The sequence below is a fragment of the Aristolochia californica genome, unplaced genomic scaffold, assembly GCF_029961685.1.
Source record: "Aristolochia californica isolate CCGP_79_NKW_82.1479 unplaced genomic scaffold, dmAriCali1.0.hap1 SCAF_2, whole genome shotgun sequence".
Taxonomy (NCBI): Eukaryota; Viridiplantae; Streptophyta; class Magnoliopsida; order Piperales; family Aristolochiaceae; genus Aristolochia; species Aristolochia californica.
The window spans coordinates 42,914,850-43,025,964 of record NW_027181881.1 but is presented as its reverse complement, the minus strand read 5'-3'; the positions used below and the strand labels follow the sequence as shown (position 1 = coordinate 43,025,964).

Sequence of the window (111,115 nt, the reverse complement as noted above, 5' to 3'; positions counted from 1 at the left end):
GATGGTAGGTGCGTGTGAAGGTTGAGTTTTTGAATTGGTTTATGAATATTTGTTTTTGGCCCAAGTGGTCGTGTGATGTTGGATGGTAGATTGTGTTTCGAAGGATGAATGGGTAGCATTTGGTGATGGTTAGATGGGTCGTGGTTGCTGCTCAATTTTTGTTCGATGTGTGAGGTTTGTGAATTATCATCAGAAAGAGACATGTCTTGAGGGTGCCCTTGAGGTGGAGTGTTAGAAGTCGGATGTGGTGACGAAGTTGATGAAATAGTAAGCATAGGGAGAATCCAAGTATCTATGGTGGAGGAGGTGGGATGAGGTAGGTGATTATTAAGAGAGTTGTATGGGAAGACTGACTTTACAAACTTGACATGACAAGAAACAAATATTTTTGAAGTAGATGGTTCAAAACACAAGTAAACACTTTGAGATAATGAGTATCCAAGAAATACGCATGGTTTACACCTTTGATCAAGTTAGTGAGATGTATATGGACGAAGCCAATGATAACATAATAAAAAATCAGTTTAGAATAATTTGGCATTTTATGAAAAATTAATTCATTTGAAGATGATAGATTGAGTGTAGTGCTTGGCATCTTGTTTAATAAATAGACAACAGTGGCGAAGGCATGGGACCAAAAGGTAATTGGAAGGGAGGCATGAGAAAGTAAGGTGAGACTAATTTCAACAACATGACGATGTCATCTTTTAGAGTAGCCATTGTGGTGGAGTGGTTAGGTGAGAGATCCCATTTAAAGAAAGGTAATCTTTGAGACCTATATATTCTCCCCCATTGTCTGAATAGAGTGTGATAATTTTTATTTTGAAGTAATTTTCCACAATGACTTTGTAACGGTGAAAAACTTCCTGAACTTTAGATTTTCGTTTGAGTAGGTAAAACCATATGTATTTGGTAAAGTGATCAACGAAAATGACATAGTATTTGAAACCATCTTGTGACAAAACAGGAGAAGTCCACACATCAAAAAAAATAATTTCAAGTAGTTGCGTAGAGATAAGAGATGAGGTAGAGAAAAACATCTTATGAGTTTTATTGCTAAGACATGCATTAAGTGAAAAATCTTTTGGCATAAGAGTAGATTTTTTTTTAATGATAACTAGAATGAATGTGTTTGAAAATGGCAAGAGTAGGATGACCTAATTGATGATGTCGATTGGATTATGTGGTTTTGACTTGAGAGAAGACATAGATTTAATAGTCGGCTACTTGTACACTCCATCACTTGTGCTGTGTGTCAAACGGATTGCCCTTGTGTGAAGATCCTTCACATGAAAGGAAGATGATAAAAATTCAATGAAAGTATTATTAATAGTGAAAAATTGAGAGAGAAAAATTAAATTCTTTTCCATGGTAGGTATGCAAAGGACATCATTCAAAGTACTAGTAGTGGTGGGAGTTGGAAGAGTCATAGAATCGGTGTGAGTGATGGAGAGACCAATGCCATCTCTAGTACAACTCATGAAGAGATAAGTTGCTAGTGTTTGTTGTGATATAGTGAAATGCTCCACTATCAAGTAACCAAGTCTGAATGTTGGAGGTGACATTAGTAGCATAATGAGCTCCTGACTGTGATTGTGTTGCCGATGTATGAGGTGGAAATCCTGTGTTGGTTGGTTGAATTGGTACGAGTTAGAAGTAATAAACATCACTTAACTGACTGCCCTTAGTTGCTACAAATCTGACAAAATCCCAGATATGGACGAAGTTGAGGTCAACTGTTGTAAGTTGGAGCACATGAGTTGGTAGCCATGGGTGGTTGGCCAAGGTTGTTAGGTGACGAGCTCCAACCTGCATGACCAGTCGGATATTGAGTGGGTGGTCGCCAGTTTTTGTTGAACTTTGGTGGGCTCCAAGTCGTATTTGTTCGATTCATTGGATTTGCACTGATTGAAAGATGTGCATCAAGTGTTATGTTTACATTAATGCTTGCTTCAAAAGATAGAAGTCTCTCACGATGCTCATCAAAGGTGATGGGTATGTCTCAAGATTGAACAACACAAACATACTCTTTTTAATCATCTCCTAGTTCATCCAAGACTTTTTCTGTAAGATATTCCTCATCCATTGGTGCTCTTAGTATAGCAAACTCATCTACACGAGATTTGATGTAGTGAAGAAAATCAGTGATATTCATAGTACCTTTGGTGGGATTTTTTAGAAGATTTTTAAGTCATTTAATGCAACCACGAGATGGTTTGGCGTATGTATTGGCAAAAATAGTCCATGCTTCTCTAGAGGTAGTGGCTCGAGCAATGAATGGGATAATGGTATGAGACAAAGAGCCAATGAGGGCATTAAGAATCAGTTGATCTTATTGGATCCAGATATTGTAAGTTGGATTTGAAGTGCGATTTGTAGTGAGGGTTTTTGGTGGACAGGGTTTGGAACCATCAATGTACCCAAATAGATCATACCTGATGAAGAGAGTTTCAAATTGAAGCTTCTATGAGAGATAGTTAGCAGAGGTGAGTTTGAGATGGGCTTGTGCAGAAATATTGATGGCACTAAGATGAAATTCATTGGTGTTGAGTATCATTGAGTGTACTGGAGCATTTGGAGCTTTGTTTGTAGTAGACATAGGGATTGATCTGGCTGAGTCAACTTACGTAAAATAGGTAGTGAGCTGGAACTGAAGAATAGTAAGTAGGCGATTTTCAACCGTGAGAGATTTTTTTTTACTTGTACATGTGAAATTTCACACGTGTGACTCGCTTATGCGTGCGTGCTTTGTTTTCAACCTCCCGCTGATTCAGTTGGGAGCGGTGGCTATGGTACTTCAGATCACCATTCTGAAGACTCGGCTAGGGTTGTCAAAGGCGCAAGAAAGCTCGATCGGTACAAGTTTTCACTGGAGCATGTTTCCTTTTTTTTTCTTTCGATTGTTGCTGCCTTGTTGTTGCATTAGCCAAGCTAGTGTAGGCGACAAAGGTGGAACAATTGATGGCGACAAAAGCTCAAACGGGTTGCTACAAAACAGTGAGTTGTGGGCACTAGTGATGATGCCAGTGACTATTGCAAAGAGGGTGTTACGTGCGGAGAGAAAGAGCTATAGATCTCCAAAAAAAATTTAGAATAAAGCAAATCCATAGGATTTAACGATACCATATGAGAGACTGAACTGAACCACGATTTTGTATTGATTCAGAGTGATATTTATATACAATTTTATAATAGAAATTGTCTAAACAGAAAGGTGATTCAGAGGGGTTAGAGGAATCTTATTTTTATGGACAACTCAACTGATTGGTTGACGAATATTTACATAATCGAAGTATTATGTTCTTTAGGAGCTACCTTCCCTCCTTAGTCTACATTTCTACTAGCCATTGGTTTATAGAAGAAAAGTAAGCTGGAAGGTGAGATGGCCTTCCCCCCTCCCTTTGTGGGGCTTCCTCATCTTCACTCTATTTTGAGTCCATACCATTCAGCAATTCACAATTCTTTACTTGATCACTAATTTTTTTTTAATTGGACAATGAGACAAAAAAAAATTCATATTTTTTTGTTTTTGTGTGAACCGAAATGCTAGATGCACTCTCTTTGTAAAGGAGTATTAGATCCGATTCGTATGAAGTCCACAAGAATGATGGTTGCTGACTGGTACTAGTTGTTGGTTGCCACTGTTTGTAATCATCCTCCCTCCATTTGGCGCCTGAACTCTCAGACAACGGTAAGCAGACAAGCTATGGGTATCATAAAATGGTGAAATTCTTGCGCTCATCTAGGCGTCGAAGAAATCGAATCTTTTCTATTTTCTACTTAACCTCAAGTGATAACTGATCGCTTCGTTTGTTGTTTGATTGCAAAGAACCCCGTGCGATCACAAGGTACTTGGCGCCCAAGTTTAGGGAAGCGGGAGGGCTACTCCCCTCCTGGGGCCGCATTTGTAAACGTGTGGCTGGAAGTGGAGTCCTAGAACTTCAATCAGCCCATCAGTGAGATGCTGCGGGAGATAATATTGAAGCCGTTCTACGGTTTCGTCCCGGACGCCGGAGTCCTCAAGGCCAACGCGGAGAAGCTGAGGAAAGTACAAGACGTGTACGAGGAGAGGCTGTCCAAGAGCAAGTACTTGGCCGGGGATTTCTATTCCTTGGCTGATCTCCACCACTTACCTAGCACGAGCTCGTTGATTCCCGACCCTTCGTCAAGGCTTGGTGGGAAGATATTTCCTCCAGGCCGGCGTTCAAGAAAGTGGCCTAAGGCATGGTTGCTGTCTGATACATATATACTGCATCAATCCTGTTTGGAGGGATTGGAAGGACGTGGTAGTGCTCTTTTCTTTTCATCTATTCTTTAGACTTGAATAATGTCAAATTTGGTTGCTCTCCTCGAGGCTCCAGCCCGCACTAAATGCCAAACAGTATGACCAAAGGAGGTATGCAGTGAGGTGGGCAGAGTGGGAAGAAGACAGGATAACGTCGCAAAAAGATATTGAAGGCAGCTGGGTGCAAAACTAATGGCGCTCGAGCGGTTTCTGCTTTAGAATAGAAAGTAGCCACATGTTTAGTTTAAAAGTTCATTGAAAAAAGTTATATCCCATCACGAGTTCAAGTCTGCCTTTCGTTTATTCTTTAATCATTCATCAAACTGTAGTTTTTAATCTTTTAGATGGAAGCAGTAGAGAGAAAAGTAGCAGCAGATTGAGGAAAATTCTATGAATGCAACAACAACTGACCTTGGAATCTCTCTCACACACATTACAGCCTATATGCTCTAAACTTTTCTGAAAAGAAAATTGATTTCATCTTATTGGAGCTGGACGATGGAAGCTACTCTCGAAGGGGTACGCGCCTAAGAAGGGGGGGCGTCCCAGAACTTCATGCCCTCCGCGGCCTTCAGCCAGGCAGGCCTGGAGGAGATGTCCTCCCACCAGGCCAGGACGTGGGGGCGGCTGGTGACCAGAGAGGCCTTGGGAGTCCTCACGAGGCAGTACAAGTAGGGGAGGTGGTGAAGATCAGCCAGGGTGAAGAAATCTCCGGCCAGGTACTTGCTCTTGGAAAGCCTCTCCTCGTACACGCTCAAGACCTTGTCCAGCTTCCCGGCGTGGGCTTCGGCCGCTACTTCGTCCGTCGGCAACCTCTGCACTCTGGGCTTGATGAGGAGCTCAGAGACGAGCGGAGCCACCGCGGGGTTAAAGTGGTGGGCTTCTACTTCCACCCACACGTTCACCAACGCCCGCTCCTTCTCGTCTCCGCCCCTCACCAGATCAGTCCCCTGTCCACTGTATTTGTAAGCGATGTACTTGGTGATAGCGCGAGATTCTGGAAGATCCAATATATTTCACCGTCATCATATCATCTTCCATGAAAATTTAAAGGAAAAAAAAAAAAAAAAAACCTTCAAACGCACCGAAAAGCGTTAAGTCGCCATCCTCAAGCACCGGGACCTGACCAAATGGCTGCCAGGGATAAATAAAAAGTACGTCAAATACCATCAAAATTCTAAACAAACACGCCAGAGACTCACCAGAGTTTCAGAACTAATTAGGATGTGTTTGGGGATTTACGTTTCGTGCGAGAAAATGTGGTTGTTTCTGCTCGCCAATAGCCAAATTCACACCCACTAGATCGAAGTCGACGCCCTTTTCATTCAGAGCTGCGGCCACGCGTGCTGTGCAGGTAGAAAAGCCAATTCCGTGAAGCTTAGGCGCCATGGTTGCTACTTGGGAGTGCTCGACTGAGGTGTGTGGACACTCTTTCAGTCTTCAGTGGCCAGAATTTATAACATCTTGAGGTCAGGGACGGTCAGATGAAAATACCAAAATACCATCACCGTTGAGCCTCTGTCCCAGAGGAACATCGACGGGCATTTGAGACATTGAGAGACAAGCCGGAATCCCACGTGAATATTGTCCAGTAATGGCGGACTCACTTTCCATTATAATAAATTTCATCTCAGAATTTACAAGGACTTTCACCCGAATATGTTAGGGTAATCTGGCAGTGGGAACTTTTTCCGCACTGTGGAAAGCTCTCAATTCAAGGCCCCATCTTCACCCTTTAAAAACGTAAAGCAGACGAACAATGAAAGGCATAGAGAATCCACTGGGCATATTCTACACTAAAACCAGATTTGAGTCCTCCTTATCTGGTCGACGTAAATCGAAATCGTCAGATTCTTCCTCGAGAGCACGCTTAGCACGTGGACAGATACGATTAGCAGTAGCAGTAGCAGTAACAGGCAAAGAAAAATTATTTTCTGAGACATTAATGGAGGCGAGCACACTCAAGAGAGTTGAGCTAAGGTCAGCGTTACGTCCAGTGGGAGGAAAGCTCGCAAGAAAACGTTTAGCAATCAAGTAGTATCGCATCCATTGGGTTCATTTAAATTTTTAAAATCTAAACTCCGAATTATGGTCACGGGCTTCTAGAAACCCATGTAAAAGCGACGACGGTGAAGTTGCAGAACAAAATGTAGTTGACTGGTTTTAGCACCGACCAAATCCGGAGGATGTCATCCCAAGGGAGTAGGTGGAGAGATGGGTTTTTTAAAAGCAAAATTCCATGGAAACATACTCGAGTTGAGAAGAAGAGTAACGTAGATCTTATCTTTATACCAGTGATAAGGAAAAAAAGTTGAATTGGAGGAGGTTGGAGAAGAAATAAGATCTTCTTTCACTCCTGGAAACTGATGCTTTACGTTTAGTGCGAGAAAGGGCGGTTGGTCGGAAGATCAACGCCGATTAGCTCGTTATCAACCCCCCTTTTCATTCAAAACTGAAACAAGGTGTGCTGTAAGAAAACCCCGTGAATCTTTGTCGCCGTTACTGCTTTGTGTTGATTCCCTCTCCTTTTGCTCTCTACCATCTTAGTTATCGATTCATAGGAGAAGATTAAAAGGCAGTAAAATAGAAGTATATGCTTCAAGCTCTTTTAGTATCTGCCACCCACGTGCTTCTACCTCAAATCGCGAACCACTTCCAGTTTAAAGAAGATGACCCAACTCTCAATTTTTTCTCTGCAACTTCTTTCTTTTGGTTTTAATTGAAATTCGTCTGCTACTGCTGCATGCCTGCCGTCTGTTTCTGAAGTTTTATACTGTCGTTTCTGAATTGGAAATGGATTACGCAATGATGCGACAAGTACGCTCCCAAAAAGATGCTAACGCTATCGGTTATCCATTCTTGACAGATATTGAGCAACACTCACGCGCTGCACGAGGGATGATTAAAACTCTCGGGGCGTTAACACCGGAAGGCATCTAATCACATTGGAAGCTTTTACCTGGTCGCTTGACTAAAGATCATCAATGGTGGATTTCCCTTATTTCTTGGGCGGACTGAAACGAAGAGATATATAAGTACGCGCAACCTGTAAGGCTTCTTAAAATATTCAATATTAAGGAGCAGTAGTCTATTTGCCTTCTGTATTTGTTGAGTGACCACAAAAGTTTGATTCCAGCCAAATAAGATGGGAAACCAGAAAGACCTTTAGGAGGGGTTAGTCCACAATCAAGTGGAATGAATTCCCCCCTCATTACCTAGGTCATCATAAATAAGGTGTTAGTGCAAAATGAATTGAATTGAAGCCAGATAACACCATTTCATCTCCTCAGGCAAAAACGACGAAAACCTGATTCCGCCCGTTTTTTCAAATCATCGACTTACCGCGAGCGACGGCGTCGCTTCTTCCCCCCCCCCCCCCCCCCCCCGAAACTAAAAATCCTTTCTCATTTCCTCTTTCTCCTCTCTTCTGCTCGCTCTTCGTCACCCGACGAATTTTTTCGCCCGACCTTCTTCTCTCGTTTTCGCTCTCTGCTCCTCTCGCTCGGCTCTCGTCTTCGTTCTCTGCTCCTCTGCTGTCTCTGCTCCCTCTACTCTCTCGCCTTTATCTCTCGTTTTCGCCCCATCTCCCTCTCTCGTCTCTTTCTCTCTCGGCCTTTCTCTTCCTCTCCCTCTCTCGTCTCTTTCTCTCTCGGCCTTTCTCTTCCTCTCCCTCTCTCGTCTCCCTCTAGGCCTCCATCTCTTTTCACTCTCGGCCTCCCTCTTCCTTCTCGTTCTCGCTCTTCTCTTTCCTCCTCCCCCGATTTCCTTTGATTTAACCTATTTCGGTTTCGATACCCTTCGATTTCCTTCAATCTTCTTCGATTTTCGACAATAGGCGTCGATTTCTTCCATTGGGCTTACATTTCCCCATTCGGGGGTGATTTCCCCAAAATTTCATAAAGTAATCCGAAACCCTAAATTTTTTTTCAACTAATTTAGTTTTGTATTTGAGTTAATTTTAATTTTTGTGCGTAATTTATCTTGATTGTGGCCAAATTTTGGGATGTAGGGTTAGGGTTTATGGGATTTAGGGTTCAAATTCGTGTTGATAGGGTTTAATTTCGGGATTAGAGTTGGGGTTTGGGACTTTTAGGGTTTTGAGGTCTAGGGTTTAGTTTTGAAGAGTAGCTTTTGTTTAGGATTGAACGACGTAGATCGTCTCTCTCTTGCAGTAATCTTGTTTGGAGCATTAGCCAAGGCAACCTTGAATCAGTTACCTGGGTTGAAAGTCAAATATCCCGTGAGAGTGATCCTCTGTTTTCTGTCTTTCAAACCAAGTCTGTTGCAAGTTACAGTAGAGCAGAGATGCTATAATTGATATTGCCTCTGGGTTTGTCTCAGAATCTACAATCAAAGACGGGAGGTCCATTGCTGTACTTGCAATGCTTCCAATACCTTGTGATTTCTTTTCTAAGCTAGGCAAGGTTGATGGTCTTGGAGCTTGTAGACAGGGCCTAATTCTATTCTATACTTGAATCACTGGCTCTAAACAGTTTTTTCCTCCAAACTTGATCTTGCAAACTGTTTATGACAATAACAGACCGAAATGGTTTGCAAATAGCCTCTGTAGCTCCACCGAACTCATTTCATTCAAAATTTCTTCTGTAGAACATAGAGGCCATGTAGATACTGACTGATACAAAATAATGCACAATTAAGTTATAAGTGAAACCAATTTTCTTACTCTAATATAAATTAGCAATAACTTTGAAGAAACATGTAGTAGTTTCTGTAAGCATACATATGGCTTATATAATTCGAAGTGTGGTCCTTGGTTCAGTGTTGATGAGAGAAAATGCAATTGCCAGTCTCTCACTATGACGACAGAGGCTTTCCTCCTTTTCTTCTGAATTCAGGCCATGCAACACAGACTGTGTCAGGGAGAAGACCCGCATCCTTCAACTTCCACTCCAAACTCAGCTTTTGCAAATATCTCCTAGACAGAGAGCATGATGTCTACCCTTAATATCAATTTCATTGTGGCCATCTGGCTTAACTAATCCTGCTTTTCTCACCACTTGTTGAATCCTAGCAATTTCTCTCCTGTTTCCTTTCCAGTAGTGGTGTTTGTTGTCTTGGATTATCTTGAGAATTTTTCCGGGGTTGGTTTCTTATGGTATATTGGTGTCATTTCCAGAAAAAGACACAAGGAACTTTCCTTTAGGGCATTAGCGAAATTGTAGAAGCAGGTGTTGCTGCTGAGGATTCTAAAAGTCCTTGGTTCTGCTGCTTTTCTTGAAAAATATTTTTTCCTTGCAGAAGTTTACATGTAGAACTGGTCAAATTTATTTTGTTGCGATAACAGATTTGTCTTGAGAACTGTTACTGATCAGTTGATTTTATTTCTCAGGTGCTAAGTTGTGAATGCTCTCTGATCTTCTTGGTAACTCAGGATCCCTCACAGCAATCTCAAAAAAAAAAAAGTGGTGCTTGGCAACTTGCAGAACAATGCTGCAGAAATACTCTGTAGGAGACGGTTGTTGTCTTTTTGGTGCAGATGGAACAACTTTTTCCCTATTACCATCAATGGTTTATTCAGATTCAAGATTAGGTTAGTGATTGCTGAAGAAATGTTTGTGAGAAGATTATAATCATCCAGTTTTGGCTAGTGGATTTCTGCAATCTGCTATTTGTATCTTCTTAATATCCTTGTTGCTTGTCTATTGAGTTCACTGCTACACAAGTTATTGTTCTTTCTAGAAATGCTTAGGCATGTTACATCTGAAGAGAAAATAGATGTATTCAAGGAATGGACATCTAGGAGGTGGTGGAAAGAAAGAAAGAAGGCTTCTAAAGCTAGAAATAATTTGCATATGAGTTTCAGTGAACATGGAACCAGAATGGTTTTACATGATGGCTCACCTTTAGGTTTCTTCTGCATTTTTCTCTGTATGGGAGAGTAGTGCATTCATTGTGTTGCTTTCTGTTCAAACTTTGTTTTCTTTGTCACTTCCAAATCTGCTAGAGAAACTAGCTTTGATCCTAATTTCTGTCTCAAAGTTTTTCCTTTTCTAATCCTATTGTACCATGATTCCTTGGGGTTCCATGGACTGTTTGATCGAGGTGAGTTTGCCACAGAGAACCCCAAGGACAATAAACTAATACAATAGGAACCCCAAGGAAACTAATACAATAATCATAAACTGACAACTTAAGCACATTAAGAACTAATACTATACTTCTAACACTCCAATAACGTGAAAAATCTGAATTTTCCTTGCAATGCTTTCCTTCCTCTTGCAAAGTCCTATGCTGCTTCAGTTGATACATGTTAAGGCACTGACCACATATCCATTGAAGACCCATTGATGTTGGCCATTGTGGGATGTCATCACTCTGCTTCTTTTGAATTTTCTGTTCTACTTCTGATAAAAAAACAGATCACAACCCATGAAAGCTGTATTTCATTAGTATAATAATTTATAATAAATTTTAATAATTAATTGGTTTAATTATGAAATTTCTATAATTAATTAAACAATTAGGTTTATTTATTATATTCCTTTATGTTATTTTTTAATTTTTATTAATTTTATATAATTTATTCTAGTCACACGTAATTAGTATGTTAATTTATAATGAATTTTAATCATTAATTGGTTAATTATCCAATTTCTAAAATTAATTAAACCATTATGTTTATTTATTATATTCCCTTATGTTTTTTTTAATTTTTATTAATTTTATATAATATATTCTAGTCACGTAATTAGTATATTAATTTATAATGAATTGTAATCGTTAATTGGTTAATTATCCAATTGATATAATTAATTAAACAATTAGGTTTATTTATTATATTCCCTTATGTTATTTTTTAATTTTTATTAATTTTATATAATTTATTCTAGTCACACGTAATTAGTATGTTAATTTATAATGAATTGTAATCATTAATTGGTTAATTATCCAATTGCTAAAATTAATTAAACCATTATGTTTATTTATTATATTCCCTTATGCTATTTTTTAATTTTTATTAATTTTATATAATATATTCTAGTCACGTAATTAGTATATTAATTTATAATGAATTGTAATCGTTAATTGGTTAATTATCCAATTGTTATAATTAATTAAACCAATAGGTTTATTTATTATATTCCCTTATGTTATTTTTTTTAATTTTATATAATTTATTCATGTCACACGTAATTATTGTTTTAATTTATAATAAACTATAATCATTAATTGGTTAAACTATCCAATTGTTATAATTAATTAAACCATTATATTTATTTATTATATTTCCTTATGTTATTTTTAAATTTTTTATTAATTTTATATAATTTATTGTAGTCCCACATAATTATTATTTTAATTTATAATAAACTATAATCATAAAAGGTTACTCATTATCTTCTTTATTTTGAAAAGGACACTGAAATCTGTTTTCCAAGCACTAACACTGGAATCTGTTTTCCAGCTACTTCAACTGGGCTGGACTAATACCCAAACATGAATTGAAGTGGAAGCAATTCATCTCACTTCAATTCAATTTTCCACTTCATTTCCACTTCATTGTGGACTAACCCCCCCCCCCCCCCCCCCTAGTGATTCATATTGGATTTCCTGAAAAAGTTAAAGTTTTCTTTTTCCTAGCCATGTAGCTTCATAGGATCCTCCTTTCCTGTCCTGAAAAACGAAGATTTCTAGGCAGAAGAAACCTTACCAACCATAGCTTCTCATCTTTGGTAGTACTACGGAAACCAGAGAGTTTTTCCCCTGGTGACTCAACCAATGTCGAGAAAAGAAGGAATGCTGGGAAGAGGGGGAGGCTCGTGCTTGTGCTTTCTGGGTCTCGGAAGTGATGTTGCAGCAAAACCCAGATTGTGACGGTTATTGACTGCTAGAACCGGTGGATGACGGCATTTTTTTAGAGCAATAAATGCTACTTAGTTTTTACTTTTAAAATTTCCTGACATCTTAGCCTTCCAGGATTTATGCAAATGTTGCAGCACAGTTCTTAAGGTCTCAAGTCCAAACGGATCTATAGTTTTATTATGCTTTTAAAAGGTTCTCTTGATAAACTTCATTATTATTTTAGAACAACCCCTATACTTTTGACCATTTTCACATGCTCCATTTTTCTACCACTTTTTTTTTCAAGGTTCTAAGGTGTATCTTTATTTGTGTTCCAAGATGTTCTACCCTGCTTTATAAAAGTTTCTTTTTCAAAATGGATTTCTAATAAATTTTCTAGCCCACAAAAGGTTTCTATTAACTATCTTTCACTCTTGAGTTTTCAGATTCTTGCTTCTTTGAAGAAATTCAAATAGAAAAATTTTCAATTCTTCAGTTCTAATCAGGTTGCTGAAGTTTCTAGGCCTGACTTGCTTGCTTCCTTTTGGAGGTTCCATCAGTTTCTGAAATTTATCTGTGGGTAATTTAGTTTGATGTGGTCCAAAGTCCTAAAACATGCTTCATACACAATCTATTGCTTCTTTTCTACCCTATACAGTATCATTTTTTTCTGTTTCTCGCTAATTCTGATTAGGAAGCTTGCAGGACAACTAGTGGATCTTTCTAGACCTGGGGATTTCAGCCAGGCTCTAATGGAACTCAGGGTAGCTCTGTGCACTCCAGCAAACCTAAGTTGTTTGGTGTGTCCTGTTTCTGATCAATGTCAAGCTCTGAAGATCTTCAGAAAAAGTAAATCTGTACTGGTCACAGATTATCCTGCCAGGGTAATAAAGGCTAAAAAAAGGCTTAATTTGCTGCCAGATCTAGAGAGCTCGAAAACTTGAAAATGTAAAACGAATGGTCTCTTCCTCATCAAAAGGCCAGAAGAAGGATGCCTCCGAGAATTCCCATCAGCTATATTGAAAGAAGAAGCTGATTCGGTCACCAAGAGAAAAGCAATGGATCAGTACTAAAAAGGTTCTTTTGAGCCCGATATCAAGAAGAATAGGAGAATAATTCTAAGGGAAGATGTGGGAGAGTTTGTTCATGTTTTCTCTCACATTCGACTGCGGATGCGCATAGAATTGTTGCTGTTATATCTGGAACATTTGAGAGCGCTGAAGAACTACTTCCTTTTGTCAACCATGTTGAATTCTACATTTATTGCACAAATCAGTCTTGTAAGTGTTGGGTGCATAATTCCAATCTTGAGATAATTTTCTTCTGGCATGTAGGTGATGCTGGTGCTCTGAGGAACAAAGATAACCAAACTTCAGTTACAGAGAAGTGTACTGATGATGAGTCCATCAAAAGCATGGGATTGAAATCTGAGGTAAGAAAGGGAGAAAATGAGAGGGTAGAAAATGTTTCCTCTGCCCCAAATTTCGGCATGTTTGTCCACCAAACGTATATCCAGACAGTTTCAATTTAAAATGCTTCCCAATTCAATTTGATTGCATGTTCATCCACATGTAATCAAATTTCTTGAAGAGCTCATATTTCTCTGGAAAATTTTCTAATAGAAATTTCACCACAAATCTCATAAACAAAATAGAAGAAAGATAACACGAAAAACCCCCGCCTCGATGAGTCTAATCTCGCTTATTTATTGCAGGTTGCCCGAGAATCTCTCAACTGCTGCTGGACACTGATTTTTGAGTTGTCTCAGCAAGAACGATGGCTTCATCCCCTCTTAAGGGCCACAAGAACATTTGTTGAGACCCTCTACACCTACAAAATGGGATCCTTCCCAACTTCGCTATTTCTAACAGACAGTAGAGAAGATAGAATTGAGACACAAGGCATTTGACTCACGCTTGCTCAAGGCGCTTCTTAACTTTCCTCAGGACCTTCAAATGGAGTTAAATCAATCTTCATTTGTTTCTTTCCCTTAGTGACCCTCTTCAGAACGCCAAGAAAATCAAATCAGTAATGATATTTAGAACGAGAGGTTAGACAAACTATCTTGCTGTACTGAGTGGAAGGGGAAAAACTTTAAAATACTCTCTTTAGGAAAAACTTACAGCTATGGCAATGAGCTCCTCTAGTAACTCCTCCAAATGGCGCAGAGGCTAAAGAAAATAAACATGATAAATTATTGGATGCATCATGACTAAGTCCAGTATTTCGTGAGAATAAAGTCAATGCTCAAACTAAAATAGCGGCAGGTAAGGAAATGTCAAGAGTCTAAACTCACCCATTGTGTTGGGCCATCTACAGGTGCATTTGAGGGATCATCGTGCACCTGATAGCCCAGAAAATATTTAAATTAGGATTCTGCAGTAGTTAACAGCTAAAGTTATTCTCTGTTACTCAAAGCAGATCTTTTATACCTCCATAAAGAGTCCATCCACTCCAACTGCAACGGCAGTCCTTGCGATGCATGGTATTAACTCCCGGAGGCCTCCGCTAGCAACACCTCCTCCATCCAGCTAGTAAAAGAACCACTTGAAATCAATTCTTAATGCAGTAGTACAGTGAACAAATAGAAAGAACAACGGCACATATAGCAAACAGAAGCTTCTAGTAGCATGAAGCCTACAGAAGTTAAAACTTTAGAAACTATAAATTTTTTTTTTTTTTTGAAAAATGATCAGAGTTTATACACTAAACTTTAAATACAACTTCTAACACCTAAAAGAAGATTCGGCATATCTCACTTACTAACATATACAATAGTAAGTTTAGATATGGGGGTCCATTTTGTAGTCCCTGTGTATGACAGGGGGAGTTACAGAGGAACCAAGTCAAGTGGGTTCCATTCGTATGGAACCCACACAAGTTCTTATTCAACCCAAATGATTCCTGGTGAACAGCCCTGTTTTGGTCCATTAGAACCAGTAGATCTGATATTGATAATTGTTTCACAGCTTCAAACCAAACTGAAGAAGCTTAGCAAAAAACCAACATGGACAAAGAGACTACCTCTACATTAAAGCGAACAGAGATTTTGTTGGGAACAAATTGTTGTCACCTAGACATAATCTAAGTTACCCACAGGAAAAAAATTGAATACAAGATCCACTAATGTGCCAAGATGGGCCTACTTATCTATCCTTCTATGAGAGAAGGATGAAGAAGTACCAATTAAATCAGCTATGAAGCCATAGATAAGCAGTCACCTTTTTCCCAGCAGGTTGCTGCAGCGAATGTGTAACATCTGCAACCTGCACAAATAGACATCCTGTTAGATATGTAGTTACTGGTTAGGGGACACCAGTCTTAACCCTCAGAATCATCAAAGTGATGTGTTTGCTTTCTTCAGTTATATGTTTTCTTTTCCAGTACTTGTCCTTTTCTCGTTCTTCTTTTTCTTTATTGAAAGTTATTTGCTGTATCTCAATTAATTAATTTTTTTTAAATGAAGTTACCCCGGATCAATAGATAGATAAAAGTTCAGTCCATTTATTTAACTTCATTTAATACACCTCATTTATTTAACTGTTCAAATTTTTTATCCCTAAAATGATCCTGAATCTGTAACTCTGAAAACTGAATTTCATTTGAGTCTAACAAAATTTTGTTTAAAAATTACATAAATTCAACACTACATAAAACAGTAAGATGAGAATATATCAAAAAGCAAATACTAACTGCTCAGAATAGAACTGTTAACAAATTTTGAGCAGGTACCAGAACTAGACTGAATATTTTACTTTGGGTTAGAGTGCTCTCTCTATTTTTAACAAAAGAGATGAATCAAGCAACTATAAGTGCCCAATCTGGTTTGCCTGAAGAACAAGGAACCCTCAGGAAAAATAAAACTTTAAACTCAACGTTAGATCACCAGATTGTAGCTTTTAAAATATAATATGTCCACCAAGTCTCAAAGGTTTCCTTACTCAACTGACTTCAAGAGAAGTAACGTAGAGATGAAGAATGAAAGTAACTTACAACAGGACAATTTACTTCCCTCATCCACTCCAAGTTACGTGGATCAACAATCAAGTCATCTGCAACAACCAATGACCAAAACAAATCAATTTCAAATGCTTTTCTGATTTCTTTTGCTACCTTTTGCAAGTGACCAGCAATCAAACATGGCCATTCAGAAAGGTTCATGCACACACAACATTTCAAATTATATAACAGTTCTTTTTCAAAAAGTATGACATATCACTATTTAAGGTCTACTGAATACTGAAATCAGTTTCACCTAAAAACAGAAAGATATTCATAGCAGTTCATGGCCCATATTTATGGGCCGATGAACATTAATTGAACAAAAGACATGAACTTGTTTGAAGCAAGAGAAATATTTGTAGTCAATTTTTTTTTTATTAGGGACAAACAATCAAATCTAGAAAGAAGAAGGACAATTAGGCATGTAAAAGAAAAGAGAGAATAATTTAACCTAGATAAAAACCTATCAAAAGTTTCCAAGGCTGGTAATTTCCACAGAGTAGTAAAATTTACTGATTCATTAATGCATGTGGGAAGGGAAAAAAATCCATGTATCATTTGATATCCCAGCAATAAAGCTCATGAAACAAGTCCAAGGAAACATGTTGATAGCTTCAGCATATCATCCTCTTAGAAACTTAAGAAACACTCATTAGAAAGAAATTTCAGAAGTTCAACATGAAAATGTCAAGAGTCAAATTTCTAAATCTGATGCTGGCTTACTATAACCAAACATGGTTCCTCGCTCACAAACCATCACATTTTGATTCCCAGCCAATCTAATTTTCTCTGCAGAGTTTATCATGACCTGCCATCAGCCACAAGCACACAAATATTACAAGACAAGATCAGGAGACATTACAAAGCAGGGTAAGGGAAACAGAAGTACATAAGTGGACCAGCTTTAGCATACCCAAGGCAGCCCCTGTCCAACCCCAAAGAAATACAAGTGAGTGCACCCCATCTAAGAGAAGTATACATTCCCTCTTACTGGTGAAACAGCAGTTATATATCATTATAAAGATAAAATTAATGCTCAATTTACAGAAGACGTTGCAAAGGAAGGTCCAATAACATTTACAATCAATTGAAGTAAATGATATCCTATGTGTATGGCAATTATCTCCTCGCAGCCTATAAGACACTTTTCAACATATATAGTGAAGTTTATCAGAAAACATAATTATTCCATAAACAGGTGAGCTTGTACAGACTCAGTTTTCATAATTACAGATAAATATCACTACATGGTATTTAAAAAAACACAGGACATGCAGTCAAATCAGTTTAATAGATATTATTATCTTATTTTTTGGAATCACATACTGGTGAGCCCAATTAAGATCCTTTTTCCTTCTTGAAGTGGATAGTTCAATAGGAGAATATGTAATGCAACTCTCAAGATGCCAAATGCTACTGCTTAACTTGGAAAGATAGCAAAAGGGTATTATTGTCAAAATAAACTAATCGATTCTTGCTTTAGGAGCAAATGAATTAATCAATTATTCAGGAATATAAATAAGCATAGACTTATTTCTTGCATCTCAAACACATTGTATTGAGTCGTTCAAGAAATAGCAAAACAAGAGTTTCATCAGCATACTAACAGAAGGAGCACAAAATTGGCCTTTCTTGATATTGACAATTTTCCCAGTCTTGGCTGCAGCAACTAGAAGGTCAGTCTGTTACCAAAAAAAATAAAAAATAAATAAGCAATAAAAAGTACAAACTCTGGCCATGAGTTTCCACTGTTCTAATCTGAGCCTAGTAAAAATCATGTTATTCACAATGCAGCTACTAACCTGACGACAAAGGAAAGCTGGAATCTGGATGATATCTGCGATCCTTCCAACAGGTTCACACTGTATACCAGTGTAATATAGTTAGAATAAATGTAACCAACTAAAGAGATTATTCATCAATATTGACTCCTACCAATGTCTCCTAGTATGTTTCATTCCAAAAATTTGCTCCAGCATATTATAAATCCAACTTAGCAAAACTAAAATCTGATGAGAAATGTAAACTAAACAAACCTTTTGATGGTGTACGAAAAATAGGGAATTAGGTGAAGCCACTTAGCTCAACAGTAATTAAAAGTAGCAACAAGAGAACAGGTTAACAGTTCAGAGAGAAACAAGAAGTGAAATAACAGAAGGGAATTTCAAGAGAAGCCTAGGACAACCCTTGCAGAAGTCTGAACTTATACCTGGCTTGTCTCATGCACGTCAGTCACTATGGGAAGATCGTAGGCCACCTTAACCTTTTCAAGAATCTAATTGAATGAAATAGAATCAAACATCAATGACAGGTAAACTATAATTATGTAAACAGTCATAAAACAACACAAATATTGATGTAGTAAATGCCATGCATCAAATAATGGAAAAGCTAGAAAAGGAATTTCATCTCAGTATTCACAATTTCTTGATAGAGCTGATGCCACTTTTAACAGTTACCAACATAATTTGCTAGAATGAGATGCAAATTGGCATTGCAGATGCATTACATGAATAACATTGCTGCACAGCTCTATTGGCAGTACTAACAACTTGGCAGGAATTGCAGTGCCCAAAATGTATCAGAATTCTGCCATGACAAACTCGATGTGGTCGAACATTGCCATGTGCAAGAAAATTAGAGTGTTGAATAACTGTGAAAGGTGACATCATGAAAGCATTTTCTATAAGGAATCAAACTTTGAGATCAGAAAGAGATAAGTTGGTTGAAGCAGGCCACAGCTGTGAAGATCTCCAGGGAAGTAACAATGGTTTTAAGGACAAAATATCGAAGCCCATGATACTGGCCTAGTCACAATAAAAGGCACTTCAGCCAATTCAATTGTCTACCCAAGAAAATCATATAAAGTGATACAGGCAGATATTTTGGCAATCATACCGTTATATGAAGACAGAAAAGAGAAAAAGAAAAATCTGATCATGAAGAACTGACGACTCATGGAATGATGTACTTAGATAATTGAGTTCACCATCTCACGAAAATTGGAGTACCTAAAGGAAGGCATTTAAAGTGAGCTTCTCAACAAAGATGGGGAACCTAAAGAAAGTTCAGTAATAGGGTACCGTACAGAACGAATATAGCTATAATGTGTTTGTCTCGTGCGCCACCTAAAGAAAGTTCAGTAATATGGTACCGTACAGAACGAATATAGCTATAATGTGTTTGTCTCGTGCGCCACTTTGTATATTCCCTTAGTCCATTCTTTTATTCAAACTAGGGAAAAAAAGAAAAGAGAAATCCTTAACCTTCAGCGTACCGTACATGTACCCCACAATACATGAGATAAAATCTAAAAGTTTTTTCATACAAAACTTATGAGGTCACAAGAAGAATGGTTTATTTTATGTTGATATTAAACGGATTGAAGTGATAACCACCTTCAGGCCTTCCTCCATTCCAGGGCCACGAAATGATTTTGAGGATGTACGATTAGCTTTGTCAAAGCTGGATTTGAAAACCAGCTGTAACCCAAGTCTATCAAGTGAAGAAGAATGGATTAGTCAGAAATCTTATAAATAACACCACAGAACTCTCCACCAAAATGAGACATTTCGAACAAGATATGGTACTTACTTGGAGGTAATACCCTTTATATGTTTGGCCATTCGTAAAATATGTTCCTCCGATTCAATAACATTGGGGCCTGCTAGCAAGAAAAATGGTTCTGCAGCCTGTTCGAAGTTGGAGAAAGGTAAGACGTACGTACAACAAGGACTTGTATAAAAGCTAAACCAAGCCATACAAGGACAGAATAATTAAGGAATTCAAAGAATTAAGATCAAACGAGATACAACCTTCAGCTGATTGAACAACAACGATGGCTCCATAGCTTGAGCACTTTCGGAATCAAAATTTGGAGATAGCCTGCAATTGAAAAAATAAATTGCTTATAAGATGTCAAATATCATGCAAAAGAAAAAAAAAACGCTGAAAGAAACATGTAGAAATTAAGAGTGAGATGCAAACACCTGCACACAGAACAAGAAGACAAAAAAGTGTCTAGTTGTAGGACGAGAACGGAGAAGAAGAAAAAGAAAATCCCAATAAGAGGATCTTCGATTGTGACATATATTATATGAAACATTATAAAATGTATAAAACAATTGCTGCAACAAATGAAAGAGAAAACTGTGAACGCAGAACAAGGAAGAGCTACAATTTAAAAATCATGCTACTTTACAGAAATTATTTACCTTTCAAAACACTAATTGAAAATTGTTTATAGTTGATCAAAGTTTTAGGTACCAAAACTCAGTAGACAGATGTTGCGACTTTCGCGTTCTGATCCCAGATAAAAGAAAATGTGTAAAAAGAATAACACAACATAATAAAGCACAAGGAAGGAATACTTAGCACTGAATAGCCAAACACAGATATGCTTACCCCGATTAACTTGGATACGGATGGAACAAACTTAACAAAAAAATCAGAATAGAGATAAAAGAGAGTTGGTTTCTTGCTTATTGGTCAGAATACATCCAAAAGTAAAGCCTGTGCCAAATACGCCGGACAGGCGCGACTCAACTCCACTCATTCAATGAAATATTACGTGTACGTAGTTCAACATATAACCACAAGTTTGTCAACAAGGATCTCATTTTCATGAATTTGGGGAAGAAGGATAACCTCAATGTAGATAAAATGCGCAGCAAAACACTACAATTTTTAGAACAATAGAAATCAGGAAGCTACCGACAGATCTGAGAAAATAGAACTTGGACAAAATCCATTGCAACATACCTTAATGGCTAGCCCACTCAGAAAGAGATCTCGAAAGAAGAAAGGAAACTTTGGGAGGGGGGAGTGAAGCAAATCAGTTATGACCTCTGCTTTGATCTTACAGGAGACGGTAAAGAGCCTCCTCAAGGTTTCAACTGAGCCACTAAACATTAGAGCTCTAAACAAAGTTATCGAGTCGGATCCGGTTAGTCCCCTTTGTCGGCAAAGCGTGTTAACGGTGACACGGCAAGCGTCAAGGTCCGGGACATAAACCCACACGGGAAGCCGGATTCATTGGATCTAATCGGATCATCCGACTTGGACTAGGAGTAAAGAGTAAACGTGTGAACACAGCCTCAGCGTGTAGCGCCGTGGTTTTAAACTTTGCCGCAATAAATATGAGCCTGCCTCTTCGATCATATGTCCCGAGCGATATCCGCTCCTTGCTGTCCGCAGAAAATACTCTTCTCCCCCTGAGAGTGAAGAAAACTACCCGACCTTTCTTCGGTCTTCTCCAATCACATTTTCGGTGCGTTTTTTTTGTTTATCTATCTGACTACCAGTTCGGATCTCTTTCAGTATCCTGGACTGGAGTACATTGGTTTATTTTCTTTTCTTTTTGTCTTTTTAGCTTTGCTCGATCCAATAATTTTATTCTACATTTCTGATGCAATCCTGCTTCAATTTGGGATCTGCATGTCTTGCTTTCTTTGTTGTCGCTTCCCTTCGTATGGCAATGTGAAAATGCTTTTGTTATGCTTCTGCCTCCTGGCAGTCAGCAGATCTTGGTTTCGAGTGTTCTAAACCCCATGATTTCTTCTTAGAGCCAGTCATTTGCTTCTCGATCGTTTTAATTTACTAGTTTGAGGCGCTGATCTTGTTGTTCACTTTTATTGGGCTACAGGTCTTGTTGTTCATTTGATTCTGTGATTTTATGCTAAGGTTTTGATCATGAAAATTTCCTGCAGGAAATGTTTTTCTCATTACTGTAATACATAGATCTTACTCGATGGCTTGATTCTTTCAAAGCCAACATATGTCCATTTGTCTTGTCAGCAATGACTTTGTTATATAGTTTTACTATCTCGTCTTTAAAGTTTTACTACATTTTTGTGTGTCAAACGCTGCGAATCGTTTTACGACTTGTTTTTTTATTGCATTCATTTATGGTGTAATTAGAAGTTGTATAACTACTTTGCTGTCCTTGCTGGAAAAAAAATGCTTCAGGGTCCGAATTTCATGCCTATACTTTAGAAACGATGAACTCTACAGATATTTCTTTTTTCCCTTCGACGAGATGAATCTGGATCAACTATATAAAATTATGAAATGAATAATCTGATATTTTTTTATTGAAACGTAAAATTCTTACACATTTCTTTTATATCTTCTGAATGCTTTAGCACATATATGTTTGAACTGACCTTGTTCCAGCTCTCCAAGGGCAACTACCAGGCTTTCAAATAATCATATTGACTCAGTAGATACATTATGATTTTGTTTTTGTTGCCTTTTCAGTTTATTTTAGCTTGAGTTATGATTAGAAAAAAACTTAAACAAGATTTTTCGGATTTGTTTTTATAGTTTGAAGTCAGGTTCGAGTTTTTATGCACCTTTCATGAACTGGAAAAGTCTATGTTTTATCTTAATACTAGTATTTATTTCCTGTTTGTTTGTGATTTGTTCCTGATAAAGAGATTGAATAGTGTAAAGACTCTGTGTCAGAATTTTTATTGGAACCAATCAGCCTAATAGACTCTCTCTCTCTCTCTCTCTCTCTCTCTCTCAGCACCCTCCCTCTCTGTGCTGTTTACCATGCTAGATCAGCTGGATTTGGTCCTGGTTTTTAGTAATTTGATTTTGTTATTTTTATTTTATTTCTCTCAGTTTGAAGTTTTTACACCTTTTGTAGACAATTTATTGTAGTCATTTCTCTGAGTTAAAGTATTGAATCTGTTCCTTTTTGTTAAGCAGATGTGTTCTTGGAGAATCTAATACTTCATTTCTTATGATGTCATTCTGTTCTTTTCACTTTAGTATTGAATCTGTTCTTTTTTGTTGAGCAGATGTTGTTCTTGGAGAATCTAATAATTCCTTTTCTACGATGTTATTTCTATTATTTTTTAGTTACTTCCTCTGTTGAATAATTAATATTGGTTTGATAATAATTAGTGGCAAATGAATGTAAAAGAAGCCAATTGGCTTTCAACTTTTTTAGTGCTCAGTAGCTGAGCATAGATCCTATTTCTAAATTTGTTAATTTTAAAATTGATGTTTCTACACATACTCCGTCCCTCTTTAGTCATCTAAGAGCATTCAAATCCCTTTTTTTTATAGTGTCACTGAGAAACTTCTGGTAACTTGCTATTATGTTGTCTAAAGGTATGTCGTTCTCTGATAAGTCTGAAGCAGTTGAAAGAGAAGTCAAGGACAAAGATCACCAGGAAGAAGACAAAGATGGGGAGAAGGGAGGATTCATAGATAAGGTTAAGGACTTTATTCTCAATATTGGCGAAAAGATTGAGGAAGCAATTGGTTTTGGGAAGCCGACTGCAGATGTAACTGGGATTCACATCCCTTCTATCAATCTGCATAAAGCAGAACTTGTTGTTGATGTGCTTGTGACAAACCCAAATCCTATTCCCATCCCACTTGTTGACATAAACTACTTAATAGAGAGTGATGGACGAAAACTAGTATCTGGACTGATTCCTGATGCAGGAACAATTCATGCACATGGTTCAGAGACTGTCAATATACCAGTGACTTTAATCTATGATGATATTAAGAATACCTATGATGACATCAAGCCTGGTAGCATTATCCCATACAGAATTAAGATGGATCTTATTATTGATGTGCCTGTTATTGGCAGGATTACTATCCCATTGGAGAAGACTGGTGAAATTCCAATTCCATACAAACCTGACATTGATCTCGAGAAGATACACTTTGAGAAGTTCTCTTTTGAAGAAACAGTTGCAACACTCCACCTGAAATTGGAGAATAAGAATGATTTTGATCTGGGTCTCAATGCTCTGGATTATGAAGTTTGGCTCTCTGATGTGAGCATTGGAGGTGCAGAGCTCACCAAATCCGCCAAAATTGAAAAATCTGGTATTAGTTACATTGACGTGCCAATTTCATTTAGGCCAAAAGATTTTGGTTCTGCCTTGTGGGACATGATTAGAGGGAAAGGAACTGGATATACAATGAAAGGAAATATTGACGTGGACACTCCCTTTGGGCCTATGAAGCTACCCATCAGCAAGGAGGGCGGAACTACCCGCCTGAAAAAGGATGATGACGATGATGATGAGGTATAGTAACTATGCTTTTATTGTTTCCTTGCTTTCTCATGCATGTTCATCCTTTATATTCTCATGAGTAAATTTTGTGTTATAGTGGGTCCACTTTGCACATCTGGGATGTTTTTTTTTTTTTTAAATGGCTTTGGGAACTTGTTGCTTTATAAATTGGGTAGTAGGCTTCCTAAGGTGTTACTCCTTCTGGGATGAAACCAGGCCTGTGTTATTATGGTACTGGAGCTAGGTCCAAGCTTAATCTGTGCCACAGTTTTGTAGTCCTTGTTTTGGTTGAAAGTCCTAAATGTTCAACTTAAAAAAAATTCTAAATGGTTTTAGAACAACAAACTGAAATTATGGGGTTCATTTATAGTTCTAACTTTTTATGTGGTTCTCCATTTGTGAACTTACAGCTAGCAACTTGATATTCTAGGGAAAAAGGAAGAAAAAGGGCAAATGTATATAATCAGAGATGTTTTTATTGAAAGCAGAAACAAAACAGTGTCTATAATTTTGATTTGTTATATTCTGCCCCATAAAGAAAAAGTAACTTTGGTGGCATAGTATGCGTTGGAGGATCTAGTAGATTATTTTTTTATATTTAAAGAAGGGGGATCTTTTTTTCTAAGCCAGATAGTAGAGAACAGCACTAGGAACTAGGAAGGGCCTCAGTTACAATGAGAGATTGGAGGGAATCTCCTTGTTTAGCTAGAGAATCAGCACGTTGATTTGTGGATCTTGGGGGGACAGTTGATCCTTAGTCTCTCTCTCTCTATTTATCGATCTCTCTCTCTCTTTCTCTCTATTTATCGATCTATCTCTCTTTCTTAGGTGGAGGTCAATTAAAAGACAATTAATGAATGGGATCAATACATAAAGCAAATGAAAATAAGCTTTTCTGAACACTGACTTTCTTCCTGAGTAGACAAGAAAAATGACTCTCTGAGAGAAAATAATCTCAGACAAGTTAGGTCATACCTACTTTTGTAAGTCTGTTTCTCCAGTTAATAATTTTTTCTTTACTTATTTGTCTATAGTTGATTTCAATTTCAGTTTTCTCTAGTAATAGAAGGAGACTCAGCATTCGTCATTGGTGCTCAAAAAAAGACCGGCGTTTGGCGATTTGCCTCTATCTTTGATTTTTTCTCTTATTTTTTTTTTATTAATGATTATATGTTGCTAAACAACAAAAGACAACTTTTTTTTCCTTTTTCATTTTTCTTTTCTTTTCGGGTTCCTGTATTAACCACATCGGTTCGCTCATGTAGGATTGAGATTGCGTGAAGATTTATCTGCAGCTATGCAGGATTGAGAGGTCGTGAAGACTTATGTGCAGCTTAGTGTGGTCACATGAGTCATAATAAAGTAGGTATGAGAAAATGTTTCAGCAATGTTTTGACTGCTGGGCCTCCTGTGTTGTTTATAGTTAGCACATGTGGAGCGTGAGTGTTATAAAGTGAAACCTCGCTGCGTATATACTGCAGCCAATTTTATCTGATCTATAAGACTATAACTTTTGATTCATAGCATATTACTGTTGGGTTGACTAAACATTGAATAGCTACGCTACCTGCGCGGTACATTGTGTTCGACGGATGCGCGTGCACGGATGACAAGTGACAACACAACAACCGTGCTTAATTCAGTTACACTCAAGAGATGGTAAAGAAAGGGACAGGAAAGGAAATTACGTGCCTGAAATTGTTATACCTAAATATCCTATATGGAATAACTCTTATCCGTTTTAGTTTACTCTAATAAATGGTAAATCGATAACCAGGTAAGAATTTTGGTTCCATTTTCATTCCGTTTAATAAAGTATTTTCATTCCCCAATTTTATGTGTGTGGTGGCTTATCTTTAAACGTTTCAACATCTTGTTGCAACGGCATAAAGTTCGACCACATCTAGTCATGTTAGCACTGAAAATAAAATGTCCAGAAGGGCAGAGTTTTGTTATTTAGAAAACAGTTATTTAATTAAAAAGTAATACAAGCCTTAACAGAACTTAATCATGCATGATCCGTTCGTCCAAAACACAGCGTGACCAAACTACCTCAACAGAGACATAATCCGGCATTTATTAGGGCCGCAGCGGGAAGCTCAAGCGGGGGACGGGTTCCAGAACTTCATGCCCTCGGCAGTCTTCACCCAGGCAGGTCTGGAGGAGATGTCGTCCCACCAAGCCTTCACATGGGGGCGGCTGGTGATGAGAGAGGCTTTGGAGGACTGGAGGAGGCAGTAGGTATAGGGAAGGTGGTGGAGATCAGCCAAGCTGTAGAAATCCCCAGCCAAGTACTTGCTCTTCGATAGCCTCTCCTCGTACACATCCAGAATCTTTTCCAGCTGCCCGGCGAGTTCTTCCACCACTGCCTCGTCGGGGGTCATTTTCATCAACTTGGGCTTTCTCAGCAGCTCGGATACAAGAGGCGCGATCACCGGAGTGTAATGCTGCGCCTCCACTTCCACCCAAACGTTCACAAGAGCCGCCTCGGCAATGTTGTCGCTTCTCAACAGATCCGGCCCCGTCTCCATGTACTTGCTGGCCACGTACTTGGTGATGGCGCGAGACTCTGCCGGCAAACAAGTTAAGATGATAACACAGAAGAACTAAAGAATAGAAAGGGGTTAACGAATGATTTTAACTCACCGAAGAGCTTGAAGTCGCCATCCTCGAGCGCCGGAACTTGACCGTAGGGCTGGGAGAGAGAAGAGATAGACAGGAAAACATTAGTCAGTTAGGATGGGCAAAATCCAAGTAGAGTAGAGGAAGAGAAGAAAAAGGATAATGAGATATTACGTTGAGGGAGAGGTAGGGCTCTTGCTTGTGGGCACGAGTAGCGAAGTTGACAGGTTGGAGCTCGTAATCGACAGCTTTCTCGTTCAAAGCCGTCAAGGCACGAGCAGTGCTTGGGGAAAAGCCTAACCCATGAAGCTTGAGGGCCATCATCGTGGTATTTCACTCCTACTTGTTACTACTCCACTCTTTCTGCCTCTCCTTTATAGGCGAAGGGTTTATAGTTTAGCTACTAATCACATCTTAATTAGGTTTGATGGAGTGATTGAAAAAGAGGTGCAGAATGGCATCGTTCCTCCCTCTCGTGATTGTCTGGGTGTGGGACTCACCCCCCCACTCACCCCTAAACGCCTAAAACCACGAGCTTCACGCAGCGAGAGGGGTCGGCTTGTCATATTTTCCCTGAAAAAAGAAGCCAGAACATGCACCCTCTCGATAATCTTACAATTTAAAAAAAAAAAAATAAAAAAAAAATGACAATACTATCTCATAGTGATCACAAAGAAAGGATTTTTGCCCACATAAATGCTATTTTTTTTTTTTTTTTACATTTTAGACATTTTGCTTGAAATTTTTTATAATTTGGGACACTACAAAAAATTAGTATCACATTTACATAAAATTGTTGCACTTAAAATATAAAATTTTACCTTAAATATACTCATTCGTAAAGTGGTCGTACAACCACTTCCAATCTTTTCTAGAAACTCCATTAAAGGGGTTTCTACTCGCTTCAACTTCATCCTTGAAACTCTTAAACAAATTATGCAATATATTTAGGTGATTCTAAAATTTGTGCTCCCGTATGGATAAAGCATGTTGTTGGTAGTTCTTGTTATAAAGTGATAAAACCCAAATTTATCTAAAAATACAAATGTACCAAGCTAGGGGACGTGTACAAATTGTAATTTGGGGGGCATTTATTTTTACAAAGTCTAAGAGGCACCACCTTAAGGGTAAAAGTGGAAATTTGATTTTATTTTCTAGAAAATCTAGGGTGCACTACTTTGGACACTTGAAGATTAATTGCTTCTATGATTCCTCCACGTTTGACCTTGAAGACAAGGTTGATACTCAACAGGGGTGGAATGATAGAGACCTAAAATTACCCCCATCAAATAAGATGAGAAAAAGAAGAAAAAAAGAAAAAAAAAGAATAAAAAAGAAAAATAGAAAGCGGTGCTACATCCTTGAAAATAGGAGTTCAAAGGTAAAAAGGTAAATTTATCCCTCAAGAGGCTGGTCAAAGCTGGAGTCAAACTTGCCTCTCTTGAAGAAGATGAAATCATGTTAGAATTCAAAAAAAAATCCTTTGATTGGTGGACAACGAAATCAATTTTGGTCCTTCTCATAGTCATTTTCATCAAGATCTTCAAGATGAATCTCTTCTTCCTCATTTCTTTATCTTCCTTTTCTTCCTCTCTAAATCACGTCATCTAGATTTGATTTCCTGAATCATTTGACTAAATTGGCTCTTGTGTGCGCATACATGGAACATCAGTCCCATCCAATGGGTTGACATTTGTAATCATATTGTACACATTGAATTTCAATAGATAATGGTTTATGTTTCTTGCCTAATTTTATGTGCATCGACTTGACTTGTCACAATGTGAGCATTTATCTTCCTTCATATCCTTCTAGAAAAAAAAAATTGTTTTTGCATGCACATAACATACCAAATCATGAATAAGTTTTTTTTTTGTCTCAAAATAGTTTCTAGGTAGTGTCTTATCTAGTGGAAATGTTTCTTCCATGAGTGAAATTATATTATCTATTAACTTGTCACTCACATGCTGGTGGAATTTTAGGAGAGGAAAATAATTTATAGATTGTGTTAAATTGAGGACAATGGTCCTCTATTTATAGTAGAGGAAATACCTAGAATCAAAATATAATTAAATTGTGCAAGTCCCAGTTACATCTAAAATATCTCCCAAATTTAAGTCTTAAAACAAGTGCACAATTGTACCATAAATAGATTACAAATAACACTAAAGAACTCCTTCCTGTGAGATACCTATAAGATTTTTCCTTGTTGATTCTTATTCCATGAGATTCCTTACCATAAGAGTCATATATTCTACATCTGCTCTTCAATCCTCTCAAGTTGGAGTTACTAACTTCAACTTACACAATAAAATATAAAAAAAATCTTGTTCATCAATATTTTTGGACTAAATTTTTTTTCAAAGATGCAAATTTTTTTATCTTCTATTCTCACCCTTACTTGGAGTATTGATGTTTTTTTTTTTCAATAATAACACCTTCAATTTATAATAAGCTTTAGCTAGCACCAACATATATCTCTACTTCTCTCTTGCAAGCTAGGGATCAAGAGCACAAATAGACCCAATTTGCACCCAAGGAAAAAAACATGTACTTCCCACCAAAAAACCACTTTCAAATGACCAAAACAAGAACAAAACAAAAAACAATTGAATACTGACTCTCAAACAACCCTACCTATGGGGTAGCGAATTTCACTATTCCTTGGGAGAGATTAAATTCCAGAACCTTCTAGCAGTAAATTGGGGAAATTTTAAGATTTAAAGAGCATAGGTTTATTGGGTTATGGGTTCAACTACTTGTGTGGTAAGAGCGAAGAAAAAAACATTTATAAAGTTTAATAATGTAATAAGGATAAATAAAGAATAAAGACTTTTACCCAAATTTTAAAACTTAATTAGATAAATGACAACCTTTTGAACTTATTTAGAAAAATACTCAACTTTGACCCGTCAACTACACATGTATACAGTCAAAGGTGACACAGGCTTTTACCGATTGTGCATCGCTATGTCATCATGGCAAATCAGCACTCAATGAGTCGATTGACACATCACCATTCCAACACGTCATCAACCATGTAAGATGCCACATCATTAAATATCTTACCACCTCATCATGCCATGTAATCTCGTGCCACGTAAGCCCTCATCGCCTTCTTATTTTTTTCGTTCTCTCTCTCTCCCCCCCGTTCGATCTTTCTCCTCTCCTCTCCTCTCCTCTCGCCCTCTCGCCATGCCAGCTGCTAACGCTCCCCTGCTGTCGCCGCTCGCCCTTGCCCTCGACGTCGCCCTCTCTTCCTCTCAACCCAGACTTCGTCTCAGCCACATCTCTCACTCTTCTTCTCCGTTCCCCTCTGTTCATCCTCTCGCCGCCCCTTTCTCAAAACCGAAGCCTATCATTTCATTTCCTCGCCTCTCCCTCTCTCAAAATTGAACCCTATAATTTCCTCTCATAGCCCCCTCTATTAATACCCTATCATTTTACCCTCTCGCTGCCCCCTATCTCAAAACTGAAGCCCTACTCACCCTCCAAACCCAAATTTGAATTTCAGAAGCCGATTTAGCAGGGTAATTTTTTAGGGCTTTTGTTAATTGTATCTAATTATTGTGTTTAATTATCATGTTGATTTTAATCTATGAATTTAATTATTGTATCGATTTTAATTGAATCTATAATTTGATAAAAAGTGTACAGATAAATTTTATTTTTAAACTCTAAAATAAAAATTTTAATTTTTTAATTAAATAATATTTTAAATCGATAATAAAAAGGTGTTAAATAGATAAGAGTAATTTTTTTAATTAATTAATAAAATTTTAAATAATTTATTATTTTAAATATAAGGTAATAAAAAGTGTACCGATGCATTTGATTTTTAAACTCAAAAATAAAAATTCCATATTTTTTCAGTTAATAAATATTTTAAATAGATAATATAAGGTGTTAAATATGAAGAGTAAGATTTTCAATTAATTTTTTAAAATAATTTATTATTTTATAAATAAGGTGAAAAAAAGTGCACACGATAATTTTTATTTTTAAACTCTAAAATAACTTTTTTGAATAATGTTTTCAATTTATAAATATTTTAAATCGATAATAACTGGTTTTAAATAGGTAAGAGTAAGATTTTTTAATTAATCAGTATACTTATTTTATTTTTTATTATTTAAAATATAAAGTAATAAAAAGTGTAACGATAAATTTTATTTTTAAACTCTAATACAGAATTTAATAGTTTTTTTCATTTAGTAAATATTTTAATCGATGATAAATGGTGTTAAATAGGTAAGAGTTTTTTTTTAATAATTAATATTTTTTATAATTTATTATTTTTATATAAGGTAATAAAAAGTGTGTTGACAAATTTGATTTTTAAACTCAAGAATATTTTTTAATTTTTTAAAAAAATTTATAAATATTTTAAATCGATTGTAAAAGGTATTATATGGATGATGATGTTATTTGTCATGTTATATTTTAAACTGTGGATTTTATTTGTCATTTAACATAGCATCCTACATAGGTAATGATGTGGCATGATGACATGGCGATACGTAATCGGTTAAAGCCTAGGTGTTACCTTTGACTATACACATGTATTTGATCGGTCAAAGTTAGGTATTTTTTTAAATAAACTCAAAAGTTGGTCATTTATCTAATTAAAATTTAAAAATTAGGTAAAAACCTAAATTTCCCTAATAAATTTCATATCAGAATTTAGGACTTTCACCCAAATATGTTAGGGTAACCTGATAGTGGGAACTTTTTTTCCGCACTGAGGAAAGCTCTCAATTCAAGGCCCCATATGCACCCTTTAAAAACGTAAAGCAGACGAACAATGAAAGCCACAGAGAATCCACTGGGCATATTCTACACTAAAACCAGATTTGAGTCCTCCTTATCTGGTCGACGTAAATCGAAATCATCAGATTCTTCCTCTAGAGCACTCGTAGCACGTGGACAGATAAGATTAGCAGTAGCAGTATGAGGCAAAGAAAATCTATTTTCTGAGCCATTAATGGAGGTGAGCACGCTCAGGAGAGTAGAGCTAAGGTCAGCGTTACGTCCAGTGGGACGAAAGCTCTCAAAAAACACGTTAAGCAATCAAGTAGTGGGTTCATTTAAAGTTTTAAAATCCAAACTCAAAATTATTGTCACGGGCTTCTAGAAACCGACGACGGTGAAGTTGCAGAACAAAATATAGCTGACTGGTTTTAGCACCGACCAAATCTGGAGGATGTCATCCCAAGGGAGTAGGTGGAGAGATTGAGAAGAAGAGTACCGTAGATCTTATCTTTATACCAGTGATAATGAAAAAGTTGAATTGGAGGAGGTTGGAGAAGAAATAAGATCATCTTTCTTAGTCATTTGTATTAAAAATCACTTCTGGAAACTTGTCATCTACATCGATCGGATGAAAGAATTTGAACAAATCTAAAAACAAAAACTTTATACATTCGTGACTGATGCTTTACGTTAACGCCGATTAGCTCGGTGTCAACCCCCATTTTCATTCAAAACTGTGACAAGGCGTGCTGTAAGAAAACCCCGTGAATCTTTGTCGCCGTTACTGCATGGTGTTGATTCCTCTGCTTTTGCTCTCTACCTTCTTCGTTATCGATTCATAGGAGAAGATTAAAATGAAGTAAAATTGAAGTATATGCTTCACACTGTTTTAGTATCTGCCACCCACGTGCTTCTACCTCAAATCGTGAGCCACTTCCAGTTTAAAGAAGATGGCTCAAATCTCATTTTTTTCTCTGCAACTTCTTCTTTTGGTTTAAATTGAAATTCGTCTGCTACTGCTGGCAGGCACCCGTCTGTTTCTGAAGTTTTATAATGTCGTTTCTGAATTGGAAATGGATTACGCGATGAAAGATGTCTACGCTGTCGGCTATCCATTCTGTCAAATATTGAGCAACACTCGCGCTCCACGAGGGATGATTAAAACTCACGGGGCGTTAACACAGGAAGGCATCTAATCACATTAACCATCGGAAGTTTTTACCAGGTCGCTTGATTAAAGATCATTAATGGTGGATTTCCGTAGTTCTTGGGCTGATTGAAACGAAAAGATAAGTACGCACAACCTCACAAGGCTTTTAAAAATATTCAATATTAAGGAGAAGTAGCCTATTTGCCCATCTTTCACTCTTGAATTTTCAGGTTCTTGCTTCTTCGAAGAAATTCAAATGGAATATTTTTCAATTCTTCAGTTCTTTGAGAATGATTCTTTTAATCTCGATATCAAGAAGAAATAAAGGCAGAGAAATGTTTCCTCTAACCCAAATTTCTGCATGTTCGTCCACCAAACGTATATCTAGACAGTTTCAATTTACAATGCTTCCCAATTCAATTTGATTGCATGTTCATCCACATGTAAACGAATTTCTTGAAGAGCTCATACTTCCCTCATAGGAAAATGTTCTAATAGAAATTTCACCACAAAATCTCATAAACAAAATAGAAGAAAGATAACAAGACAAGAACCCGCATCAGTGCGTCTTATCCCGATTATTTATTGCAGGCCGCCTGAGAATCTCTCAACTGCTGCTGGACACTGATTTTGAGTTGCCTCAGCAAGAACGACGGCTTCATCCCCTCTTAAGGGCTACAAGAACATTTGTTGAGAACCTCTACACCTACAAACTGGGATCCTTCCCAACTTTGCTATTTCTAACAGACAGTAGAGAAGATAGAATTGAGACAAGGCATTTGACTCACGCTTGCTCAAAGCGCTTCTTAAGTTTGCTCAGGACCTTCGCAATCTTCATTTGTTTCTTTCCCTTAGTGACCCTCTTCAGAACGAGGGGTTCATTACAGCTATGGCAATGAGCTCCTCCTCTAGTAACTCCAAATGGCAAAAAGGCTAAGGAAAATTAACATGATAAATTAATAGATGCATCATGACTATGTCCAGTATTTCGTGAGAATAAAGTCCATGTTCAAACTAAAAATAGCGGCAGGTAAGGAAATGTCAAGAGTCTAAACTCACCCATTGTGTTGGGCCATCTACAGGTGCATTTGAGGGATCATCGTGCACCTGATAGCCCAGAAAACATATCAATGAGGGTTCAGCAGTAGTTAACAGTTAAAGTTACTCTCTGATGCTCAAAGCAGATTTTTTATACCTCCATAAGGAGTTCATCCACTCCAACTGCAACGGCAGTCCTTGCAATGCACAGTATTAACTCCCGGAGGCCTCCACTAGCAACACCTCCTCCATCCAGCTAGTAAAAGAACCACTTGAAATCAATTCGGTCAACCCACAAAGATAATGGGGTCCTTTTTTTTTATCTATTATCTCTAGCAGTTTAGGTTCGTATTTTTTTTTCTCTTTTTAGTCCCTGTACCCATTGCTTGCTTTGTGTTTTCACTTATACACTAAGTTTTTCATATTGCATATTATACATTGACAAAAAATTATTCGAGTCTACTTTCCAAGGAAAAATGATTTTTTGCAATCAGAGTTATTTACAAAGAGAAATCGATATTTGAAGCAGCAAAGGTCAGATTGAAAAAGATGTTCAAGCAGCAGCAGAAAGCTTCAACTTCCGAGTTATTTTATGCTATCAAGAACGAAACTTTATATGGAGAATTATATATCCAAAGAAAGATCTGTAAGTCTATTTTCTTACCTATTCAACTAATTCTTGATCTAAGTTTTTATATGGAAATATTGATCTTGAAAGAGTCAATGGTCATGCTGGCAAAAGGAGAATGAGTACTTAGTTCGGCTAGATTACAGAAACCAAAATATATCAGATAATATATCTCAATAGAAGTATATTTTATGAAGAGAAGTTATACTTGGATGAAAGGTATTTAAGTCTATTTTCAGAAGGAGAAAGTTTCACATCAATCTAATCTATATTTAAGGATATATTCGGATTGGAAGAATCGAAGTCATGTTGGTATCCTATTGCATTAAAAAATCCGAATTTAAGCTGAATTATTTCATGTGTCCTTATTACTCTTAATGAATTTTATTATTTACCAATTATCTACTGTTATACTACTACAAATTTGGTACATGTTATTTGGGCATTGGCCCATTTCCGCTGCTATTGTGTCTCTTTGACTGAGATATTATAATGGAAGAAACACTTCTCAATTGTTGATTTTTATCAGCATTGCTACATCTATGTTATTTGGTTCAAGCTGGGATCATTGCCATTACCTCCCAGTTTGAGGGGGAGAAGTAGAAGAAAGAGCAAAGAAAATTGAAGACCAAGAATCCTGACTTGCAATAATAATGTGATAGTTATTGGTGATACCTGACTCGGCTCTACTCAATTCTATTTCTCTGGCTAGATTATTATTTTGAAGTATTCGCAATATATTTCTTGGTCAACATATTATTTGGTGCAGATACTCACATCGGATTATTTCATGGGTCCTTTTAAAAGGAGTTTCATTATTTGGTACGTGTTATTGGGCTTAGACCCATTTTAGCTGCAACTATTGTGTCTATTTGGATGAAACATTATTATTGAAGAAGTAGTGACCTTAGCATCCTATCTTCCTTTTTACCCATTACAATTTGGTTATTTGGCAACCTTTCTCACACCATCCTTTATTTGACTCTCATATACCTTTGGGCCAACATTTTGAGTGTTGCTTCAGTTGGGAATTTAAGTCCATCATGTTCATGCATATGGGTGTTGTAAGTCCATTGAGACTTTTTTATATATACCCGTGGGTCTTTTATCACCGTCTTGTGAATGATAGGCATTAATCACTTATCATGTTTGAGAATAGGTGCCCGGGTTGGGACATCATGATGGAGGAGCTTATTACTACATATATGTTACCTCTCTTAATTGGCATTTATTACTCCTACCACTTGAGAGTTTTTTTATTCTCTCTTCTTCTCTCTTTTCCTTCAAGATCTCTCTCTATCTCCCTCTCTTTTATTTTACTTCTCTCTTCTTCCAACCCTCTTAACCTCACATTTTCAACTCTTCCTTTCACTTTTACAACAGATAAAGACCTCTCACAATTAGGATTCTTATCCTTAAACAAATCAACTTCAAAGTTATCCTTCAAGGAAAACACAACATGAATCATAAAGATCAAAATTAAGAACAAAGGAAACCACAAAAAAAATAAAAAAATCAACCTTGATATAGGGGTACATGTAAAAAATCCTAATCAATGTATTTTTGAAAACTTCTTCACCTATTTGTGTTCATCAGATGTTAGCATTTAGCCAAACAAGCCTCTTGTAACCCTTGTTAATTTGGAAGGAGAATTCTTTCATCCACCAAGCCTCTACACAACCACATCAATAGCTAAGCCATCACTAGAGTCACACCTCGCTTATGCAAAGGCAAAAGGAATAAAATAATTTTTCAATAGTTAGTATACATAAAATAGTGGAATACAACTTTGTTAAGGTATAAGATATAAAGCTAGTATCAGTAATGTATGAAAAAATCAAAATCCATGAACTCATTAAAATCTTGCTTTGCCTGGTCATGTCCCAAATGCATGGGTGACAAAGAGACATGATAATGTAATATTTTAGGATATTACACATAAATATTACATAAATCATGACACAAACTAATTTATTTGAAATAGATAAATTTGTTTGAAATATTACACACTATTGGTGGACAAGGAAATCAATTTTAATCCTTCTCATAGTCATCTTCATCAAGATCTTCAAGATGAATTTCTTCTTCTTCTTAAAAAAACCCTACTTATGGGGTAGCGAATTTCACTATTCCTTGGGAGCGATTAAATTCCACAACCTTCTAGTAGAGAATTGGGAAAACTCATTGCAGAAAGAAATCTTCTCCCAGTGAATCCTAGTATTCGTTGGAAGAAATTGAAACCGAAAAAGAGAAGACATCTAACTTGAGGGTAGGGATCATCCCGACTCCAGTCACTAGCAATAAGTATGGCCAGCTCGTGTAGGAGGCCCGAGAACAAATTCACCATCGTATAGATTGATCGACGATAACTATCGATTTTGGCATCATGTAGGTGAGTTCCAACATGTAATCCAAACTGAGCACGAGTATTTGGAAAACTTTTCCAACGAAATGATAGATTCGCTAAAAAGGTTCTTTTAGATATAATAGTATAAATAAATATTAGATATTAAATTTAAAAAAAACAACATGTAGGTAAAACAATTATTCCACCGAATTTGGGAAAATCTTTTTCCTTTTTTTTCCTTCTTCTCCTTTTTTCATCCTTTTATTGTTTTTCCCTTCTTCTCCTTCTTTCCTTTTTCCTCTCTTTATTTTTCACTTTCTTTTATTTTTTCCTTTCTTCCATTTTTTCTATTTTTCTTTTTTCCTTCTCTTCCTCTTCTTTTTTTTTTTTTTTCTATTCTCCTTTTTCCCTATAGAGTAATAGAGCAAAAATGAAGAAATTTCTCCTAGTGAAATTGGCAAATTTTCTTGGAGAAGGCACCCTCTCCCAACAAATTTCCTATTTTGGTTGGGATAACTCTTCCCCTTATTCTTTTTCCATCTTTTCCTCCTCCCCTTTTTCCTTCTCTTCCCTTTTTCCTCTTTTCTCTTTTCCTTTTTTACTCTTTTTCCTTTTTCACCTTCTTCTCATTTTTTCTATAGAGGAGAAGAGCAAAATATGCAAGAGTTTCTTCAAGAGAAAATGAGATATTCCATGGGAGAAGTTACTCTCTCCCAAAAAATTTCCCATTTTCGTTGGAAAAAAAGTCTTCGATTTTTCCTCCTTTTTTCCTTTCTATTTTCTTCTTTTACTCCTCCATGTTTTTTCATTTCTTTTTTCCTTGTTTTCTTTCTTCCCTTTTTCTCTATAAAGGAGAAGAGAAAAATTGTACGAATTTCTTCCAACGAAATTGGGAACTTCTGTAGGAAAGAGTGTTAAGTTGTGGAGTCTAAGCAATGCCTTACGCTGAGTTGGTACACGGATCAACCTTGTAGTTTTTGGAGCCTAATCCACGATATATTAAAAATTATTTTATTAAGGCTAGTTTAAGGATTTCACACTAGTAATACGGTTGTCCTAATTTTCTCTTTATATTTGGGGGCGCCATTGTTAGGGTTTCATCGCCCGGAGTAAGATCATTAGTTGCGGCCGAGAGAGGTTAGAGAAAAAATCACCTGTAAATGTGTACGATTTCTCTTGTAAACTATTTTATCTTCATAGTGGATTACTACAGTGGTGGAAGATAAGATGTACTCTCACCTTGAGGTGAACCTGTTTAAATCTTGTTGTTTGTTCTCATGTTTGTTTTTTCCTTCTTTTACGTTTATTATTATTGCTCTCGTTAGTTTGGAATTAGGACATCTAATTCCTAACAAAGAGTACCCTCTCCCAACAAATTTCTCATTTTCACTGGGAAAAACTCTTCCTATTTTTCTTTGTTCCCTTCTTTTCCTTCTTCTCCCTTTTTCCTCATTTCATTTTCTCCTTTTTTTGGGCAATATTACAATTTCTTGGTGTTCCAAAAAGCAACCCATAGCCATGCTCTCAACATGTGAATATGTATATGTTGCTGCAACTTCTTCTGTCTGTCATGCAATTGGTTAAGAAGACTATTAATAGAACTCATTTTAGAATAAAGTGATGCAACCAAGATTAAGATAGACAACAAATCAGTACTTGCTCTAGCAAAAAATCCAATGTTTCATGATCGATCCAAGCATATTGATACGAGAAGTTGAGAAATGGAAGTTGAGATGGACTATGTATAGTCACTTGATCAAGTTGGTGACATTTTCACAAAGCTTCTCAAATATGAAAGCTTTCAGAAGCTGAGAATGCTTATCGATATTGCAAAGCTATCAAGTTTAAGAGGGGGTATTAGATATTAAACTTGATTGGAATCAAAGAACCATTTGAAGGGGTTAATCTCACTTAAATGCAGTAAATAATATGTCATTGGAAAACTATGCATGTCTAGGTTCCAATGAATCAAGCCATTCATGAATTGAAATCTTCTAGAAGAAGTTATTGCCCATTTACTACAGGTTATTCAACTAAACACAAAATACATGCATCCATTCATTAGTGTCTTTTGGTGTGAAAAGATGCGTCTATTGATTAGTGTCTTTTGGTGTTATAAGATGCATCTAGAGAATGTATTTGGTCACAAGTCATTAAAATTAGAAATGTCTTTTGAGTAGTATAAATATTTATATACTCAAGCTTTGAATATGTAAGCAATTGAATCAAGAATGCCTTTTAGCAGAATATGTAAGCATGGAATACTTTTTGTGAAAATATCGGCAACCTGCAGGTGATGGCACATACTGCATGGGAAGTTTGTCAGCAACAACAAGTTTTTGAAGGAAGTGATAATCTAATTCAACGTGCTTGGCACTCTTGTGCGAAATTGGATTGGAACTTAGGAAGATTGCACGTTTGTTCATGCATATGGGTGTTGAAAGTCCATTGAGACTTTTTTATATATACCCGTGGGTCTTTTATCGCCGTCTTGTGAATGATAGGCATTACTCACTTACCACGTTTGAGAGTCGGTGCCCGGGTTGGGACATCATGATGGAGGAGCTTATTACTACATATATATTACCTCTCTTAATTGGCATTTATTACTCCTACCACTTGAGAGTTGTTGTCCTGTGGAGGGATACGGTGATGGAGGGGTTTACTATACTTCTTAGCACTGTGTATAGACCCACTACTTGAGAATGATAGGAGTATGCCCTACATCCAGCATGGGTTATGGCTGGAGTATGGAGCGATGTTATATGGCTTAAAGTGATTTTACTCTCACTTATCTTATGCCAACACGGCCTCATGGAAGAGACTACCAACATGAGGGGGAGTGTTGGAGGATATGGAGGACTATCATTTTTATGAGAAGATCCGATACACCATTTACAGTAAGCTGGGAGTTCATGATGTTCTCTCACCCCCAGCTTGAGGGGGAGTGTTGGAAGATGGGCTCAAACCCACACGACCAAGGAAGACCCACATATTCAAGAGTGTTGGAAGATGGGCCTAAACCCATAAGATATGGACCAACCATGATCACGTGAGGTAGCATGAGAAGACTTATAGAGCCAAAATTATTATGGAAGCAAGTCTCACAGAAGAGTTTTAGTTTAGATGAGTTTTAGTCATGTTAGTCTTCTATTTATATTGGGTTATTTAATTATGCTAGAACTTATCTTTAAGTGTTAGTGTTTGGGTGTAATTAGGACAAAGATAGTATAATTATAATTTGGATTCTACAATCTTCCTCTATTATATATAGAGGTTCATGTACTCTAATTACAATAAGTCAATGAAGTATATATCTTTTCCATAAATTCAACACTAGTGAACAACCCTGTTTTGGTCCATTAGAACTAGTAGATCTGATATTGACAATTTTTTAAGTGCTTCAAACCAAACTGAAGAAGCTTAGCAAAAAACCAACATGGACAAAGAGACCTCTACATTACTGCGAGCAGAGATTTTGTTGGGAACAAATTGTTGTCACCTAGACATAATCTAAGTTACCCACAGGAAAAAAACTGAACACCAGATCCACTAATGTGCCAAGATGGGCCTACTTATCTATCCTTCTATGAGAGAAGGATGAAGAAGTACCAATTAAATAAGCTATGAAGCCATAGATAAGCAGTCACCTTTTTCCCAGCAGGTTGCTGCAGCGAATGTGTAACATCTGCAACCTGCACAAATAGACATCCTGTTAGATATGTAGTTACTGGTTAAAGTAGAGATGAAGAATGAAAGTAACTTTACTTACCTCATCCACTCCAAGTTACGTGGATCAACAATGAAGTCATCTGCAACAGCCAATGACTGAAACAAATCAATTTCAAATGCATTTCTGATTTCTTTAGCTACCTTTTGCAAGTGACCTGCAATCAAACATGGCCATTCAGAAAGGTTCATGCAGACACAGCATTTCAAATTATATAAAACAGTTCTTTTTCAAAAAGTACGACATATCACTATTTCCACAGAGTAGTAAAATTTACTGATTCATTAATGCATGTGGGAAGGGAAAAAAACCCATGTATGTATCATTTGATATCCCAGCAATAATGCTCATGAAACAAGTCCAAGGAAACATGTTGATATCATCCTCTTAGAAACTTAAGAAACATTCATTAGAATGAAATTTCAGAAGCTCAACATGAAAATGTCAAAGAGTAAAATTTCTAAATCTGATGCTGGCTTACTATAACCAAACATGGTTCCTCGCTCACAAACCATCACATTTTGATTCCCAGCCAATCTAACTTTCTCTGCAGAGTTTAGCATGACCTGCCAACAGCGACAAGCCCACAAATATTACAAGACAAGATCAGGAAACATTACAAAGCAGGGTAAGGGAAACAGAAGTACATATGTGGATCAGCTTTAGCATATCCAAGGCAGCCCCTGTCCTGACCCCAAAGAAATACAAGTGAGTGCACCCCATATAAGAGAAGTATACATTCCCTTTTACTGATGAAACAACAGTTATATATCATTATAAAGATAAAATTAATGCTCAATTTACAGAAGATATTGCAAAGGAAGGTCCAATAACATTTACGATCAATTGAAGTAAATAATATCATACGTGTATAGTGAAGTTTATCTCCTCGCAGCCTATAAGACACTTTTCAACATATATAGTGAAGTTTATCAGAAAACATAATTACTCCATAAACAACTGAGCTTGTACAGACTCAGTTTTCATAATTACAGATAAATATCAGGAGTTGCAGTCAAATCAGTTTAATAGATATTATTGTCTTATTTTTTGGAATCGCATACCGGTGAGCCCAATTAAGATCCGTTTTCCTTCTTGAAGTGGATAGTTCAATAGGAGAATATGTAATGCAACTCTCAACAAGTCAAATGCTACAGCTTAACTTGGAAAGATAGAAAAAGGGCATTATTGTTTAAATAAACTAATCAATTCTTGCATTGAGAGAAAATTAATTTACTCAATTATTCAGGAATATAAATAAGCATAGACCTATTTCTTGCATCTCAAACACATTGTATGTTAAGAAAAATTCTTGGGGCCTGTTTCAAACCATACAAGCTCTTTTTGAGTTTGCAGACCCTATGCTCTTTTTCCTTTTCTGAGAAACCTTCTGGTTGATGCATATATAACTCTTCATCTAAGTTTCCGTGAAGAAATATAGTTTTCATATCCAACTGCTCTAGATAGAGATCTATAGTGGCAACAATACTCAACACTGTTTTGATAGAATAGAGCTTCACAACGGGAGAAAAAATGTCGGTGTAGTCAATTCCTTCCTAGTGTTGGAATCCTTTGACAACTAGTCAGGTTTTGTATCTCTTAGAGCCATCGTGCTCCTCTTTCACCCAATACACCCATTTGTTATGAAGGGCCTTATTTCCTATGGTTAACTCAACTAGTTCTCATGTCTGGTTGGAGATTAGAGACTTCATCTCGTCTTTCATAGCAAACTCCCACTTGCTAGCATCTCCAGTCTGACATGCCTCTTCATAGCATTCAGGTTCTCCTCCATCAGTCAACAGTAGATAATTCATGTATCTCCTTAATATAGGAGCTAGAGTAGGAGACTGTAATGTGTCAAACTGTTGTGCACTATTCAAAAAATTCCTCTGGCTGAGGGCTTGTTACAGAATCATCTGGGACATCATCCACATATGCATATACTGGCTCACTCTCTACTGAGTTACTGGTGTCTGCAGTATGTCTGTCTTTGTACATCACTCGTTCATTGAAAATCACATTTCTGCTGCAGATCACCTTTTTCTTTTAATCATCCGATATGCGGTATCCAAACTCATCCTTGCCATAACTGATGAGGGTACATTTCTTGGATTTGGGATCAAGCTTATTCCTGTCTTGATTACTGATGTGCACTTATTCCACACAACCAAAAACATTAAGGTGTGAGAGTTTTACTTCCTTTTTGCTTCATACTTCTTCTGGTATTGTGTACTCCAGTTGAACTGATATACCTCAGTTGATCAAATAAGTTGTTGTGTAGACTGTTTCTACCCAGAATTTCTTTGGTGGCCTGACTGCATACGCATTCTGGATCTCTTAGTCAAAGTTTTGTTTATAAGCTCAGCTACACCATTGTGTTAAGGCGTACCTGGCACGATTCTCTCCATTCAGATCCCATGGTTATAACAGAACTTCTTGAATCTGGTGTCTTCATAGTCAACCCCATTATCAGTCCTAAGCTTTTTTATCTTAATACTTTTACTCATTTTCAACCATGGCTTTCCATCTTTTGAAAGTATCAAACACTTCAGATTTGTGACTTAGAAAGTAAACCCATACCTTCTAAGAGTGATCATTGATGAATGTCACGAAGTAGTATTTTCCTCCAATAGATGAAACAGTTGTTGGCCCCCAAACATCAGAATGAACGAGCTCCAACCTTTCGTTCTTCGGAGTTTTGCCACGTGTCTGAAAGCTAACTCTCTTTTGCTTTCCAATTATGCAATCCTTGCTCATGTCAATTTCTACTGACTGTAAACCTGATAGTTTCCGCATGGAATGCATAATCTTCATTCTTTTATCACTCATGTGGCCAAGTCTTTGGTGTCACAGGTTGGAACTTTGGTTACTTACTGTAACTGCAATTGTACAACATGCTTTTGTTGTCATGTAAAGAGTATTACTCTTCTTTCCTCGTGCAACCACCAATGCACCCTTCAAAATCTTCCAATCATCACCATGGAAGGTCGTGGTGTAGCCTTCACTGGCTGACTGCCCTAATGAGATTAAGTTCTTTTTCAGGTTGGGAATATGCCTGACATTTTTCAGCCCCCATACAGACCCATTCAACTTAATCGTTACTACACCTTTGCCTACAATATCACATGGTTGATCATCACCGAGGTATACCTTACTTAGGCTTTTGGACACATATTTCTGGAAGAGTTATTTCTGTGAGGTAGCGTGGAACGATGCTCCAGAGTCTAACACCCAAGACTCCTCCTTGCTCTCCAAAGAACACATAAATGCATCATCATTCCCTGAGGTGGAAGCAACATTTGCTTCTACCTTTGCCTCTTGATCCTTCGGTGCACTGTTGCACTAATTTTTGTAGTGCCCAATCTTCCTGTAGTTCCAACAATTGACGATCTTTGAGTTATGAGAATTATTGGGAATTTTGGATTTAGACCTTCTATTATGAGATCTACCTCGATGGATTCACCTACCAGCTCTATTTCCACTACTTCTTCCGCTTGCCTCTGTAGACAATGCTGAAGAAGTTGACGCTTCACCCGACGCTTTTCTTCTGATTTCTTCATTGAGAACTAGATCACGAACATAATTGAATTTTAATTTATTGCTTCCTGTAGAGCTACTCACTGCTATAACGGTGGCATTCCAGCTTTCTAGTAAGGAAGACAAAAGTATCAATACATGTACTTCTTCGTCGAATTCAATTTCAACTGAACTCAATTGGGTTGTAATTATATTGAGTTTGTTGATATATTGAGCTACTAATGCTCCTTCCGTCATTCGGAAATTGAACAATCGCCTCATCATATGCACTTTATTTGAAGCTGACGGCTTCTTGTACATATTGGCGGGAGCCTTCATGAGACCTGTTAAGGTCTTCTCTTTTGCTATGTTGAAAGCAACATTGTAGGATAACGTTAATCGGATAACTCTATGGGCTTTTCTGTCGAGGAATTTCCACTCTTCATCCTTCATAGTGTTTGGTTGCACTCCTTCAAGTGGTAGATATAAATTTTTCATATACATATAATTCTTTATCTGCATTTTCCTAAAACCAAATTCCACACCATCGAACTTTTCAATTTTCACCTTCCTTCCATCTACGACCATTGCTCCTACTCGAATCCAGTTATCTTTGGATCGTTACTGACTTTCTCTACAACCTTGCTCTGATACCAGTTGATAAGAAAAATTCTTACTAGATTTACTAGGAAAAAAAATAACAACACACTATTTTAACGTGGTTCACCCAACTTTGGCTACATCCACAAACTGCTGTATTTATTTCATCGTAGGGAGAAAAAGTTCACAGTGTTTACAACATTTTCAAATTATAACCCATAAGTCAATCTAGCACCGCAGATAACAGAAGGGCAAATTTGTGACAGTCCAACAAATATCAATAAAAGAAAATAGTGGAAACCTGTATGGAGATCCTGATATAGCAACATGTTTTCAAAGTTCCCCGAGATTGGTCGACGCCCAAACATCTCAATCTGGAAGCAACCAGACAGAGCCTCTACACTTCCTCTCTCGGCTACAAGAGAAAGAAAAAGGACTGCAGGGTAATTTTTTATATTATTTAGAAAACAGTTATTTAATTAAAAAGTAATACAAGCCTTAACTGAACTTAATCATGCATGATCCGATTGTCCAAAAGACAGCGTGACCAAACTACCACAACAGAGATATAATAATCCGGCGACTCTGGCCGACAATTCATTAGGGCCACAGCGGAACCTCAAGCGGGGGACGGGTTCCAGAACTTCATGCCCTCGGCAGTCTTCACCCAGGGGAGTCTAGAGGAGATGTCGTCCCACCAAGCCTTCACATGGGGGCGGCTGGTGATGAGAGAGGCTTTGGAGGACTGGAGGAGGCAATAGGTATAGGGAAGGTGGTGGAGATCAGCCAAGCTGTAGAAATCCCCAGCCAAGTACTTGCTCTTGGATAGCCTCTCCTCGTACACATCCAAATCTTTTTCCAGCGGCCGGGTGTGTTCTTCCACCACTGCCTCGTCGGGGGTCATTTTTATCAACTTGGACTTTCTCAGCAGCTCGGATACAAGAGGCACGATCACCGGAGTGTAATGCTGCGCTTCCACTTCCACCCAAACGTTCACAAGAGCCTCCTCGGCAATGTTGTGGCTTCTCAACAGATCCGGCTCCGTCTCCTTGTACTTGCTGGCCACGTACTTGGTGATGGCTCGAGACTCTGCCGGCAAACAAGTTAAGATAACACAGAAGAACTACAAGAATAGAAAGGGGTTCACGAATGATCTTAACTCACCGAAGAGCTTGAAGTCGCCATCCTCGAGCGCCGGAATTTGACCGTAGGGCTGGGAGAGAGAAGTGAGAGACAGGAAAACATTAGTCCGTTGGGATGGACAAAATCCAAGTAGCGGAAGAGAAGAAAAAGGATAATGAGATGTTACGTTGAGGGAGAGGTAGGGCTCTTGCTTGTGAGCACAAGTAGAGAAGTTGACTGGTTGGAGCTCGTAATCGACAGCTTTCTCGTTCAAAACCGTCAAGGAACGAGCAGTGCTTGGGGAAAAAAGCCTAACCCATGGAGTGATTGATGGAGGGTTTGATGGAGTAATTGAAAAAGAGGTGTAGAATGGCTTCGTTCCACCCTCTCGTGATTGTCTGGGTGTGGGAGTCACCCCCACTCACCCCTAAACGCCTAAAATCACGAGCTTCACGCAGGGAGAGTGCTGGCTTCTCATATTTTCCCTTAAAAATAATAATAAAAAATGAAAATGTCTTAATACCAATACTATCTCATAGTGATCACAAAGAAAGGATTTTTGAGCACACAAATGCTATATTTTTTTTTCTTTTTAGACATTTGCTTGAAAGTTTTTATAATTTGGGACACTACAAAAAATTAGTATCACATTTACATAAAATTGTTTAAAATTTTACCTTAAAAATACTCATTCAAAAAGTGGTAGTACAATCACTTCTAATCTTTTCTAGAAACTCCATTAAAGGGGTTTCTACTGGCTTCAGCTTCATCCTTGAAACTCTTAAACAAATTGTGCAATATATTTAGGTGATCCTAAAATTTGTGCCCCCATATGGATAAAGCATGTTGTTGAGAGTTCTTGTCATTAACTTATAAAACCCAAATTTATGTAAAAATACACATGTACCAATCTAGGAGACGGGTACAAATTGTAATTTGGCTGAAAGAAAAATCAATCAATCCTTTTCTAAATATCTTTTTCCCCTCTCAAATTCGTGCTTAGTACCTTTCCTTTTTTTATTCTCTCTTCTTCTCTCTTTTCCTTCAAGATCTCTCTCTATCTCCCTCTCTTCTATTTTACTTCTCTCTTATTCCAACCCTCTTAACCTCACATTTTCAACTCTTCCTTTCACTTTTAGAACAGATAAAGACCTCTCACAATTAGGATTCTGATCCTTAAACAAATCTACTTCAAAGTTATCCTTCAAGGAAAACACAACATAAATCATAAAGATCAAAATTAAGAACAAAGAAAACTACAAAAAAAAATAAAAAAATCAACCTTGATATAGGGGTACATGCAAAAAATCCTAATCAATGTATTTTTGAAAACTTCTTCACCTATTTGTGTTCATCAGAGGGTTAGCATTTAGCCAAACAAGCCTCTTGTAACCATTGTTAATTTGGAAGGAGAATTCTTTCATCCACCAAGCCTCTACACGACCACATCAATAGCTAAGCCATCACTAGAGTCACACCTAGCTTATGCAAAGGCAAAAGAAATAACCACCTATGTAAACAAAATAATTTTTCAATAGTTAATATACATAAAATAGTGGAATACAATTTTGTTAAGGTATAAGATAGAAAGCTAGTATCATTAATGTATGAAAAAGCCAAAACATCCATGGCCTTATTAAAATCTTGCTTTGCCTGGTTGTCTCCCAATGATAATGTAATTTTTTTTAGGATATTACACATAAATCATGACACAAACTAATTTATTTGAAATATTACACACTATTGGTGGACAAGGAAATCAATTTTAGTCCTTCTCATAGTCATCTTCATCAAGATCTTCAAGATGAATCTCTTCTTTTTATTCTTCCCGTCTTTGTCCTTTCTCTCTTCCTTATCTTCCTTTTCTTCTTCACTAAATCACTTCATCTGAATTGGCTCTTGTGTGCGCTTAAATGGAACATCAGTACCAACCAATGGGTTTGACATTTTTAATCATATTGTACACATTGCATTTCAAAGGATAATGGTTTATGTTTCTTGCCAAATTATATGTGCGTCGACTTGACTTGTCACAATGTGAGCATTTATCTTCCTGCATATCCTTCTAGAAAAAAAAAAACAATTGTTTTTGCATGCATATAACTTATCATACTAAAATACCAAATCATGATTTTTTTTGTCTGAAAATAGTTTCTAGGTGGAAATGTTTCTTTCATGAGTGAAATTACATTATCTATTAACTTGTCACTCACATACTGGTGAAAGCTTTCAGAAGCTGAAAATGTTTACCGATATTGCAAAGATACCAAGTTTAAGAGGGGGTTTAGATATTAAACTTGACTGGAATCAAAGAATCATTTGAAGGGGTTATTCTCACTTAAATGGAGCAAATAATATGTCATTGGAAAGATATGCCTGTCTAGGTTCCAATGAATAAAACCATTCATGAATTGAAGTCTTCTAGAAGAAGTTATTGCCTATTTACTACAGGTTATTCAACTAAACACACAATACATGCATCCATTCATTAGTGTTTTTTGGTGTGAAAAGATGTGTCTATTGATTAGTGCATTTTCCGATTATAAGATGCATCTAGAGAATGTATTTGGTCACAAGTCATTAAATGTAGAAGTGTATTTTGAGTAGTATAAATATTCAAGCTTTGAATATGTAAGCAATTGAATCAAGAATGCTTATTTCTTCTTCCTTTCTCTTTCTTTGAGTTGCTTGCTCACTTTTGCTTCCAACAAAATAAGTGTTACCCTCCTTTCTCCCCTCTTTCTTTTTCTCTTCGTGAAGTTGTTGGAATCTTGGAGAGACAAGAGAGATAGCAGGAATGGGAGGTCTCAAGGTCTATGGAAGCGTTATCTCGACGAACACTCAGAGAGTCGTGGCTTGTCTCTTCGAGAAAGGGCTGGATTTTGAGTTTGTTCCCATCAACCTGGATGCCGACGAGCATAAAAAAGAGTATTTTCTTAACAATTTGAATGTGAGTTAGCTTTCAATGGTTCAAATTTTCTTGTTCATAAAACATTACTGCAAAACTTCATAGATGATCATTCATGGATGATACACCATTGGCATGATTGCATCTAGTCTGAAGATTTTATGCTGAAAAATGGACTCTGATGAATTGTAGAGTGATCAAACACCATAAGACGGTGTACATAAATCACCTTCATTTTTCGTTAATCTTCTTGTAGTCCAACAACACTAACAGGATTTTTTTCTATAATTTTGTCAGCCGTTTGGTCAGGTCCCGGTTTTCGAAGATGGCGATTTGAAGCTATTTGGTAAGCTATTTGGCTATTTGGTAGAAGTAGACAAAGGAAAAATAAATGAAAACTAAGTGAGTAACCATGGTAACAGAATCCAGGGGAATCACGAAGTACATAACCCACGAGTACGGCGACAAAGGAACGGAGCTGATCGAGAGGGACACGAAGAAGAACGCAATCGTGGGAACATGGATAGAAGTGGAAGCTCACCAATTCGAATCACCGGCCTCCAAGCTGGCCTGGGAACTCGCCTACAAGCCGATATTCGGGATGACCACTGACAACGCAGTGGTAGCAGCGGAATCTGAGGAGCTGGGGAAGGTGCTGGACGTGTACGAGAAACGTCTGGAGAAGAACAAGTACTTGGGCGGAGACACCTTTACCTTGGCCGACCTCAACCACGCCCCCAACCTGCACTTTCTGGTGGGCACCAGCGCTCAGGATCTCTTCAAGTCTAGACCCCACGTCAGCGCCTGGTGCGATGAGCTCTTGGCGAGGCCGTCCTGGAAGAAGGTGGCGGAGTTGCAGAAAGCGCACGCCTAACTACCTATCCCGGACATGGTGTGTCTCTGTCTCTTCGTGTTTGACAGTGTCTCTGGATTCGGTGCGGGATTCTAGACTTCTTTGGCATCTGCCCAAGTTTGTTTTGATAATAAAATGTGATGACTTTGAGTTAGGAATTCCAAGTTTGAACAACGAAGAGGGCAAGGGCAAGAACTGGGATGGGGACTTCACTGCAATGCGACTCTTCCTCTGTTTAATTTCTCTAATATAAGACGATCGTCAACACACGTAAATGAAATAAGAAATTATGCAACATCAATCGCGTGAATTGTTGGAAAATTCCAAAACTGACACACTACAAATCTTGCACCCTAGTTAGAGTGGATGTAAGTTTTTAATAATAAATTCTTTATTCACCACGATTATAACTTAATTACAAGGGTATTTACATATAAAATGGTAACAGAAAAATGATATGTCTGGCTAGGTCATCCTTCGGTTCCGGCTCGGTGATTCTTCAGTTCCGATAATGGAAGTCTGGTCTGTAGGCTTCGGTTAAGGCGGGCATATCGTTCACACACCCCCACAAGCTAAGCGTCAGATTGGAACATACGTGAAGTTTGGAGCCAAAAAATTCAAAGAGAGGGCATGGAATACTTTTGGTGAAAATATCGGTCACCTGCAGGTGAGATGACACATACTGCATGTGAAGTTTGTTAGCAATAACAAGTTTTTGAAGGAAGTGATAATCTAATTCAACATGTTTGACACTCTTGTGCGAAATTGGATTGGAACTTAGGAAGATTGCACTTTTGTTGTCACATAAGAGAAGAGGTGATTGTGGAATAGGAACATGTAGATCGCAAAGGAGATGCATGAGCCAAATATGTTCAGCTGCAGTGTGCGCAAGAGCACGATATTCAAATTCACAGTTGGAACGTGATACCGTTGGTTGTTTTTTAGCACTCCAAGAAATCAAATTGTCTCCAAGATAAATGGAGTAACCAGAAGGGGTTATTCTAGTGTTAGGATAACCAGCCTAGTCTGTATCAGAGTAAGCAACTAGAGCACAAGAGTAGCAGATGGGCGAAAGGTAAGGCCAAAGTGAATGATACATTTGACATACCCAAAAAAACGCTTAACATAAAAAAACATGATCAAGGTCAATGTAATCAAGACCAGCAACCTAAGTGTAGCCCTTCATAATGAGGCGTGCTTTGAAACGCTCAATGGATCCATTAGGCAAATATTGGGTATGAAACACCCATTTGGAGTCCACAATGTTAGTGCTGGTAGGTCGAGGGACTAAAATCCAGGCCCGATTATTTTACAGAGCTTGAACTTCTTCATCCATGGCAGTAAGCCAAACATGATTCTTAGCGACAGATTTGAATCCCTTAGGCACAGTAGAGACAAGGAGAATGGAGAGAAGTTCAGAGGATCCGACGATACCGAGGTTGGCGGGATGGGGTGGTTTGAAAATACCAGTTTTACCTCGTGTAAGCACAGGGTGAGAACCCAATGGTTAGTGTAGAAGCAGGAGCAGGAGGAGTGATTCATGTCTCGGTAGGTTCTGGACTAGAAGCTTGGTGAGGCGAGGAGGGACCTACAAAAGAATCAGTGGCCTGCATGGACTCTTCGACTGTGTTGAATTTATAGAAAAGAAAAATATTTCATTAACTTATTATAATCAGAGTACATGAACTTCTATTTATAATAGAGAAAAGTAGTAGAGTCCAATTACAATTAAAATACCCTTGTTCTAATTACACCAAAACTCTAATACTTAAATATAAGTCCTAACATAATTAAATAACTTAATAAAAATAGAAGACTAACATGATTAAAACACCTTTAAACTGAAACTCCTCTATAAGACATGCTTCCATAATAATTGTGATTTTGTTAGACTTCTTATTATGTAAGATTTCTTATGCCACCTCACGTGATCATGGTGGGTCCCATATCTTATGGGTTTAGACCCATCTTCCAACACTCTTGGATATGTGGGCATTCCTTGGTCTTATGGGTTTAAACCCATCTTCCAACACACTGGATATGTGGGCCTTCCTTAGTCATGTGGGCTTGGGCCTTTCTTCCGATACTCTCCCTCAGATTGGTAGTGAGAGAACATCATGAACTCTCAACTTGCTATAAATGATGTATACAATCGTCTTGTAAAATTGGCTGTCCTAAAAAACCTCAAATCGTACTTAGCTCCTAAAACATTGTGCACGTCACACCATAAGAGAGGTTTTTGGATCATATTGTTTTATCCAAGATAAAGATCCTCATGTAGGCTGTGTTTGAAACATGTAGGTTCTCACATCGGTTCGCTCGTTCAGGATTGAGATTGCGAGAAGACTTATCTGCAGACTGCAGCTATGCGGGATTGAGATGTCGAGAAGACTAATCTACAGCTTATTGTCGTCAGTCGGATGAGTCATAAAAATGTTTCAGCAATGTTTTGACTGCTGGCCCTGTGTTGTTTATTGTTAGCACATGTGGAGCCTAGCAGCATATATACTGCAGCCAATTTTATTTAATTAAAAAGTAATACAAGCCTTAACTGAACTTAATCATGCATGATCCGTTCGTCCAAAAGACAGCGTGACCAAACTACCTCAACAGAGACATAATCCGGCATTTATTAGGGCCGCAGCGGAAGCTCAAGCGGGGGACGGGTTCCAGAACTTCATGCCCTCGGCAGTCTTCACCCAGGCAGGTCTGGAGGAGATGTCGTCCCACCATGCCTTCACATGGGGGCGGCTGGTGATGAGAGAGGCTTTGGAGGACTGGAGGAGGCAGTAGGTATAGGGAAGGTGGTGGAGATCAGCCAAGCTGTAGAAATCCCCAGCCAAGTACTTGCTCTTGGATAGCCTCTCCTCGTACACATCCAGAATCTTTTCCAGCTGCCCGGCGAGTTCTTCCACCACTGCCTCGTCGGGGGCCATTTTCATCAACTTGGGCTTTCTCAGCAGCTCGGATACGAGAGGCGCGATCACCGGAGTGTAATGCTGCGCCTCCACTTCCACCCAAACGTTCACAAGAGCCGCCTCGGCAATGTTGTCGCTTCTCAACAGATCCGGCCCCGTCTCCATGTACTTGCTGGCCACGTACTTGGTGATGGCGCGAGACTCTGCCGGCAAACAAGTTAAGATGATAACACAGAAGAACTAAAGAATATAAAGTGGTTAACGAATGATTTTAACTCACCGAAGAGCTTGAAGTCGCCATCCTCGAGCGCCGGAACTTGACCGTAGGGCTGGGAGAGAGAAGAGAGAGACAGGAAAACATTAGTCAGTTGGGACGGGAAAAATCCAAGTAGAGGAAGAGAAGAAAAAGGATAATGAGATATTACGTTGAGGGAGAGGTAGGGCTCTTGCTTGTGGGCACGAGTAGCGAAGTTGACTGGTTGGAGCTCGTAATCGACAGCTTTCTCGTTCAAAGCCGTCAAGGCACGAGCAGTGCTTGGGGAAAAGCCTAACCCATGAAGCTTGAGGGCCGTCATCGTGGTATTTCACTCCTACTTGTTACTACTCCGCTCTTTCTGCCTCTCCTTTATAGGCGAAGGGTTTATAGTTTAGCTACTAATCACATCTTAATTAGGTTTGATGGAGTGATTGAAAAAGAGGTGCAGACTGGCTTCGTTCCTCCCTCTCGTGATTGTCTGGGTGTGGGAGTCACCCCCCACTCACCCCTAAACGCCTAAAACCACGAGCTTCACGCAGCGAGAGGGGTCCGCTTGTCATATTTTCCCTGAAAAAGGAAGCCAGAACATGCACCCTCTCGATAATCTTACAATTTTAATAAAAAATAAAAATGAAAGTGTCGGAAATACCAATACTATCTCATAGTTATCACAAAGAAAGGATTTTTGCTTCTATGATTCCTCACTTTTATCCTGGAAGACAAGGGTGGAATGATAGAGACCCAAAATTACCCCGAAGAAAGAAGATGAAATCTTGTTAGAATTGAAAGAAATTTTCCTTTGATTGATGTAATATTTTAAATTCCTAAAATATCTCTTAGATTGATATAATATCCCAATCTCCTAGGATCTTTCATTAAATTATATAATTAGTGAACTCTAATTGATTGAAGAGTTTCCAAAATAATTCAAAGGAAAAAGTATAAATAGGGATTTTGGCTGAAAGAAAAATCAATCAATCCTTTTCTAAATACCTTTTTCCCCTCTCAAATTCGTGCTTAGTACCTTTCCTTTTTTTACTCTCTTCTTCTCTCTTTTCCTTCAATATCTCTCTCTATCTCCCTCTCGTCTATTTTACTTCTCTCTTATTCCAACCCTCTTAACCTCACATTTTCAACTTTTCCTTTCACTTTTAGAATAGATAAAGACCTCTCACAATTAGGATTCTTATCGTAAAACAAATCTACTTCAAAGTTATCCTTCAAGGAAAACACAACATGAATCATTAGAGGTTAGTATTTAGCCAAACAAGCCTCTTGTAACCCTTGTTAATTTGGAAGGATAATTCTTTCATCCACCGAGCCTCTACACGACCACATCAATAGCTAAGCCATCACTAGAGTGACACCCTCGCTTATGCAAAGGCAAAAGAATAACCACCTATGTAAACAAAATAATTTTTCAATAGTTAGTATACATAAAATAGTGGAATACAATTTTGTTAAGGAATAAGATATAAAGCTAGTATCATTAATGTATGAAAAAAATCAAAATTCATGGCCTCATTAAAATCTTGCTTTGCCTGGTCATGTCTCAAGTGCATGGGTGACAAAGAGACATGATAATGTAATATTTTAGGATATTACACATAAATATTACATAAATCATGACAAAAACTAATTTATTTGAAATAGTTAAATTTGTTTGAAATATTACACACTATTGGTGGACATGGAAATCAAATTTGGTCCTTCTCATAGTCATCTTCATCAAGATCTTCAAGATGAATCTCTTCTTCTTCTAAAAAAACCCTACATATGGGGTAGCGAATTTCCTATTCCTTGGGAGAGATTAAATTCCAGAACCTTCTAGTAGAGAATTGGGAAAACTCACCGGAGAAAGAAATCTTCTCCCAGTGTATCCTGGTATTCGTTGGAAGAAATTGAAACCGAAAAAGAGAAGACATCTAACTTGAGGGTAGGGATCATCCCGACTCCAGTCACTAGCAATATCTTCGACATCCCCCCTAACTTGTGTTTAAGGTAACGACTTTAAGTATGGCCAGCTCGTGTAGGAGGCCCGAGAACAAATTCACCGTCGTATAGATGATCGGCGATTACTATCGATTTTGGCATCATGTAGGCAAGTTCCAACATGTAATCCAAACTGAGCACGAGTATTTCGAAAACTTTTCCAACAAAATGATAGATTCGCTAAAAAGGTTCTTTTAGATATAATAGTATAAATAAATATTAGATATTAAATTAAAAAAAAAACAACATGTAGGTAAAACAACTATTCCCACGAATTTGGGAAAATCTTTTTCCTTTTTTTTCCTTCTTCTCCTTTTTCCATTATTTTATTGTTTTTCCCTTCTTCTCCTTCTTTCCTTTTTCCTCTCTTTATTTTTCACTTTCTTTTATTTTTTCCTTTCTTCCATTTTTTCAATTTCTTTTTTCCTTCTCTTCCTTTTTTTTTTTTTCTATTCTTCTCCTTTTTCCCTATAGAGTAATAGAGCAAAAATGAAGGAATTTTTCCTAGTGAAATTGGCAAATTTTCTTGGAGAAGGCACCCTCTCCCAACAAATTTCCTATTTTGGTTGGGATAACCCTTCCCCTTATTCTTTTTCCATCTTTTCCTCCTCCCCTTTTTCCTTCTCTTCCCTTTTCCTCTTTTCTCCTTTCCTTTTTTACTCTTTTTCCTTTTTCACCTTTTTTCTATAGAGGAGAAGAGCAAAAATGCAAGAGTTTCTTCAAGAGAAAATGCAAAATTCAATGGGAGAAGGTACTCTCTCCCAGCAAATTCCCCATTTTCGTTGGAAAAAAAACTATTCGATTTTTCCTCGTTTTTTCCTTTTCTATTTTCTTCTTTTCCTCCATATTTTTTCTTTTCTTTTTTCCTTGTTTTCCTTCTTCCCTTTTTCTCTATAGAGGAGAACATAAAAATTGTACGAATTTCTTCCAACGAAATTGGGAACTTCTTTAGGAAAGAGTGTTAAGTTGTGGACTCTAATCAGTGCCTTCCGCTGAGTTGGTACGCGGATCAACCTTGTAGTTTTTGGAGCCTAATCCACGATATATTGAATGTTATTTTATTAAGGGTAGTTTAAGGATTTCACACTAGTAATCCGGTTGTCCTAATTTTCTCTTTATATTTGGGGTGCCATTGTTAGGGTTTCATCATCCGGAGTAAGATCATCAGTTGCGCCCGAGAGAGGTTAGAGAAAAAAAACACCTGTAAATGTGTACGATTTCTCTTGTAAACTATTTTATCTTCATAGTGGATTACTACAGTGGTGGAAGATAAGATGTACTCTCACCTTGAGGCAAACTAGTTTAAATTTTTTTGTTTGTTCTCATGTTTGTTTTTTCCTTCTTTTACGTTTATTATTATTGCTCTCGTTAGTTTGGAATTAGGGCATCTAATTCCTAGCAAAGAGTACCCTCTCCCAACGAATTTCTCATTTTCACTGGGAAAAACTCTTCCTATTTTTCTTTCTTCCCTTTTGTTTCCTTCTTCTCCCTTTTTCCTCATTTCATTTTCCCCTTTTTTTTCCTCTCTTCCCTTTTATTTGTTCTTCTCCTATTTGTTTATTTCTTTTTTATCCTCTTTCTCCTTTTTTTGGGCAATTGTACAATTTCTTGGTGTTCCAAGAAGCAACCCATAGTCATGCTCTCAACATGTGAATATGTGTATGTTGTTGCAACTTCTTCTGTCTGTCATGCAATTTGGTTAAGAAGACTATTATTGGAACTCCATTTGGAATAAAGTGATGCAACCAAGATTAAGATAGATAACAAATCAATACTTGCTCTAGCAAAATATTCAATGTTTCATGATCGATCCAAGCATATTGATACGAGATATCACTTCAATTGTGAGTGTGTTGAAAAAATGGAAGTTGAGTTGGAATATATATAGTCACTTGATCAAGTTGGTGAAAGTTTCACAAAGCTTCTCAAATATGAAAGCTTTCAGAAGCTGAGAATGCTTATCGATATTGCAAAGATATCAAGTTTAAGAGGGGGTATTAGATATTAAACTTGATTGGAATCAAAGAACCATTTTCAAGGGTTTTTCTCACTTAAATGCAGTAAATGATATGTCATTGGAAAACTATGCCTGTCTAGGTTCCAATGAATCAAGCCATTCATGAATTGAAATCTTCTAGAAGAAGTTATTGCCCATTTACTACAGGTTATTAAACTAAACACAAAATACATGCATCCGTTCATTAGTGTCTTTTGGTGTGAAAAGATACTTCTATTGATTAGTGCCTTTTGGTGTTATAAGATGCATCTAGAGAATGTATTTGGTCACAAGTCATTAAATGTAGAAGTGTCTTTTGAGTAGTATAAATATTCAAGCTTTAAATATGTAAGCAATTGAATCAAGAATGCTTATTTCTTCTTCCTTTCTCTTTCTTTGTGTTGTTTGCTCACTTTTGCTTCCAACAAAATAAGTGTTAACCTCCTTTCTCCCCTCTTTCTTTTTCTCTTCGTGAAGTTGTTGGAATCTTGGAGAGACAAGAGAGATAGCAGGAATGGAAGGTCTCAAGGTCTATGGAAGCGTTATCTCGACGAACACTCAGAGAGTCGTGGCTTGTCTCTTCGAGAAAGGGCAGGATTTTGAGTTTGTTCCCATCAACCTGGATGCTGACGAGCAGAAAAAAGAGTATTTTTTTAACAATTTGAATGTGAGCTAGCTTCCAATGGTTCAAATTTTCTTGTTCATAAAACATTACTGCAAAACTTCATAGATGATCATTCATGGGTGATACACCATTGGCATGATTGCATCTAGTCTGAAGATTTTATGCTGAAAAATGGACTCTGATGAATTGTAGAGTGATCAAACACCATAAGACGGTGTACATAAATCACCTTCATTTTTCGTTAATCTTCTTGTAGTCCAACAGCACCAACAGGATTTTTTTCTATAATTTTGTCAGCCGTTTGGTCAGGTCCCGGTTTTCGAAGATGGCGATTTGAAGCTATTTGGTAGAAGTAGACAAAGGAAAAATAAATGAAAACTAAGTGGGTAACCATGGTGACAGAATCCAGGGGAATCACGAAGTACATAGCCCACGAGTACGGCGACAAAGGAACGGAGCTGATCGAGAGGGACACGAAGAAGAAGGCAATCGTGGGAACATGGATAGAAGTGAAAGCTCACCAATTCGAATCACCGGCCACCAAGCTGGCCTGGGAACTCGCCTAGAAGCCGATATTCGGGATGACCACTGACGACGCAGTAGTAGCAGCAGAATCTGAGGAGCTGGGGAAGGTGCTGGACGTGTACGAGGAACGTCTGGAGAAGAACAAGTACTTGGGCGGAGACACCTTTACCTTGGCCGACCTCAAGCACACCCCAACCTGCACTTTTTGGTGGGCACCAGCGCTAAGGATCTCTTCAAGTCTAGACCCCAAGTCAACGCCTGGTGCGATGAGCTCTTGGCGAGGCCGTCCTGGAAGAAGGTGGCGGATTTGCAGAAAGCGCACGCCTAACTACCTATCCCCGACATGGCTGTATCTCTGTCTCTTCGTGTTTGAAAGTGTCTCTGGATTCGGTGCGGGATTCTGGACTTCCTTGGCATCTGCCCAAGTTTGTTTTGATAATAAAATGTGATGACTTTGAGTTAGGAATTCCAAGTTTGAACAACGAAGAGAGCAAGAGCAAGAACTGGGATGGGGACTTGTCTGCAATGCGACTCTGTTTAATTTCTCTAATATAAGACGATCGTCGACACACGTATATGAAATAAGAAATTATGCAACTATGAATCGCGTGAATTGTTGGAAAATTTCAAAACCGACACACTAAGAATCTTGCACCCTAGTTAGAGTGGATGTAAGTTTTTAATAAAAAACTCTTTATTCACCACGATTATAACTTAATTACAAGGGCATTTACACATAAAAATGGTAACAGAAAAATGATATTTCTGGCTAAGTCATCCTTCGGTTCCGGCTTGGTGATTCTTCAGTTCCTATAATAGAAGTCTGGTCTGTAGGCTTCTGTTGAGGCGGCATATCGTTCACACACCCCCGCAAGCTAAGTGTCGGATTGGAACATACGTGAAGTTTGGAGCCAAAAAATTCAAAGAGAGGGCATGGAATACTTTTGGTGAAAATATCGGCAACCTGCACATGAGATGGCACATACTGCATGTGAAGTTTGTCAGCAACAACAAGTTTTTGAAGGAAGTGATAATCTAATTCAACATGTTTGGCACTCTTGTGCAAAATTGGATTGGAACTTAGGAAGATTGCACTTTTGTTTTCACATAAGAGAAGAGGAGGTTGTGGAAAAGGAACATGTAGATCGTAAAGGAGATGCATAAGCCAAATATGTTCAGCTGCAGTGTGCACAAAAGTACGATATTCAAATTCACAGCTGGAACGTGATACCATTGGTAGTTTTTTAACACTCCAATAAATCAAATTGTCTCCAAGATAAATAGAGTAACCAAAAGTGGAGCGACAAGTGTTAGGATAACCAACTAGTCTGTATCAGAGTAAGCAACTATAGCACAAGAGTAGCAGATGGGCGAAAGATAAGGCCAAAGTGAATAATACATTTGACATACCCAAAAAACGCTTAACATAAAAAAACTTGATCAAGACCAGCAACCTTGAGTGTAGCCCTACGCAACTAGGCGTGCATTGAGACGCTCAGTGGATCCATTAGACAAATATTTGGTATGAAACACCCATTTAGAGTCCACAATGTTAGTGCTGGTAGGTCAAGGGACTAAAATCCAAGTCCGATTATTTTACAGAGTTTGAAATTCTTCATCCATGGCAGTAAGCCAAACAGGATTCTTAGCAACAGATTTGAATCCCTTAGGCACAGTAGAGACAAGGAGAGCGGAGAGAAGTTCAAAGGATCTGACGATACCGAGGTTGGCGCAATGGGGTGGTTTGAAAATACCAGTTTTACCTCGTGTAAGCACAGGGTGAGAACCCAATGGTTAATGTAGAAGCAGAAGCAGGAGCAGGAGGCGTGATTCGTGTCTCGGTAGGTTCTGGACTAGAAGCTTGGTGAGGCGAGGAGGGACCTACAAAAGAATCAGTGGCCTGCATAGACTCTTCGATTGTGTTGAATTTATAGAAAAAAGAAATACTTCATTGACCTATTATAATCAAAGTACATAAACCTCTATTTATAATAGAGAAAAGTAGTAGAGTCCAATTACAATTAAACTTCCCTTGCTCCAATTATACCAAAACTCTAACACTTAAAGATAAGTCCTAACATAATTAAATAACCTAATATAAATAGAAAACTAACATGACTAAAACACCTTTAAACTGAAACTCCTCTATGAGACATGTTTCCATAATAATTGTGGCTTTGTTAGACTTCTTATTATGTAAGGCTTCTTATGTCAACTCATTTGATCATGATGGGTCCCATATCTTATGGGTTTAGACCCATCTTCCAACACTCTTGGATATGTGAGTCTTCCTTGGTCTTATGGGTTTGGGCCCATCTTCCAACACAATCGGATATGTGGTCTTCCTTGATCGTGTGAGCTTGGGCCTTTCTTTTAATATCTTCCAACCGATGAAGTAACTCACCAAGTGCCTACTGAACAGCCAGTGAGTGATGTAGAAGATGTTTCTGTTAAAAAAGAAACAAAAAGCCAACCTAGTGCACCCCCACGGAAGCCACAACCAAAGTGGGTGCACCAGCTCTTTGATGACAGAACTCCAGAAGTTGAAGATAAAAGCCCTTGTCCTGATGGGCTTAGACGATCAAAGAGAATAGAGGAACAGAACAAAGCAGGACAACAACTTTTGGACATGGCTTTGATGACTCAAATCATCGAGACGGTAAAAGAACCAGTAAGTGTGGAGGAAGCCATGTCAGATCCAAAATGGAGAGTTGCAATGCAAACAGAGTATTATAGTATCATAAAGAATGATACTTGGGAGATTATTGACAAACCTCCTAACCGAAAGATCATTGGCAGCAAATGGATTTGGAAAACAAAGTACAAGGCTGACGGTACTCTTGAAAAATACAAAGCACGCCTTGTTACTCAGGGATTCTCACAAATTGAAGGTTTTGATGTTGATGAGACATTCGCTCCAACAGCAAAGATGACAACAATTCGGGTAGTTCTTGCAGCTTCTGCTCATTACGAGTGGACGGTACATCAAATGGATGTAAAATTTGCCTTTCTAAATGGGAAACTTGAGGAAGAAGTCTACGTGGCACAACCACAAGGCTTTGAACTACCAAATGCAGAGGAGAAGGTATGTAAATTAAAAAAGGCCTTATATGGTCTAAAGCAGGCACCACGAGCCTGGTACAAACGTATCGACTCTTTCTTTTTGGAACGCGGGTTCTGTAGAAGCAAATCTGAAGCAAACTTATATGTTCTTTGTGAACATGAGAAAAAAGTCATTGTAGTACTTTATGTAGATGACCTGGTAATCATTGGTGACCATGAAGACAACATTGTGAAGACTCGGGAATGGTTGAGCCAAGAGTTTGACATGACAGACTTGGGCCTTCTTCATTACTACTTGGGAATTGAGGTATGGCAAAAATCTTATCATATCTTTATTTCTCAGGAACGTTATGCTCGAGAACTGTTATCTACTTTTGGCATGACCGAAAGTAATCCAGTAGTCACCCCAATGGAAGTGAATACCAAGCTGTCAATCAATGACTCCTCTGAAAAGGTTGACAACAAGCTCTGTAGAAAATTAGTTGGAAGTTTAATCTTCCTTTGTAACACAAGACCTGACATTAGCTATGGTGTGGGAGTGCTCAGTTGTTTTTCTAACAATCCAAGAAAAACGCACTGGCAAGCTGGAATGCGAATCCTGAAATATCTCAAAGTACTTTAACTTTTGAAGTATCTTACACAAGAGGAGATATTTTATTTGGGTATTGTGACTCAAATTGGGCTGGAGATATTGACACGAGGAAATCCGTTACTGGCTACGGATTCTTGTTTGGAAGTGGTATCATCTCATGGGTTAGTAAGAAGCAACAAATAGTTGCACTGTCATCAACCGAAGCAGAGTATAAAGCTGCTTGTGTAGCAGCCTGTGAAGCTATGTGGCTACGACGCATCTTGACTGATATAGGTATTCCTTTGACTGAGTCAACTACCTTAAATTGTGACAATCAAAGTTGCATAGCTATGGCGAAGAACCCAGTGTTCTATGCTAGAACTAAACACATAGATATTCAGTATCACTATGTAAGAGAACTGATTGAAGAGGAGACCATATACATGGAGTATTGCCCTACAGAAGACAACCATGCGGACATTTTTACCAAAGCACTAGGGAGTGCTCAGATGAACAAGCATCTTCGTGGCTTGGGCGTTGGCCCAAGAACATCGTCCAATAGAGGTGAACATTGAGGAGGGGGGGGGGGGGGGGGGGGGGGGGGGGGGGGGGGGGGGGGGGGGTGTTAGTGTATCAATGCCCACCTCTCTCAAGTTACCGTTAATGTAATGTATTCACTGGCCCCCAAGTATGAGGAGCGCCAATGTCGATAGTGAGTAATTAGTTAACGGTTCCAGCAGAGATGCTGATGAGGTCAAATTGTGACCACAATGGTTACTTGTGAAAAAACTGTAAAACGGATAGTAGGGTTCGGGGCGTCAGCCCCGACGGGGTCTAAGGGGGCTGACCCCACGGTATGCACGTGTCACAATTGCATCACCAAATGCCAACGTGGAGGACAAAGGATGGCTTGCTCTACAAGCTTCCTAGATGGCTTGCTCTACAAGCTTCCTATATGGTGTGCTCTACAAGCTTCTTAGATGGCTTGCTCTACAAGCTTCCTAGATGGTGTGTTCTACAAGCTTCCTAGATTAAAAATACTTATAAATAGAGGTGTTCTTCAGCTGCATTGGTATCCAGAAAATGAGAGTTATTCCTTCTTTATTACTCTGTTTTATTGTTTAGTTTCTTCTCGTAATTTCTGTTCAGTCCAGAAACCATTGAACCTCTTTTAGAGCGTGTGGTGGGACGAAGTTTCTTATCGTATTTGTAATAGATCAGTGTTAAATTTCTTCTTGATTGCTGTTTAGATGTTCGTGGGCTAAGTTTACTTTGTTTTACATTTAGTGCACCTCACCTCGTATTGTGCATTATGCTCGTCACACCATCGGCAGGGAGGTTTCTGGATCATATTGTTTTATCGAGATAACGATGATCTCCTAGGCTGTGTTTGAAACACAGAAACCGGTGGAAAAAACAAAAGGAAGAGATTGTAGGCCGTGTTTGAAACACAGAAACCGGTGGAAAAATACAAAAGGAAGAGAAGAGAGAGAAAGAGAAAGAGAAATAAAAAAGAAAAAAGGTTCGCTCGTTCAGGATTGAGATTGCGTGAAGGGATTGCGTGAAGACTTATCTGCAGACTGCAGCTATGCAGGATGGAGATGTCGAGAAGACTTAATGAGATTGCGTGAAGACTTATCTACAGCTTATTGTCGTCAGTCAGATGAGTCATAATAATGTTTCGGCAAGGTTTTGACTGATGGGCCTGTGGTTTTTATTGTTAGCACATGTGGAGCCTAGAAGCATATATACTGCAGCCAATTTTATTTAATTAAAAAGTAATACAAGCCTTAACTGAACTTAATCATGCATGATCCGTTCGTCCAAAAGACAGCGTGACCAAACTACCACAACAGAGACATAATCCGGCATTTATTAGGGCCGCAGCGGAAGCTCAAGCGGGGGACGGGTTCCAGAACTTCATGCCCTCGGCAGTCTTCACCCAGGCAGGTCTGGAGGAGATGTCGTCCCACCATGCCTTCACATGGGGGCGGCTGGTGATGAGAGAGGCTTTGGAGGACTGGAGGAGGCAGTAGGTATAGGGAAGATGGTGGAGATCAGCCAAGCTGTAGAAATCCCCAGCCAAGTACTTGCTCTTCGATAGCCTCTCCTCGTACACATCCAGAATCTTTTCCAGCTGCCCGGCGAGTTCTTGCACCACTGCCTCGTCGGGGGCCATTTTCATCAACTTGGGCTTTCTCAGCAGCTCGGATACAAGAGGCGCGATCACCGGAGTGTAATGCTGCGCCTCCACTTCCACCCAAACGTTCACAAGAGCCGCCTCGGCAATGTTGTCGCTTCTCAACAGATCCGGCCCCGTCTCCATGTACTTGCTGGCCACTACTTGGTGATGGCGCGAGACTCTGCCGGCAAACAAGTTAAGATGATAACACAGAAGAACTAAAGAATATAAAGTGGTTAACGAATGATTTTAACTCACCGAAGAGCTTGAAGTCGCCATCCTCGAGCGCCGGAACTTGACCGTAGGGCTGGGAGAGAGAAGAGAGAGACAGGAAAACATTAGTCAGTTGGGACGGGCAAAATCCAAGTAGAGGAAAAGAAGAAAAAGGATAATGAGATATTACGTTGAGGGAGAGGTAGGGCTCTTGCTTGTGGGCACGAGTAGCGAAGTTGACTGGTTGGAGCTCGTAATCGACAGCTTTCTCGTTCAAAGCCGTCAAGGCACGAGCAGTGCTTGGGGAAAAGCCTAACCCATGAAGCTTGAGGGCCGTCATCGTGGTATTTCACTCCTACTTGTTACTACTCCACTCTTTCTGCCTCTCCTTTATAGGCGAAGGGTTTATAGTTTAGCTACTAATCACATCTTAATTAGGTTTGATGGAGTGATTGAAAAAGAGGTGCAGAATGGCTTCGTTCCTCCCTCTCGTGATTGTCTGGGTGTGGGAGTCACCCCCCCCCCCCCCCCCCCCACTCACCCCTAAACGCCTAAAACCACGAGCTTCACGCAGCGAGAGGGGTCGGCTTGTCATATTTTCCCTGAAAAAGGAAGCCAGAACATGCACCCTCTCGATAATCTTACAATTTTAACAAAAAATAAAAATAAAAAAAAAAGTGAAAGTGTCGGAAATACCAATACTATCTCATAGTGATCACAAAGAAAGGATTTTTGCTTCTATGATTCCTCACTTTTATCCTGGAAGACAAGGTTGAGGGGTGGAATGATAGAGACCCAAAATTACCCCGAAGAAAGAAGATGAAATCTTGTTAGAATTGAAAGAAATTTTCCTTTGATTGATGTAATCTTTTAAATTCCTAAAATATCTCTTAGATTGATATAATATCCCAATCTCTTAGGATCTTTCATTAAATTATATAATTAGTGAACTCTAATTGATTGAAGAGTTTCCAAAATAATTCAAAGGAAAAAGTATAAATAGGGATTTTGGCTGAAAGAAAAATCAATCAATCCTTTTCTAAATACCTTTTTCCCCTCTCAAATTCGTGCTTAGTACCTTTCCTTTTTTTACTCTCTCTTCTTCTCTCTTTTCCTTCAATATCTCTCCCTATCTCCCTCTCTTCTATTTTACTTCTCTCTTATTCCAACCCTTTTAACCTCACATTTTCAACTCTTCCTTTCACTTTTAGAACAGATAAAGACCTCTCACAATTAGGATTCTTATCCTGAAACAAATCTACTTCAAAGTTATCCTTCAATGAAAACACAACATGAATCATTAGAGGTTAGCATTTAGCATTTGGAAGGAGAATTCTTTCATCCACCAAGCCTCTACACAACCACATCAATAGCTAAGCCATCACTAGAGTCACACCTCGCTTATGCAAAGGCAAAAGGAATAACCACCTATGTAAACAAAATAATTTTTCAATAGTTAGTATACATAAAATAGTGGAATACAATTTTGTTAAGGTATAAGATATAAAGCTAGTATCATTAATGTATGAAAAAGTCAAAATCCATGGCCTCATTAAAATCTTGCTTTGCCTGGTCATCTCCCAAATGCATGGGTGACAAAGAGACATGATAATGTAATATTTTAGGATATAACACATAAATATTACATAAATCAAGACACAAACTAATTTATTTGAAATAGATAATTTTGTTTGAAACTCTTTGGTGGACAAGGAAATCAATTTTGGTCCTTCTCATAGTCATCTTCATCAAGATCTTCAAGATGAATCTCTTCTTCTTCTAAAAAAATCCTACCTGTGGGGTAGCGAATTTCACTATTCCTTGGGAGCGATTAAATTTCAGAACATTCTAGTAGAGAATTGGGAAAACTCACTACAGAAAGAAATCTTCTCCCAGTGAATCCTAGTATTTGTTGGAAGAAATTGAAACCGAAAAAGAGAAGACATTTAACTTGAGGGTAGAGATCATCCCGACTCCAGTCACTAGCAGTAAGTATAGCCAGCTCGTGTAGGAGGCCCAAGAACAAATTCACCGACGTATAGATGATCGACGATTACTATCGATTTTGGCATCATGTAGGCGAGTTCCAACATGTAATCCAAACTGAGCACGAGTATTTGGAAAACTTTTCGAACGAAATGATAGATTCGCTAAAAAGGTTGTTTTAGATATAATAGTATAAATAAATATTAGATATTAAATTAAAAAAAACAACATGTAGGCAAAACAACTATTCCAACGAATGTGGGAAAATCTTTTTCCTTTTTTTTCCTTCTTCTCCTTTTTTCATCCTTTTATTGTTTTTCCCTTCTTCTCCTTCTTTCCTTTTTCCTCTCTTTATTTTTCACTTTCTTTTATTTTTTCCTTTTTTCCATTTTTTCTATTTTTTCTTTTTTCCTTCTCTTCCTCTTCTTTTTTTTTTCTATTCTCCTTTTTCCCTATAGAGTAATAGAGCAAAAATGAAGAAATTTCTCCTAGAGAAATTGGCAAATTTTCTTGGAGAAGGCACCCTCTCCCAACAAATTTCCTATTTTGGTTGGGATAACTCTTCCCCTTATTCTTTTTCCATCTTTTCCTCCTCCCCTTTTTCTTTCTCTTCCCTTTTTCCTCTTTTCGCTTTTCCTTTTTTACTCTTTTTCCTTTTTCACCTTCTTCTCCTTTTTTCTATAGAGCAGAAGAGCAAAAAATGCAAGAGTTTCTTCAAGAGAAAATGAGAAATTCAATGGGAGAAGGTACTCTTTTCCCAGCAAATTCCCCATTTTTCGTTGGAAAAAAAGTCTTCTATTTTTCCTCCTTTTTTCCTTTTCTATTTTCTTCTTTTACTCCTCCATGTTTTTTCCTTTCTTTTTTCCTTGTTTTCCTTCTTCCCTTTTTCTCTATAAAGGAGAAGAGAAAAATTGTACGAATTTCTTCCAACGAAATTGGGAACTTCTCCAACGAAATTGGGAACTTCTGTAGGAAAAAGTGTTAAGTTGTGGAGTCTAAGCACTGCCTTACGCTGAGTTGGTACGCGGATCAACCTTGTAGTTTTTGGAGCCTAATCCACTATATATTAAAAATTATTTTATTAAGGCTAGTTTAAGGATTTCACACTAGTAATCCGGTTGTCCTAATTTTCTCTTTATATTTGGGGGCGCCATTGTTAGGGTTTCATCGCCCGGAGTAAGATCATTAGTTGCGGCCGAGAGAGGTTAGAGAAAAAATCACCTATAAATGTGTACGATTTCTCTTGTAAACTATTTTATCTTCATAGTGGATTACTACAGCGGTGGAAGATAAGATGTACTCTCACCTTGAGGCGAACCTATTTAAATCTTGTTGTTTGTTCTCATGTTTATTTTTTTCTTCTTTTACGTTTATTATTATTGCTTTCGTTAGTTTGGAATTAGGGCATCTAATTCCTAACAAAAAGTACCCTCTCCCAACAAATTTCTCATTTTCACTGGGAAAAACTCTTCCTATTTTTCTTTGTTCCCTTCTTTTCCTTCTCCCTTTCTCCTCATTTCATTTTTCCCTTTTTTTGGGCAATTGTACAATTTCTTGGTGTTCCAAGAAGCAACCCATAGCCATGTTCTCAACATGTGAATATGTATATGTTGCTGCAACTTCTTCTGTCTGTCATGCAATTTGGTTAAGAAGACTATTAATGGAACTCCATTTGGAATAAAGTGATGTAACCAAGATTAAGATAGACAACAAATCAGTACTTGCTCTAGCAAAAAATCCAATGTTTCATGATCGATCCAAGCATATTGATACGAGATATCACTTCAATTGTGAGTGTGTTGAAAAAATGGATGTTGAAATGGAATATGTATAGTCACTTGATCAAGTTGGTGAAATTTTCACAAAGCTTCTCAAATATGAAATCTTTCAGAAGCTGAGAATGCTTATCGATATTGCAAAGATATCAAGTTTAAGAGGGGGTATTAGATATTAAACTTGATTGGAATCAAAGAACCATTTGAAGGGGTTATTCTCACTTAAATGCAGTAAATAATATGTCATTGGAAAACTATGCATGTCTAGGTTCTAATGAATCAAGCCATTCATGAATTGAAATCTTCTAGAAGAAGTTATTGCCCATTTACTACAGATTATTCAACTAAACACAAAATACATGCATCCATTCATTAGTGTCTTTTGGTGTGAAAAGATGCGTCTATTGATTAGTGTCTTTTGGTGTTATAAGATGCATCTAGAGAATGTATTTGGTCACAAGTCATTAAATGTAGAAATGTCTTTTGAGTAGTATAAATATTTATGTACTCAAGCTTTGAATATGTAAGCAATTGAATCAAGAATGCCTTTTAGCAGTTGTCTTTCTTCTTCCTTTCTCTTTCTTTGAGTTGCTTGCTCACTTTTGCTTCCAATAAAATAAGGGTTACCCTCCTTTCTCCCCTCTTTCTTTTTCTCTTCGTGAAGTTGTTGGAATCTTGGAGAGACAAGAGGGATAGCAGGAATGGGGGGTCTCAAGGTCTATGGAAGCGTTATCTCGACGAACACTCAGAGAGTCGTGGCTTGTCTCTTCGAGAAAGGGCTGGATTTTGAGTTTGTTCCCATCAATCTGGATGCCGACGAGCAGAAAAAAGAGTATTTTCTTAACAATTTGAATGTGAGCTAGCTTCCAATGGTTCAAATTTTCTTGTTCATAAAACATTACTGCAAAACTTCATAGATGATCATTCATGGGTGATACACCATTGGCATGATTGCATCTAGTCTGAAGATTTTATGCTGAAAAATGGACTCTGATGAATTGTAGAGTGATCAAACACCATAAGACGGTGTACATAAATCACCTTCATTTGCCGTTAATCTTCTTGTAGTCCAACAACACTAACAGGATTTTTTTCTATAATTTTGTCAGCCGTTTGGTCAGGTCCCGGTTTTCGAAGATGGCGATTTGAAGCTATTTGGTAAGCAATTTGGTAGAAGTAGACAAAGGAAAAATAAATGAAAACTAAGTGGGTAACCATGGTGACAGAATCCAGGGGAATCACGAAGTACATAGCCCACGAGTACGGCGACAAAGGAACGGAGCTGATCGAGAGGGACACGAAGAAGAAGGCAATCGTGGGAACATGGATAGAAGTGAAAGCTCACCAATTCGAATCACCGGCCACCAAGCTGGCCTGGGAACTCGCCTACAAGCCGATATTCGGGATGACCACTGACGACGCAGTGGTAGCAGCGGAATCTGAGGAGCTGAGGAAGGTGCTGGACGTGTACGAGAAACGTCTGGAGAAGAATAAGTACTTGGGCGGAGACACCTTTACCTTGGCCGACCTCAACCACGCCCCCAACCTGCACTTTCTGGTGGGCACCAGCGCTAAGGATCTCTTCAAGTCTAGACCCCACGTCAGCGCCTGGTGCGATGAGCTCTTGGCGAGGCCTTCCTGGAAGAAGGTGGCGGAGTTGCAGAAAGCCCACGCCTAACTACCTATCCCCGACAGAGCTGTATCTCTGTCTCTTCGTGTTTGACAGTGTCTCTGGATTCGGTGCGGGATTCTGGACTTCCTTGGCATCTGCCCAAGTTTGTTTTGATAATAAAATGTGATGACTTTTGAGTTAGGAATTCCAAGTTTGAACAACGAAGAGAGCAAGGGCAAGAACTGGGATGGGGACTTGTCTGCAATGCGACTCTTCCTCTGTTTAATTTCTCTAATATAAGACGATCGTCAACACACGTATATGAAATAAGAAATTATGCAACAATGAATCGCGTCAATCGTTGGAAAATTCCAAAACTGATACACTAAGAATCTTGCACCCTAGTTGGAGTGGATGTAAGTTTTTAATAAAAAAAATTGTATTCACCATGATTATAACTTAATTACAAGGGTATTTACACATAAAACTGGTAACAGAAAAATGATATTTCTGGCTAGATGATCTTTCTGTTTCGGCTTGGTGATCCTTCAGTTCCGATAATGGAAGTCTGGTCTGTAGGCTTCTATTACGGTGGCATATCGTTCACACACCCCCGCAACCTAAGCGTCGGAATTGAACAGACGTGAAGTTTGGAGCAAAAAAATTCAAAGAGAGGGCTTGAAATACTTTTGGTGAAAATATCGGCAACTTGCAGGTAAGATGACACATACTGCATGTGAAGTTTGTCAACAACAAGAACTTTTTGAAGGAAGTGATAATCTAATTCAACATGTTTGACTCTCTTGTAAGAAATTGGATTGGAACTTAGGAAGATTGTATTTTTGTTGTCACATAAGAGAAGAGGTGGTTCTGGAATAGGAACATGTAGATCGCAAAGGAGATGCATAAGCCAAATATGTTGAGCTGCAGTGTGCGCAAGAGCACGATATTCAAATTCACAGCTGAAACATGATATCGTTGGTTGTTTTTTATCACTTCAAGAAATCAAATTATATCCAAGATAAATGGAGTAACCAGAAGTGGAGCGACAAGTGTTAGGATAACCAACCCAGTCTGTATCAAAGTAAGCAACTAGAGCACAGGAGTAGCAGATGGGCGAAAGGTAAGGTCAAAGTGAATGGTGCATTTGACATAGCTAAAAAAATGCTTAACATAAAAAAACATGATCAAGGTTAATGTAATCAAGACCAACTACCTGAGTGTAGCCCTTGGCAACGACGTGTGTTTTGAGACGCTCAATGGATCCATTAGGCAGATATTTGGTATAAAATACCCATTTGGAGTTCATAATGTTAGTGCTGGTAGGTCAAGGGACTAAAATCCAGGTCGATTATTTTACAGAGCTTGAACTTTTTCATCCATGACAGTAAGCCAAACATGATTCTTAGCGACATATTTGAATCCCTTAGGCACAGTAGAGACAAGGAGAGCGGAGAGAAGTTCAGAGGATCCGACGATACCGAGGTTGGCAGGATGGGGTGGTTTGAAAATACCAGTTCTACCTCGTGTAAGCACAGGGTGAGAACCCAATGGTTAGTGTAGAAGCAGGAGCAGGAGGAGTGATTCGTGTCTCGGTAGGTTCTGGACTAGAAGCTTGGTGAGGCGAGGAGGGACCTACAAAAGAATCAGTGGCCTACATGGACTCATCGACTGTGTTGAATTTATAGAAAAAAAAAAAATACTTCATTAACTTATTATAATCAGAGTACATGAACCTCTATTTATAATAAATAAAAGTAGTAGAGTCCAATTATAATTAAACTACCCTTGTTCCAATTACACCAAAACTCTAACACTTAAAGATAAGTCATAGCTTAATTAACTAACCCAATATAAATAGAAGACTAACGTGACTAAAACACATTTAAATTGAAACTCCTCTATGAGACATGCTTCCATAATAATTGTGGCTCTGTTAGACTTCTTATGCCACCTCACATGATTATGGTGGGTCCCATATCTTATGGGTTTGGACCCATCTTCCAACACTCTTGGATATGTGGGTCTTCCTTGGTCTTATGGGCTTGGGCCCATCTTCCAATACACTTGGATATGTGGGTCTTCCTTGGTCGTGTGGGCTTGGGTTTTTCTTCCAATACTCCCCCTCAAGCTGGGGGTGAGAGAACATCATGAACTCCCAGCTTGCTACAAATAATGTATACGATCTTGTCGTAAAATTGGCACTCCTCCATTTCTTCCAACACTCCCCCTCACACTGGTGCTCTCTTCCATGAGGCCCAGTTGGCATAAGATAAGTGAGAGTATAATCACTCCAAGTCGTATGACATCGCTCCATACTCCAGTCATAACCAATGCTGGATATAGGGCACACTCCTATCTTTCGCAGGTAGTGGGTCTATACGCAATGCTCAGAAGTGTAGTAAAACTCCTCCATCACCATGTCCCTCCACAGGACAATGAGTCTCAAGTGGTAGGAGTAATAAATGCCAATTAAGGGGGGGTAGCATATATGCAGTAATATGCTCCTCCATCGGGCACTGACTCTCACAGATAGAAATGGGTGATAAATGCCTATCATTCACAAGACGGCAATTAAAGATGTGATAAGTGGGTAATGCCTATCATTCATAAGAAAGGGATAAAAGTCTCACGGTTATATATATCTAAAAGGTGCAATGGACTTAAAACACCCAACCATGATGGACTTAAAGTCCAAATTGAAGCAACACTCAAAAGGTTGGCCCAAAGAGGTATGTGAGAGTCAAATAAAGGATGGTAGGACCAACGTTGTCAAATAAGCAATAAGTAATGGGTAAAAAGGAAAATAGGATGCTGAGGCCCCCACATCTTCAATAATAATGTCTCATCCAAAGAGACATAATAACTGCAGCTCAAATGGACCTGGGCCAATATAACATGAACCAAAATATTGAAATCCTTGTAAAATGACCTATGAAATGATCTGATGCGAGTATTTGCACCAAATAATATGTTGACCAAGGAATATGTTGAGAATACCTCAAAATAATAATCCAACCTGAGAAATAGAATTAATTCGAGTCGAGTCAGGTATCACCAATAATTACCACAATTATTATTGCGAGTCAGGATTCTTGGTCTTCAATTTTCTTTGCTACAAAATTTTTTTCTTAGATGCAAAAAAAGCTTCATCTTTGTGCTCCCCCTTTTCTTTAATATTTTTGTCACATTAAAATTACCACAACATATAAAATACCTTGTTTTTGTACTTCTTCTTCTATTTCTCTTATATCAAGCTGGGAGGTAATGGTAGTGATCCCATCTTGAACCAAATAACAGAGATGTAATAACAATAAAAATAACATGATAATAGGAATCAAAGGAAGATAAGATGATGGGGCCACAATGTTCTTTATTCAAATCTTCATCATAACCAATGCTGACAATAGATAGCAACTGAGGAGTCTTGCTTTCATAATAATATCTCAATCAAAGAGACACAATAGTATCAGCGAAAATGGGTTAATGCCAAAATAATATGTGCCAAATTTGCAGTAGTATAGTAGTAAATAACCGGTAAATAATGAAAGTTCTTAAGAGTAATATGGACACATAAAATAATTCGGCGTAAATTCGGATTTTTCAATGCAACAGGATACGAACATGATCTTTGATTCTTCCAATGCGAATATATCTTTACATAAAGATCAGATTAATATGAAATTTTCTCCTTATGAAACTAGACATAAATACCTTTCATTCAAATATAATTTATCATAATAAAATATACTTCTATTAAGATATATAATCTGATATATTTCTATCCCTACCGAACTAAGTACTCTTTTCCCTTTTTCCAGCATGAGTATTGACTCTTCCAAGATAAATATCTTCATATAAAAAACTCAGATCAAGAATTTGTTGAATATGTAAAAAATAGACTTATAGATATTTCTTTTAATATATAATTTTCCATATAAAGTTTCATTATTGATAGCATAAAATAGCTCGAAAGTTGAAGTTTTATGCTGTTGCACGAACCTCTTTTGCAATCTGACCTTTGCTACTTCGAATATCGATTTCTCTTTCTAGATAACTCCGATTGCAAAAATAATTTTTCCTTGGAACATAGACTCGAATATATTTCCATCAATATATAATATGTAATATGAAAAGTTCAGTATAGAGGTGAAAATGTAAAGCAAATAATGCGTATAGGGACTGAAAAAAAAGATAAATATGAACCTAAATTGCTAAAGATAATTGATCAGAAATGGTCACATTACCTCTGTGGGTTGACCGAGTCAACTCACAGAACCTGCTCTGATACCATGTTGAATTTATAGAAAAGAGAAATACTTCATTGATATATTATAATCAAAGTACATGAACTTCTATTTATAATAGAGAAAAGTAGTAGAGTCCAATTATAATTAAACTACCTTTGTCCCAATTACACCCAAACTCTAACACTTAAAGATAAGTCTTAGCATAATTAAATAACCCAACCAATTGTATCAAACCAACTCTCCTCTCACATTCACCTTATTAATTAACAAAGTGCAGATGGATTAATAAGTTCAGTCTCATGTAACATGAGAAGCTTAAGCCTAGAATACAAAACATAAATTATAGATTCTTAGTGAACATGATTCAACTAAGACAGATAGAGACGAAAAGGAAAAAAATCCTAAAAACTTTGAAATCAGCAAAAGTCATTCATGTCCAAGGCGAGCATGCCATGAATCATAGGAAGCATGTAAAAATTGATTCTTAAGGAAAAAAAGAAGGGCAGAGTTGCCATGCTCCAGCACATATAAACCTCCATCTCTCTTACCGTTTGCTATCACCATTCCTGTAAGATGATTCTGAATAGTGAAAAAATTATTAGTAAATGTAACAGTTAAATGAAAATAAGACGTTAATTTACTGATGGAAAGAAGATTTTTGGTGAGATGAGGAACAACTATATATTGGGGGTAAGGGAATACAAGTGTGCGAGATACGTAAGGAAACACAATTCTCCACAATGTACAGAGTCCTTACCCATGTACGGAGTGGACTGATCCATGATGGATGGTTTATTGGACATATGAGCAGAAGCCCTAGTGTCCAAGAACCAGTCAGAGCGTGCAGATCCATGGAGAGTGCACGATCCAGTGAAAGCTTCAGTAAGATGGGCATGAGACTCAGTACGGGCATAGCATTGGTTGCAACAATTACCATGGTGACTGTCAAGATGGCATATCTAGCAGTGTGGAGGGCTTAAACCAGAATGAGTGCGGCCTCAGTTGACATAATGGCAGCCAGAACCTTTGGTGCAGTCTTGGGTGCGACCAAAGCCGCAGTGGGTCAACCAGTCTGAACCACGAAAGGCAGCAGTGAAAGTAGCAACGGGAGAAATAGGGCTCTCGAGAGATTTTTGGAAGAGCTCAAAGCTCTCGGCTTTAAAGACGAGGTCAGAGAAACAGGGGAGAGGCATGAGGGCCATTTGTGGGAGAGAGAAGGTAGAAAATTCGGCGTCGAGTCTACGAAAAAACCAATGGAGTTTGTAGGTGTTGTTGACAGGTCTACCAATCACGTGAAGATGATCGCGAAGACCCTTGAAAACACGAATGTAAGCGACAACTAATTGATTGTCGTGCTTTCGCTACTGGAGAGCGTCTTTGAGACAGATTTCTTGAGCCTTCGATCGATGACTGAAGGTATTTTCCCATACGAGCCAGACCTCGCGTACAATGGAGAGGCCAACGGCTTCGACCATTGCCTCCTCGGTGAGGGAGGAAAGGAGGAGGCTGAGAAGGCATTGATCCATTAATCTCCATCGCAAATATTCGATAGTAAGGGTGGTAGAATTCATGGTGGTAAATTGAGGTGGTGACACGAGGATTCCGTCTACATAGTTGAGGAAATTTTGACTCTCTAAAAGAGGAAGAAGTTGGTTTTTCTATAAAAGGTAGGTTATGGAGGAGAGTTTAATTGTGATGGTGTGTATTAGGGTATGAAATGGGAGAAGATAGAGACAATAATTCAATGGCCATTGGGGTTTGGCTTTTCCCTTGTTGTTATGATACTATGTAAGTTTTTAATAAAAAAAATTATTCACCACAATTATAACTTAAGATTAAAAGGGTATTTATATATAAAAATATTATTTCTGGGTTGGTGATCGTTGGGTTTCAGTAATGGAAAGGATCAGCTGTAACAATCAGATAAGGCATCTTTATGCTACTATTCTTCGAGATGCTATTAACCGGTGGGCCATTTATTTTACTTTTGCTCCTGGAATAGTAGTACCTGTTTCTAGAGTATTCCCATCCAGACTTCCAGTCTAAATAAGTGTTACCCATCTCCTGCTTCCTCCCCTCTTTCTTTGTCTCTTCGTGAAGCTGTTGGAATCTTGGACAGACGAGAGATAGCAGGAATGGCGCGTCTCAAGGTCTATGGAAGCGTTATCTCTACGAACACTCTGAGAGTCGTCGTTTGTCTCTTCGAGAAAGGGCTGGATTTTGAGTTTGTTCCCATCAACCTGGCTGACGGCGAGCAGAAAAAAGAGTATTTTCTTAACAATTTGAATGTGAGCTAGCTTCCAATGGTTCAAATTTACTTGTTTATAAAAGATTACTGCAAAGCTTCATAGATGATACACGATTGGCTTGATTGGATCTACTTTCATTTTTCGTTAATCTTCTTGTAGTCCAACAAAACTAAGAGGTTTTTTTGCTATAATTTTGTCAGCCGTTTGGTCAGGTTCCGGTCTTCGAAGATGGCGATTTGAAGCTATTTGGTAAGTTACTTGAATGTCCTACTTCCGCTTCATCTTTTTCTCTACTATTGCAGAGAAGAGGAGGGTGAAGAAGCTTCCTTCCTTCACTATCCCCGGCCAAAGTGGAGGCGAAAGAGGGAACCGACCCTCCCTTCTCCCTTCTCCCTCCTCCCTCCTCCCTCCTCCCTTCCACTCCCGCCGTCGGGGAAAGGAGAAAAGGAATGGCAGGCCGCCCCTCTCCCCACCCCTTCCGGCCCCTATCCTGTATTGCCGACAACGAGAAAAGCTATAAAGTAAAAAAGTAAAAGTTTTACCTGGCATGCCAATTGCCAAGACTAAAGCATTTTTCTACCCTTTTTATTTTACGAGTGTCCTATCATCATCATCGTAGTCTTTATAGTCGGTGCATAATTCTAAATGTTTAAGAATGGTGCCAGAATCGAGGGGAATAACGAAGTACATAGTCCACGAGTACGCCAACAAAGGAACAGAGCTGATTGAGAGAGAAAACAAGAAGATGGCAGTGGTGGGAACATGGATGGAAGCGGAAGCTCACCAATTTGAATCACCTTCCACCAACCTGGCCTGGGAACTCGCCTTCAAGCCAATGTTCGGGATGACCACGGACGAGGCAGTGGTAGCAGCAGAAGATGCGAAGCTGAGTAAGGTGCTGGACGTGTACGAGAAACGTCTGGGGCAGAGCAAGTACTTGGGCGGAGACACCTTTACCTTGGCCGATCTCCACCACGCCCCTAATCTGCACTTTCTGATGGGCACCATCGCCAAGGATCTTGTCAAGACTCGACCCTGTGTCAGCGCCTGGTGCGATGAGCTCTTGGCAAGGCCATCCTGGAAGAAGGTGGTGGAGTGGCAGAAAGCACACGCGTAGCTACCCACCAACATTTCTGTACTCTGGACTTCCTCAGCTTGTGCCCAGGTTGTGTTTTGTTAATAAAATAAAATGTGATGTCTTTGAACAGCGCTGGCCCCTTCGTCTTCCTCTCATATCACCCTTCTCACTATTTAGATCCTATCAAATGAATGATGCATCGTTTTTTATGTTCTCTTTTAATATCAATATTCATACTTACAGAGACAAATGAGGCTCAAATCCAGTCTCATTTCTTAAAATTTGATAAAATTAGAAAAAAATACTCAAACAAACATCGATCTGACAATTTTTTTTCTAAATTATTTGATGAAAGAAATAATATCTTTTCCTTCATTCTTTCATTTTTCTTCGCGAAAGAGATGATGCACTAAGGAGTTCCATTTATTAACCAAACAAACAAAAAAATAAAAAATCCAGACAAAACATGGCTGTGTGCTGTTTTCCCATCATCGTGTCCTGTTTCCGTTTGATCTATCATGTAAAGAGAAGTCCTAGCTTTCATGTGCGTAAGAACTTAGGACCTTCATTTGCATTTGTCGGAGGCCAACTGCAAAATCAACGGTTGCTTTCATCGTGGCTTGAGCACTGACCAATGCCTCTTCCAGGTCCTTGTTTACAAGATAGCACGAAGTTATCAGGCCAAGGATCCTGTCATGTCTCTCCTGGTATCTATGCACCCTTTCTTCAGCTTGATCGAGGGCTTCATTGATCAATCTCAGCTTCTCCATCATTATTCCCCTCTTCAGCCATCTCCTCCAGGGTGCCACGAACAAAGGCAGAGAGGCAGAGAAGCCTATTAGGATACAAACAAGTTGGTGAGATGCCATGGTTTCTTGTGATGAAAGTGTGTAAGGGGAGATAAAGAGTTGTGGAAGGTTCTTTGCTTTGTTTACAGGCAAAGGCTCTGCTTTGTCCGTGTGCCATTCTAAGGTCTCAAACCAGTTTAAACTGTGAAATCATGCCAAATCTAGAAGACACGGAATAACGAGAGTTCAAACATTTTCAAAAGGTGATGAGCTGTTGGTATTTCTTTTCCAGTTTGCTGTCCCTCTGGAGGCAAGAAACTATGAGCTAGTCACCAAAATCTTTTGTACGATCTGTTTAGATAATTTAGACCCAGACTAGTCTCCACCTTCAATGCGAACTGTCATTTTTCGAAGTACTCCTCTGCGCTTGGTACATAGCACAGGTCTGCTACGAACTTAGTAAGGAGCAGATCAGAGCTCATGTGCAAGTCGGGGGTGGCTCAGATACATGGCAAACAAGCATCTCTGTTTTCCTTGCAGGCTTGTAGTTCTGAAGCACTCCAACCGATATCCTTCTTAATCCCTCTCCCTTCCATCAATCTCCTGAGTTGCTCAGCTTGGTGCCATTTTCCCATCTCTGAGTACAAATTAGACAACAGAACATAGTATGCACCATTATGTGGCTCCAGCTCCAGTAGCCTTCTTGCAGCAAATTCACATAATTCCAGATTTCCATGAGCTCTACATCCAGCTAACAATGCCCCCCATATAAATTTATTAGGTTCAAAAGGTAGACACTCGATTAAACCTCTTGCTTCATCTATAAGCCCAGCACGCGCCAAAAGATCAACCATGCAACCGTAATGCTTAACTTCTGGTGAAAACCCAAACCTCCCGTCGATCATGGAGTAAAAAATCTGTCGACCTGCTTCCACCAAACCTGAGTGGCTACAAGCGCAAAGAACTCCAATTAAAGTGACTCTGTCAGGTTTAACGCCTTCAGCTTCCATTCTAAAGAAACATGAAACTGCATCCTCTCCATGTTTGGCTAAAGCAAGGCCTCTAATAAGAGAATTCCATGTGAAGATATTCTTGTGAACCAAGGTCTCGAAAACTCTCAGCCCCATTTCAATCCTTCCGCATCTCCCATACATATCAATCAAAGAAGTTCCCAAGATCACATCCAATTCCCACCCGTTCCTCTTCATATAATCATGCACCCACACACCCATGTCAAGTGCACCAGCACCAGCGCAAGCTGCCAATACATTCACCATTGTTACATGATTTGGTGTAATGCCCGAAAGCCTCATTCTTTCAAAAGCAAATAATGCCGCATCAAGTCGTCCAGCAATGCGGTGTGCGCATATCAAAGTAGTCCAGGACACTGCATCACGAAGAGGCATTTCGTCGAACACTTGTACGCAAGCGAGCGTCAGACCACACGAGGAGTACAGGTCCATCAAAGAGTTTTGCACATAAATATCTTCCGAGTGGCCAGTTTTAATGACATGGGTATGGACAGATTGGCCTCGTCTGAGAAGGCGGAGGTCTGAAAGAGCTTTTAGGACGAAAGGGAAGGTGTAGTTGTTGGCGGCAATCGAGCTTTTCCGCATTTTGGAGTATACAGAGATGGAGTTTTCTGGCGAGTTCGAGTGGGAGAAAGATTTGATGAGGTTGTTACAAATGAAAACATGAGGGTTGTCGAGTTGATTAAAGAGATCAAGTGCTGAAGGTAAGAGGTTCAGTGAGTTGCATGCATTGATGTAGTTAAAAAAGATTTTGGTGTCTGAATGGAGACTCTGGAGGATGATCTGGGACTCAATCTGGCGCAATAGAAACGAAGTTAATGGGGTGCTTAAGAGATGAAGGATTCTTTTCGAAATGGCATCGGCTTGCGAGAGTAATGCCATGCATACCGTCTCCATTAGTTCATAAAATAGAGCTCAAACAAATGGAAAAATGATAAGGGCGGAGCCAAAAATGCCGATCCTGGAAAGCGCAGTCGGTAGGGTGCTGTGATAGAGATGAATCCGTAATCCGTAATCGCAAACTCATATTTATTACGTTCAATCCGTAATATGCAATAACATGCCTCGTTGCATCAACGATCTACACAAAGGCGTGGGGTAGGGACTAGTCTAGCCCAATCTACCTGAATACTTCGACAACTTTGACACCCTATTGAGCGTTCAGCTCAATGGTACCCCTACCTAGAGAAACATGTTACAGGAACGAAAAAAAGAAAGAAAAAAGAATGAAGCCACAGAACTGTGTAGAATTATCATGAAAACAGGTTCTTCATTAGTTTGATCACTTTGACAATTTTGCTGTAATCCTCCCTCTGACTGTCTTAAGATCCTTGTCATGCTTCCTTGAGTATTTTTTTTTTTCGAATTTTTCTTCTGCCCTTTCTTCCTTCAAGCCTTTGACGACGAATTTGGGGATCTGCCCAACCCCTTCCCCATTCAGAGAAGCTGGAAAAAGGCTTCTGCGTTTGCTTTGAGAGCAACATATCTGCTTCAGGGTATGCATAGAAATTCTTTTCTGTTTCTGAGATAAATTTCAATCCTAATTCTGTTACTTCAGGGTATTTCATTGAAACTCTGATCTGCCATGACATGTAAAATCAATAAAAGCCATATGATCATCATTTCAAAACATGGAAATAATATGATTACAACAAGAACAATGCTGATAATAATATTGATGACAATTGACATACCATGTCATCCCCTTCCCTTAAATATCCCTTCTCTTCTAATAATCTTGCAAGACCTTGCCACCATAGCCGATCAGTACTTGCAAATCCCTGATACTATTCAAAGGATTAGAACATCAAAAGACAATACACAATGGTCAAGAAAACAAAATACATAATTCTGAATTATTAAATAACACAAGTATAACCATTTTCTGACTTAGAATATGTTAAATAAATGAACAGGCCAATGTTAATCACCCTTTCTCCTCAACTGACATCTCTGAAAATGGCCAATTTCAATGGTGTATCTTCCAGCTCATTTATTGCTTGATTCAGGCAGCAATTCACATTTTCTAATTAACAAAAGTTTTCCAACCCAGTTGCTCAGCTATTTATAATAATCAATTTGAAAAAAATTCACTCTCGCCTTCATAATGGAAAATGTGGTAATTAATTTGCGCAGCCGTACGCTAGATGGTTGAAAAGGCTATCTTGTCTTCAACTAGAAAAAGTAAATTATGTGTCTCGAGTCTTCTTAGGAATCCCTTACAGTAGTTTTATGGAGTTCGGTGATTTCTGGGTTAGGTGCACTATGTAATGGAATTATTGTTACAACTTTACCAGTTCCTTTATACCTGTTTCTTTCAAAATGACTATCCGATGTTAAAAGACATCTTCCAAACTAAAACACCATGTCCAAACTACTGTGGGATGCTCACATACAACACCTCTCACATTCACACAACTTAAGACTAATTATTTTTTACCCATCAACAATATTTTTTCCATACTTCATCTCTAACATCTTCACTGTTTCCAAGTTTTCCTGGATCTGTATATATTAACATCCCAAAAGAACAACTTTGAATTTGCTTCATGCCCAACGTCCATATTGAATCTGCCCGCAGGGTACAAAAATCTCATAATTCAAAATAGCTACTGGTTTAAGGCAAACACAAGGGACATATACCAACGATTTCAAGATAATGCTTCTAAATGAAACTGGTCTAAAAGCCCTAACTATGACATTAATCAAACTGATATGGCAATCCCATCTAGAGGGACAAGGTTATCTCTCAGTAGTGATGGGGTCACCAATAGGATGGACAGAAGATAAGCGAATCAAAGTTGCTTCCACAATAGAAAAAAATCAAGATAATCATTGAAAATGCCACATACTGTTTTAACAAACTTAACATGAAGGGTCAGTTGGTATTGTTATTCTCATTTTTTTTAAAAGCTATAATAACTATTAGAAAAGGATGAGGAAAAGGAGATGGGCTACCCATTATTAGTTAAGGAGTGCATTATGGAAAACAAAGATACTATAGCAGCTGAAAAGAGTTTCAAATGGATATTCAGTAAACACTAAAACAAGGAGCATGAAGGATTTGCTTTGGTTGCCAAGACATAAAACATTGACTCAATGGAAATCTCCCATAAAAAATGAAGAGATTAGAAGGGAAGGGAAACAGAGGTTACTGCGATTGCATCATGTATAAGAGTTCAAATTTAATATTAGAAGAAAAAAAAACAAAGAAACAAGAAAAGATTTTAAGGTGGAACTCTCTTTCAGAACCAACCTGTTCTCTAATTTGGCTAATAACCATCCTGAGGTTTGCTTTGCCCATGTGTCTCCCTCGTCTACCATTGCTCGAGTGAGGTCTCTCATAAGACGAGCCTTCACAAACATTGGACCCCTGCAAAAGAATTTTCCGTGGTTCAAACTTAGAAAAGCAAACAACCATGTAATCCTATGCTCCAGAAATCCACATATTTGGCTGACAAGCGTAAATTCACAGTTGAAAGATGATAATAGGAACTTCCAGAAATTACAGCACTGACAGAGTAGGAAGCAAGAACCCGCATAAAGGCATCTGCCTCGGCTTTCATATTCTGCAGTCCAGGAGGGCCACTAACACAGACATCACACCTGAACTTGAACCAAGTTAAACAATAATGATTGAAAACAAAGTAGAAAATACCACCATGGGAATAAATATTAGATCATACTGAACAAGAAACAATAACATGGATTTTTTAAAGTATACTATGAATTTTTAAGGAAAACAATTGAGCTAAAAACTAAAGACGAGTGGCAACAGCTCTGATGAAGTGAAGATATATTTCAAAGAGAAAAAACAATTATATTGTATGTTATAGAGAAGAAGAACATTTTGTAGCTAATACAAATCTGTCTGGCCTCTAAATGCAAAAAGCTTCATGACATAAAGAAGAAGAGGCATGTCTTCTGATTTTCTACCACTGGTTCCACTTGTTGTCACCCAACAAAAAAGTTAACATCTATACATTACCTGCCTCCCCTTGTTCCATAAGGAAAGCTATTACAAAATAGAAAATCAAAGTCAATGACTTTATCTTTCATGCGCAATATTGGAACAAGTGAAATAGATAAATTGAAGAATTAAGAAGAAATAAGAAGAGGAATTAAGAAGAGAAGACTGCATTGATCAGTCTACTTGATGGGGGAGAAAAGTCGGGCCTCATTCTCCTTTTATTAATTTCACTTGATACTTTAAAATTGGACAGAAATGCCCATCATAAGATGACTTATGCATCAATGAATAAAAAGACAAAGCAATCAGAAAATTACAATTTCTATTATGCCAACCACAAACTAATAACCTGGACAACCTTGACTACAATCTTACTGAATGTGAATTACTGAAATACTGCTGAATTCTAATACTCCCGTTCAAGCTGGAGTATATAAGTCAAGTAGTCCCAACTTGGTACAGAAATTATTAAAGTCTCACCTCCCAAGAAGTTTTGTGAACATATCACCACTCTGCCACTTATCATTGCATCATACACAAAGTGAAGATCAACTTCTATATACTTTGTTCTCCCATGCAAAACAAGATTACCGGTAATAAAGATGGCTACTTAATTGTCACACCTAAGCAGCATAGGGTCTTCAGAGGCAAGTTCAAATTCCTTTTAACACTGTGAATCTAGATTAGTTTGCTCATGACATGAGCCATTGCCCAATACTCTTTGCACTAAAATGTGCCACCACGTTCTACTTTTTACTCTTCTAACTAATGAGTTTGCCTCCAATGAATACACAAAAACCTATAGTGGATTTTCTGTCCAATTTAGATCCAGCCTAATCTACATCTGAGTATCCTTCCACCTTGAGATGATCATGAGGTGTATAAAATAGGCCGTATACATCCTTATTTCAAAAAAAATGAGGTGTATAAATAGGCCGCTTCAAGATGAACTTTTTTATGAGATTTCATAAACAGGCTTACTACACTGACAGTTGTATATATCAAGTGTCCAACCAATCTTCTATTCATAATCCTGTCTTTCAGTGGACCAACCTTCATAGGAATATCCAAAGGTTAGCTCCTAATAACCCATACTCATGCAAAATGTCAGTAGTATATTTCCTTTGTGACAATACTACACCTTGCTTACTTTTGGCCACCTCAATCTCCAAAAACACTCCAAAGATCTAAGATCCTAGGTTTTAAAATGGATACTCGGATATGTTTTCACTTCTTCAATCCCCTAGTGTCACTACCAGAGAGTATTATGTCATCTACACAAACCACAAGTACCACACTCCCAGATGCTCGATGTAAAACAAATAAAGAATTATCACAATGGCACCTTACAAATCCAAAGGTTGTGACAACTTTACTAAATTTATCAAACTAGGCCCTTGAAGTTAGTTTCAAACCATAAATGGATTTATATAGCTTATAGCTTTCCAATTCTCCCCCCGAGCAACATACTCAGAGGTTGCTCAATATAACTTCCTGCAATAGCGCGCCATATAGACATGTTAATATCTAGCTAAAATAGAGGCCAGTCCTCTTACTGCAACAAAGATCAAGATATGAAGTGTACTCTTTTTGAGCCACCAAAGAAAAGGCGTCAAGCACAACCACTACATATGTTTGGGTGTAACCTTTGACCACCAATCGCGCCTTATACCTTTCAATTGTCCCATCAGCATTACATTTAATGGTCTACATCCAAAGACAACCAACATCAATGCCATCCGTAAGAGGATCAACTAAGGTCCAAGCATGCCAAGTCTGTAAGGCATCTATCTCATCATCCATAGCTTTCTTCCACTCAAACAAACACAAAGCATCTTGCACTTCAGAAGGGGTAGAAACAATTGACAAGAAAATTACGAATGACCTAAATGTTGGAGACATACTTGGAAATAGGGTACCAATTTCATTTCTTTTTTTTTATAATCATAGGATCCAAATCATAAAAGATAGGATTCATAGGCTTAAAGGAAGATTGGCTATACATATCAAAGGGAGCTATATCTGGAGCTAGATGTTGTATCTCACAATTGGACTATTGCTTGTGTACCTTTTTTGTTAATATACTTGCAAAAGTTTATCTTGAATAGAAGTAGAAGGTACAATAGGACTATCCATAATTGGAAGAGGTATAGAAGACACAACAGCCACTATAGGAGGAGATAGAGACTCAGATGAGTCACAAAAAAATGTCACATTTGTTAAAATAAAAATTCTTTTGTTAGCGAGATCATTACATTTATAGTCATTTTAAGGACAAAGATAACCAAGGAAATACATTATATAGCACAAGAGAAAACTTATCGTTTTGTGGACCAATGGAATGAACAGAACACAATGAACCAAACACCCAAAGTGTAACATCAAACAAAGAACAATCTGGCTTAAGCACTCGCATAGGAATTTTTCTTATCAAAATCGAAGATTGCATCCTATGAATCAAGAAACATGATGTGAGAATGGCATCTGCCCAATACAAATTTGGGATATTCACCTAAAATAAAAGAGTACATTTACTTCCAACAAATACTGATTTTTACATTCTGCAACCCCATTCTGTTGTGGGATATAAACACGTGACAATAGATGAATAATCCCATGAGAAGCACATAATGAAGAAAACTTAAGGTTCAAAAACTCAAGAAAATTTTATGATAAAAAAACACGAACAAAAGCATCAAATTGAGTTTTTTTCTATTGAAAACTTGACTAATACATCGAAAACTTCAAATTTCTCCCTCAAGATATACACCCAAGTGACTCCACTACAATCATCTATAAATGTTAGAAGATATCGAAAACCAAACAAGTAGGAAGTCAACCCCAGACATCTAAATTTCCTAATTCAAATGGAATATGACTATGGTTGCTACTCAATGGAAAAGAAATTTTGTGGTGCATCACAAGCTTGTACGATCAACATTGAAAAGATTAGTCTAAAAGTAAGGTAGGAACTAATATAACTCCAAGGCATATGGATGTCTCAACCATAGATGCCACAAGTAAGGTGCCACAACAACAACCCTAAGTGTTACCTGTTAATTGTCTTAAACAACATCCAAATGGTAAAAGTCTCCTCTCCAATATTTGGAACCAATCATGTTCCTCGTATGCAAATTCAAAACACAATCAAAAGGAAAAAATATAACAGAGTTGTTTAATAACTTAGTGAGTTGACTAACTAACAATAAATTGACTAGAAACTTAGGAGTGTATAAGACAAAAAACATAGAAAAAGGATGTGTCGGGTGAACAACCCCTTCACTTGTGACGAACGAAGAAGACCCATTTGCTAATTGAACAAACTTACAAGAAGAGGAAGGAGATAAAGCAAAAGACAAGAACGATGTAGCTGACATATGGGTTGACGCCTCAAAATTAATAACCCATGACAACTTGGGAGACACATGAATTGCAAACATACTTGGCGTAGCTAGAGTGGCATTGGGTGAGGATGAAATGCTCAACATAGTAGAGATAGAATTAGAAGCAATTGTGAGTTGGCCCAATCAATGAAGCTGCTGAATTTCATCTTGGGAGCTACTGGTAAATCCCCGTGCACTTCCAATGCCTTCAGATACAATGCAATTGGCCCATGCTGGTGCCTTCAGATACAATGCAATTGGCCCATGCTGGTTTCCCAAATTTATCCTAGCACTTTTCAGAGTTATGATTTGATCGACCACAATTATACACTTTCTATCCCCACGGCTACGACATCGACCTCCACCATCACAACCATGTCCTCTCCCCCTCCCTCTCCCTCTCCCTCTCCCTCTAGATGTCTTAGACTGAGTGGGAGTGGAGGAAAGGTTAAGGGCAATAACTTTGGAAGTTCTAGTGTCAATGCTAACTCAGGATACAACTGCACTTTTTGCTCTAATCACCTGTTATAAGCTTTCTCCAATGTAGGGAAATAGTCATTCGCCAATATTTGTGCTGATAGAGACTTATAATCGGGTCCTAATCCATTCAGAAATCTAGCAATTTGAATTTGTTCTTTTTGTGGTAATTTTACAAAATCTGAGGTGAAAGGATGAAGAACTACTATTTCCAACAACATTCCAGGCATTTTGATAGGATGAAGAGACAGATTGCTCTCTTGATAAAAGATAGACTCAAGAGTCTTCCATATATCTTTGACAATATCACAGCTAATTACCTAATTACTGACATGTGGTTGCATTGAATTCCACAACCAAGTTTGAACCTGACGATCCTCGTTTCCTCATGTTCAATTATAATATTAGGAGGATCTTCTCATATATACTTTGTTATCCTCTTAGCTATCAAAAATTTCTTAATAGCATGTGACCAATTCAGTTAAGTTGATCCATTTAACTTAATCAATGTAATCAGTATATAATTTTTATTGTTTGTAAGTTCAGCATTCTTAGTGAGATTGTTACTTCTCCAGTATATGCTCAACAACCAGCAACTATACCAGTAATAAAATCAGTAAACAAAATACACAGAACACCTTATAAACAACCCTATCAAAACCAAAAAGATGTGCACCCAAACTTCACAAAATTCTCTTAAGAGTTTATAAACAAAACTCAGATTTGATACTCAGCATTTTTTTATGGAAACTAATTGCAGTAATTAATCAAGAACAACATAACATAAGAGTCCAATTAGGTCTACACAGATACACCTGTGTCCCAGACTAGGTGACACAGGCATAAAACATCCAAAGTACTTCTCACGACTTCATTAAATCCTTACAGGATAAAAAAAAACAAATAATAATTGCTTAGATAGCAGCACACGCCTTTAACCCTTGGGTTAAGACACAAAAGTAGATAAGAACTAATCTTTAAGTTCTATCAGTAGAAGCAATTGAATCCAACCTGGAGAGAGGTTGCAGGCTTTAGGAAGGAAGAAACTGACTTTAGGCTTTGATTTACAGACCGGAATGCTCTGGTACCGTGTGGAATAGATAGACTAAAGAAGAATTAAGAAGAAAGAAGTAAGAACAGGAATGAAGAAGAGAGGACAACATTGAGTAGCCTACTCAATGGAGGAGAAAAGTTGACCCCCATTCTCCTTGTATTAATCTCACTTAAGTGATACATTACAACTGAACAAAAATGCCCCTCATAAGATTTATACGTCAATGAAAAAAGACTTAAACAATCAGAATATTACAATTTCTTCCATACCACCATAAACCAGTAATCTAGACAGCCTTGACTACAATATTTCTGAATTACCCACACATGAAATTACTGAAAAGCTCCTAATTTCTAACAAACCAAGTGTATCCAAAGAAAAAGGTTAAACTCCAAAACAGTTGGTCATTGGCCTTGATCTCACCTGTATGACTAGAATAAGATTCCATCCTGTGGAGGCAAAAAATCTCACCCTAACTGTTTATTTGTGAAATTTCCAACTAACAATTTATTATTATCTAATAAATAGGACAACCAATTAACATAACATTATTCCCATATGCACATCAAACCCTTTCTTTTATATATGTAATACACATTCAACAGGGTAGCATACATGACACAGCATATTTATTCTCAGCTAAAACATGCAAATATTTCACCTCCATGCTCCTTTCGCCTAGAAGTTCTTAAAAAGTAAAGAAAGAAAAAGTGGGGCATTTGATGCACTACTTACAAGAGGCACTTTTCACTAGCTAACTCTCCAAAATAGCTCACTAGTGTCTTGGCTCTGCAGCAAGTCGTTGCCATACCATACCTGAAAAGATGCATAATCTGACTCATAAAAGGCAACAATAAAGATGTTAAAGTTTAAAAGAAAGTACTTATCAAGGAAAAACAATGATTTAGAAAGCAGTGATTATTAAGGGAAAAACAGTATTTAAAAGGAACAAAATTGTAATTGTCTGGTCATTATACAGACTGTTGTACACGCATATGTGAAGAGGGGCACATTTGTCTTTTGTAATACTTGCTTAATAACTTTATAAAAGTGGCAGGGATTGATCTTTTGCCCCAAATGAGCCTGCTACATATTGCAGCTTTCTCTCTCTCATCACATTCTTCTTTCTTCTTCTCTCCTACGATCTCACTCTTCTATCATTGCAGCAGCTTGATCCATAGGAGAAGAGTTTTAGACTGTTGTTTACTCTCCCTAAAGCCTGCAATGAATCACTAGGATCCTTATCAATCTTTGCTGGGTGACCTTAAAGGTTAGTGTTTTTTTCCTTTGTTTGTGCCATAACTTGAGGGTTAATGGTTGTGTCTGCTGCATCAAGCAGCTACTTCAATGTGCTGCCTTTTTTTAACGGTTCATTCCTGTCCTCTGGAGGGTCTGCAGGGTTCAAGCTTGCTCCTTTGTATGTTTTGGGTGACTTAGTGAGGGTTAGAAGTTGCAAAAGTGAGTTTGTAGGAGTATCCATGTTGTTGTTATTAATTAATTGGTGCCTGTATACTGTTTGTTGATATTCCAGCACACGTGTTAGTAGTCGCACATCAATCTGGAAGTTTTTTAAGTGATTCGCACAGGCCTGTATTGTGACTAAAGCCAAAGTATTGTTGTCTAATACTGTTTTCTGTGAGAAATTAATCTATGGCAGATCAAGGAGAAGTTAATACACCGGCTAAGACATCAGAATCTGCAGAGACCAAGAATTACATTCAGATCATATATGTCAAGCTAAATGGATCAAATTACTTGAATTGGTCTAGAGTTGTCAAGGATATTCGTGATAGTCCTCTTAATCCTAGGACTGAAGATTTAGAGGGAAGAGACATCAGGTCCAGACCTGGATGCTGAGTTGTGATTTGGGAAAAATTGTGGAAGACTCTAGAATCAATCCTTGCCAAAGAGAGCAACCTTTCCCGAGTTTATGAGTTATATGTCAAATTTTTCAGCACAAGTAGAGGGGAAAAGACAGTCACATAATATCTTAAACAGATGCATAGAGTGCTACAAAAAAAATTGCAGTGTTTCATCCCTTCACAACAAATGTAAAAAAGCTAATGCTTTGTGTGCATAGATGTTGGTAGATGATGGCATTCCTACACTTGAGAAAGCTTATGACAGGGTTATAAGAGCAGAAAGTGCAGTTACGTCCAAGGAAACTAGAGAAACTAAAAGTTCAAATAATTTTTATTCCCCTCCCACTCAATCTAAGTCTTTCCAAGAAGAAGAGGGAAGGTAGAGGACATGGTCATGACAGTGGAGGTCATGGTCATGGTCGTAGGGACAGGAAGTTTGTATATTGTGGTAGATCTTACCATAGTTCAAAGAAGTACTAGGATAAGTTCAACAAGCAAGTGTGGGCTAACTCAAGTATCCCAGAAACTGCCGATGAGTTTGTAAGTAAGCAAGGGTTTACTAGCAACTCACAATATGAAATTCAGAAGTTGCTTCAGCACTTAGGACAACTTAAAGCTACTCCTACATCTATTCCTCCTGTGGCCAGCACATCTAGCACTACCTTCGCTATATCAGGCATATCTACACTTCATGTGTCATCTACATCTCAATGTGTTATTGATTCTATGACAAAGTATGTCCTCTTCACTTTCCCATTTATCCTCTTCTTCCTCCTCTCAGTCTATTGAGTTAGCAGATTACTCATCTTTATCTATTGTTGGTGAGTGTGTCATTCATCCTACTCCTCAACTTCCTTTATCCTTTGTTTTGTATGTGCCTAAATTTCTAGTTAACTTAGTGCCAATTAGTCAACTCACCATGTCCTTAAATTGTTTTGTTGGATTTTTCCCTTTCTCGTTGTGTCTTTCAGGATTTGCAAATGAGGAGGATGATTGGTTTCAAGCATGAGCTTGAAAGACTTTACTACTTAGATGCAGCCCCTTCTCATCAATCTACTACACTTAAGGCTGTTGTGACTCCCTTCTTGTAGCATTTATGATTGGAACATCCATTTCCTTTGAAGCTTCTTAATTTCTTCCTTCTCTACCTTCATATTTATCTTTTGAATGTCGATCGTGTCTGCTAAATTGGGTCCAAGGCCCTATCCCAAAATAACTAGTCAACTTAGAAAACTTTTTTCCCAACTAATAAACTCAAGATCTTTGTACTTACTAAACCATGTGGGACTACACCTAAAACTATCCACTTGTAGAGCCACAAAAAAGGGCCTACACCTAAACTACCTACTCCTAGAGCCACAAAAGATGGTCTACACGTGAGGAGGAGTGTTAAGGAATAGTCCCACATGGATTAGTAAGTACAAAGATCTTGAGTTTATTAGTTGGGAAAGAGGTTTCCTAAGTTAACTAGTCATTTTGGGATAGGGCCTTGGACCCAATTTAGCATTTTTTTTAACCAAAATACCCCTGAACTTGTATTTTAACACTCCCCCTTAAGCTGGAGAGTAGATATCAAATAATCCCAGCTTGTCACTAAAGGATACATGTTCACATCTCCCCGAAGGCTTGGTAAATATATCTCCCAACTGGTCTGAAGACTTTACATAAGGAGTTACCACCTTCCCCTGCATAACTGCATCTCTAATGAAGTGGCAGTCAACCTCTATATGTTTCGTTCTCTCATGGAATACAGGGTTGCCGGCAATAAAAATGGCTGCATGGTTATATCAATTCATAACCATAGGGTCAGGTAACATAAAACCAAACTCAAGAAGCACAGACTTAATCCACATAAGCTCACTAACTGTATGAGCCATTGCTCGATACTCGGCTTCTGCACTAGACCTAGCCACAACTATCTGTTTCTTACTTTTCCAACTTATCAAGTTACCTCCAACAAAACAACAATAGCCTGATGTAGAACGTTTATCCATCTTACACTTAGCATAATCGGCATCAGAATACCCGAGTATATCAATTTTCCCATTATGAGTATACAGAAAACCTTTTCCAGATGCACCCTTCAAGTACTTCAAAATCCTCTGAGCAGCTTCTAAATGGACTTTTTGAGGATTTTTCATGAATTGGCTCACAACACCCACAGCAAATGAGGTGAGTAGTCATTTTGGGATAGGGCCTTGGACCCAATTCAACAGTGTCAATACAAGAAGCACCATAGAAGCCCATTTCCTTCAAGTAGTAGTCAAAGTTGTTTGAACTAGTTCATTTTGATGTGCGGGGCCCATGTAGGGTTTCATATTTGTTTGGTTTTCAATATTTCTTAGCTTTCATAGATCATTACAATCAAGTGACTTGGGTGTACCACCTTCAAAAGAAGTCTAAGGTTTTTTATGTACTTGTCAAATTTTTCAATGAATTAGGTGCTTCAATTTGCATTTTTTATTTCGAAAATGGTCTTAAGTTCATGAGTCAACATTTTTTTTTTTGTTCGCCATTGAATTATTCCTCCATTCATGTATTTACACCACTCAACAAAATGGAGGGACATAAAGGAAAACTAGGCATCTCTTGGAAGTCACACATACTCTATTATTCCTAATGAATGTTCTCCAATCATTTTTAGGTAAGCTACCTTGACTTCCTGCAACTTGATTAGCCACATGCCTTCTTCAGTTTTGGGGAACAAAATGCCATGCAGGTTCTTCGACCTGTGTCATTGTTTAAAGTAACTCCTCGTACTATTCAACGTGTATTCCTCAATTGTCCACACACTCTAAAAGGGTATAAATATTATTTTCCAAAGCACAAGAAGACTTATATTTTGACAGATGTGACATTTTTTGAAGGGAGGCTTTATTTTACTAAGTCTTCCAAGTCTACACCAAGTCCACATATCTTTGTTGATTCTCCTTTTATCTCTTGTTGTGACAAATACTCCCACTTTATCTTCCACTCCAGCTCCAACTAAGCTATTGCAGGTTCATCAACGCAAGAAAGTGACTACGAAAAACACAAGCAACACTGCCCCCAGTCAGGTACAAGATACCCTCACCAAAAGAATGAAGAACTGCTCTTTCTTGCAACATCCCACGCATTTTAGTAAAACACTTTGTAACAGCCTTTTCCCCCTGCTCATACTAAAGAAGTTCACATACAATTCATAGACATGAGATAGATTGCTCTCCTGATAAAAGATAAGACTCAAGAGTCTTCCACATATCTTTCACAATATCTATCTGATAAGTAACATGTGGCTGCATAGAATTCAACAACCAAGTTTGAGCCTGATCATTCTCAATTTCCCAATATCCAGTTATAATGTTAGTAGGATCCTCTCGTATAATTTACTTTCCTCTTAGCTGCCAAAAATTTCATAACAGCATTTGACCAATTCAAATAACTCGACCCATTTAACTTAATCGATGTAATTTAAATAAAGTCTGTATTTTCTTTAGGCTCAGAATTCTTAATGGGAGTGCTTATTTCTCCAGGATCTGCTGTAGTGATGCTCAGCCTCCAGCAACTATACCAATAATAATATCATTAAACAAAATACACAGAACGCCCTTATAAACAACCCTATCATACCTAAGAAGGTGTGTGCAGAGTCCAATGGGCCCTACACTCACAAAATTCACTTAGGGTTTATAAAAAAAATCCAGATTTGATACTCAACAATTTTCTATGAACACCAACTGCAGTAAATAATCAAGAACAACACCATATAAGAGTCCAATTAGGTCTATACAAACACACCTGTCTTGGACTAAGTGAACGCAGGCACAAAACCTCCAGAGCACTTCTCACGACTTCATTAGATCCTTATAGGATCAAATAGAGCACATAATAACTGCCTAAAGTGTGATAACCAAGTAGCAATCTTTATTGCTGGCAACATGGTTATCCATGAGATGACCAAGCATATAGAAGTGGATCTTCATTTTGTATGTGCTGATATGACCAGTAGAAAAATTGTTACCCCTTAGGTCAAGACCACAGACCGCATTGAATACATTTTCACAAAGGCCCTTGGAAGAAGAATTTGGTAATTTGTTTAACAAGCTGGAATTACACCATATATATGCCCCAGCTTGAGGCAGCTTGAGGGGTAGTATTAAAGTTCATAGGGAAAGGAGTGATTTAGATAGTGATTATTAAGGGACAAGGAGTGCTTTAAAAGGGACAGCATTGTAATCTTTTGGTCATTATACAGACTGTTGTACCCACATGAGTGATGAGGGTACATTTGTCTTTTTAAATGTCTTGCTTAATGACAATTTAGAAGTGGTTAGGGGTCAATATTTTACCCTAATAAGGCTGCTACACATTGCAGCTTTCTCTCCCTCATCGGATTCTTCTCTTTTCTTCTTTCCTCCCTCTGTTCTCACTTCTATCAAGTTTACAAACGATAAGGTGTACAGTACCTTAAGGTGTGAAAGCTTCCAATGCATGAAAAGGATTCATGTATCCCAGCCAACATAGTCAGCACAAGGTCCTGAACTGCAATGATGATAATAATAATTTATATGTGGCAAGATTTGATTGGACCTGGACTTATAATCTCAAATTCGGAACCTAAGTTGTCTCAAGCCAGTGCAACTAGTACAATTTCACTTCCAAAGGAAAAAAAGGCACATTGTTAGTGTAAGGAACCTGGTTTTGCTACTCGACCAGGTTGACCCCCCTTTCAAAGGCAGCGATTCAGCTTGGCAATGCAGAACCACCCTGAGTTCCTAACCCACTTTGGAATGCAAGAGGCAGGCAGGTAGGGTGCAAATTCGAGGTGAGTCCTGGTCCTCAACCTGATCGTACACATCAAGTTGATCTCCCCATATAAAATGACTTCTATAGCCAAAAAAAAACTAAATCGTTACCATATCTATGCCTCCAATCCTCCCATCTATCCTTCCCATCCCAGCATCATTTCTGCAATGGAATCCAACCTTTTGCAGCAGTTTTGCCTCCACTCCAGCCTCTCCCCTCCATTTTTCCCCTACTATCTTCATTTTCCAACCAAAATCCTATAATTTCTGGTGATATCTGTATCAGATCTTCATTGTCACAACAGCCCAAACGTCAACTCTTTAGTGGCCTACAGATTCAGCCGCTCCCTCGCCATATCTTCTTCCTCCACCTTCCAGTCTTCCTTCCTGAGTTTGTCAGGTCTAAAAGAGCACTTTGATGATTTATTCTTTCTATTTTTCCCAAGTCTATGTTAGGTAATGAGTTTAATATGCCTTGATTAATGCAGTTTAATGTCTTTTAATGTGTTTTTAATGCTTTTTAATGTCTTTTTAAGGTTGTTGGTTTGCAGGCATTAGTTTTTAATGTTCATTTTATTTGTATATGAGATGGTGATCCGACCCTAAAGGTCATCTAAGTCAGGCAGCCAGATCAGGCAAATCAACCCAACTCAGGAATTCAGGAACACAAATCTTAAAACAATGGTTAGCAATACTTCCACATGGAACCATGATTAGAAAGATCATGCATTTATTACTTGGGAAGAAACCTCCCATCTTTGGATAAACTTTTTGGAATGGATCTAGCCCAGATAAACATGGTATAAGAGCAGATATTTGTACGTGGGCCTCCACATAAAACAGTCCATATATAGGAGCTATAAAGAGAAACCATAAGTAAAGGAGAATGTCAAGAATAGCAAAGTCCAACCAAAATTAGAAAATCATATGTTTATTACTCGAGAAGAAACCTCCTGATATCGGCTAGTCGTTTAGAATGGATCTGAACCCAACTTTAGTAGGCAGCATCATTATTCCCCCTCAAAGGGACAATTAAACATGCTGGATCTAGTCTTTGATGACGGACATAGCAAGTGAATGGCTTTCCACTTTCTAGGCTGTTCAAGGATAAGGGTATTAGCATAATTCACACAACTAAATCTAGAGAACAGGAAAGAGTTACTCTCTGTAATTTATTTTGAGTTCACTTATGAACCCCTGTTTACCATCTTAAGTCAGGGGTAACTTTGTAATTTAGCCACTTTAGTTAAATCAAGCAGGAAAACATTCAAAAGCGCTAGTTCGAGCTCTTAATTCTTTTGCTCTATTGCTCTTCTCTCTTGTCCTTCTTTATTCTCTTCCTGCAATAACTTGTTCTTCCTTCTCTTCTAACTTGTTGCCAGATGATGGGGTTATTGGAGACAATAACAGCCAGATTTTATGAGCCTTCTCCACACCATTGGTCACAGGAACTCTCTGGACTCTGAGGTCATGGCTATGCTACAATGGTTGAAGCTTTATAAAGAGCATTTTAATGCGTTTGTGGTAGTAGAAGGCCGCTCAAAGCTGGTCATCAAGTGGAAGAGAATGCCAGAGCATTCTTTTGATGAAGCTTTAGACATTGGGCAGACTCTTCAGATTGCTTGAAATCATGCACCTCAATCCGCTAATTCTATAGTGGGATCAACATATCATTTCAAGGTATAGCGTACCCCTTCGGCTTTTCTTAATTTGGTTGAGAGCTCCTATTTTTGGCTCTCCACCTCTTGTAGTCCCCTTTTCACCATTCAACAAAACTTCTTCTTCCTCTTCCAGCCTTTCTTTTACTATCTTCACACTTCTTCTTCTGAAATAATTTTACTTCGGGATATGAAGCCCCATGATTTATCGACACAGGCAAATCACCTCAGCATTCCTCTAGTCATAAAATGACAAAAAAAAAAAAAAAATGTTTGTTCAGACCATATGTTATATCTGAAGTAATACCTTAAGCAATCTCTTAATAATTTGTATGCATGTCTAGTCTGTTCTTTGCTTCTTTGACTGGGTAGTAGAGATGGAATTTTTGATAGATCTGCATACAGAGCTGATGGACAAATTGAAATTTGATGAAATATGTTATAAACCTTTTGGATCAGAAAGTAAACTACAGAACAAAAATAAGTGAGACAGTCAAAGAAGACTAACTAGTGATGAACATATCACTGACCGCATGACACTTTCCAACTATAATAGAATATAGCTTATCCAGAAACGGAGAATAACAACTGGACTAATCAAACAGGTCCAGATGAAAGTACAAGGAAAATATTACAAACAAATTGTTGGAAGCAAATAGTTGCCTCTTTTTTTTTTTTAAATGAAATCTTCTTTTGGAGGGGTGGAAATGAAAATGAGGAATAACTCACTGCAATCTGCTAATTTCCCATCTCGTCCAGCTCGACCAGCTTCTTGATAATATGCTTCCAAACTCTGCACTTGACGTCAGCTTGAAGATTACTTATAACAGGAAAAGTTGAGATTGTAAACAAGAAATTTACCCCAATAAAAATTATATGAAAATTGGAAAAGCACAAGAAGAACCTGCGGCCAACCATAGTGAATGATTCTTCGAACATTTGATTTGTCTATTCCCATTCCAAATGCAATTGTCGCAACAACTACCTGAACCTCAAAAATTATATGCATAAATAAATATAATTGCTTTTCAAAAAATATATGTATAAACAGCTAATACTTACTAGAATTTAAACTTACATTAGTTAAAGGAGTCCAGAAAAATACTAAGAGAAACTGAGAAGAAAAGGCCAAAAATTTGATCTAAGGGTGATTAAAAAATATTTAAGGCTAGCCAATTCCTAAAACATTTAGTGTCAATTTGATTAAAAAAGGCCAGCCAATTCCTAAAACAGTTTTTTCCAATTAAAAATCAGCCAGATGTGTTAAAAGTTTGCAAATTGTTGCAGTTGCTCAACTTTTCATTCTTAGTTTTGCTATTTCTTATAGTATTCAGACTTGCAACATGTAGAGCTGCAAGTACTTTTCCTCTACGTCTACACATATTCATCAACTCTCAAGCTTCAAACTCAGGCTGTAACACCAAACTGAGAACATCTTGAAAGTTTAGTAGGATTGAGAATTAATCCAGCAAAACACTAAGAATGACATGTAAAAAAGAAGACATTTGAGCTAAATTTACTTGAAGTTTGTGAATATCAATTTGATCAAAAAGTAAATGAAACTCCTTTCAACCGTTTACATGTAACCTCATGAAACTTCTATCAGAATTCAGTTAGAAACTTACTACGGTGCATTTGGTACAGGTTATTAGATTAAGAAAGCAGTTCCTTCAGTTAAGAAGCTCCTTTTGAGCTTAAAAATGTATTTGGCTATGCTTTCTTTTCAAACAAACTCATTTTACAAAAAGGAGAACCTCACTTCTTTGGTAAAACTACAAAAGAAACTTTTCATGGAGACTATTTTTCCTTCTGAAAAGCAGAGAAAATAAATATCTTTCAGACAAATATTCCATTAATCATTTTACAAAATTTCATATGATTCACCTCATAAAAATGCTAAAGAAAGTAGGAAACCGACTTTTAACATGGGTTTGTACATCTAATATGTGACCACCTAACAAATACTTTTTTGCGGTATAGGCACATATCATATCTACCAAGTATCATGACCATATTGAGGATGAGCTTCCCTCTAATTGCCCTCCTATTTTTGCTACTATTATTTGGAATGCAATCTACAAACTTAAAGCCCTTCTACAGAAAAACACTCGAATTCATGCTATATGAGGTGCCGACACTAGCTTTTGGCTCAAAACATGGATTGACTCCTCCACTTTAGCAAAATCCGTCCCCTCCATCTTTCACCTTGCTCGCAATCCACTAATCTCAGTTTAATGTTCCTTTACCCATAGTTTGGATTTAATTAGTTGGAACCTTAACCTTCATTGTGACCTTTACATCAATGAATTGTGGATATGGTGATGATCAACTAATTTGGGGCAAGCCTATTACAAACATTATACGTCGTGAATGTGAGAAGGAAGAGAATGGTTGACAATGGAAATAAGGGTTGTTCAAATAAGAAGAATATAGGTTGCCCAAAGCTTGTTCTTAAGCTTTTGCAAGAAGTCACATAAAGAAATAACAAAGAATTGGGTTTTTTTCTTGACTCCACTACTCAAACATCTTAATAAAAAAATATTATATCCCTTAAATTAACCTTATGTGATGACTAATGACTATACTACCCTTATAAACTAAAATTATTCCTCTCATGTCGCACTTATACCTAGGCTTCCTAAACCACCCCTATCTAAACTTAAGAATAACATAAATGCCCTTAGAGTGGCATCTAACATCCCCGCCTCTTACAAGAACCTTGGCCTTGAGTTTCAGCTATGATCAGAGCCTCATGTGTCATCCATTAATCCATGGTCCTGAACTTGTGTAGATGTTGGCACCCAATTGAGAATTGCATTGCTTACTTGTATGTAACTAGCAAAAGTCATTAGCATCTTTAGTGTGCGAGGACCAAAAAGTCAGCAAGCTCAAATGATCGTCAACTGGTTGGTGGATCTCTGCCTTCAAACTGTCTACGAAGCATTCAACTTGTGGCTTGAGTTCACTTAAGAGCTGGTGGAAGGAAAAAAAACCAAGACAACCACATACAACGAATCAATTGGATCCTCGTTAATCTCAATCATGCGAAAGCCAACACAAATTATGCAATTTAGAGGCTTAGTAAGAGTGCTGACATTATTTCTTGGTTGTTCATCTCATGTAAAGAAATTGGAAGAGCAAGCTCCAAGACTCTCTAGGTGGATGATTTTTCATGGTGTGTGAGCTTCTCGTACAAACAAGTCATGTTCACATCTTGCATCTCCCCTAATTGAAGTAGGGGCAAGCTTTCAGCTATTGTACTCCCAAGTTTGAAATTGTTTGTTATCCCAAACTGGTTTTGTTGCTGAAAGGTGACCTTGCTTTTGGAGAATTTAGCCTTCGGGCCCCAAAAAGCTTCTCTGGAATTATCTACAATCTGGTATCTCTAAGCCACCAGATCTTTGAAATTGTGCATTTTTCAAAAGCCATCTTTTGTCTGGTCACAAAAATTCATGTTCTATGATCACAAACTACTGAACAAACTTTCTTTCTTTTCAAGTCGATTTCTCCTTGTGAACAAATCTAATTAACAAATAGTTTTCTCCGCTAGAAAGTAGACTCACCAAGCTTCCTTTCAAGGTATAATTTATAATTCAAAGGTCTATTCTTGATAGTCAAAACCATCATTTCATTTAAGGTTCATTCTCGCTCATGACCTGCTTTTTATCATACCCCTCACTGTTTCTGAAGTTGATTTGTTTTGCAGAAAAATAGGAATTAAAAAAATAATTCATATTTTGGGCTGAAAAGTAGACTTGAAGGGCTTTATTTTAATATATATACGTGATAGAAATTTTGTGGAAACAGAGGCGTCTACTGTTCACAAAAAAGTTATGTTACAACTCCAGAACTTGCACCAGAAAACTAGACCTCTTCCTCTAATGAATGAACTGCTCTGATATCGAATTTTGAAGTTTCTTAATCTCAAAAGCAGAGGGAAGAGTCTTAGACAAGATAAATAAGGGCTACAAGACTAAAGAATAAGAACATAAGCTAGTTGGAGTTCATTCTTAAGTTTGTGCAAGAAAAAACAGAGAAGTAACAAAAATTTTAGAATTCTTGGCTCGTCTACTCAACCACAAATTTCTTAGTTAAATAGATCGTTATATCCCTAAGATAAACCCTAATTGAGACCTAATGATTATCCAAACCTTATGAACTGAGGTTATTTCCCTTATGTACCACTTACACCCAACTTCCTAAACTACCATCACTAAGCTTTAAAATGACATAAAGAGCCCTTCCGATGGTATCTAACCTTAATAGCATCAGATAAAGCCCCATTTGGCTCCAAAAGTTTCCTCAAGCTACTCCCTTCTCATCTCCTAGAACCAGCACACCTTCCCCACCCGTGCTCTCACATGGAAAATCCTAGCTGCCCCTAAGGTATCACAATTTTTGTAGTGTACTCTCAAGGGAAAGATCCTCACATACGACTGTCTTACCCTCCATGCTCATACCTTGGAGAGCATCATTTGTAATTTCAGCAATTCAGCTGACGAAACCATTAATTACCTCTTCCTTCACTGCTCTGTTAGTTTCACCATCTAGAATGCAATCCCTCACAAGTTTAACCTTCAGTACTGCCTCCCTCCTTCCTTATGAGCCACCTTTGCTCAGCTCTTTATTTGGACATATACAAATATAGGTAAACTCTCTGGCACCTATGTTTCTCTATTTTTCACTCTTTTAATCTGGGCAATCTAGAAAGAGAGGAACCAAAGAACTTCTTAGGGCTGCTCCAGCACTATTGATGGAGTTACCAAGAGTTTGATTCACTTCACCCTTTTCATGTGTGTAAGCTTCCCGAATTCAATCATCTCCACATTGTGATCATTCAGAATTATCAAACACATAGCAGCATTTTGCATCCCTCACATCAGCTCAGCTCTTTTTTTTTGAATGTTGATTACACATGCACATACCCGTGTTACCCCTAGTGAAACCGCACAGCTCGTAAATGGTCTCCACCTAAGCTTCCTTATTTCTATCTCAATTGTGACAGTAGTGGCTATGGTAACCCTGGTCCAGCAGGTTGTAGGGTCATGATCCATGATCACATGGGAGGACATCACACTTTTATATTCTGCTCCCTAGGGTGTGGCTATCTGAACTGAGGCAGAGATTAGGGTCTTTCTTCAAGGGTTGAGTCTTTACCATGATGACTTCTTCAGTCTTGTCATGGTCAAAAGCGACTCTTGGATCCTCATCAGCCTGATTTTAGCCACCTCCATGTTGGAGGCTTCACCGCTTTGTTGACAAGGATCATGATTACCTTCTCTTACCTCAACATTATCTGGACACAGAAACCTCGGGAAGTCAACCAGATTGCCGATGCTCTTGCTTGTGATGGGTCCTCTCTATAACACCTTGTTGTTGGGACAGCCTACCCAATTGTAGCTCCTTGGACAAGCTTCTTTTGAAGGACTGGTTCTGTGGATCTCTCTTTTACCTTTTATGTTTTCTTTTTACGTTTCTTTATTTGTAGTTGTTTTCTGCATCCCTCTTTGACTGTTCCCCCCTTCTATCTTTTTATCTAAAAAAAATCTTATCATCATTGTCTAGAAAGAAAAAACATGAATCTGCTTAATATGTTGAGCTTAGTTTTTACTTTGTAATTTTTTTCCAAGTCTTAGACCCATTGTCCATTTATTTAAGTCCGGACATGAAGGGGAGAGTTGGAGGGAATAATGCTACAGAAGTTGAAAAGTAAAAAACTAAAATAAAAAAATCTCGGGTTTATTAGTTAGGAAAATGTCTCTTAACTTCAGCTAGTTAATTTGGGATGAACCTAAACCCAACTTTAACAATTAGCATATCCATCTCCAAGAGCATTTGCACTTCCAAGAATATGGCAACAAGTGACATCAGGTCTATTCAAACATTTCAACATTTCTTCCTCTCCCTTGAATTTGCCTTTGCCTAGAATTTTTCTTCTATACTCTCTACACCAATAGAGCTCACAATTACACAATTCAAAAATGCCATATTTTAACATTAGAAAATATAAATGCCCCATTTAATTTGCTTGTTGACTAGTTAGAAGTAGCTCAATGTAGCAAGAGCATGGATGGACCCAAAGGCAAGATATTGAATCAAAACTTTTTTTTGTTTTTCTTGAAGATAACATTCATGAAATGCATAAGCAGAGAAGGTATGACAGCAGCCACCAAGAAGGTGGTAAAGATCTCAGCTACATGGAAATTCAGTGCTTCTCTATTGAGCAAACAACATGAGCAGCAGAGAAACAACAAAATTTGAATTTGTTCTGAAAATAATAAGGGAATTTACATACGTAAGACAAGTTTGAGTAAATGGGTCCAAAGAAATCTTACAATAGTCATTTGATTACTTAGAAGCAGTACCTACAACTAAATCCATGTTACCTGTAAGACATTTTGATGGAATTTCTTATGAACCTGCCGCAGATGAGTTTTTGGCAGCTGAATTCACAACAAAATAACAAATCAAACACAATATATAAAATGCTAGCAAACTAATTTAACAAGATACTATGAAATGAAAAATATTAAGAACATTTTTTTTTGAAAAATATTAAGAACATTAACTAATCAAAAAACATAGCAAAACCTATTAAAATGTTCAAATCCCAGTAGTTACAACTTACATGCAATTATTCAAAATTTCGAGTGTTTCAATAGACTCCTTCAGTTTGAAGAACTCAAAGCAAAGTACTCATAATCAGAATTAACATGAAAAACTCAACCAAAACGTTTTCTTGGCATAAATTCAAAATTGTACGCATCCTGTCAACTTCTTTGGATATTTCAATCTCCATCTAACCTTTAATCTTTTATTTTCTTTTCTTTTTGGATTAATATCTTTTCAAGGTATAACATCCACATAAAAACATTTTATGGCTAAAAAGTCCCTCAGTCTATAGTTGTATATGTGCTCCCCTTCTCATGCTAGTTGTCTAAAAGTATGACTTGTTGTATGGAAGAAAATTTGGTGTGTGTAGAATTAATAACATTACATGGGGTAAATGGGTTTCACTTTTATTAGTGAGTGGTGTGGGTATGCTTGGTGGGTTTTATTTTAGAATGAGGTGGGTGTGTTTAGTGAGTTTTATTTTTAGAATGAGGTGGGTATGCATAGTGGGTTTTATTTTTATTAGTCAATGGAGTGGGTATGCTTAGTGAGTTTTTATTTATAGAAAACCTCTCATGTAAGGGGTTCTAAAAAAAGAAGGGATAAGTTGGGAGGAAGCAGAATTCCCTAACCAATAACATTTTTGTTGTGCGTTCTCTCTTCCTCCAATGAGTTTTCACTTCTCTCTCGTGCAAAAAACAATTCCTCTCTAATTGAACAAAGAGCAACAAGTGAGAGAGAGTAAAGAGGAGAGCGACCGGAAATGGCAGGAATAAGAGGAAGGATAGAGAAGGGAAAGGAGATTGAAAGAGAACTAGATCGAAATGGATATCAAGGAAGAAGACAAGGCGCGACATCAAGTAATGAAGATCAATGAATTAGAGAGGAAGATCAACATCAACATCAAAACAAAGGCAAAGAGCTGACATCTGAAGATGAGGATGATATTCGTGGACATCTTACAAATTCAAATAATTAATATGATGCTGACTGGCAAATTGTTCGCAACCGTCAACGATCAAGCACATCAACAATTGAGGATACAAACAATTTTTTTCCAGTAAGGTACTTCATCCTTCTGTATTCGAAGAATTACCACTTGCAAAGGAGTTATTATCAGACTTACGGTGAGGAATGGCACTAAAAGATCCTTTATTTCAATTCCAATATCTGCATGCCATTCTTTCATTAAGCAAATTGAAGCCGTCAAGGATACAAGTAATTAGAACAGTTACACAAAGGAATTGTGAACAGATTCTCTGATCTTCTACTTCTCAATTTTACAATACCGAGGAAGACAAGAATGCAAGATCACTCAAGTTAGACAAGGCATAATCATGGGTCATATTTACATCCTCGAGTCTACTAATACTGGGTTCAGATGGAAAATTCTGTTAGATCATCTTCATAATTTTGATCCACCAAAATCAACAGAGACAACATTTCCAATTCCAACCCATTACTTTCCTCCTTCACTACAGAAAAAGGTTTCAAACTCTAATGCTCCAATTGTGACTTCTAAACCTTTGCAAAGCTCTATTGAAATATCTATTCCTAATCGAATTACTGCTGAAAGCTATGAAAAACTGGCTTATTCCATTGTAGCTTAGGTCGATAGTGTTTTAGAGGAGGAATTTAAGATTACAAGTTGGTTAGTTGATCATCTTCATTTACAATATGTTCCACACTACTCTTATTTAGGGAATCATGCTTGGCTAATATCCTTTCGAAATTCAGAAGATATGAACTCAGCACTTAGTATTCACCTTGCACCAGAGCTCAAAATCTCTCATCTCTATGCTAGGACCTCCACTCTGAATAAACCTATTGGTCAATGGATTAGAGTATATGGTCTACCTTTGGAATATTGGCATGATGATACTTTCAATACTATTGCAAACATCTTTGGCAAGCTTGAAAAATTAGACGAGTCAACAAAAAAGAGATATCGTCTAGATTATGCTCGATTTTTTATCATTCCATAAAAACCAGGAAAGAAGGAAGCATTGGTGAAAATTTAACTCAAAAAACAGCTACGAGTGGAATCCCTTATCCAGGTGAGATTTGAAACCAAGGCCTCACACAAGAACAACACTCCCTGTGGTGGCCAGCAAGCCAAAGGACCAATCCGCAATTAATAATGATTTTTAAGTGCTCAACTATCGATATAATTGGAAGTAAGATTATGCAATGACTTTTGAGATATTTTTATTTGAATAATTTAACCCCATTTTTAGATATAACTACAATTTAAAAATGTACTTACTCACTATTGACCAGCTCGTAACTTTTTAACCCAATAAAGACTCACCAGAGTAACTTAAATCAGTAGAAAACCAAACTGAATCAGTGGCTTCCAACAATGGTATATGAAATACAAATTACAAGATTAAAACAAAAAGTTGGACTCACCAGAAGTTTAATTTACGAGGTTAAGAGATGAGGCATACCTTTGCATGATAAGCAGCAGCCTTTACTCCAATGCTACAGAGATATTTGGCAAGTGTCAATGTTTCTTTTCTAGTAGGCACATAAATAATAGTTGGACCTTGACCCTCAGAACCTTGTGGAACCTCCAACAGTTGTTCACATTGGACAGGGAGAGCTGGTCTCTCAGATGACCCAGACAGACCAGAGTCTTCGTAAGGATAATTTGGATGGAACTCAGCAGAAAAAACTATAAACAGACAAAACTGGGATTAATGTATAAAACCTCTATAATTTCAAAATCATCCTTAGAAGTAGACATGATATTTGATAAAAAAAATACCATCCAGATCATCCCCATCCTTGCATAGATCAACCTCATCTTCCAGAAACTCCACAGTCATTTCAGAATTGCCATCTGTTAAACTTGTCTCAGAGCTATTTTCATTGCAAGAATCACTAGAAATTTCACAGTCGTTAAGATGTAGTTCATCTGATATGTTGGACCCATTAAATTGATCCTCTGTTCCATATATCAAGGTGTGAGACTTTCCTTTACTAGTCATCCGTTTGGTACAGTAAGCATCAATTAAGTCTTTGAAGTCCTTACAGTAAGAGGATATGCAGGATGTTCTACTATGCCTCACCTGTAGTAAAAAGAAGTAAGCAAAAGCCTCTGGAAAGATTAAACATAGAAAGAACAGAATTGCAGGGGGAAACAAAATTTAAATGGAGACAAGAAGGAGAGCTCACTGAAAATCGAAGATTTGGTCTGAAGAAAGAGGTAAGCACAACTTTTGTTTCCTTTGACATGTGCAACGATTTGAGAATATCTTCTCGAACATCAGTTGTAGCAGTAGCAGTCAAAGCCATCAGTGGGATATCAAACTTCAACATTTTCAACTTGAAAGCCTTGAAATTTTCTCTTAAAATAGACAATTTCCTAAAACACATACAGTACAACAATAAGAAAACTTAAAAGAGATACTTTCCATTTTCAAATGCAATCCAAGATAACATCTTGAATGAGTGAGTCCATCTCAGAGGCTCCACATATTACTTGTCTTCCAAGAAATTTACACTTTCTACAGCTGAAACCGCTGGAAGCCAGACAACTATATAAGGATGCTCAAGCATTGATTCGAGGATCAAACTGCTTCGTCAATTCTGACAAATAAATAAAATTTCGATGCAATCATTAAATTCTGTTGTTTTACTGCATTGGAAAGACACAGGCCACATTGCTAGAATGTCTTCATCTTAAGATGTTGGAACTGTACACTTTAAGTTAGGATGATTCTTGGTGAGTGTATTACTTGCACAGGTACAAATATAAATTAAGTTGAGTATATTTCATGGGAACAAGGTACACAGTCCACAGGGAAAAAAGATAGAAATACCTATAATCAGGCCGAAAATCATGGCCCCACTTAGATATACAATGGACTTCATCAATAGCAAAAAGTGCAATTCCACGATTTTCTGCAAGCTTTTGAAGTGGTCCTATGAGTCTGCAGGACAAAAGTAAGGAGAAAGAGAGAGAGAGAGAGATAAAGCACAATTTTTTTCTCAATAAAGAACATCCAAAAGAGAGAACAGAGAGAGAAATATAAAGAGAAGGAGATAGAGAGGAAAAGAGAGAAATTTTCTTTCTGAATGAAGAATCTTCGAAAGAGGGAATTATTTTATCCAAACAAAACACATGGCATGGTTTCCGATGGTCGAAGTATGAGTGAATCTATTGCCCCAAGGGAGGGTTTCTAGTGTGAGGCCTTTCAAGTCTCACCCAGGGATATGGGGAGTAGTGTGCATGTGTAAACAATATTCCAAAAAAAAAAAAAAAAAAGGAAAAAGCATCACCTTAATACTGTCTCAGGGCAAACATAGACTATCCCATACAAGCCTCTCATTGCCTTATGTTCAACAGTACTGTCAGTTTGCCCAGAACCAAGAAAACAAGCTGACACACCATGTTTTGCTAACTTTAGACACTGATCATGCATCAAACTAATCAAAGGAGAAATTACGACAACAACTTTCCCTGACAATAAAGCAGGAATCTGAAAGCAAAGAGATTTCCCTGTAGAAAACAGTAACAAATTATGTTAGATTGTATTTAGTTTTTTTTATATTGAAGAGTTGGTCAACAATCAACACCCAAAAAAACATTTCAATAGGAAAAAATAAGATGGATGTGTATCAAACAGGAGTCAAATGGCACATACCAGAACCAGTAGCGGCAAGTACCAGACAATCCCGATTTGCCAGCCATGCCTCAATTGCCTCCTTTTGAAAGCCCTTCAAGGATGAAAACCCAAAATGCTTCTGTAGAATATTTTGTGCTTTCTGTTCCCAATTTGATCCAAAATCTCCACTGGCGCCACAAAGTGGCAAACAATGTTCACCAGGCACACCCTGAAATGGTTCGACCACAGGTTCCACTCTATGGGTGGAATCCTGAAGAGAGGCCTCAGATTCATTACTCAACAAGAACACGGCACCAGATGCACCCACCCGGTTGCACTTTTTCTTTCCATCTAATGACTGAAGATGTTTTGTAATGGTAGACTGCTTCACCCGCTTCTCGGGATACGAACAGCTTGATCTTTTTCCCAAAAGAGAAGCTTGACTACTAGAACAACCTTTGGAACTCAGAGACCGATCTACAGGCTTATAATCAGTCTTATTTTCTGCAGTACTCTTTCCCCAAGAAACATTTAGGATGAAATCAACAGCATCTTGGAGGCACGGACCAACAGACTTTGCAGCTTCTACAGCTTTAGAAAATTCAAATCCCATCTCGACTAATTCAGCGATTATATGATCCGCAGATACATCAACACCATCCATAACGCAAACCTAACAATCGCAATTAAAGTCTCACACTGCCAATGGTATCAGGTAAGCATCCCAGTCTGCGTTTAGCCAATAAATTAAACCTTGTTGAGAAAACTACGTTGAACATGCTAGATTTACCAACGCTTCAATCAAACTGACAAATATAAAGAAAAACTTGGTTAAAATTCTTTAATTCCTGTGAACTTTCAGGGCAACATGTCGCTTGAACGACTCTGACTCAGAAAATTACCCGAAGGTCGTTACCCACGAAAATCAAAACCGCATTGTCATTTGTCAGAACAGCGACTCTCACAAATTATGCAGCTCTGAAGACAAAAAAGCCTCAAGAGCAAGAGGGACAGAGTCTCGAGTACAAAATTGAAAATCCCGAAGCATAGGAAGCGCGACAATTCGCATTCTGCCGCCAAGCGAAGCGGAACAAATATTTGAAAGGGCACAGTGATCCTGGACTGGACGCGCGTTCACCTTTCGTAGTTTGACGACTCGGCATTCGGACACGACTCGACGTAGCCCGATCGCGAGTCGAATGGGGTGACTCGGATCGACCCGCCCAAGTGGGTGGCCGAATTGCCTATGATATTTTCTACAATATAACTCAGCCAACAAAATTAAAAACTTTAAGATATTACAAAATATTAAAATTTTATTCATTAGTGTAATATTTTATATATAATCAGCTTTTAAAATATTCACTAGTAATTATTAGCATACTTAATAATAACTTGGACTATATTAGTAATTATTACTTATTATTTATTAATTATATTAATTACATATTATTTATAAATATTTAGTTATTATTATTAAATATAATAATCAATAATTATTGTTCAAAATTATTGAAAATAAATAAATAAACGATGTATTTATTTTTTATTTATATTACTAATATTAATCAGTAACAATTATTATATTTCATAATTACTATTACTATTACTCTTACTGAATAGTTATCATTTCTATCAATTATATATTTAATCTAATTTTAACTTATTATTATTAGCTAATAATATTGTTGCTCTAAATTATCGACTAGTGATAAATGAAAAATTAGTAATTATTGTTGAAATCTATATTACTAACATTAAATAGTGATACTTATCTTACTTAATAATTACTATTAATTTATTAGTCCATAATCAGTATTAAGTTAATACTTAATAAATATTATTTCTAATATTTTAGAATTATTAGTTATTATTAGTAAATATTATTAAATTATGGATTAAATCCTTTTTCTCATTTTATACTATAGTATAATCTATATTCTAGTCAACTATTTAATTCATAATAAATTAATAATTATCATACTACATTAACTAAACTTAGGGGCAATCAACAAACTTTTATATATTTATAGTTCGAATAATAGCAATAAAGGAAGCAAACAATGTCTTTATTTCAATATAGAATGCCTTAAACACATCAACAAATTTAAATGATATTTAATTAAATACACCCAAGATACTTGAGTAATGTCATGGCTGAATGAAAATACTGATAATATTACTTTTAGGCAAAAGAAATGATCGTATACATCTTAATGAATTAACTAAAATGGTCTCGTAGAACTAAGACTACTTTTTATTGGACAACACAAATCTTATGGTGTTTCCAATTTGACAACTTATTAACAAAAATCAAAAGACAGAGAAGTTGACCCAACAAGCAGCAACAATCTTGTGAATGTTGTTGAAGACCATTGCAATTCCTCTTTAAAAAAATAAAATCCATCTCTTTCAAGGACCCATCCAATCTTCCTCTTCGTTTTGATATCCTAAATCACACAAGTATGACAACAAATGAGGTACAAATATTTAGGTTTTGTGTGAATTTACTAATTGATAACAAAATTGATTAGAATTTTCAGGGCATACATTTGCTTTAGTTAAGGAAATAAATGAAGTTTGAATCGTGCCAATATCAACAACCTTAGAAGATGTACCATCTGCTAAAGGTGACATCGCCTACATTGTCCTTTTAAGACAACACAAGGAAAATAAAATAATTACCCAATATACAAGCAAATGCATTTGAATCCAATACCCACAAAGAAGGAGAAGATGTAAATAACACAAACATAACCATCTATACTAGGGTAGCAACATGCATGGAGGTAGATGCTTGGGCCTTGTGCTAATTGAACTTCTAAAGATACTAATGCACAAACCTTTGAAGTTCATCCTTACTCATAGTAACAATATTGGAGCTTCCGAGGCAATGGGGAGTTGCAATTGTACATTCACACTCTCTAATATCAAACCATGCCTTTTCAAAAAAGAAGTTATAATTTATACTTAAATTTAGTTAGTTTCTTGGACTTTTAAGAGGCACTAGCTAACTTATGTCATATTTTCATCCACCATTTATAATTTTATATTTTTTGAACCCTCTTATATTAAATATTTATTAAAATTTTGATATCTTTATTTAGTTAACTTGCTGCATACTATAATCTTTGTTGTCATCTATTATTTAAGGATATCAATTTGTTGGGGTTTTTCAAGGGGCACTTATATTGTATTACATTTAGGGGGTGAAAATCAATGTCTATGTATACAAGTCTTTAACTTTGAAATCATCTAACTTATCTTGGTTATTATATTGAACTAGTGCCATTACATTGTGAAATCAGTCATTAAGTCTGGATTACTACTTATGGTATAACCTTTAAAATCGTCTATCATATTGAGTTGCTTCGTGTGTTATCCTATTTGAAAAAAACAATCCCACTTTATTGAACCTATATTTAAAAATTCAATTACTTAATGACCTATCGAGTTTCTATTACACAAAGTATGTATTTAGCACTGGTATAATTATTTATTGTGCTTAAATTGTAAAATTTGCTTAATCTAAAAGCTATTACAAAAGGGTTGTACTTGAAAGAAAGTAAACTTGCATTGCATTGGTTAGACGGGTTGAAAGAAGTCCACATGGTTAATAATTAACTACTAACTACTTGGCTATTGCATTCATGAGGGTAAAAGCTAAGAAGCCTTGTTGCTTCTGTGTGAGCCATAAGTCCTTGTGTAGGTAGGCGATGCTAAAAATCTTTGTGAGCTATAGTAAATCCTTGTGTGGGTCCACACTTGTGTAGCTTAATTAATTGTTGAAAAATCCTTTTTTGAGCCTAGACTATATGCTAGATTGATGTTGTAAATCTATGTTCAAGATACCTCACATAATTTGGTTATTATGGTTAATAAGTGGTGTAAATCCCTATATAGGTAGTATTGTAATTGACTTTAGAGGCAATATATTGTAAGTGTTGTTTAACAACCCAAATATAGTAGTTAAACTCTAAGGTCAATACACATTGGAAATGGATTAATAATCCAAGACAGAATTGTGGACTACTATAAAAAAATTTATTGTTATTTGTGGGTTAGATTGATTGTGCATGAATTGAGTGTAAAATTGATTTTGTACATTGAATTGTACAAGAATGTGAACACAAAAAAGATAAATAGAAAAAAAGTAAAAAATTAGTAGCAAAATTTAACAAACCTATT

The 111,115-nt window shown here is 37.7% G+C and overlaps 11 protein-coding genes and 2 pseudogenes across 12 annotated transcripts; 5 read left to right on the top strand and 8 right to left on the bottom strand.

Annotated features, from left to right (window-relative positions):
* Positions 1–4,639: 4,639 nt before the first annotated feature.
* On the bottom strand, positions 4,640–5,724 carry LOC137955638 (glutathione S-transferase F13-like). Its single transcript, XM_068802668.1, has 3 exons — positions 5,528–5,724; positions 5,371–5,419; positions 4,640–5,282 (listed from the first exon to the last, which is right to left on the bottom strand). Exons 1-3 carry the CDS (start codon positions 5,672–5,674, stop codon positions 4,813–4,815), a joined length of 666 nt encoding a protein of 221 aa, XP_068658769.1. The 5' UTR covers positions 5,675–5,724; the 3' UTR covers positions 4,640–4,812.
* A 7,305-nt stretch (positions 5,725–13,029) lies between these two features.
* LOC137955443 (2-dehydro-3-deoxyphosphooctonate aldolase 1) lies at positions 13,030–20,985 on the bottom strand. Its single transcript, XM_068802382.1, has 15 exons — positions 20,852–20,985; positions 19,906–19,975; positions 19,685–19,782; positions 19,489–19,585; positions 18,300–18,365; positions 17,893–17,952; positions 17,698–17,772; positions 16,814–16,898; positions 16,082–16,140; positions 15,310–15,354; positions 14,521–14,619; positions 14,385–14,432; positions 14,212–14,259; positions 14,003–14,089; positions 13,030–13,436 (listed from the first exon to the last, which is right to left on the bottom strand). Exons 2-14 carry the CDS (start codon positions 19,936–19,938, stop codon positions 14,021–14,023), a joined length of 882 nt encoding a protein of 293 aa, XP_068658483.1. The 5' UTR covers positions 19,939–19,975; positions 20,852–20,985; the 3' UTR covers positions 13,030–13,436; positions 14,003–14,020.
* Positions 20,986–21,257: 272 nt separating this feature from the next.
* On the top strand, positions 21,258–51,968 carry LOC137955736 (uncharacterized). Of its 2 annotated transcripts, none has more exons than XM_068802833.1 (3): positions 21,258–21,359; positions 23,213–24,150; positions 51,732–51,968. In XM_068802833.1, the coding sequence occupies exons 2-3, from the start codon at positions 23,215–23,217 to the stop codon at positions 51,735–51,737; spliced, it is 942 nt and encodes a 313-aa protein (XP_068658934.1). In that variant the 5' UTR covers positions 21,258–21,359; positions 23,213–23,214; the 3' UTR covers positions 51,738–51,968. The 2 variants fall into 2 exon arrangements, with proteins under 2 accessions (XP_068658934.1, XP_068658933.1); XM_068802832.1 differs by lacking the exon at positions 51,732–51,968 and adding an exon at positions 25,404–25,686.
* On the bottom strand, positions 26,069–27,091 carry LOC137956853 (glutathione S-transferase F13-like). The gene is made up of 3 exons (XM_068804501.1): positions 26,935–27,091; positions 26,785–26,833; positions 26,069–26,707 (listed from the first exon to the last, which is right to left on the bottom strand). The coding sequence occupies exons 1-3, from the start codon at positions 27,082–27,084 to the stop codon at positions 26,238–26,240; spliced, it is 669 nt and encodes a 222-aa protein (XP_068660602.1). The 5' UTR covers positions 27,085–27,091; the 3' UTR covers positions 26,069–26,237.
* Positions 45,141–47,590, bottom strand: LOC137956142 (glutathione S-transferase F13-like). Its single transcript, XM_068803501.1, has 5 exons — positions 47,576–47,590; positions 46,751–46,845; positions 45,831–45,954; positions 45,686–45,734; positions 45,141–45,610 (listed from the first exon to the last, which is right to left on the bottom strand). The coding sequence occupies exons 1-5, from the start codon at positions 47,588–47,590 to the stop codon at positions 45,141–45,143; spliced, it is 753 nt and encodes a 250-aa protein (XP_068659602.1).
* Positions 48,441–49,425, top strand: LOC137957130 (glutathione S-transferase-like). The gene is made up of 3 exons (XM_068804855.1): positions 48,441–48,593; positions 48,849–48,897; positions 48,974–49,425. Exons 1-3 carry the CDS (start codon positions 48,441–48,443, stop codon positions 49,423–49,425), a joined length of 654 nt encoding a protein of 217 aa, XP_068660956.1.
* LOC137955737 (glutathione S-transferase F13-like) lies at positions 51,892–52,913 on the bottom strand. Its single transcript, XM_068802834.1, has 3 exons — positions 52,748–52,913; positions 52,603–52,651; positions 51,892–52,525 (listed from the first exon to the last, which is right to left on the bottom strand). The coding sequence occupies exons 1-3, from the start codon at positions 52,895–52,897 to the stop codon at positions 52,056–52,058; spliced, it is 669 nt and encodes a 222-aa protein (XP_068658935.1). The 5' UTR covers positions 52,898–52,913; the 3' UTR covers positions 51,892–52,055.
* A 4,167-nt stretch (positions 52,914–57,080) lies between these two features.
* Positions 57,081–58,044, top strand: LOC137955111 (glutathione S-transferase-like; annotated as a pseudogene).
* A 5,001-nt stretch (positions 58,045–63,045) lies between these two features.
* Positions 63,046–64,092, bottom strand: LOC137956868 (glutathione S-transferase F13-like; annotated as a pseudogene).
* Positions 64,093–68,207: 4,115 nt separating this feature from the next.
* LOC137955110 (glutathione S-transferase-like) lies at positions 68,208–69,184 on the top strand. The gene is made up of 3 exons (XM_068801982.1): positions 68,208–68,360; positions 68,616–68,664; positions 68,733–69,184. The coding sequence occupies exons 1-3, from the start codon at positions 68,208–68,210 to the stop codon at positions 69,182–69,184; spliced, it is 654 nt and encodes a 217-aa protein (XP_068658083.1).
* A 6,225-nt stretch (positions 69,185–75,409) lies between these two features.
* Positions 75,410–76,824, top strand: LOC137955751 (glutathione S-transferase PARB-like). The gene is made up of 3 exons (XM_068802861.1): positions 75,410–75,656; positions 75,818–75,866; positions 76,283–76,824. The coding sequence occupies exons 1-3, from the start codon at positions 75,504–75,506 to the stop codon at positions 76,732–76,734; spliced, it is 654 nt and encodes a 217-aa protein (XP_068658962.1). The 5' UTR covers positions 75,410–75,503; the 3' UTR covers positions 76,735–76,824.
* A 945-nt stretch (positions 76,825–77,769) lies between these two features.
* On the bottom strand, positions 77,770–79,396 carry LOC137955290 (pentatricopeptide repeat-containing protein At5g66520-like). Its single transcript, XM_068802162.1, has one exon. The coding sequence runs from the start codon at positions 79,394–79,396 to the stop codon at positions 77,984–77,986; it is 1,413 nt and encodes a 470-aa protein (XP_068658263.1). The 3' UTR covers positions 77,770–77,983.
* Positions 79,397–79,522: 126 nt separating this feature from the next.
* On the bottom strand, positions 79,523–107,680 carry LOC137956058 (ATP-dependent DNA helicase Q-like SIM). The gene is given in 16 exon segments (XM_068803362.1): positions 79,523–79,865; positions 79,867–80,094; positions 80,209–80,301; positions 81,771–81,887; positions 82,033–82,120; positions 88,134–88,214; positions 96,010–96,109; positions 96,432–96,495; positions 96,607–96,687; positions 102,089–102,145; positions 104,765–104,991; positions 105,085–105,388; positions 105,495–105,684; positions 106,142–106,252; positions 106,602–106,821; positions 106,967–107,680. Coding segments are annotated over 16 exon segments (2,655 nt in total). The 5' UTR covers positions 107,592–107,680; the 3' UTR covers positions 79,523–79,796.
* Positions 107,681–111,115: the final 3,435 nt, after the last annotated feature.

Coding starts and splice junctions, on each gene's coding strand:
- LOC137955638 (XM_068802668.1), bottom strand. CDS start 5,674: ATGGCGCCTAAGCTTCACGGAATTGGCTTTTCTACCTGCACAGCACGC. Junction 5,420..5,527: donor CACATTTTCTCGCACGAAAC/GTAAATCCCCAA, acceptor TATCCCTGGCAG/CCATTTGGTCAGGTCCCGGT. Junction 5,283..5,370: donor TGGCGACTTAACGCTTTTCG/GTGCGTTTGAAG, acceptor TGGATCTTCCAG/AATCTCGCGCTATCACCAAG.
- LOC137955443 (XM_068802382.1), bottom strand. CDS start 19,938: ATGGAGCCATCGTTGTTGTTCAATCAGCTGAAG. Junction 18,366..19,488: donor GAATGGAGGAAGGCCTGAAG/GTGGTTATCACT, acceptor TCATTCAATTAG/ATTCTTGAAAAGGTTAAGGT. Junction 14,260..14,384: donor TAGATGGCCCAACACAATGG/GTGAGTTTAGAC, acceptor TATTTTCTTTAG/CCTCTGCGCCATTTGGAGGA.
- LOC137955736 (XM_068802833.1), top strand. CDS start 23,215: ATGTCGTTCTCTGATAAGTCTGAAGCAGTTGAAAGAGAAGTCAAGGAC.
- LOC137956853 (XM_068804501.1), bottom strand. CDS start 27,084: ATGATGGCCCTCAAGCTTCATGGGTTAGGCTTTTCCCCAAGCACTGCT. Junction 26,834..26,934: donor AGCCCTACCTCTCCCTCAAC/GTAATATCTCAT, acceptor TCTCTCTCCCAG/CCCTACGGTCAAGTTCCGGC. Junction 26,708..26,784: donor TGGCGACTTCAAGCTCTTCG/GTGAGTTAAAAT, acceptor GTTTGCCGGCAG/AGTCTCGCGCCATCACCAAG.
- LOC137956142 (XM_068803501.1), bottom strand. Junction 45,955..46,750: donor GGAAGAGTTGAAAATGTGAG/GTTAAGAGGGTT, acceptor TCCATGGGTTAG/GCTTTTTTCCCCAAGCACTG. Junction 45,735..45,830: donor AGCCCTACCTCTCCCTCAAC/GTAACATCTCAT, acceptor TCTCTCTCCCAG/CCCTACGGTCAAATTCCGGC.
- LOC137957130 (XM_068804855.1), top strand. CDS start 48,441: ATGGGAGGTCTCAAGGTCTATGGAAGCGTTATCTCGACGAACACTCAG. Junction 48,594..48,848: donor ATTTTCTTAACAATTTGAAT/GTGAGTTAGCTT, acceptor TAATTTTGTCAG/CCGTTTGGTCAGGTCCCGGT. Junction 48,898..48,973: donor TGGCGATTTGAAGCTATTTG/GTAAGCTATTTG, acceptor CCATGGTAACAG/AATCCAGGGGAATCACGAAG.
- LOC137955737 (XM_068802834.1), bottom strand. CDS start 52,897: ATGACGGCCCTCAAGCTTCATGGGTTAGGCTTTTCCCCAAGCACTGCT. Junction 52,652..52,747: donor AGCCCTACCTCTCCCTCAAC/GTAATATCTCAT, acceptor TCTCTCTCCCAG/CCCTACGGTCAAGTTCCGGC. Junction 52,526..52,602: donor TGGCGACTTCAAGCTCTTCG/GTGAGTTAAAAT, acceptor GTTTGCCGGCAG/AGTCTCGCGCCATCACCAAG.
- LOC137955110 (XM_068801982.1), top strand. CDS start 68,208: ATGGGGGGTCTCAAGGTCTATGGAAGCGTTATCTCGACGAACACTCAG. Junction 68,361..68,615: donor ATTTTCTTAACAATTTGAAT/GTGAGCTAGCTT, acceptor TAATTTTGTCAG/CCGTTTGGTCAGGTCCCGGT. Junction 68,665..68,732: donor TGGCGATTTGAAGCTATTTG/GTAAGCAATTTG, acceptor CCATGGTGACAG/AATCCAGGGGAATCACGAAG.
- LOC137955751 (XM_068802861.1), top strand. CDS start 75,504: ATGGCGCGTCTCAAGGTCTATGGAAGCGTTATCTCTACGAACACTCTG. Junction 75,657..75,817: donor ATTTTCTTAACAATTTGAAT/GTGAGCTAGCTT, acceptor TAATTTTGTCAG/CCGTTTGGTCAGGTTCCGGT. Junction 75,867..76,282: donor TGGCGATTTGAAGCTATTTG/GTAAGTTACTTG, acceptor GAATGGTGCCAG/AATCGAGGGGAATAACGAAG.
- LOC137955290 (XM_068802162.1), bottom strand. CDS start 79,396: ATGGCATTACTCTCGCAAGCCGATGCCATTTCGAAAAGAATCCTTCAT.